Source organism: Numenius arquata, chromosome 3 (genome assembly GCF_964106895.1).
Source record: "Numenius arquata chromosome 3, bNumArq3.hap1.1, whole genome shotgun sequence".
In the NCBI taxonomy this organism is placed as follows: Eukaryota; Metazoa; Chordata; class Aves; order Charadriiformes; family Scolopacidae; genus Numenius; species Numenius arquata.
Window position 1 is genome coordinate 64,984,321 of NC_133578.1, and position 143,188 is coordinate 65,127,508.

At 45.5% G+C, this 143,188-nt stretch overlaps 3 protein-coding genes across 7 annotated transcripts in view; 2 read left to right on the forward strand and 1 right to left on the reverse strand.

Annotated features, from left to right (window-relative positions):
• Window positions 1-33,094: 33,094 nt before the first annotated feature.
• ZHX2 (zinc fingers and homeoboxes 2) lies at window positions 33,095-108,884 on the forward strand. Of its 2 annotated transcripts, none has more exons than XM_074145181.1 (4): window positions 33,095-33,219; window positions 64,511-64,582; window positions 99,365-102,055; window positions 107,575-108,884. In XM_074145181.1, exon 3 carries the CDS (start codon window positions 99,553-99,555, stop codon window positions 102,049-102,051), a length of 2,499 nt encoding a protein of 832 aa, XP_074001282.1. In that variant the 5' UTR covers window positions 33,095-33,219; window positions 64,511-64,582; window positions 99,365-99,552; the 3' UTR covers window positions 102,052-102,055; window positions 107,575-108,884. The 2 variants fall into 2 exon arrangements, with proteins under 2 accessions (XP_074001282.1, XP_074001281.1); XM_074145180.1 differs by having other exon boundaries at window positions 33,116-33,219; window positions 64,511-64,586.
• A 15,519-nt stretch (window positions 108,885-124,403) lies between these two features.
• DERL1 (derlin 1) lies at window positions 124,404-140,594 on the reverse strand. Of its 2 annotated transcripts, none has more exons than XM_074145967.1 (8): window positions 140,278-140,594; window positions 138,554-138,665; window positions 135,358-135,422; window positions 133,036-133,062; window positions 130,967-131,062; window positions 130,150-130,202; window positions 128,887-128,997; window positions 124,404-127,089 (listed from the first exon to the last, which is right to left on the reverse strand). In XM_074145967.1, the coding sequence occupies exons 1-8, from the start codon at window positions 140,428-140,430 to the stop codon at window positions 126,951-126,953; spliced, it is 756 nt and encodes a 251-aa protein (XP_074002068.1). In that variant the 5' UTR covers window positions 140,431-140,594; the 3' UTR covers window positions 124,404-126,950. The 2 variants fall into 2 exon arrangements, with proteins under 2 accessions (XP_074002068.1, XP_074002069.1); XM_074145968.1 differs by having other exon boundaries at window positions 128,887-128,937; window positions 140,278-140,430.
• A 270-nt stretch (window positions 140,595-140,864) lies between these two features.
• TBC1D31 (TBC1 domain family member 31) overlaps window positions 140,865-143,188 on the forward strand; it is a 22,274-nt gene continuing 19,950 nt past the window's right edge. The window contains exons 1-2 of one of the 3 annotated variants that reach the window (XM_074145965.1): window positions 140,865-141,028; window positions 142,863-143,009. In XM_074145965.1, the coding sequence (XP_074002066.1) occupies window positions 140,952-141,028; window positions 142,863-143,009 (224 nt within the window). In that variant the 5' untranslated portion in view covers window positions 140,865-140,951. The remainder of the gene's footprint in view (window positions 141,029-142,862; window positions 143,010-143,188) is intronic. The other 2 variants (XM_074145966.1, XM_074145964.1) reach the window with 2 other exon arrangements.

Below are 143,188 nucleotides of genomic sequence, written 5' to 3' on the forward strand. Positions count from 1 at the left end.
AACACTAGGAAAGGATTTTCAAATAATCAAAACCATATCAAAACTGCTAAAAGCTTCATCTGTGTTATGCAGAGGAAATAGTGTCATGGTCATTATGATCAGGCTAAGTCCCACAATGGAGCACGTGGATCTAAATGGTAGGTCTTCCCCAGTGCCTTGCTCCATTAGAAGACCCTCAGATCAACCAACACATCAGAAAGTAACACCCAGCTTTCACAGTTAGGCACCAAAAGTTTGATCACATCCAGCAGTGGCAAAAGAAGATAGCAACTTTTGCAAATAGTATGGATGATCTTAATAAAGGTTTGAACCAGAAATCTAAAGAATGTCTCAAACCAGAGTGGTTAGATTGTCCCTGGATCAGGACACACTGGTCTGCTTCTTCTTTCATTTGATGAAACTCTGGCTTGTCTCAGAAGGACACACTTCCAAAATTCACTTTTACCAGAATCCTGAAAGTATAATCACTAGAGATATCACTTCTAAAACCAGATAGGATAGAAGGTTGGATCCATTGCATAGATAAGTTGATAAACTCATTGACACCAATAGACTTCAGATCACACAGTGCCAAAACTCTACAGTCTCAATCTTCCTTTTACTCAGTCAGTAACTAGATGACATATCAGAAATTTTTTTTTTTCAGCCCCAAATAATTACAAGGAAGGTGGAAATTTTCCACTGGGAGAAGATTAATGAGTGCGTAAGTACATAGGGAACTCAGAAGGATGTTACCACACCCAAAAATAAATGAATCACGGGACAACACTTTGAAGAACGTCACATTTTATGAAATAAGATTCCCGCATTATTCTGGACTGGTTTAGAACAAGAAAAAAGTACCTGTGACATCACCAGGCCTGCTGGGTACTTCCAATCTGGGCTTGTGCTGCCAAGTGTTCCCGGGGCGGTGATTTAATTTTGGCTGTGTCACTACAGCGATGTCAGCTGTACTGCTGCGAATGCAGCTCTCGTGTCATTCCAGCGAGGCTGTTGCTGTCTTTCAAAATCCTCATCATGTGTGACACTACAAATGGACAAGACAGCAAGGTAATAGCCACAATAATAAAATCTAATTGTGCATATGGGTAAGATCAATAATGCATAACTACAGGTAGCAATTGTTATGGGGCCAAGGGACTAGAAAAACTAAACAGCAGCCTAAAAAAAAATGAGCTTTTTGCAGACTCATGCTAACCAGGTGTATAAATGTTTCCCTGGTCCCAACCTCAGCAGAGTGGCTCGATGAGGAAAGGCCATTGGTGGGTACTTTGAGTGGGTGAATGGGGCTTCTGTCCTGGTGTGGATCCTCCTAATCCAAAGAAAAGGTTACTTCTCTGCACTCCTCTACAGCAATTGAAAAACAGACGAAACAGGACCTCTTGTCATGTGATGTACACAGAGATATTAAAGTTTGCCAGCTGTTCATTTAAGCAGGAGTGCGGTAGTTCTCCCTTGGTAGTTCCAGTAGATGGAGCCGCTCTTACCCTGGCAGAGGCTCCTGGGGCTCTCTGCTGCAGCGGTCTCCTTAGATCTGGACTTTTCCTCCTCCAGAGCTTCACCGTTACAGTCCCTCCAGCTTCCAACCACATTTTGGATGAAAAATGAGGAAAAAACAGGTAACATTCATTCTGATGGATAGATATATACCAAGTCAAGCATAAAATTACAAATGGAGAATTAGAACCAGCATTGGAGAAAAAGGAGTTTGCCAACGAAATCAAAAAGGAACAATGTGGACAGACACACAGCCATCCCATGAAAGAGTCTCCTTTCATCTACTTAATAGCTCTTTCCCTGCAGGGACATGTGAAAATTTAACCACTGGCCAGTAAGCAGCAGTAAGCTGACACCCATTTTTAGCTCACACAAATCATCTGACATCATTCAGCTCCCTGGTGGGTGAAATGGAGCTGGGGTGCGAATCCCACAGAGACAGGACCCCAAGACCCCGTCCCAACAGCTCACATTGCTGCCTGTCATTGATACAGGGGTCTGGACGAGCCAGGCTACCACTAAGCCGGGACCTGCTGTCCCGCCTCCATGCCACGATGCAGACACAGCCTCCTGGGGTCCCCTGGGGACACATCTTCACCTTCCTGAGACTCCAGAATATAGACCATTTAATGACAGATTGCATGTTGCCATGCCCAGCTGAGCTGATCTAAGTGTCTGCATGCACAGCCCACAAATAGTGCTGTACACAGTTCAAGTTTGCTTTGCCTTCATTAATCTTTTCCAGCAGCAGACAGACTCCTAAGCAGCAGAAAACTGCCATATCAAACACAGATTTCTCCCAGTTTCTCACTGTACTGGGGAAATTGGTGTCCCGAAAGAAGGAACCAGAAGCGGCAGCCTCCAGTTCATTCCATCTCTCCAGTTCATGGAAACAGGAGGCAGCACAAGGCAGAAACCACCACGTGACAAGTTAAGAGCAATAAAATCAGTCATGCTATCCTGATGAGGAAAAGGTGGAAGGTCTCACTAGGAACAAAAATATCAAAAGCATATCCACCAAAGCATGCTGAGGGTCAATCTTCCACTTACACAAGTAAAGCCAATGAGTATTTCTCCATTGACTAAAATGTCAGTATAAAGTCTTTCCAGCCTGAAGCGACCCACTACATGGCAGTAGTAGAGAAAAACTGAAGACTGTGAATTTATCTATTAACAAAATGCAAAGACAGGAAAACTATGCTCTGGCTCTCTTCTGGCGACTATGGGGTACATGTGTCAGTAGGACACGTATTGGCCCATTTTGGGTTACATACCTGACACATACTGGGAAAGATCTGAAAAGTACACAAGTAAGAAGCTAAACCAATTAAAGAAATTGTGATAGACTCATAATAAAATACAGGTAACCAACAAGGTGATAGTGAAAACGTAACTATCCAACATACAAGAGGAAAACCAGAATGAGTGCCATTGCACTGGGACTGCTACATGGCATGTTTTATTGACAGGATGCCCTGTTACCCACTGTGTTTCCTAAACAAATGAACTAGAAGGGCAAACCCATTCCTGAACTGAGGCTGGGGTCAAAGATGACAAAGTGAAGCAGGATGCCCTGGTTGAGGGTGACAGTGACTGTCAAATGATCAATATTAACATAGGAAGAACTAGTCCTGACATAATCAAAAGCTTATTACTGTCGACTGACTGTCAGATCCTTCTTCTGCAGTCAGTGATTTCTCCGATTACACTGGAGGGACAGTGGTTTTCCCTCTGGATAATTTCAATATTTTCCCGGTGCCAGAATTTTAGTAGATTAAAATTCATGTACTTGGGGAGACTTCCAGAAGGTCTCTGGAGCTACATGATGACAAATTCCCTCACTGCTGCAATCTGGTTTTGAACTGATCCTGGATGATGGGACTTTGCTCTTGCTCTTTGCAAGTGCTCAAGGAAGCTCTTTCACAGGCGTAAATCAGGGCGACTCACTGATTTCGGTTCCTGAGGAGAATTAGCTAGATCGCCATTTTTAATTAGACTAAGATTGTAGGGCAAAGAAAATCATTTTAAATGAGTCAGAGCAATATCCATCATCCCTTCAGCACTGTGCATATTTCTCTCTACTCTGTAATTTCATCTTTGGAAATTCCAGCAATGTCAATCAGAGCAAACTGAGAGTCCCAAGGAATAATGAAATAAAACAAAATATTCAGTGTTACATCCAGCACAACTTAGGAATGATTTAAAAACTAAAAAAGAACTTCTGCAAAACCCTGAGGAAGTTTTACATTTTGTAGTGTCAGCAAAGCAGGAATAACCATCCTTCCCTCCACAGAAATTCACACAGAGCTATAAACACCTACAGTAAACCTAAGACTTGTGACCACTTCTTAAATTGAATGTGTTGGAGGGTTTTTGTTGAAAATCCCAAGGTACTCTCAGTATTATTATATTTTATTATACAACTTATATAAGCTTTAAAATTTATACACTGGACTAGGTATATTAACTTCCATAGTAGCTGTAATCCAGTGAAGAGTTTACAAAAGAAAAAAACTTAGCAATTTTTTTTTTACTGTTTTATATTTCAATATAAGAGCCAATACTGATCCTTTTAGGCTTGGTTTTATGTGTTAGATTTAAAAGTCTGTGAAAACAATTCCCTGATTTTCTAGGAGTTGTAAGAAAAAAACTAGGCTCTTTTATGTGAACGGATAGCTGAAATAATAGCCACCTCCAGCCTAAACATGGCACACGATATGACCCAAAAGAGAAGAACGTACAAAAGGCAAAAGGGTCTTACTTGCTATTCTTCTGTGAACATGCATATTTTAAGCAGACAACAGGGAGATCAAAGGAAACAGAAATGCAAAGGATACAACTTGAAAAAATATCACCAGCCTGACAAGGTAAAAGAGAAGCAGAAGTGCCAGGCAAAGACCACGTTGCTTGCAGAGAAAAGTCACTGCCTCTTGTCACCCGAGTCTTTCAAAGTTCAGGAAAAAAAAGGATTTTGTATATCGCTTAAAAGTAAGCAGCCCTGCCTGAGAAGGGGACTGCGTTCCTTCCTCAGTTTCTCCTCTTCACAAGCACCCACTGCTGCTGCCCAGCACGTGCCTGGAGATCCCCATGTCCAGGCAGCTCCCCATGAATTCACTGTGTCCCCAGAGGCAGAAGAATCCATAGGCAGAGCTCAGACCGTGAGGTCAAAGCGCTTGCAGGCTCAGCACACGATTCCTGCCAGCTCCAGTGTGCCCAGTGTTAAACAGTCCTGCTGAAATGAATGGGTCTCACACGTGTACTCTTATTCACAGCTCCCTTAAGTCTTCCGTGCTCATGTCCTAATCTTAAAAGCCAAGAAAAAAATCATCACTGTGGGGTTATGATTACAGAAGTATAATGTGAAGGAGAAAGTGGTTTAAGAAGGGAGACTTAGAGGAGTATACTGAAGTGCTAGTACAAGCAGCTATTGAAAAAAATTAAGAAAACAGCACGCTACTGTAAAACTTCAAGTCCAATGGCAGCAAAATGAAAGCAAAGGTAATGTTTAAGTCAATTCATTAAACATTGAGACTGTGGTAGGACTTAGCAACCAACTGTGTTGGCCTTCACTGAGTTATCAGTCTGAGGATTCCACCACTACAGAATACCCCAATTCAAAGAAATATCACAGTTCAAAAACTCTTTGGCAGATTGCACAGAGTCACTCTCCCAGAGAGGTTTTGGGAACCCAGGAGACACAACACTGAAGCAGAAGCAATCCTGCCTAAGAAGCCTCGCAGCTCATCTCTCTCTGACCTATTTGTGAAAATTCCCCAATGAAGAGAGCTCCCCAAGCTTCCCAGGCAGCCTGTTTCGCTGTTCTTACAGGGGTGTTCCATCCAAACCAATTTCCACTGCAGGTTTTGCAGCATCCCACACCAGCTACGGTGTGTCATCACTCTGTTAAACGTGGATTTTAGCTGGTGTGTGAGGCTTTATTTCTAATGTTATAAAAGCTAGCATGAAAAAATTATCAGGTGAAACTGAGTAAATTAGTTTTATTCTCCACTCCCTTTTATTTAAGATTATATTGTTTATTTGCATATTAATGCCCATATCTGTTAATTTAGAAGGTTTGTCTGGAAAGTAAGAGTTAATTTACTAACTTGCTCTGTTAGTCCCTTCTCTGGGGTGTCTGTTTCATTGGAGTCACCATGGTACCACTCCCTTAACCCATACCTTACTTTGAGGGGTCATCCAGACCAGTGTTAGACCCCGTGCAAACTGCTGGGAATCAAATGCAGATGTTATTGGTCTTTTCAGTCTGCCCTGTGCCAACCAAAGTGACAAACATGCTACAGAGCCACATATGAGTCACATTTTTATATTAAACTATAATTGCGATATACAAGGGAGTTCAGTGGACTGGTCAAAAATTTTCCTAGGGCTGCTTTCCTGACTCAGAGCAGTGATCCATCTAGCTCACTATCCTGGTTTTTTAGCACACTAAGTCCTGTGTACTTCAGAAGAAACCTTTTAAAATATCACACAATAGCCAGATACGGATTGAGCTAAGCTCTGCATTAAATCTCAGTGTTAAACCTAATTTTTAAAGACTGGATTATCCCAAAAGAGCAAGATTTAGTAATAAACTGCTAAAATCTCAGAGAGAAAAATATGTAAAAATAGCTTTAATGTAGAAACCAATTTAGTAGTGATGGATAAAGACAGTATTAGCAGGAGATAGGTAGGCTCCAGCTGTCATCATTTCTGATCTCAGATCCAGATCCAAAGAAGCATTTGCATTACTAACTGCTCTGTAGATATGGAAATCTCAGTGAAAGCAGCAGGATCTCAGCACCCAAATGGAAGCCAGGCATAGCCTTGCACATTCTACACCAGTTTATGGAAGCCTTCTGTTCCACTTGGGCTTGGATGAATCCTGATTCAGAAAAGATTCATGCAGGTACCTAATTCCAAACCCCCTCTGAACTGACCCCACTGCAGTCAGGCAGACTGTTTAATCATAGGATCCCAGAATCACAGGACAGTCGAGGTTGAAAGGGACCTCTGGGGGTCATCTGTCCAACCCTTCTGCTCAAGCAGGGGTACCTAGAGTACAGTCCCACTGTCTTCACTGAGACCACCTCCCAGGGACAAAGCTAACTACTAATGCAGACCTTTATGTGTAAGAGCCTCCAGCAGATCCTAAGGGAGGATTTCTGTTCTTACTGTAAGACATTTAATTCCAAATCTTCACATTAGAACAGACAAATTGTCTCAGCTGTGGTAATTTAGTTTTGCAGGGAGTCACCTCCCAAGAATGACTGCAGGCATCTCTCCTGTGGAAAGGTTATGTTGGCAACACGACATTGTACTGAGTTCTACTAGCAAGCAGACACTTTCTGAAGCAAGATCAATGAGAGGATCTCACTCATATCTGTCCCTGAATACTAACCATCTGTGGCAAAGATTGGAAATTAGAGGTACCTAACTTTTGGTGTGGAATTCAACTCCAGATTCATAGGCAGAAACTTAGTTGTCCATGTGCACTAGTAGTATAAACTCACATTGCAGTCAGCTCCAGGACTTAATTTTGTTGAACAAATACAACTGTCTAATGTTGTTTGATATGCTCCAGGGGATCCAGGAGTTCTACACAGGGCTGGATGACATGGCACTGCACCCATGAGATGTCCAGTTCCTCCCTGAACAGCATCAGAGGTCAAGTATGATCTCCTAAGCTGGTATCCCAGAACACCTTGGACCATGTTTATGCAGGCTGCCCTGATTTGGTCACCTAACACAGGCCACCTGAGATGTCTGTCTCCAGCTACGGTTCCAGAAGGGGACAGGTCTCCTTTAGGTCCTATGCCTTATCTGCCAACCCCATGCAGATGTGTCAAACATGCTACAGCATCTCAAATGACACTTGATGCATATGTGTGGACAAATGACATCCCTTTACAGTCACTGGAGAGAAAATAGCAGTTCACACCAACTACTTCAGACACATTCTTTGTGATGACATGAATCACATCACGGACACGTCTATTGCTATTTATTGAGTATAAAGAGGCTCTAGATGATGAGCTCAGGTACAGACATTAATGCTGTAGAAATCTTCATCTGATCAGATGAGAAATGTTCCAAGGAGCGTGCTTCCTCATATTACAGGGTTTTTCCTCGGGAATTTTGTTCTTCCTGTATAAAACAAAAATGGTAATTTTTGCATGGCTGGTTTAAACTTAAATATTCTTAATCATAAAAAAGTTGTTACTACCTTTTATTCAGCATCATGCTTTCTTAGTAAACAATACAGCTGCTCATTTCAGGAGTGAAAATCTTCAAATTTTTCACAAAATATAGCACGAGAATTTACTAAATTAAGTTACAAACACAGGTGAAAGAGTTGGAATTATTAGATCCCTTAAACTGCAGAAATAGGTTAAGGGATGAACATAAATAGAATTACATGCCTCCTTGCAGTCTCTGCCAATGAATATTCTATCCAATCAGAGTGAATACATGCTTGATAGGATCAAGCAAAAATGTTATGAGTGGGGTGGCTAATTATTGAATGGAAGGCTGGCAGTGGAACAAGTAACGATATCTCATCACTAGCTCATCAAAATGAGCATTTCAATGTTGAACTGAAATCTGTAAATAAATAATTTAAGATACTTTAACAAATTCTATATTCCAGGAAGTGAATTCAACATAAGTACCTAATGTTTATTGCAAGACCCACTTTTGATGTTTTTGTGGGTGGAAGATGTTTTAAGAGGAACAGTCCTTCAGTCATAAAGTGCAAAAGCAGCTCACACTATGCTTTCCTTTATTTACTCACATAAGTTTGGCATGGGCCTTTATATACTACAAATGTATGTGTTTATGTACTCCTAAGGGACAAGAGATAGTTACCAAGGAGAATGGCAAGTTAAGCATTGTTTAAATGTAATGAATAACATTACTTTTACTGAGCAGAACAACAAAAAGTATATAGAGAGATTCTTTCTAAATTTCTAAACCAGGAAGACACAGACTTATCACACCAAATTAAGCCAAACACAATTCCCTGAAAGTTCAGAATCAAATAACACTTTTGCTTCCAGTTTTCATAACAGATTATAGTCCACAATTTTGACTAATGTATGGGAGTAGCAAAAGGTTTCTCAATACATAGAAACTTAGTGCTTTTAGCCATGTTCTTGTAGAGAAGGGGGAATTAATTTTGTCCTTCCTAGAGGACTAGATTACCTAGTCCAAGGTCTCCCTCAGAGTCCCAGCAGCACATGCACAACCAGTTGTCATGGTTTAGCTAAGAGTGGAAATTTCCATGTAGTGGCCAATTCCATCATCAACTGTGCAATGATGGGACCCTGCTGTAAGGACCCTGCTGTGAGGACCCAAGGGCTATGGTGGACACCACTTGACTATGAGCCAGCAACATATACTCACAGGAAAAAAGGGAAAGCTGCATTTTTAGTCATATTTGGAGCAGCGAGGCTCCAAATCAAGGGAGGTCATTATCCTCCTCTACTGGGCATTGGATTGCTGGGGCCGGTTTTTGGCTCCCCAGACAAAGAGGCAAGGAGCTTAAGGAACAAGACCTAGGAAGAGACCCTGAGGGAGATGATCTTGTTCAGCTTGATCAAAAGGAATTTAAGGGATGATCTAACAGAGCTCAGTAGCTACCTGATGGGTAGTTACAAGGGTGACAGGTTTGGGAGGATCAGGTTGGACTGTGTTTCACAGTAAGCACCAGGGGAGAACGCTGCCCAAAGAGGTCATGGTACCTCTGTCCTTGGAGGTTTCCAGGACTCAGACAGGCAAAGTCATAACTGACCTGAACTAAAGTTGTCCTGATTGGAAAAGGAGCTTGCGTTAGAGACCTCCAGAACTTTATGCCATTAACTTGCCTGTGACCCTTTGCTTCAATGGCTGCACAGCCAGACCATTCTTCCAGCCTAATCCTCTGCCCAGGTCAATGGTTGACTGGGGCCTAGGGGGACAGGAGCAGGGGCAGTAGTACCTCTGAAAGAAAAACCTCCCTGGATAGGTCCAGGTTTCCCTCTGTACTGGAAAAGATGGTAACAACTCTCTTTGCATCAACAGCTTCCCTAACATACACAGAAATAAAAGCAATGCCACCACCTTTCTTAAGTCATTTGTCTCATTGGCTGCAAGAAATATGAGCTTGTAATATCTGTGTTTGCTTTTTTTCAGGAAGAAAAGGCAGGGGAGGGACTGGCAATCAAAGAAAGCTGTTCTGGCATCAGTGGAAAGGCACCACATAGCTTCACTCTTTTCAGCAAATTGGCCTTCCTAGGAAAGTGTACCTAGTGACAACTTGAAATTATGTCTTTCAAAAGGAAAAGTAACTTTAAGTATGTGACATGAGGACAAGAACAATTAAACACTGTTCTTGCCTCTTTCACACCTGCAAAGTGCTCACAGAAATACACTTCTCATTCCCCTTCCCCATGTGAAATGACTCCAAATGCATATTAAAGCACAGCATTCTTGTGTGCCTGCTGCAAGACTCGGAGCAGAGAGCAAAGGCAGTTTCCAGTGCTCAGAAGACCTTACAGTTTGGGTACATGGCCCTTTTGATTCAGTGCTCCCTTCATTGATGCTCAAAAGTCAACAGAAAGGGAGTTGCACAATATAGGCAGAGCACCATTCAAAACTGTTCACAGTCTGCCCTGGTTATTTTGTAGGTGCCCAGATTTCAGACTTCAGGTGATGATAAAAATCATCCGATCCAACTTGCAGCATTGCAGAAAATCAGGAATTTCGTTGCCGTTCCTTCAGTATATCAGCTAATCCACAGTGGAGCTCCGTGATAACCCCTGCTTTCCTTTTAGTGTAGAAAGAGAAAGGATCAGCAATGCACAACTGCTGGAGAGTAGCAAGTGCTCTGTTCTTAATCTCCCCCACATGTATGAGAAAGTAAACGAAAGCCAAGTAAGGAAAATGGGACACAGAGGACCATATTTCCAAAGTGCCGCTCTTAAACCATCACCCATTACAAGCCACGTGCACATTAGACCCATTTGTGTCACATTTGCACTTGCAGATTGCAGGGGTCTCGTGCAATAACTGTTCATTTTATGCCGGCAGAGCATTGACACCTGAGGCCAACGCGGCCTCGCGAGGAGCAGAGGCAGCTCTGCACAAGCCGGGTTTGCTTTCACAAGAATTAAACCAGACCCCGCTGTCTATCAGATCGGTCCCCCTTGTTGTGTATGAGATGTTTGTTCATTCACCAGAAAAGTAACCCCTGCGGTTCTGGTGGCTCAGGTCTCTGCTGGCTTTTGCCCTCCTGCAGCTATGGCACGTTCAGTGCAGAACAGGAGGCTGCATGGGAGAGGTGGGGAAGAAGCAGGACCGCCTCTCCTGGTGGCAAACCACAGTCCTAACACGAAGCTCCAGCAGTTGCTTCACAAGCTGCTGAGAATGAATTACCACTCTTTGGAATACAGGGTTTTACAGTAAAACGGCTTCAATTTCAGGAATCTTTAGTACTTTAACTCACGGTAGTTCAGCTGCTGCTGCATGGATGGCTGAGCCGTCCCTGCAAAAAGTGGTAGGAGTCATTCCAACTGTTTGAAAATAAGCTGGACACCTGAAGGGCCAGCTCTGCCCTATCCCAAAAAGCCATGGTGAAACATCTTTCTGCAAAAACTCACATTTCAGACACAGAAAGTGACTGGGAGAAAAAATCGGAGATTTGTATTGACAAACAAAGGAAAATAAGTAACATGATAAGACTTACCAGGTTGGTACATATCCCAGTTGGCAAAGGCACAGCCTATCTGCGTTACAGGAAATAGTGCTTGGAGTACAGATATTTTTAGTTGAAAACTTAGACTATGGAAAGAATAGTCTTGGCCATATTTTGCCCATTAAGCTCAGTGAAGTGCTCTGGGATAAGGAAATGAGTGAGAGAATCCCTGGCCAGATTCCACTTTGGCTTCTATCTACCACAACCAACTTCGCAGCTAATTCTTGAGCACCCTTCACTCCATTTTAAATAGTTTTAAGTACATATTTATCCCCCACCCATTTAGGCCTTAAACAAAGACTCAAGTTTTGCTGAAGCAGGGCCCCTAATGAGTAAGAATAATCATGGATATAGCAGTAGCCAACAAAATCAATGCCTAATTCTTTGCAGCAGGGCCCCTCACATGAAGGACTCTTGTTCAGAGTGTGGCCAGGATCAGAGTTTGCTCAGACCTCACCAAGCTCTCAGGCACAATGGTGGGATTTAGTTCACCTAATGGCAGATAATTCCAATACAGGTGTTGACATCTGCTCATCACCTTCCCTTTATAGGAAGTGGAGAGAAATAATGTGTTCTTGGACTGCTTCTCATCTGATGTGTTCTAGAGGTCAGTCTGAGGGATTCATCATACCACCCATTGGGTAGTATTCAGCTGACTGTATAGAGGCCAGCTCAGAGTAGACACATTCTCTTTAGGGGATGAATCTGTCCACCTGTCTGCAAAAGGCAGGGACTGTCCATCCCCCCAGGTCCTTACAGAGGAGCTGAGACCCAACCCAGCTGTGAGGGTCAGTGAGGAGCCCTGGGCTGGACCAGTAAAACTAGGGCTGCCACACTGCATTCTGGGGAGCAATCTGAGCAAAAATCCCTGTTTCTCAATAAAAGCCACTCTGAAACTCAAGAGAAGACGGCGAGCCCTGTCCCAAATAGAAGCTAATCCTGTCCCTGGATGAGCAAGGCAACTGCTCCACAAGAGGGCCCCCAGACAACAGCAGAGCCTTGGAGACACCTCTGCCCCCATGTACTGCCCACCCAGCGCTGAGATGGAGACCACCCTCCCCGTCTCCTTTCCTCATGCCTTGTCCCAGAAACTGCCTCCCCTAGTCCCATCTGACAGAGAAATGGTAGGTGATGTCACCATGTGTCACAGCTCTGCATTATGGCATCCACATCCTGAGGAGGTGCTGGGTTCCCACAAAGGAGATAGAGAAAGGACATCCTGAGAGTACAGAGTCAGTAACGATGAAATTAGTGACTTATTCTTGAGGACGCCCACACCTCATACTAACCCCTGAGAGAGGGCGACGAACCACCCACCAGCCCCATTTGTTAGTGGGGATGCAGTGCCCGGTGCAATGCCCTGAGAGTGGCCACAAAAATCAGCCAAGAAAATAAGGGTTTAGCCATGGTTTTCCTATAGCACAAGAATTGCTTCTGTGATTGCCAGGGATCCAGGCTGGAGATGAGTGAGCCAGACATACATACCCACAGCTTGGGAGGCAGCTTGGCTGAAGGAGATGTCCCAATGGAACTGCTTGACAGCCCTAAACAGATACATCTTTAACATTGGCAATGCTGTGGCTTTAGTCCATCAAACTCTTGCTCAGTTCTTGCTTTCAGATGAGTTTATTCTATTCTAACGCTTGTGTTTACCTTTCTCTACTGAAGTTGTTTTATTCTAAGATGCTTGCAGCTTCCTTGCAGCTTCTGTCTCCAGACTGATTTGGATCTCCTTGAGTATGGTAACATGCCTGTTGTAAAAGTCGAAGTGCAAACAGCTAAGGCAGAGAGCACTATTCCTCTCTCCTCTTATGGCTGGAGGGCTGAGGTCCAAAGAGACCAGCTAGTCAGTGTCACACATGAAGTCTGTAGCAGCAGACATAACCCATTCCTCCTGAGCTTTATCCTCGGAGCATCCTAACTAGAGCAAGGGTTGCCACCCGCTTGGTTTCTACTCTGCTTGCAAAGTTTTGTGGTTGTTGGTGAAAGAGCTGAATCTCCTGGTGGGAGCTGTGATGCCAACTTGGACTGCATTGCAGTTATGGTGCTTCAATCAGATGTGGATGTGGCTATTCTGTGTCCACTACAGATTGATTTCTAGTATGTCCAAGCCTAGTTATAAGGTTCTTCGTCAAGTGATGATGAACATCAGTGCAGATTATTTAATAGCAGCTGGGTTTAGATGTAATCTAGCCCAGAGGCTGCAGAGATGCTGTCTGAGAAATTCACAAATCTTGTGCAGGGAAGCAGATACTGCATTTTCCTCAGGTCAGTACAGAATTCACTCATCCCAAGCAGCTGCAAACAGAGGTGGTGAAAGGCTTGTGGTGAGCAAGTGCTCCTCTGATGACTTCCAGGTATCTCCCCAGTGAGCAGGGAGGCCCATATCAAGCATCAAGAGCACATGTGAACAGCTGCCATGGGAGGAAACCGCTCAAGTTATGAGGTTTGTTTTCAATTCTTTCCCCAAACTCAGCTCCATATGTTGCTACATTTTTCCAGCCTCTGCAAAGTGATTCATGTGGCATGTTGCCTAACATTGCACAAAGTGTGCCCATACGAGGCCTCGCAAGTGCGCGGAAAGAGCTCTGCATGAAGGCAGGTCCCACCTCTGCAAGGGGCAGGCAGGACTAACATCACTGCCCGTAATGCCCCTGCCCTTCTTCTGCTAAATACAGAAATCCCAAGGAGCTTGTGCATTTCCCAGCCCGCAGTGCCTCAGGGTTTGCCCTGTTTGAAGTTCCCGTCCATTCTGCAGTTCCGGTTGTGCTGTTGCATCCAGTTGAGGGAAGACACTGTAAGTCTGGCAGCAAATTCTGTCCTCTTGGCCATAAACGTCCTGAAAATAACCCTCTGGTGTCTTTGGCCCGGCACCATGCCTGATGCTCCCACGTAGATCTCTTTGTCCAAGATTTACAGAGCAACGTGATGTAAACAGCATCTTCTAGCCGGAAACGTAATTGCAAACTCTGAATTGATTTTGTGCCAAAAAGACATACCATGAAACTCAAATGGGCTATTAATGAGGAAGACATTAGCAATAAAAACCCATATAAGTCTGCCCATAAACATGAGCGAGCATTAGGAGAGTGGGAGACAGACATGTAAACCCTGCATGCTGTTTACTTGGGGTGATTTTGCTAACATTTGGAGCTCTGGCGTAATAACCCTTCACAGAAATACTGCAAGATTCCACTACATAATTATTCCATCTTGAATGTCATCATCTGTACTTTCTCCCAGAGTACAAGTGCTTTGGATAATCGGAGGGAATATCTGGGACTCGATCGCTCAGTACTGTGTTCAATTGCTTTTGCAGCAGTGTGAGCATATGTCAAAGGGATGTCAACTCCAGGGGAGGCAGGAGACTGAGCAGCTTTGATCCCCACTAACACCACATCCTGGATGGTGGAGGGAGTGCAGTGCAAAGCTGGCTGAACTTATGTCTAAGCTAAACCATGCCTGAGCTAGTAAAAATCTGCTTTCTCTGATGAGGTAACTGGCACTCTGGACAAGGAGAGCACAGTGGATGTTGGACCCCTTAACTTTTGCGAGTCTTGGTGTCCTTATCATCAGACTGGTGCAATATGGGTTGGATAAGAGAACAATAAGGTGGATGGAAAATTGCCACCAGGCTGAAGGACGTGTGACCAGCAATACAAAGTCCAGCTGGCAGCCAGGAACTGGTGGTGTCCCTCAGACCAGCCCTGGGACCGGTACTGCTTCTTGGTTCCCCTAAGGATCTGCATGACAGGACTGAGTACAGCCTCTGAAAGGCTTCTGACACCAAACTGGGGAGTGGGATATGCTGGAGAGGGTCCCCTTAGAGGGGACCTGGAGAGACTGGAAATTGGGTTGACCAGCTGTGGGACTCACAGATGAGGGGCCTTTCCCCAAATTTCAGGTTCCCACATGATCCCCGAAGATTCTGCCCAAGTGCTTCAACACGTCTCATCCAAAGTTATAGCTGTTTCATGCGCCAAAGACCTTCCTTACCAAGCACAACATGACTGATAAGGAGCCATCCTTCATCTCAGGCATTGGGAGTTTAAATAACTTTGAGGGTCTCAAGCTGAAATCCTTGGCCTGAGGCCCTTTATTTCAACTGGCACGAGCACTGAACTTGGGGCAGCCCTACATGGGACAGCTGGAAGGATCAGGCCTTCATTGAACAGTGACAGAAAAAAGAAGTAAAAAAAACTCTGGGAAGAGGGAAATCAAGAGACTGTTCTGCACCTGAAAACAACCCTGAGCCTAGCTATTTTGATCCTCACCTGGGGAAGCCATTTTGGGTATAAATTTTTAAGAAATGAGAGCTTCTCACTTACTTCTTTTAGTGGCAATGCCTAACATTCAGGCACTACTGGCAGTCACTCATCCTTTGCCTCAGCTGAAGCACTCAACCTCTAAATAGCCCCAAAATGGTGACATAGTTCCATAGGGGACTTCCAGACCGGAAGTTTCCCTCACCTCTTGCATTTGCAAGAGGGGTTTTGGCAGGAGATGAAATGCTGTGTACAGGCAGGTGGAGGGCATGGAGCCACCCAGCTTCACTGGGGAAGCCAAGGTGACCACTGAGCCTGTCCTGCGGACTCGCTGGTCAGTGCCTGTCTCGGGGATGGGGTTGGAGCAGACAGGAAAAATGAGTACCAGAGTCTTCCTGCGTCAGAGGAGCACCCTGCACATGTCGAGAGAAAGGGCTGAGCCCTTCCCCACTCACAGCTAGGAGCTACCAGAGGAAAGATGTTTCCCACAAGAGCACGACTCAACACCTTGGCATTTCCCACCGCCTGGGCAGACATCTGCGGATTCAGACTCAGCCTCAGGCTCCCACACCCACCGTGAATTCCCAAATAGGAGGTGTGAGTTCACAGGACAGCAGGTCACCTAAAAACAAGGCTCACAGGTACATAGTGATGCAGCACTTGAGTCGTGGTGTCAAACCTGAACATTTCTGTCTTGATGCATCCATCTGTAAAGGGGTATTCACTCCCCAGCATAAAGCTCCTGAGAGAACATGGGGCATGAAGTCAGAGAAAGCTGCCCACATCATCCCCACATATGAGGCAGCAGGTCCTGCTAAGGGAATGGGGGAGTTTTAGGTAGTGAATCAAGATTAGGAGGAAGGAAAGTAAAGTCTCCCCTTTTGCCCTCTCCAAAATACAGCGTTCATTTTTTTTTCCAGTGATGAATTCTCAAAGAAACTACTTGTTTAAGGTAACAAGTTGAGATATTTAATTACAGTGATGCCATTCATAACATGACAGTTAAGTATCTGTTGGCTTTTATAGTATAATCTTTATTCTATACCAAGAAAAAAAAAATTTCTGGGCTAATCTGAGTGAAGAGCCCTGACCCCAGAGCCTAGGAAAAGCAAATCCCTCTCTCCAGTAACTCAGATTTGCCTTCTCTGTTCCACATACGGTTTGCATGATCATCCACATTTGAGAGCCCTGCAGGGTGAGTCAAACACAAAAAAGCCCTCATTACACATCACTTTTTTTTCCTCACGTCTGGCGATTTAGGCCATATCCTAGTGACAGCCTAATCCAAGGTTTTCCAAACTTTCTGTACTACTTGACATTCAAGTTGCTTCACTCAACCCTTGCACTGCCAAGGAAGCAGGGACAGGTATCCCGGGCAAGAAGGAGAACCCGGGAAACTACAGGCCAGTCAGCCTCACCTCCATCCCTGGAAAGATGACGGAACGCCTTGTTCTGGACGTCATCTCAAAGCATCTGGAGGAAAAGAAAGCTATCAGAAGTAGTCAACATGGATTCAACAAGGGGAAATCACGTCTGACTAACCTGATAGCCTTCTACTATGGCATGACTGGATGGACAGATGAGGGGAGGGTGGTGGATGTTGTCTACCTTGACTTCATCAAGGCTTTTGACAGTCTCCTACAGCATCCTCATAGGTAAGCTTAAGAAAGTGTGGATTAGATGAATGGACAGTGAGGTGGATTGAAAACTGGCTGAAAGACAGAGCTCAGAGGGTCTTGATCAGTGGCACAGAATCTAGTTGGAGGTCCATAACAAGTGGGGTCCCCCAGGGGTCAGTACTGGGTCCAGACCTCTTCAATATTTTCATCAATGACCTGGATGAAGGGATGGAATGTACCCTCAGCAAGTTTGTTGATGATACAAAACTGGGAGGGGTGGCTGACACACCAGAAGGCTGTGCCACCATACAGTGAGACCTGGACAGGCTGGAGAGTTGGGCAGAGAGGAACCTGATGAACTTCAATAAAGGCAAGTGTAGGGTGCTGCACCTGGGGAGAAATAACCCCATGCACCAGTACAGGTTGGGGGCTGACTTGCTGGAGAGCACCTCTAAGGAAAAAGACCTGGGAGTCCTGGTGGACAACAGGATGACCATGAGCCAGCAATGTGCCCTTGTGGCCAAGAAGGCCAATGGCATCCTGGGGTCCACTCAGGAAGAGTGTGACCAGCAGGTCGAGAGAGGTTATCCTCCCCCTCTACTCTGCCCTGGGGAGGCCCCATCTGGAGTACTGTGTCCAGTTCTGGGCTCCCCAGTTCAAGAAGGACAGGGAACTGCTGGAGAGGGTACAGCAGAGGACCACAAAGATGATTAGGGGCCTGGAGCATCTCTTTTACGAGGAAAGGCTGAGGGACTTGGATCTTTTTAGTCTAGAGAAGAGAAGGCTGAGGGGGGATCTGATCAATGCCTATAAATACTTAAAGGGTGGGTGTCAAGAGGAGGGGGCCAGCCTTTTTTCAGTGGTGCCCAGGGATAGGACAAGAGGAAATGGGCACAAACTTGTACATAAGAAGTTCCATCTAAACATGAGGAGGAAATTCTTCACTTTGAGGGTGGCAGAGCACTGGAACAGGCTGCCCAGAGAGGTGGTGGAGTCTCCTTCTCTGGAGACTTTCAAAACCCGCCTGGACATGTTCCTGTGTAACCTGCTCTAGGTGGACCTGCTTTGGCAGGGGGGTTGGACTAGGTGATCTCCAGAGGTCCCTTCCAACCCCATATCATTCTGTGATTCTGTGATCTGAAAGTTTATAGAGGTGCAGAAAAAAAAGACATAAGATCCACTTCTCAAAATCAAGCAGCAAAAGACAACTGGATTGGCCGCTACTCCCTGGGATTGTGCATGGCTCACAGGGGCCAAAATTTTATCCACGGCAGCAGAACGGCTTCGTGAACACATACTCTGGGAAACATGCACCGGGAAGTCCAAGTCAAAGTTCAGCTATTTTGGAATCATTAATGTGAAAAATAATACTTTATTATAGGAAAAAAATCCTAGGAGACTTCCTCACACATATTCATCAGTCAGAGCTGCTACAAGGAGCTTATTCAAACTTTCCGTCCTCATATTAGTCGTAGGAGCACCTTGGAGTCCCAGCAAAAAGGAGAGCCAGACTGCAGTGGGCACTTTGCACGCATACCATAAAGGAGACAGTCTGTTCTCTGGGAGTTTACAATGAAGCAGATAACAGAAATAAATAGAGCAGCTTTGGAAGAGCAAGCAGCATGGAAAGCATCAGGTAAAATTATAACACTTTGAGTAAGCCGTGAACGCATGGAAATTGCTTTCTAACTGACATTTTTCTGAAACCCAAACTATATGGCTTGCCTTCAAGTGGACAGAAGAGTTTTGCGGAAATCCTTGGTACATTCAGGACAAGCTTGACAGCTACCAATTAGCTCAACCATTAAGTGAACAGTTCAGGGAATAAAAAAGGGACAGAGCACCATGATCCTCAGCATTATTGAGCTGATTAAACTATCTCCGTAAATTATGGCTGGGTCACCTGTAACAGTCTTCTTGCCTGCTGTTTAAAGTTTCTTTACTGTTTTTCAGTTCTAAGAGAAAAATCTCCTGATGACATTAAAGTTTTAAAAAATAAACCTTCCTTCTTCAGTAGCACACAGGAGTCTCTCCAGCTCACACATAACAGCAAAACAAAGCAGGTTTGGAGAACAGACATCTGCTTTATTCCATTTGCTCTTCTGAGATGAGGCTTGTATTCGCCTTCTGAGGTCAATGATGGGTCTCACTTCACGCAGCTTTATAAAGCAATGGTGTCTTCAGTCTTAGTTTGGAGATATCCATATTGCTGAGTCCTGGATTCACTTTGTCACACTGATTTCTAGATCCATGTGCAAAGCCTTACATGCAAGTTCTCCAGCTCATGAAGAGCAGTTATGAAGACCTGGCAGCAGACTGCACTTGCATTTTCAGCAGGAGATATCATAAGAAAGAAGACGAGCGAGAAGACGAGGGAGGAATTCACATTCCTCTATTTTATTTTGTAGAACTACAGAAAACAGAGGAAGAGAATAAACTTGAAAGGAAAAAGATCAATTTCAGAAGGAGAAAATATTTCTCAGAGAATGAGTAGAAGCAGAAGGGAGTGAGAAGCAGGCATGCAGCACAGGGGACCAGGGTACATCTCCTCAGCCAGATACCAACCCACAACAGGTCTTCAAGGTGGCACGTGGTGCACTGCAGAGCATGCCCTAGGTGTTCCCTACAGGTAGCAGTTGGGTCTCCTGAGAATGAGATCCAGGAGCATCCCAGCAGTAGGGTGTCCAGAGTCAACACACTTCACCTCAACACCTCTTTCTACCTTGTAAATATACCCAGATGTGCCAGAAAAGAGGTCAGAGCCTCTCGCCACTTCAAGTCCCAAAAGATGAATGTAACATGCTCCAGGATTGCTTATCAAGGTGGTGGATGTTTCTCCCAGCTTGGTTTATTGGGAGAAGCCCATAAAACACAGGAGAAGAAAGTGATGTTGGGAGTTTATGGATTAGCATCCATGACCTTATTTCTATAAGTGCTACATGTTTACCACCACCACCAGACTTCAAAGGGAACTGACAGCTCTAAGTGCTTTCTAAAGAACACAGTATAGGATTTTAATATGCCTTTCCTGATTCAGAACATGTGAAGATCTCTCATCTTTACATGAATGGGGAAGAGATTGCTGCTCTTTTAATGTTTGGCAGAAAACAGAAACCTAGATTAAAAGACATAAATCAAGATTTTATTAGAAAATAAATTCTTCAGTATGAAAACTCCAAAACTGTATCATTTTAGAGAAGTTGGTCACTAGGCAAGGGCATTGTTTTCTTTCTTTCTTTTTTTAAGCACAAAAAAAACGGTTGAAAATGAGCACACAGCCCTCCAGCAGCTCCCAGACTGCCCACCCTCTGGGGTTCAGTTGGAAAATTGTGCTTGGAAAACATCTACAAAAATGTTGGCAACTGTATATCAGCTTTTCCCCAAAAGACCTAGTGGGCTTTTATTATCCAAACAGATCAGATGGCTTGGAAAATCCACATCTGTACCAAGCTGCTGAATGGGAAATGAGATCAAAATGTGAAACTAAGAACTTCCGATAGCTCCTTCGTAAGTGACATTAAAACCAGAGAGAGGAGAAGGAGGTTTGGCTTCTCCATTCCCCCACGTTTGCCCAGCTTCTGAAGCCCCAGCAGGAGGAGGCTGTTCATGGTGGACCAAACTCCCCACAGGGCCAGTGAGCCTCTTCCCAGCTGATTACACAGAGAAGGAATGAAGAGCTTTGGTTTCAAGGGGCCAGCCCTTGTGATCGTCTCAGCTACCAGCATTAGGCTAGAACGGACAAACCAATCCTTGCAGCCCAGAGAGAGAGAAAAGTATGAACAAAAGCACTTTCCACCAATGTTTTTTAAACCAGAGACAATACTTTTAATAGGAGGCCTGTTTTAACCAGTTCCATTTCTTTTTTAAATACAACATGTTTATTAGAAGGAACATTAAGATTAAACTTAGCACACAAGTTTCTCTGCTTATAGTCTTTCTCCCTCTGGACAATACAAAAAAGATTGCACACTTTCTTTTTTGCTCTGGCAGTGATTGCTGTTATTATTATTTTCCTCCCACTCTGCTGATGCTGCCAGTTGAGCACGGAAAGACACACGAATGGAGAAAATCAACAGGAGAAAAGACTTTTGCAGTGAAGGTCGCCTTACAGCACTTAAAGTTGCTAGGATTAGCTCATTTGAACACCTATGGAGTTGGGAGATGTGGTGTTTGAAGTTAAACCCAGCTTTTTCTTCAGTGATATGGTTCATTCACTACAATAAAGTTTCCACCAGGACAAATTTGAGTTTAGCATTAGTCTTCCTAGTTTCTGTTGTTGTTTTACAGCACAGAGTGCTTTCTGCAAACCTGTACGTTTCCTGAGCACTCAAGAAAGCAGGTCCTAACTCAAGCGGAATCCCCCAAAATATAACCAGAGAGACTATTTCTGGGATACAAAATAAATTAGACTCATGAAGCCCAGGGCAACAAGAAATAATGTGAAGTGGGAGGAGCTTTTCTGTGCAAAGAACTGACTATTCAGATGGAAAAGCCTCATTAAAGGAACATAAAACTTATAACTAATGAGATCCACATAATTATCCAGATCTGCAAAAGCTAAGACAGTCCTTAGATAAGCTTTCTATATAGTTCTCCTCTGATGTGTAGCTGTGATAAAGCACTTGGACTGAATCATGACTTTGTTCCCAGAGCCAGATAAAGGGACATACCATTGCACAAATATTTATCTTCACCCAGTTATCAGGGTGATGAAATCCAGGAGAACCTTCTCAGCCTGCAAGATCCACTGCTGCACTTTCAGCATTTTCCCTCTCCGTATTGTGTCAGATGAAGGACACCAAGAGTCTCACCACTGCCTGCATTTCTTACCAGATGGTTCATTGGCATTTTTTTCTGTAGTCTGAGTTTTTTGTCATGGTTTGTTACCTCAGGTGCAGTCTCACACTAACGCAGTTACACAGTTTTCGAATGATGGTGAACCCGTGCATGGCCAGCTTGATGTCCAGGCAGAGAGAGCTTGTCTCCACCCACAACCTGCTGAGACAGCATCCTTGCATCCTGAAGAAGCCCCCTGATGAACTCGGCTCTGATTTCAGCTGGGGTTTCTGGGCCTTCTCATAAGGCAAATATTTCTGCATGTAGGATCTGCTGGGACCACAGATGAAGGTGGACTGGCTGCATTAGGCATCTGTTTTCCATTGCAATCAAGCTGTTTTGAAATCGCTTGTCTTTATTGCTGAAGCATTAGAGTTTTAGCATCAGTTTCAATGGGAATTGCTATGCCAGAGAAGCAGATGAGGCAGTCCACCACCCTGCCCTTTTTTTTTTTTTTAATTTTACAATACACACAAATATTAACATATCATCCTGATAAAGCTTTGTTTACTGGCATGGTGCCAACCCCTCTGCAATGCCTCCTGCTCAGCAGCCTAATCTCCTGAAGTTTGAGGGATGCTGTCCAAATCTCTTAGCAACGCTAAATCTCATTCAATTAACTTTGTTGGGGGACAAAGTTATTTAGTTACCGCCATTTGTCAGTCTGCCCTATATGATATGCCATCCAGCAGCTAGGCCATTCAGCCTTTAGGTATGGCGAGGAGACACAGCACTCTCCAGCACAGGAGCTCTGGCTAGACTGGGCATCCTGAGCTGCAAAATGATCCATCAGCCAAAAACCCCACCAAGACCTCAGGAAGGCCCACAGCAGCAACAGGTCCAAGCCACCACCTGGGTTTTAGTGCCTTCTATTGCTGCCACTTGTGGTCTGCACCCAGCAGAGGCATCTGGTCCAAGGCATCGTCACTCCCTCGTTGGGTTCATGCAGCGTCCCTGGCTTCACAGCCTTCTCTGGAGATATTCAAAACCCGTCTGGATGCATTCCTGTCCAGCCTGCTCTAGGTGAACCTGCTTCGGCAGGGGGGTTGGATGAGATGATCACCAAAAGTCCCTTCCAGCCCCTACCATTCTGTCATTCTGTGGTTCAGCATCCCCAAGCAGATGGACCAACACAGCTTGGCCCTGAATCCAGGCCGGTCAAATGCCTTGCCTACACTAAGTATATGAATAACGTCTCTATCTGTCACTGCTCTATGAATAAAAGGTCATTATTGCCTCCATGGGGATTTCTTTTGCACCTATAACAAAGCAGGGAAGCGTATGAGGATGTCTCCCAGCTCCCTGATGAAGAAAAGGAAACTACTACAGAACTCAACTAGAAGATGCTGGGGTGCTGTGCCATCTGGGAAGTGGTGGGTTAACACTGTAGGCCTCTCCTGTCTGCAATTTTACACAGTATTTATGCTTAGTTGCAACACGTGAATCTTTAATTATACATATAAGACATTAAAGGGAAATTAGTTCAGTCCAAATTCATTTGCTTTCCAGAACTAGTGAAAAACAACCAAAGAAGCAGTAATTTGTTTTTACCACACAGCAGGTGGCATTATATCCTTCATTAAATTACACAGATATGATTAATATTAATCTAAATTTGTATCACTATCCATCAAATTCAGCATCCATCATACCATCCTTAGCATAGCATTTATTTTTAAATGTATTTCATTAAAGTGTTAAGACATAAGTAAAAGCGGTGAATAGGAGCGTGGACATGGAGCGACCCTTCTCCCACCTCCCCCCCAGACAGTAGATGCCAGCACTTCTTTGAAAGGCTTGCACCAATATTATGGCATTAAGGAATTCATTAATAAATTCTACACTTATTTTTCATTCTATTCCTGGCTTCCAAAAACTCTTTCAAATAAATTCAAGGGGTTAGGGGAAGGTGGATCTTTTATCTTCATATTTTTTGATATTGAAAAGAGTAGTTCTGAAACCGGGTGGCTCTACGCAGTTCATAGCCAGCAAGATGCACGTCTGTGTCTCTATAAAAGTATACGCGTTTATCAGTTCCCATCCTGGTGTGTCCCCTCCCTGCCTTTTCCAAGCTGCCCCCTGTGCTGTCACCCATGTATTGCAACTTCTAGCTCCCATCCTGCCAGCTCAGTCCTGGATGAAACGCAGCTGTTGGCAGCATGATGTTAAATTTAATTTGTGTCTTGTAATGTAAATGCACCCAGAGGTTGAAGCAACAGGCACATGTTTTTTATAAATCAAATTTAACATACACTATCATTTTTTTCCCCAGACACTCACAGAGTGCAGGAAAATCAGTATTTTACAGGCAGCACTTGAGTTGAGTTTAACCATCTCTGTGGAAAAATGTCACCATAAATTTGTCACTGAACCAGGGTGACATTTAAGGTGGCTACTGTGACAAAATATTTTGCACTGATAGAGCTGCCTTTCCAGGATTCTCAAAATCGGAAAAAAAAGTTTCCCTTTAGTCGTAGTAAATACACATAACCTAACCTGTAATTTAGCGTGCTCTCCAGCAGCTAGCTTTGCAAATCCAGTTTTCCAAAACTTACAGGAGTTATTACTAGCACGGCCTTGCAGCAAAACAAAACCCTGGAGCTACCCTAGCATGCAGGGAAAATCTATGTGCTGAGGACCTAAGGGCAGATCGCTTACTAGGAAGATGATACAAGCTCTTAGCTGAGCCCTGGTAGGATAAAGGCTCCAATTTGTTTCTGTGAGCACTGTGATATCACTTTTATAGTTCTGATGGTGGTACGGGCACACTTTCCTTTGAAAGCAGGAAAATTCCTGCTGCCACTGCTGAGATCCAGGCCAGTCTTATAAATATTTACCACAACACACAGCGAGCTGAACTGAGCATTCCTGCTGGTGTCAGTGGTGGGGATGAGCAATGGGGCACGTAGCTAAGCCAACAGGCTTAGACTCAGGGGATCTGGCTGTGCCACAGGCTCCTTGCGTAGAGTCGGCAAAAGCCGCAATATCCCCAGTACTGGTACTGATTTTTATGAACGCTTGGCTGCAGCCAAAGCCACTGGAGAACCCCATCTCCAGTTTCCCCATGCCCCGGTTTCCTCCCGATAAATTGGGAGAACCACAGGGGCTGATAATATGCTCATGAAGTTAATCTTCTAAACACCTTGAGACCCTGGTATGGACAGAGCTACAGAAATACTATTATTTTGGAGTATGCACAGCCAAAGATCAGTAAACTGATTACATTCACCTTCAGAAAAGAGAAGATTTTCATCTTCTCACATTAAACCTGCCCAGGGTAAACATGCTCCTGTCCTCCTGCTGTTAAAATATGTTGCCATAAGTGTTTAATGTAACATTTGACCTGTTTCTCTTGAATCTTCCTAGATTACGGTCAATCCATTTGCACTTCAATAGTTCGGGGGTTGTGCTGCATTTTCTGGGGTTGGAAAGTAGCTCAGCTGTAAAAACTTGCTGGAGGCTGTAAGATGGCATAAAGAGGCTGAGCCAGGGAGTATTTTTAAAGCCAGTTTTGGAGGGAGAAAATCATTATACTTGATTCAAAGCCAGCTTGGATGGGGCTTTGAGCAACCTGGTCTGGTGGGAGGTGTCCCTGCCCATGGCAGGGGGGTTGGAACTGGATGATCTTTAAGATCCCTTCCACCTCTAACTATTCTATGATTCTGTGATTCCTTTCCCACCCGCTTTTGGTTGTGAGCCTAAAAAATTCTGGAAGTCTTCAAGGTTGTCTCTCCAGAATGGTGTAAAGACAAAGCTGCAGCAACCATTTGTCAGCTTTCTCACTCAACAGGTAAAGCAGAGAGTCATCAGCGCAAAATGAAATGGCCTGACTAGTAATACACTGGGGCTACTTTGATTATATGTGTTCAAAAAGGGACAGGGGAGGAATAGATGCATGAGGACGATAAGCCTTTTACACCAGCTCCACCGTAAGGGACAGAGGAACCTATAGCAGCTAAGGGCTGCGTGCTCTTCCGTCACCATATAGACCGTGGCACAGCCACGGGGACTGTGGTCCCCTAGACCTTGCCATCATACAGAAGTTGCCACAAAGTCTAAATACTTGAAAGTCTAATGTCATGAAAGTCTAATACTTCTCCTCTGCACAGCGTACCACTTGAGGAGGTGCATTGTTTTCCCCAGATTCTCTCCTCCCCTTCCCAAAACACCTCTCAGCTTTGTTAACACATATCATTTAATAGGCACATATCGTTTAAGTGCTCATAAACTGCACCACGTCTATTCAGCGACAAATAAAATAGTCCAACTAGGCTGCCTGTTAACTTTCCAGCTCCCCAGAGAGGTGGCAAATTGTATCACCAATCCCTCGAGAACTGCCAAATATCCCTATCAATTCTGTTTGCACCAGCAGTCTAAAGATGCTATATTCTGATCTCAGGGACAGATAAAGGCACGTTCTGAAATACATACTAAAGTACAGATAAATATACAAGCTGTCTTGGTGAATTAGTTACATGTGCAAATAGCTTCCTAGAAGAGCAGGCTCAGTTTGACGGTTAAAAAGTGATCCAAAATCCACAGGAATCACAAAAAAAAAAAAAAAAGCTAAGAAAAAAATCTCGTATTTTGAACCAGGAGCTCTAAACCAGGTCTTTGGTTAATTGGAAATGGATAACACTGAGTATGACACCTGCTGGGCAGTCTTTGGTCACTAATCCACTCCAGTTGTCCACAAAGGCTTGCGACAGTTGTCACCCTTCATGCCAGGCTCAGCAGGGAGGTAGGAGATGAATGCCTCAGAAAGCCAAACCACTCAACCCAGCCCTGTTATCTTCTAGATGGGGTCGGGGCAAAGCCACGGGGGAGCATAGCTGAAGTGTGCATTGCCACCGGCCATGCAGTACCTGCCTCCAAACAGGAAATAGAGAGATTGGTCTCCAGCACTTTCAATCTACGGATACACAGGGGGGAAATGAAAGTCTTAAAAATTCCAAGGATTTCTACTGAAGTAGTACCATAAACTGGTGGAAAGGACTTCTCAAAGAAAGTAACTTTCTCTAAGGAGAGAAATACATGATTTCTCAAGTGAATACCCCCCCAGCCCTAGCACTGAAGTCCTGTAAAAAGCTCCGGGGAGGGCTTTAGCCTGTCTGCTCCGGGACAAATCCCATCAGCTTGCAACAGAGATTCCACTTTTGTTAATACAGAAGCTGCTTTTTATTTCTCCTGCCAAAGCAGCCTGGCCTGCCTGGTCCCGCAGTGAGGTCATAACTCAGGGTTGATCACATCACAGCACGTTGCCATGGCGATGCTTGAACTGTCACAAAGGATGTGCGCTATGATTTCACAGCAGATGGGCTGTGAGGGAGGAAGCCCTCATTTAAATTTTAAAAATTGCTTTGGTAATTAGCAAGAGCAATAGAAAAAGACATTAAAAAGAAGAAAAATCCCCAAACCACCACTCTCAGCAAAGGTTGTGGGATTCACGTGGGATCTGCAGGCTGTCCACAGGGGAAGATGGCCAAGCTGCTGCTCCCAGTTCACCCTTGGGGTCTCCAGTGGGTCCAAAAAAGTCTGGAGCCTGCTGGGCTGCAGGAGGCCCAGAGCAGCGGTGGGTGAGCCAAGGTCCCCCTGCACATCACTGCATTTTAAAGCACGACGGCACCCAGGCAGCCGCACTTCGCAAGGGCCTGACAGGAAAGGTAGAGGGCAGGCGGAGGGGGCTGTGGGCTTTATTAAAACACAAACTGCCTGATGGAAGGGGAGGTGTCGTGCCCTGGCTTCAGAAGTTTTTAGCAAGGCTTAAGTACTTCTATGGCCCTTTTTAATGCAGCACATGAGGAGCCCAGAGTGTTTGCCCTCGCATCCTGAAGTGTTACTCCTCTAAAATGAGAGTGCAACCCCTTGGCCCCCTGATTCTCACAGCCCAGCAGCACTGACCCACATAGCAGCCTGTGCTGGCCTTGCTCTGCATCCTCAGCATCCCCATCGCAGAGCAATAACCCAGTCCCACCTATTGCTCCTGCACTTGGGAACTGAGATCAACAGCAAGCAATGGAGGCAGAGCAGACGGTGCCAAGCTTTCCAGATAGCCACGGTGCAGCCCTGCTCCCCCCCCAGGCTTCTCCGTCCCTGGCAGAGGTGACCTTGAGGAAGCAGAGCCTCAGGTCCTCGTCCCCGCGGCCACCACAGCTCGTTGCAGAGACGCTGGCATCCCCCAGCTTGCCACAGCAGCTCTCTTCCACATCGCAGCAGCTCAGCAACCTCAAGGCAGAATTAAATCTCTGTCCCCTCTGCCTGCAGCAGGCACCGCACGCGGTGTTTCAGGGACCTTGGGCTGAGTCCTCATATTTAATGGGGAGAGCAGACTTCAATGCAGCATGTTCCTCGTTCATTCAGTGACTAACTGTTGATCTCTCTAAGAATAAGCCAGATGGTTCCCGTGATAAGTGATCAGCTCTCCTGGAGTTTTTGAAACAGAAAAAGACAGATGCCTGCGTGCCTCTTGCCAGGACCCATCTTAAGCTCAGGCGATGAGTGCAAATGCTTGGGGAGGTTGTGTTCAGGGGATTCTCTCCATCCAGGCTTAGCAACTAATCTTCCCCGTCAGCCCTGCATCCTGAAGGGGAGACATCTTGCCTTCTGACAGCTTCCCCCGGCTTAAGGGCACTACAAATCATAAGGTCACCCCTTATAATTGGATCAGACCTTGATATTGCTTTGCTCTTCTGTGCATTTATATTAACATCTCATTCTGCAGACAGTGCATCTGATGGGTGCTCGCTACCTCAGCTTGTGTTTGCACACCCCAGCGATTGAGAGCACTGATAGGATCGACAAAGCATTCTAGAAAAGGGGAAAGTTTGATCTGGGGAGTTGTTTTGCTGGGGTGAAGAAAACCAAACCACCAGCATTGGGGAGAGAGTGGCAAACACACGAGGCTGAAGAGCTTTGTTTCTCAGCCACTGGGGGTCTGCACAACATGAGCTGACCCCCAGCCAAGCACCGCATCCTGCCCTCAGCATAGAGATCAAGACCTCCACAAGAGAGGAGGGAAAAAGTAACAGCATTTATCTGCTGACTTCTTCCTAAATTGTTTTTTTCTTTAATTTCTACTGCTGACTGCACAGAAAGCCTAACTCCACTACTGAGCCACCATTAAAAGCACCAAGTGGGAGCAGGGGAATCACCCGTACCTGTGCAGGGTAAGAAGAACAGGGTGGAAATGGAGTTAGGAGCAAGGTGTAAAATTAGCAATTGAAGCTCAGTCTGGTTTTTCCCAAAACCAGCTCTAAGCCAGGGGCTTTACCCACCAGCCTAGGTCTGCTTCACCTCATCCGGGAGGAGAGAACACATCCTGAAGCTCACAGCCCACCCATTTGCTGCTGCACCCTGTAGGCAAAGCTCCGCTTGATCTTACAGTGTTAGGCCAGCATAAAAGTGAGCAACATGTAGCCACGCACCCAACAGAAAATGACTCCCCAGTTCTTTTATTTACATGCCTCTGTTTTGGCTCGTAAAGGATGCAAATTCCCTTCGACGGTATTTATGCAGTCTCTTCAGAGTGAAATTCGGAGCTGCACCTCAAAGAGAGGGAATTAGATCCGTAATGCTGACTCAGCCTGCAATTTCACAGGATTAAACAGTCAGGAAGAAACCATTAAGCTGAAAAATACTGAAACGTATGTGACAATGCATATGTCAGACGCTCATCTCCTCACCATAAAAAAAATATATATACATATCAGTACACAGTTCGTTATCTCTAACCAAGGTATTATTTCACATAATAACATGCAACTTCATCTGGGGGCTTTATGGAGCAGATGTCACTTTAAATCTAGACAAAGTGCACAGAGAAAATGGAGAGGGCACTAGATTTAAAGCAAGTCAGTGCTTTGCCCTCACTTTCCCGGGAAATTGCGCACGCATGTTCACTGTGCTTTGCAATCAGTGTGGCTTCTGTTGTGTTATTAATTGAAAAGAGAGGCCTTGCGCAAAGGAAATCTAAAATTGCAAATGTCCTTTTTGCATCTTCTGTAAAAGCCATTTCCATTTTGTTATGTTACACTGCATCATTTTAATGTTAGGTTTCTATCAATGAGTTACATACTGAGAGTCAGCACAAGTATTCATATTGCATTCATCACCGATACTTCTTTTTTTTGCATGATTTCCCAAGGAATCAAGGCTTTTGTAATTATAAACTCTAATCATAAATATTGTTCTCCCATCCCTCAGTAAACTTTTGATCCTTTCAGTTAACTTCAATTAAATTTGACAGAATCAGAGCTAACCGACTAACCACAAGTTCCCTAAAAGACAGCATCTGGGTGGAGATGCCACACAGCCTGTTGGTCCCACTGCTCAAGCTTCAGAGGGGGAATTCGATGACTCTGTGCAATGTATTTTGCACTTCCATGTGGGAAAATGCAAAAAGTCACACAAAAGCGGGTATCCTTAGACTTACCTACAAGATCTGAGCAGTTTCTCTTGTGTAACATTGAATACACAAAATTGAATGCTCAAAAAGTTGTCCTTAGTTTGTTCATTTAGGACAGCAATAGAAACTGCTACAATTTTAAACCCATATCCTCCCCCCCCCTAAATACAATGAATTATGCCCCATTTTTAATAACCTTTCCGCTCCTAATTTGTGTGACACCATCCAGGGTTTTGGGGAAGGCAGATGAGCCTCACTGGGGGCCTCACTTGGCGCAGGGATCGCTTTTACCTCAGGTTAGAACTGTCTTTGTTACAACCGGGGCTTAAAGTCTGAAACCCCGGACCCGGCTCCCATTGACGGCCCTTTTTTGCACTTGAAAGGCAGAATTAGCCGCCGCCGTATCACCCAATCAATCAAAGAGCCTTTTGCATTTGGCAATGCAAAAAACGTTAAAGAGGCCTTAAAGTAAGTGTTAATTAGGACAAGAGCAAGCAGATGATTTTTTTCACCTGCTTTTCCATTGATCTGCCCTTTCAAGAATATTTTAAATTCATAAGCATAGTAGCCTTATTAAAACACTTTGGCTTTTATTTTCATAGAAAAAGAAATTGAGACAGTAGGGGGGAAAGTATACCCTGGGGGGGAAATATTTTTGCCCCCTAAAATAGATATAGCTCTTTTTTTTTTTTTTCTTTTTCCCAGGCGTTCAAAATTTAGAAACACTTCCAGGGCTGAACAGCTACTGAAGAGTTAAACAAAATATACATTCAGTAGTATTTATAAGAAAGATGAATTGCCATTTAAAAAACAAATAAACAAACAACAACCCAAAACAAAACTCTAGGGAGGAAAACCAAAGTTCAAAGAACATCAGCAAGCTCTAATGGTCAATTTCCGCGTCCCCAGCAAGCGCGGAGCGGATGCCCGTGCCTGTCCCTTCCTAACAGCTGCAATCTAGGAAGAAGAGGAAAAGTTAGCACAAATCTCGGAGCTGGTGGCAGAGAGGAAGGAATCCATTCTGTTATCAAATACTTGCAGAGACTGTACTCAATCAGGCAGTCAAAAACACGCCTACTCAGATAAGGGTATCCCTGCAAAGAAATCTCTTGACACTGCTTTGACATATTTACGTTCTTCCGCGATTATTCAGTTGCAATAACTTCGAGCTCCTCTTCTGACACTCTCATACAAGCCGGTCCCCAGCCCTACACGGGGAAGGGAAACAAAATGTTGCCCACCGAAGCTGTTCGGGGGGGGTTAAGGGCTGCAGCCCGGCTGCGGCTCTGCGTGCCACAACGCTGGTGACACGGGGCAGGGGGGGAGAGCCGAAGCGAGCGGAGATTCAAAGCCTTTGGAGCTTTCAGTATACAATTAAAATACTGGTTTAATGCCATCTAATCAAAGATACCGCATCGCAGATAGCACACCCCTGAAGTTACCGTGAGATTATGTTACTCGTAAGTCCTAGTAGCCTGGACTTGTTGGAAGATCTGCTATCTGGTAGCAAGATACAGTCGGTAAATTATTTCTTTTAATTAGTTCATTGAAGTAAACAGAAAATAGCCTGGGTCCTATCTGTCTACATCTCTTTGGAAGAAAGGCAAAGAGGCACAAGAGTTCAACGACAGTTTTAAGTGGGGGAAAGGATTCCTGCGGTGCAGCAGAGGAGCAGAGATTGCAGCATCCCTGGGAAATACACACCACCACCTGCAAAGCAATAACCAACCGTCACCCGAAGCCCACCCAAGCTGGGGTGGCTTGGAAAACCTCCATGGCAAGCCGAGGATGAAGAAATGCCTCCCACCTCCCCAGGTAACCTGTCCCGCTTTGGGGGGGGGGGGGGGGGGGGAGGAAGGGGGGCAGCCTCAGGGAGGCGGCGCAGACCCTCATAAGAACCTCATCATCCCATCGCCGTCCCTATAGCAGGGGTCCAGCCCCACTCTGTCCTTGCAGCGGGGGTCTAACCCCGCCGTCCCTATAGCTGGGGGTCCATCCCCCCGATGCTAACGCGGGGGTCCCGTCCCCACGTCCTACGACGACCCTCTGCCATCCCCACGCGGGGACTCCCAGCCCACGCGGTCCTGGACCGACAGTCCCCACCCCCAGACCCTGGACCGAGGGTCCATCCCCCCCGGCTCCGCCACCGCTCGCACCGCTCGGGGCCGTGGGGGGCGGGGGGGGGGATGGGGCTGCGAGCCCCGACTCCGGCCGGAGGATCGGGGGGTTCCGCGTGGTTCCTCCCGTGGAGCGGGACGGGGGGCGCGGCGGGGACGGGCGGAGGGGCCGGCGGTGTCACCACAGGGGTTACGGAGCGCCCGGCGGAACCCACGCGTGCACCGCTTGCGGGGAGGGGGGGGAAGGGGATGCGTGGAAAATCCGCGGGGCTGAGCCGGAGGAGGAGCGGCGGGGGCCGAGCGGGGATGGGGGGGCACGGCCGCGCTCCCAACTTTCCGGCGCGCCGAGGGACCCCGGCGGCCGCGCCGGCGGTGGTATCGTATGCAAATACGCACGCTGACGTCAGAGATCATGTGGGTTTTGGCGTAGATCCCCACCGATCGAGGGCTCTTTTTTTTTTTCCCTTTTTTTTTTTTTCCCTTTTTTTTTCCCCCTTTTTTTTTTTTTTCCTCCCCATTTTATTTTTTGCACCGCGGCGTGTGCGTGCGTGCGCGCGTGGCGGTGCGCGCGTGTTTCCCCGCGGACCGGCGGGGGCGGGGAGTGGGGGGGGGGGGGGGGGGGGGTTGGTGGGGGGTGTTGGTTGCGCGGGGTCCCGCGGCCGCGGGCTGCCGCGGCGGCGCGCGGAGCGGTGCGCGGAGCCCCCGGTGCCGCTCCGCAGCGGGACAGTCGGTGCCGCCGCCCTGGGCGCAGGTAGGAAACTTCCCAGGCGGGGCTCCCCGCACCCCCCCGCCCCAACCCCGCACCCCCCCCCCCCCCACCGCACCCCACCCTACCCCCGGCGAGCGCGGCGCTGCGCACCCCTCCGCGCCCCCCCCCCCCCTTTTCCCGCACACATGCACTCGCCGGCGCTCCCGCCCCGGCCGCTCGCACCCAACTTTTCTTCCCGCAAAAAACTGTCCGGTTCCTGGGATTCCGGCGGGGGCCGGGAGGAGGCGGGGGGGTGGGGGGGGAAGAGACCGGCGGGGGGTGTGAGCCAGGAGGGTTGTTCGGGGTGGGCTCTTTAATTTTTTTTTTTTTTTTAGATACATTTGTAATTTTTGCCGCGCAGCCTCCTTGCCCCCCGTCCTGCTCCCCGCTCCCCGCCGCCTCCCGGCCGCAAGTTTGGGTGAAGGGGGGAAGGCAGGAGGAGGAGGAAAGGGGGTGGGGGGTGGGGGGGCAGGAAAAAACATGTCTACGTTTGTCTGTGTCGACATCAGCAACACAAAATATGGCGTCCGCTTTCGACAGGGCGTTACGTAGAGGCGACCAGGGCGATTTTGTCAGTGCGGTCTTTAAAAAGGAGCCGCTGGCTTCCCGGGAGGGGGAAGGACGGGGCGGAGGGGGGGTAAAGCCGCCGCGGGGGGGCTGCGGGCGCAGGAGGGGCCCGGGCACCGCCGCCGCCACGCGTGGCTCCGCGGCCGGACTTGGCAGCGGTTTCTTCCGATTTAATTTTTTATTAATTTTTTTTTTTTTTCCTCATCTTCCCACCCCCCCACTCCCCCCCCCCGGCCCTTCCGTCTGCTCCCCCCGTGGCGCCGGGGCTCGCCCCCTCCAGCCCCGCCGCTGCCGGTACCCGCGGAGCGCGGCGGGGCAGCGCCGGGCTCCCCGCTCCATCCCTCCTTCAGCCTCTGCCAGAGTCGCTGCCTTCCTGTGGCATTTTGTTTTCCCCGGGATGGGGAGATTTGGGGAAACTCGGCCTTTGGCACGTTGCACCCACTTTTTTCTTTCAGGAGGGGGGACTTTCCCTTTTGTTTAAGCTGTTTCCAAAGCCGCCACAGAGCTGTCCTGGGGTTTTTTCCCCTTCTCTCTCACCACGGATTTTTTTTCTCCCGCTTTGCTAGGAATAAAACTTGGAAGTGGAGTTGGGACGTGCCTGTCTGACTTTGGGGGATCCCTCTGCCCGGCTCTTTCCTGAGCCCTTTTGTTGGCTTTGCGCCTGGGAATCCCTCCTTAGGGAGAGAGCCTGGTGCGGGGACATGGTCCTGATAGTTCCCTTGGGATCCCCGGGCACCTCTCCAATCCTCTCGGGGCAGGTGCTCCTTTTAAACCGTGGGAGCTTGGCGAGGGCCCTGCCATAGAGGAGAACTTAGCAAAAGTTTTGGATCAGAAGGTGGAGAGCAGAAGGGGGAAAAGCATCCAAAAAAGTAGGAATGGGAGGGAAGAGGAGGGCCCTGGCTGGATGGGAAGGTGAGAGGGTGATCAGGATTGCTGGGTATCAGCACCTCCTGCCAGCCGGGTCCCGAGGTGGCATTGCGGGGAGCAGCAGGGCAGGGTGATGGAGCCCTGCGGTGCCTTGTGACACGGCAGCACCAGGGATCTCCCTTAGCAGTGCCGAGGTCGCAGGGTAAGGCTGACAACTTGGCAAAACTGGTCTTTCCTAGTTGGTATTTTTGTCCCACAGGTGTCAAGATCCCAGTCCAGGAAGGGATTTTTGCACATTCTTTAGTGGAGCGATGATAGTCATCCCCTGCCCCCCGTGCCAAAAAAAAAAACCTTTCCAAATTGAGGCTGAGAACTAAAATGACAGATGCCTCAACATAATTCTTCTGCAGCCAATGATGGTACATCATTGCCACTCTGCTTCATCATCCAGCTCACCTACAAATAATCCACGTGTAATTGGTCAATGAGTTGTCTTTGTTTTTTTCAAAAAACTGCAGATTAAACTTTGTGCGGGGTTTGTCCCTCCTGGCTGGGGCTGGGGCAGTTGTTCGGGTGCAGGTGTGACTGGCAGGGGTCTGGTGTCTCCGGCAGGAGCCCCTCGCTTGTAGCCTTATTGGGAAATGGCATGTGAAGTAACAGGGCTGTGTGCTGCGGTGGTGTTACTGGCCCGGTAGAGGAGTAATTTTGTTTGTACCTCTTGTTTAAGAGGTATCTGTGACAGAAGTGCTTTGCCAGTGTAATGTATTCCTGTCCCGGGGAAGCCTTTCTCATGTAGATGTGGCTTCAGTCTGTTGTGTGAACTCAGCAGCTCTTTGAAACGCAGAATTGCAAATTGATCTCCTGGTCAGGGAAGGCAAGGTACTGACCAGCAATGGGGGAGAATATAAATGCTAAAAAGCCCATGCATTTCTAAAGTGGCTGGTCGGTCCTTATTTTACCCTGGCACCCGTTTGCGAGTTTATTCCCTTCCAGGCTTCTGCGGCGTATTTGCAGAAATGAACGGCCAACGGTTCTCCTGTGTTGGTCCTCTCTCCTTCTGCCTGTGATGAACTCAGTGCCGGAAAGCCCTTATAGATGTGCACAGCTCAGTTGTCAACCCAAAGCTTATGTCATTACTCGCCTTCCTGAAACGATGTTTTTCCTGCCTGACCACCCCAAAAGTTCTCCTGTCAGAGTTACGTCCCACAGGGTATCTTTGCCGTCGGCTGCTTTCTCTCAAAGTAATACTTTTTTTTTTTTCCCTTTTTACCCTTGTAACAATCAACAGTTCCTGTAAAATCAATAATCCATTGTATGAGACAGCCCAAGTTGGCAGTGTCACGTTTTGGTTCTTTTTTGTTAGGGGTGGAGCTTCATTGTGTTTTTATTAAAAGTCAAAAAAAAGAAAGCTAACATTAAATATAGCAAAGTTACTTGCTGCTTTTTACATTTCAAACCAGTTTCAAACTGCTGCAGGCTGGGATGAGAACACAGCAGGTTTTGCTCATCCTCATGCAAGATGAAGATTTTAATGCCAGGCATGACATCACTGCATTTGCATGTGCGACATCTTCAGGTTTTATTCCTTTTAGCTTTGCTTTAACTAGGATGATCCTCAGAGATACCATTTGGAGTCTCTCCTGGTTGGGCTGCTTTGCCCCTGTCTAAAGTATATTCTCGCACGTCTGCTTAACTTAAGGAGTGAAAACATCCACCGAAAATGAATCAAAACGGTATTTTGATTAGAATTTCTTTAGAATTGATTAGAATTTGTTTAGAAATTTGTCACAACTGAATTCCCTGAGATTTTAGCATGGCTGCCGGGTTGTGGCAAAGCTGTGTTTGTTCTTTGTGTGGACAGAGTGTAGTTGTAGTTTTGACTTTCTTTGAAGTGTGAGGATAATTCAGCAAGTGTGTTCTTTCCCTAAAAGTTGCTGCAAACTGAAGGTTGTAACGTGCACATCTGCATGATGGTATTTGTTCGTATTGAAAATAAGGAATAAACGAAAGTAGGCATTAAAATAATCTATAAAGGCTTTAACTTAAAGCCATTAAAGTAATTGCTGTCAAGTTGTGTTTACACGTGTCACTTCAGCTGGAACTAATATTTGTGGTGTTAGTTTATTTTCTCAACCCTTCAAAAGTACGTAGGTCTGAAGTTTACTGAGTGTCATGATATGGTTCAGTCTCAGGATAGCAATAAGTTTGTTTTTTTTCTGTAAAAGCCAGAAGAGCTTTTAATTTCCAGAATGTTATAAATACTTTTCAATACAGGGTGGTATTTGAGAGTTTGGTTGGCAAAGGTGTAGCGAAACGGGAATGAAGTGAATGGGGTGCTTGGAAGATGAAGGGAAGAGAGCTGAATTCCAGCCTTGGCATCTGCAGGCAGCTCAGGAATCTCCAACGCAGCCCTTCCTCCTCAAAGCCACCATGCCTTTGCGAGGGAGAAGGGTTGTTGGATCGATCGTTTTGTTTTAAAAAAGAAGATGCACTTGGGATTGTTTCAAGAAACGCTGTGGGTTTGGATAGAAGATGGTGCACTTGGCAAGCTTTTCTCGGAACCCTGAGACCCAAAACCTGTTTCTAAAGTGAAAACTGAGTTTTCTGTAAAATGAGTTTACATTGAACGCCGCTATTGTGAGTCTGCTGGTGTGATTGAGAGATCTGGTCAAATTGAGGGGTATAAGGTTTTTCAGGGAGATGTGTAAAATGATTTTGTGTATTTAGCACCGAAAAAACTTAAAAAATCTGGGTTTTATTAGTGAGCAGAGGGAGAACGGCACAGGCAAGCAGAGGAGGTTTTGGCATTGGTAACCAGAAGGGAACTTAAAAAAAAAAAAGTCCTCCTGGGGGGGGTTTATTCTGATAGCTGAGGACATGGGTTATGGTGCCACATCCCTGTGAATTTGCGATGCCCCAAGCGGGGCTGGCGTTGGGAAGGCTCATGTTGGCGCTTGGCAGAGGGGAGCATTGGCCATCTGGAGGGCTGACGGAGGAGGGAGGAAGGGTCGGGAAGCAAATGGGGAAGAAGGTGATCTGTAACGCCTGCGTGGTTAGAAATCGCACGTCAGGAGCTGAGCAGGGAGGGGGATTTCAGCAAGTTTTGACAACCTTTTGCAAGTCGGCCCGGTGCGCGGGGTACGTGCCGGGTGGTGAAAGCAGGGTGTGTGTGAGGAATTCAGTGTCGCTCCAGCAGCGAGCCTCTCTGGCTACATCTAAGGTATATGTCTTCTCCAGGTTGCAGCCCCTGGGCAGACTCCAGCGGGGACTTGATCTAGCAAAGCAAAGCCTGCTCACCACTGGCTTGCCTCTCAAATTGACTTTTGCAGACAGTTTGGGAGCAATTGGCACATTCCTCCCCCTGCCCCGCTCCCATAGAGTACAGGTTAAGCAAAGCCACCGTCCAGGCTCACCCTTGGTCTCATTTGCCATCTATATCATTGACAAGCTCTGAAGTGATGTGAGACTCCTCCATCTCGTGCTGTCCTTCGTCTCACAGCCAGGGGAAGCCCATGGGCTGTGCAACTGGCTCAAAGGGCAGCCTCAGCATCCATAAGATCATAGAACCATAGAAGGGTTTGTGTTGGAAGGGAGCTTCAAAGATTATCTAGTCCAAACCTTCTGCCATGGGCAGGGACATCTTGCAATAGATCAGGTTGCTCAAAGCCCCATCCAACACTGCCAATGATGAGGCATCCATCTGGGAAACCTGTTCCGGCCTCTCACCACCCTCATCATAAAGAATTTCTTCCTTATGTCCAATTTAAACCTACCCTCTTTCAGTTTAAAACTATTGCCCCTTGTCCTGTCGCTACAGGCCTTGGCAAAAAGCAAGCACGTATACATTTCAGACTGCTTAATATCTCATTACACGGGGTACCCAGAGCCTAGGAGTGCATAAGCGCTTTGGTGGGGTCAGCATCCCACGACCACACCAAGAACTTGCTCCTTGGGTGAATTTGCTGGTTGTGGGTTTATCCTCCCAACCCCATGCAATGCAGTTGATAAAGCAGCACCAGCTAAATTTCACCTCTTTGCTGGTGTAACAGCCTCTCTGCTCGTGGGTTCTGCCAGCACAGCTACGTCAGTGACATGTCCTGCCCTGGGCTGATACAACCACGTGGCAAGCGTTTGTGGCACAAACCTGACATAAGACGTTCCCATGCAGGTCTCTCTGCTGCCGTGTGCTTGTTCAGCCCTCACTGTCTGCACAGCAACACTCCTCTCCAGGAAACCCTTTTTATTGCTGGAGTTAAGACCAAGTTAAGCCCAGTCCTCCCAGCAGGAGCAGGCCTTGGAAGCTTCGGGCCACAGGAGTGGGCACATCTGGCCCAAACACAAGTAACTCTGTGGACGTCACGGAGTTTCCTCCAGACCGGTGTTATCTGACCACAGCATAGGTCAGTTCACTTGGGAGACTCCTCCACAGCCTGAAATTCATCTTCTGTCCTGGAAAAATGTGGCAAAGCTGAAAAACAAAGTTATTTCCCTTGTGTTACTGTCCTCTTAGCTGCGGATTTGTATGGAAACAATCTTGGTGAGAAGCAACCCTCTGCTTCACTCCCTCCTTTCGTAAGTGATATATATTTATATTTTAGTATTATTTTTTAACTTGCAGCATTTTGGTGATGTGATTTACAGTGTGGTCCCAGCTGGCACCAACGGAGGGAACGATTAACTTCATGTGAGCAGTGAGAGGGGTGGGACGGGAACTTCTCGCACTGGTTTCTGTGCCCCATGACAGGCCTGAAATCTTAGTTTTCCTTCCCTCTTTTTTTCCCATTCTTCCTGTCCTGGCCTTACTTCCCCTCTTAAATAGTAAAAATTTTTTTAAACTTGCAACCTCAAATTACCTGTCGATTTTGGCTTCTCTTTTGTCATCAATTGTCTGTTGTTCCCACAATTCTCTAGTAAGTGTTGAAACTGCATATTTCACTCGCTGGAGCTTAAAACAACACCACAAAAAAACCCAGATGGAAAGATATTTTCTCACTTGTTTTGAGTCAATGACCATAACTAAGGAAGCCTGAAGTTCAGGGTTATTTAACCTCTTGTCCAGTCTGATGAATGGAGAAAGAAGTCCTGTGAGCAGAGCTGTATAGGGAAAAACGTGTTTCCTTTCTTTTTAAAAAGAATCTAGTTGTTTGTGGGTTATTTTAAGTAGCACTCAAAAAAGCAGGTTCTGAGCTGTTGCTAAAGGCACCCTTAGAGGGGTTTAATAAAATACCAGTATTTCTCAAGAACTTTGTGCCCCTTCCCTCCGATGTACGTGTTCCTTTTTCTCACTCTCCATGCTTTGGACATTTTTTTTATCTCTCTCAACCTAATTTCATGCTTATTAGTTTCGGTTACTTTATGTTACACTTCACTCAGATAGCAGAAGTGGGAAAATACTTGTTCTTTTTAAAAATCTTATTTGCAAGAAGAAAATCCGAGAGTAAACAGTTGGAGGTAGTAAGTTCAGAGAGTGCCAGGACGGAGGCCCCGGGGAAGCGATGCGGGGAGGTTTTCCGTCCTCTCCTGCCGGGGGAAGCCGGTACGAAGCAGACAGCGCTGGCATCTCCAAGCTTTGCTGCTGGGCTGCTGATTCACTCTCGCACGAAATAAAAGAAAGTCCTGATGGTTCTGGCCTGAAGAGATGCCTTCCCCGCCCCTCTTCCCGCCTCCCACCTCTAAAGCAAATATGTTTTGTTGTGGGTTTTTTTTTTTCAGCATCCTCTTAAGCACAAACTGTCAGGCACCACGGGGAGTTTTTCCTTGTCTTTTGTCTCTCCAGAAACTGATTTATTTAAATGATATGCTGGGAGCACACTGTTGTTACAGGCTTCGGTGCTTGTCATCTCCCAGGCTTCGGTACAGCTTCCTTGAATATTGTGGAAGATAGGGTTATCCCAGAGGATCACAGTCCCCCCCTGAAGCTGAGTTTTTTCTGCATCTTTCCAAAAATATTCCCCTTCCTGGTCTTCTGAGAAGAGCAGCGTTGGGTCAGACCTATTTTCTTCCATGTGACTGAAAGACAACGACATTGTTTGAATGCCCTGCTCCCTCTTGGGGAGGGCACTGGGTGGCCTGGCTGGGTGTCCGCATGGCTGTCACTGCTCCCACCCCTGAGACCACTGCACCAACACCTTCCTTTTGCTCAGCCAAAGGTGGTTTCAGAGTCCTTTATTACTCATTTATTTCCTTGTCACTGTCTGGCATCCCCACAGCATCTCTTGCAGCCTGTCACTTTTATGATGGCACTTTCCATTACCGTCATGTAGTGCTTGGTACTGGGAGGAGTTGTGACCTTGTGGTTGCAGATTTTTGGGATCTGTTACTTCTCTCTCAGGACTAGGCAGCCAGGGTTTTTTTCAGGCTCTGAGAGTCAGAAGCCCTTTTACCTGGGCTTTAACCTAAGGCACAGGTCTCCCCAACCTGTGCTCAGGTACAAACATCTTGCCAGGAAGGTGCTAGCTCCATTGTGCTGCCATTTTTCAGGTTGATTTAATTTTCTTTGAGAAGCCACGAGTGTTAAGATGCCCAGAAAGCCTCGTGGGGAGTTTTTGAACTAGGGAAAGTGTCTGGGGATGCTGCATGGGAGAGTTGGCCGTGCCAGGCTGCTGGGTGCAGGGACTGGTGGCCGCTGAGGACCTGCAGGATTTTGCCCAACTGCTGCAGGTAGGAAGTTTTCAGGAACAAATGGTGATGAGTAAATTCAGAGGAAACCGCTGCCTTAGGAGGTCTTTACTTCCCTCTGTCTGGGATCCTCCAGCATAAGAAAGGAATAGGCTCCACCTGTATTTTAAAACAATTGGAGTGATGAGGAAGAATGATGTGTTTGGAGGGAACTGTTCTCTTAACCACTCTTAACTTGGCACCTTTTCTTTCTTTAGGGTTAGAGCATCCTCACAGTTTTTCCAGGACACCCCTCCTCTGCGTATCTGCCAGCGTCTTGTCTGTGTGCCTTGCAGTTATGTCAAGGGGATGAGGCGGTTTGGGAAGTATTGCTCAAGGCAAACACAAGTTTCAAAATCCACAGTTAATCAGATACAGGAAAAAAAAAACGTTAGCTCTCTTAAAAGTATTTTGCTTTCTAGCCTAAATATACTTGAAGTGCCTTAAATTCTGTTGGCTTGTCCTGTTACCTTGCATCTTAGCCTTTATCTATAAGTACCTTATTTTTGTGTTTTGCCTTATTTTTATGTGTTTACCCTCTGTGTGATCATCTGGGAGAGTGTGTGAACACTCGGTGAGTATCTGAGCTGGGAGAGGAGTGTCATCAGATATTACTTATGCTGAAAAGAGCTTGTACAGAGGGATGATCTTAGCTCCAGCCCTGTCTCTTCTCCAGCAGCAGATCAGAGCACCAAGTTGGTGGATTTAAAGTGAATCTTCTGAAGTCAGAACTTCTTTTTGTTTGCTCCACTCTTGCTTCTTGGCAATCAATGAACGGTGTTGTTCTCCCCGCAAATCACTGAAGAGTGGGTGCTTTCTGGGGTGCAGGGGGTGACCGGGAAGCCACACACCCTTGGCCAGCTGGCCCCAATTCCCTGCTGATCCCTCTGCACCTCTCTGCACCTTTCTAGGGGACTTAAATACGTTTTTTTTTTAAAAAGTCACAAACCCCTTTCTGCACCCTCTCCCCAGTTTAGGAGGAAGTACATTATTGACAGTATGTTTTGCATTTTTTATTTCTTTGCAGTACCATCTTCCTTCCCCTGTTTCCCCACTACCTGTTCCCACCCTGCCAATGCTTCGGAGGGCTCCATCTGCATCCCAGCAGGGACCCTGCCGCAGCAGGGTGCTCACCGGGCAGGGAAGGCTCCTTTCTGTCCACAGGGAAAGTGCTTTTGTGGTGGCTTGATGGAGTGAGGGACCTGTTTTGAAATGTGCTATTAAATGTGAAGCACCCCCTGAAACATGTGTGAGGTGCTTTGCAAGGAGGATATTGGATATTTAACATTAGCACTACTGCATCTCAAAATCGGTGGCGATGTAAACAGTATGCGGTACTGTATGGCAAAGGATTTTTGACTCGTTTTCGGGCTGCTTTACTTACAGAAAGTAGCAGGCAGCAAGAGGGGATGGGGATTACTGCCCAGTCTCTGCCACGCTTTTAGCTTTTTTTTAGGTGTTTTGTGTGCAATGATGTGAGTCGCAGTTTGCCGCATTTTGGAAATGGTGTATTTGCACAGGAAAGCTGAATTCGTACCTGAGCCTCCTCTCTGTATCGATTTCTGCAGCCAAGGTTGGAATTTGATCATATTTTTCTGTTAGCTGCCTTGGACTTGATGCAGCCATTTGTATTTGCCTCTCACTGACAGAAGAAGTACCTCGTGGTAAGTGCAGCTCCCGCAGGACTGCTGAGGCTGGCTCGTGTTTTCATCTAACGTGCTTTTGTTATTTTATTTTTTTAATCTGCCTGTATTTTGTTCACACCTGTGTAGTTGGGGTTTTTATTTGGTTCTTCTCACTCTCGTCCTGAGTGAGAATCTCTGGATGGAGGCTGCTACCATGTGTCCTAAGGTTACTGTCAGGTTGGGTTTGGTTTGTGCATCTAAGCGCTGCCGTAGCATCCTCCATAAGAGTTCCTGCGCCAGGGCTTCTGGCACAGGTCAGCTGGGACACCCTTCTGCTCAATTTCCTGATTGCTGATCTGCACAGCAGCAGAGAAAGACTGTGATTTGCCACCCTTTCTTACTGGTCTTTTACAACCTACATATCTTGAAACACTCTTCATCTTCCGCTGTGGCCACTTGGCTTGGTTGGGGTTGCAGGTTGGCTAGTGTGTGAATGGCCCTTGTCCCTTCATTGTGTTTTAAAATCAGTAAAAAATAAGTACTCAAAAAGTTGGAAGCAGCAAGTTTAACACACAGTTAGTACTGAAACTTTTACACTGTAGCTAGAGGAGGAAAAATACTAAGAATCTTATTACTTGGGCTTTTTCTTCTTTTTCAAATGAAACAGGCAGCTAATAGGAAGCCGATTAAGAAACATTTGAAGTTGAGTAGGTTTTTTTGGTAATTAAACTTTTTTTTTATTTGTATGCAGAAAATATCCATTCTTAAATTATGTAAAATAGATGGTATGAAGATGAGGAACAGCCCAATGCACATCTGGGTTTGGCAGGGTTCTTCATACGTAAAGTTTCATCCTTAATGTGATTTAAATAGTTCAAGGTATTAAAGTCTTTAAATCAAGGTTTATAATGACTTTAAGATGCTCTCCATTTAAAGCATGAAGAAATGTTACATGCTGTGGGTTTTAAAAGGAAGCACTATACATTCATTACTAATTATGTTCATTATTAAATCCAAGTAGTAATTTTTTTTTCCAAGGCGTGTTTGGCAAATGATAGTTGTTAATCAAATTACAGAATAAAATAGTTACTTGAAATTTAACATAATAAACTTATTTTATACGTCTTAATACAGTGAGGATCTATTAAGATCACCTTTGATCTGCATTGAAAATAGGCAGGCAGTCTTTTTTGAAGGCAGGCAAAGCTTGTTGTGTTAAAAACTAGAAGATGATCATCCCAGGAGGTGCTTATCCAGATGCCCATGGTTTAGGTGAGAGTAGGGTGTTGACAGTGAAATTTTTTGTCTCTTCAGTGAGCACCTGCAAATAGATTAGTCGAAGTGTAGTTAATTATTTAACAAAGGGCCCAATGCTGCAGTTGCATTTGACACTTGTACTACTTAACAGCTCTGGTTTGGAGGGTGGAATTAAGACTATAACTTTGAAATTAAGCTTTTCTTTGCCTTTTCTCCTTCCCAATGAATTCAAGGCTCTTGACTGCCAGCTCCAAGCATTATAGCCTGAACACTCTGTGCTAAGGACACCTACATAAAAGGGAGGTAGTCAGGTTGCATCCAAACCCCACTCAGTTTATGGGCTTGCTGTAGAAGAAGACAGGTCTGTGCTGTCCCTATCCACCTGGGCGTCTTCAGGGAGTCTCGTGCTACCAATGCTTGCTTTTTGTGCAGACCCCTATCAGTTGCTGAGCAGAAAAAGCTTCATATGTGACAAGCCCGATGTGATGTGAGCTGAAATCCAGGAGACTGATCATTCCTGGGGCCAGCGGGACCAATGCAAACCACTTTCCAGTGCCTTTGACTCATGAGATTGGATTCCTGTGTGCCCTGGGAGAAGGGTCAGACTAACCCTGAACCCCAGGGAACAGGTTGCCCAGGGAAGTTGCGGATGCCCCATCCCTGGAAGTGTTTAAGGCCAGGCTGGATGGGGCTTTGAGCAACCTGCTCTAGTGGAGGTGTCCCTGCCTGTGGCAGGGGGATTGGAACTCTATGATCTTTAAGGTCCCTTCCAACTCTAACCATTCTACTGTGATTCTGTGATTCTAACCCCTCTCCACTTCATGGCACTTGTGATGGGGATCTCTTCTCCACACCCTCTCTGTTTTCATGAGACTGGTAGGAAGTTACTGTCTTCAAGATTTTCACCTCTGCCAAATGTCACAGACGTTAGGGGATGTGCTGGGGTTGATAGACCCACATACACACAAACGTGGAGGCAGTTGGAAAACAACCTCACAAATCCCTTAAAAATCGGTGATACCAGCAGGGATAAAAAGAAAGAAACAGAGTTTGGCAATGTCCAGACTTTTACCCAGTTCTTCTTGCCATCCCCCTTTTGTTTTGTCCCTGTCCAGGCTGTAGGGCTGGAGTTGCTCCCGGCAGCCCTGTAGTGCCCTTCCTCAGTGAAGTGGAGTTACCAAAAGGTGACATGCTTTCCTGGCTACAAACATACAGACAAGGCAATGTCAGTTCAGAGGTATGAAGGAGCAAGTACAGCAAAAATACCTTTTCACCGGAGTCCTCACCACATTTGAGGCTGAAATCACAAGAGCTGTTCTTTGAAGTCGGCTGCTTAATTGTAATTGTTAATTTGGCTTTCAAGGTGCGGCTGTGAACAAGCGGCTGAGACCTTTAAAAGGCCCAAACCCCTAGCCTTTTTGTGGGCATTTTTACATATGTACAGCTACAGGGTGCACACACACACCTGCACACATGCATTGTGTGGTCCTGCCTGGGTGGGTGTTTGGAACATTGCATTTGTGTTGAAGATGTGGCACTGAGGCCTTTTCACTCCCATGCATGTGCCCAGAGCATCAGGAGGGTCAGTTCAGACCCTTTGCAGTGGTCTCTGTCCCTGCTGGGTGACAGCAGCAGGGCAGGGGGGTCAGGTGTGGTTCTGCTGGAGGTCCTGTGATCAACTCCTGGGTCTTGACGTGATGGGGAGGATGTGGTAAAAGGATGAAGCCGTTCCTTTGCATTATCACATTGTAGTGAATGGGCAAACACTGCTATTCTCATCTTGTCTTTACCTCTGAGATCACCAGCAGCTGCTTCATTAACTATTAATGGCCTGCTCATTAATGCTGTAAAAGCCTAGGACCAATCTTGCAAATTTTCTGGACTCTTCCCCTGAAATATTTATGACTTGCTCGCTGTGCAGAAGGGCAAGAGCAACAGCAGAGAACATGCCTCCAAGTTTTGTCGAGCATTATTAAAGAGCTCATGAATATGAAGAAGCTGGCAGCTTCTCTCTTTTTTTTGGCTTTCTGAGCTTGTGCTGCACGCCTGGCTGTAGGGGTCGAATGGCTGGTGATTTGCTGAAGCATCAGTGGCTCCGCTGGTCCCTTGGTGAGCCATTTCTCCAGACAACCTGCTGTAACACAGAAGATTCATAACCAGACTAAGCTAGTCTAGTGTCTGCTCTTCTGTCTTCTTGGCAGAGTTTTGGCTGCTTTGCTTAGGATCTGTAGTTGCTGTGGCACTTTGCACGGTTCCCTACAAGCGCCACGGTGTGAATGATACCTCCAGGGGAGGTTTTATTACCCTTGTTTAACAGATGGGGAAACTGAGGCACCAAAGTTGAACAGTGTGCCTGGAGCTGAACAATGGGAAGCCAGCAAAGGATGGAAATGGTTTTGCCCAAAACTGTAATGCTACTTTTGATTGAAGCCTGGTTAGTGTGAAAGAGGTTTAGGGGGCACTTAGGAAGCCTCCTCTGAAGCAATTGCTACAAGTCATTCCCATCCCATCCAAACAGAGCTCCTACATGATTGCAGAGAGGAGCATGGAGTAGTACTTTCCCTGGAAGGTGCCAGTTGTTTTAGCTCCCGCCAGTACCAAGAAGCAGCAGGGAAGCTATTTTTCCCCTCCATTCAGATTTTGGAGATAAAATTGTGTTCTTCCCATCGGTTACATCTACCAGCAATAAAGAGTCTGTCCACCAAATCCCAACTGCAGCTCAGCTGGTGGTGCGCCAGGCAGATTAAAATCTATATTTCTTTCCCACAGCCATCTGCAGAGAAAATACTAGTGTAAATACATGTGGGAGGCTTTTTTTTGGTGAAGTAGGGAAATATGCTTTAAAGAGAACAGGTATGACTCGAGGAGTGAGGACCGATCTGTGCAAAGCTTAATGTCTTTTCCATATGCAGCTGGCTTTTTGGGTGAAAAGTTTCCTGTGTGTTTGGAAGATTCAGGGTGTGTCAGGAATGACCAGCCTTTAATACAGTTAGAGCTTCTGGGCTTGCGGGTAGCGCCGGAGCGGAGCCAGGCAGCAAAATAGATCCGTATCAGAAGCATTCCCTGGTACAACTTTCTCATTATATTTCTTAAGAGTGTGAATATTTTATCCCACATTATATCAAATTACAAGGGATGCTTGGTTTTTCTCCTGGAGCTATTCCTTTTGGTTGATGGAGCAAAGTTACATTGGATCCAGGGTAGAATTTCAAAGTCCCGTTCTTCACCAAAGCAGTGTTTAAGGGTCTGTCATAACAGCTTAATTTCATACTGCTAGGACAAGGTGAAAAGCCTGCTCAGGTACCCTGGTGGTAAACACAACTTAGGAGTAGAGTGTGGTTATATTGTGCCCTGTATGACTGCAACAGGCCCTGGTGGGACTCCATTGTCACATTGATCTCCAGGAATACCCCAGCGGTGTACTGAATGCCATCAGGCTCTGCCCTCAAAACGAGCATACATGTATCTGGGGAAGACTTCTGGGACTTCACTGCTACAAGAACAGCATCCAGATCCTGAGTGGCTCTTGTCACTATTGAAGCAATTCCTCCAAAAGCTAGAAAATGGGTAGATACAGGAATCGAGTCCCTGTCCCTTGGCTGGTGCAGCTCTTCCAGAGACAGCTACAGTGGAGGCTGCAGACCAGATTGTCCTTATTTTTTTAGTTACCAGTGATGCTCTTACCTCTCCATCTGTAGAGGTCCTCTCTTCGTTGTGGAAGATCTGCCCCCTAATCCCAGCAAGGGCATGAAGCTCCACCTAAGTTTTGAGAGCCCTTTCCTTGCTTCTTCCTTGGTAGTTACGATGGGTCTGCCCAACACAGGCTCTGTTCCTCCTCTCTGAGGAGGGTTGAATCACAGGTTGAATCACAGGTGAGAATTGTTGCAAAATCTCTGTTCCTGAGCAGAGGGAAGACCAGTGTAATTTAAAATGTTGCGGGCTGTGTCTTATCTCTGCCAAAGGCATCAATGATCAAGTATCAATGATGTGAGAAAATACAATGATAATTAATATTTTCAGTAGGTAGAAGCTTACTGTATCCTACAAAATAACTGGAAGAAGGAAGTGTTCTCTGTAGAAACATAAACTTCAGTTCTTGGTATCATAACATGAACTAAGAGAGCTGCTGGCAGCAGAGAAATTCCAGATGTGTCTTCTGCATGCCACTCAGCTGCAGGTTACATTTCCAAGGAAGAACATGTCTGTTCATACTCTTGGGCAGATTCCTGATTTCAGCACTTCCAGGCTGAGGACTGGACTTCGGAGGATGCTGAAACACATTACTGGTATTCCTTTTCTGCTAGTGTACTCATGTCTTGTCAAGATAAAAATGATTGCTCACACTTATGAGTAGTGGTTTCTAAAGTCTGGCCCTTAAAGTGATGTCTTGGCATCTAAGTGATCAACAGGTATAAGTAGTTCATTGGGAGTTGCGGGTCTCCAGCATTTCTGGTAGAAACCAGCTGTTCATTAGCTATGTGAGTGTTCGCCTTGTGTCCTCAGATTTGGAAGTGTTCACTTAAATTTTCATGTATGTTTAGGTTGCTGGGTACTTCAGCCAGCAGCCACTTTGTTTCATGGTAAATTCTGGCTCGGGAAAATGTCATCTAAGCCTAAAATTAAGAGGAAGAAAGGGCAAAACCAGCCTTATAGTTCATGGGTAGAAATGGGGGAACAGGTCAGCCAGCCAAATAAAATGGGTCCTGGTTGAGTCCGGGATGAAGCTGTCCTGCAAGACCTGCTAAACTTGGCCTTTTCAGAGGAGTGCAATTGTCCTTTTAGATGTGTTAGTTTATCGTTTTTGCTGCTGATGATGTTTATGTCTTGTGCTTGCCTTGGCTTAAGGAGTGCAAAGTCGCCTTGCAACTGCTCTAATCACGTAGTTGGGTCCTTCAGCCCAGAGCAGTGCTCATCTAGAGTTTGCACATCGATGAAAACTGTCCTGTTGGGCTCTTTATAAAACCATTTATTTCATGTCACTGGCATCTTGACTTTTACTTGATGGCATCCAATGGTCCCCACCTCCAGTGTCTTGAGCAGCTCTGTGTGAAAAGACACAAAGGCTGAATTTCGTGTTACAACACAGGTTGTAATGCAGGCTGGGAAGTTAGCTCGCATCTCATCACCTTCTGAAGATGGCTCAGGGTTAAGCAGTGCCTACACTACAGCCTTCTGCCAGCAAAGCTGTTCTGGCCAAAAATCATGGAGAGGTGTGATCCCAATGACGTGGCTGTGCTGGCGCAGCCCCGAGGCATGGCATGTCTATGCTGGGGAAGCCACCCTTTCTCTGGCCTGCAAGGGCCTCATGCTGGGCTCTTGTAGACCAGGGCTTTGCTGCGATAGCCCTATGTAGCGTTTTGACAAGGTTATGTGGGTGTTCGTCTGCTGCTGGAGTGCTTCTGGGGTCTTAGTTCCTGTAAATTTTCAAAGGGGTGTTTTTAGATCCTCCTCAGGAACACAGAGGTGAAAGGCACGTTTTAAAGTTGCAGGTCGTCTCTCATGGTCCATCTTTGCAGGGTGATTCTCATGTTTCCCCCACACTCCAGAGTGGGGCATGGCGGCTGTTACTCTAGCTATGTGCCATCTAATGCTGGATAATGTTGTAAGATACAAAAATAAAAAGTGGAAAAATATGCAGACAGGGGAAACTAGGCACAACTTTACCTCATGGGCAGAACAACCCCCTTCACTCTTCCTAGCAGAGCTTCCCTCCCCAAGTCTCAAAAGGCAGATAACTGTTGGGTTTTCACCACCTACTCTGTCTTTCCACACTAAGTTTCAATCCTTGGTCCCGTCAAGAGCTTGTGTTGTTACGCTGCTACTGCAGGTCCTTTGATAAAATACTGCTCCTCTCTTCCTCCCCAGCCTTTTAGAGTTACACATTTCTTTGCTCAAGAAAAACACCTCAAGGTCATCCCAGCCTTGCTGGAGAAGCAGAGAAGAGCGCAGTTTATCAGAGCTTATTTAGTCCCATCTCTCTTAAAATGTAAGCACCTGGTATCTGCTTGTGTGTTTTCCATCCCACTATTTGTGATCAGGTTTTGTTGCAAGAATTAGGTGTAGAAGCACGGAGGAATAAAAATGGTTTACGCAAGGTCGGGCAGAGAATTAAAACCTCCTCTCCCATAGCCTGTCTGGGACCATACCCTCTCGCCTCTCCTTTTCATCTGGTACACTCGTGTCCCTGAGTTATGAGTTGCTACCTGAATACCTCAGCTTCTCATACAGTATAGGACGCACTGATTTTCAAACGGGTCCCTAAGGATGTGCCAGCTGAGTGCCACAGATGGCAAAGGCCACGTCAGACCTGCAAGTCTCATACTTATCTGTTTGCTTGTATGTTTAAAGTTACTTATTGCCTTTGGCAAAACTAATGCAATCATTTGGTCTATTGGAATTGCCCAATTAGGTCTCAGATCAGATAAAAGTCTATTGAGATGTGATTATCAGCAAGAAAGCATCAAGATCGCCAACTTGGCCTCCATGAGGAATGTGGGTTCTGACTTGAAACAAATACATGGCAAGGCTGTGATTTTGGCTTGGTTTTCTCCCAAAGTAAGAATGGGAAGTGTCTCATCTTTTGTAACAGTCTTCCCCCTGCTTCCAGTGAAACTTGGCATTTTTTCTTCCTGCAAAGGGGACCCAGAAAAATTATTTTGCTAGACCAGAGTCCAGTCAGGATACAAATGCTATAGAGGAGCTGAGCCTGAAATGTTAGTGCTCTCCAGCAAGCTTCCTATATATATATGCCAGCTCTCTTCATAGCCATGGAGAGCCGGGATGCCCATGAAGCTCTCATGTTTAGCCTGTTCCAATACATCACAGGAAATGGAACCTCAGTGTAATGTCCTTAATGACATCTCCATTCCCTATCCCCCATCTTCCACACTCTCCCTGCAGCCAGGAACTCACCATTATTGTAGGAATTTAAACCCGCATCCCAATGTTCAAAAACAACACTTGCTATTTTACCTGTTTATTGGGTTTTTTTGGGGAAACAAAATGCTAAACACAAATAAACAAGTCAATAAGCAAAGCATTTAAATGAATGTGCGGTCATTATACTGATATCAGGACAAAGGAATGCAAACAGGCCAGTCTGTGGCTTGATGCCCTTAGCTCCTGTCCCTCTGTTTTGTTTTTAATTTCAAGCACAGGAAGGGGCCAGTATATGACCATATGCTTATAAAATGCTGGTTACACATGTCTTCCAAACAATGTTGTCATAGTAATGATATGTCATGTATGTGTCACATTTTGTCACACTGTGAATGCATCCGTGTGACTCCAAACCTTACTGAGCTTCTTTCTCCTGTTCTTTGTCACCAGTAATAACAATTATTTCCAGTCGACTTCTGCATCCATTCTGAATAAATTGGAAATGTGATTTCACTTCATTCAGTGCCGATGGGAAGTTCGTACCCTGGGAAATTTGCAAGGTTATTGCAGGGAAAATGTTAAGCACATGCTTAAGCATCATTGATGTTGATCAAGTTAAGTGTGCTCTTAAGCCTTAGGAGCTATTGCCTCTTTCCAAGCATTGATCTTAATGGAGGGTTCTAAAAAAAGGGGAATTGATCTCCACTTGCAAGGCCCTAAAGATGGAAGTGCACCTTGAGGGAAGGAATAATCAGCAGAAGTTGATGCTGATGCTGCTGTGAACATTATCTTGGTCATACCTTTTCATTTTCCAAAGATAAAATCCTTTCAGCATGATCTAAAGATTCCTTCAGTTTTCAAAAGTTGGGTGGTTTTTTTTTCTCCCCTTGTGATTTGTTTTCCCTTATTTTTCTTGTCATGTAATTGCCGTTGCAGTTTTAACAAGGTTTTGAAGTTAACACTACTTTGAGGCAGTGATATTTAGGCCAAAGAGGTTCGCACCTCTTTGGTGTGAGAGAGTTCTTGTGATTTTTGGGGAGGGAGGTCTTGTGATGAGAATGTGGAGGAGCAGGGAATCAAGGCTCCTAGGTCCAGATTCGATCTCTGTGGCTTTCCCTTCTGTGAGCCTTTGACAAATGAGAGATGAATGCAGACTCCATATAACCATCTTTAAAATAGATCTCCCTTGGGGAGAGTATGGATTAATTAACATTTCAGAGGCGTTTTGAGTTCCTTTGATAGGTGTTGCAGAAATGCAAGAGGTTTTTTTTTTCTTGCTAGACATGGGCTGTCTAAAGGATGGATTTTAATGATGTTGGTTTACCTCCTAAGAGCTCTTTTTCAAATGGAAGACTATTTAACTTCTTATGTATGTACCAATACGGTGTTTTACTGCCAATTTAAGCCAAATAAAATGTATAGTGTCTGGACCAAGACTGTATTTGGTACCTTCACATCATGCAAGCTCATGCTGATAATTTGCCAGTAGCCTCAGGGCTCTGATAGTAATTTGCCAGATGCTATACTGAACCTAATTTGCATCTGTATTTACATAAATGCTTTAATTAAAATTATATGCACCAACCTGAGATAGATGAGCAGCACTGCCTGCTATTTGTTTACATTCCCTGACAATAAAACCCTGCCTTGGCTGCTTCATGCCGATTATACGACTTGACAAGGCTATTTGAGGCGCGGACTACAAACTTGACAGATTTCTAGTTAGGCTCTGCTGCAAATGGGGGAGCAACCTTAAGCTTCCAGAACCAAATTCTGCCTTTATTTTAGCAGCAGAGGGGATTTGAGCATCTTGATTCTAGGGGTCAAATTTCATCAGTGGATGCTCTAGATTTAAGGTCGTTTTGTGCAGTCAGGATTTACAGCTTCTTGAAGACGATGTCTGCTTTGTCACACATCCAAAATGTAAAGCCCCACTAAGGACAGTAGAAAAACATTTTAAATACATCTTCCATCAAGAATAAAATTTCTGAGTACTGTTCATCTTTGAAGAGAGCATTACAGAGCTCCTTGTAAGGCAGAGTGCGCTAAATAAAATGGATTTCAGGGCCCAAGTGGGGTCCTGGTTGTTTCAGTGGGACATGTGAGAGCTCATGGCTGAGTCTGGATGAAGACGGTGGAGACTCTGGCTGAGGTTTTCTATTAGACCACACATTTAATCTGGAAAACGCAAGCATGTAAATACCAATTAAATCCAAGCTGTGCAGTTTGCCTTTGTACAGTGGAGGATGTTCTGGTTGACGTTGCTGTGCTGCTTCCCAGTTATTCGAAAGTTGCCATAAAGTGTCGCAAAGGAAAGAAATTGAGTGGCAAAGTTATGACTGATTTCACAGACCACTTTGAAAATACACGAAGAACAGGCTAAAGACAGCTGTAACTACCCTGCATGGTTTTGGAGGGCTGCTGGGGTTTATTTGAAGGTGTTCATTTACTTAGCTTTATATGAGATACTTTAAAGCTGCTGTTTCACTCACTGAGAGGTTATGTATAAATCTGAGCGTTACCAGTCACTTTCTCTGGTGACCTCTGGCTATATTTGCCCATAGCCATTTCTGAATCCAGCTTGAGAGAGTCAGTTCAGGTCCAGCATATTCGTACGTTAACCTGTTTGCCTGACAGCTCTCTTGAAGAGAATAAACCACCCAACGTATTACAACCTGCCATGGGACTGGTAGCCAAAACCTGTTTATTGAAGTCCATGTGCAAGAGCACAAGCACAAAAGCGTCTACGTTTGTTGCAAAGTGGGCTGAAAATTTAAATCCAGAGGCATTACACCAGCAGTAAGCAGGCTGAAATGCATGTCTGGGAGTTGGGGTGACTGGGAAGGGCGGTTTGGGGTGACCCGGTGGCGATGGGAGCCAGAGCCCACCCCGCTCCCAGGGGCATTGCAGCACCGTGGCCCTCAGCCCGGTACAGAAATGGCAGCCAGCGGCATTTGCAGGGGCGACGGGCTGCTGGGGACACCGTCTGCCAGCATCTGGGGTCTGCCCAGCTTTGCACTGCTGGGACCTGGTGGTCTCAGTCGAGTACTGGGCACTACAAAGCCAGATTTGCAGTCTTGCAAAGCCACAGCCTTAATTTAGTCCAAAACGGCATAAATAAATCCAAACTATCAGTCTTGCTTTACCTCATCCGTATTAAGAGGATGAAAACTCTTCCCGTATTAAGTTAATTACGGCAGGGGGGTGCTCTGAGACTTGATGGGAAGGTGGAGAAGGCAGCTGAAGGAAAGCAGGCTGTGAGGGAGAGGGGGGGACAGCACTTGCTGGTTACTCTGTCCTGCTTTGAGGGCGGGCAGAGCTGGGCTCCTCTCCGCTAACGAAGCTTTTTCGACACGAAGGGAGTGGATGAAGGAGAGGACCTGGGATGTGGCGCCCAGGGAGAAAAAACATCCTCCCCAGAGAAGGTGTCCTCTCAGGGTGGGATATGTGTTTGTGTCCACCACCATGGAGGTCCACCAGCCGGTGGTCCCTGCTCAGCCCTCCCCTTTCCCCTCTGCCATCCGTGCCAGCCATCTCCCAGCCAGGCCGGGGCCAGGCCCCTGGGGAAAGAGCAGTGTGGCGGCTGGCGGGCAGCAGCCCCGGAAAAATGGGGTTTGCAGCCCCACTTCAACGCTGAAACAGCCACTGGTTTGAATTTGGACCAACATCCAAGGTGTTGGTACCTCTGTTTGTACAGAGTTTTGGTACCTCTGGTTTTCTCCAGGTGATCTCTCGGTGTGTTTTGAGGTGGTGGAGCCAGGCAGGGAGGGGGTTCAGCGAGCAGCCCTGTGCTTGGAGGAGGTTTCTTTCAAAAACCATCATGTCTGTTTGGTTTTAAAATTCACCGCTAATGCTTGAAGTGTAGCGAGTGCCGTAAGCCAGCCTTTAATCAGCCTGTGCGTATTTTAAGAATTGTGCCAACTGTTACTGCCTCAGAGATACCTGGAGATTTGGCCGAGAGAAGCCTGGCCTAGATTTTCAGGGCAGCCAGCAATGCATTTTCATTTCCCTATTTAACGTGAGCCTCCCCGCTCTTATTTTTCAAGCCATTTTCTTTGAAAGGTTGCAAAGCTCCGAGCAACCCATTAATGCATGGGGGAAGAGAGAAGTCGGGGTGTAATATAGCAATAATTCTTGCAGTTAGAAATACATTAAGAACTGGACTTGGGCCGTGGATGGGGTGCGGGTGGGTCGGGATGGGTGCGGGAGGGTCACCCCTGGGCGAGGGGACCTGTGGCCTGCCGTGGTGATGGCAGCTTGGTCCTCTGTGGGTCTTTGGTTGTAGTTGTGCAACACTGGAGGCAGCATCCAGCAGCCTCGTCTGGGACTGGCACAGCAAAAATCACGGCGAGAACATGTCGGGGTTTAATCATTTGCGTATCAGAAACTGTTAAGCTGTTAGGCTGGGGGTTTTGTTTGTGTTACACAACTGATGTGGTGGAAATGATTACTCATCTTTCCCTCCCCACTCTCCAGATGGGGAAAACAGAATACAAAAAGGCTGAGGGATCCGTCCTGACGATCTTCTGGATCTCGAGAGTGCCAGACGGGTGTCCCAGAGCCAGGAAAGAAGTGTTCGGCTTAGCCAGACCCCTCTTGAGCTCTGACGTGGGAGCGTGTGTGCAAATAGCCCCACTTGTCATCTACCTGGGTCCCTTTGGAACGAGGTCTTGCCAAAGCGGGCACCCAGCTTCCAGCAGAAGCACACTTGCTAATCAGGCTCTTGGGCAACATATTGTTATTACCAGCATCACACCACCACCAAAATATGCAAAAAGCATCTCTCAGAAGTAAAAGGACTCCATCCTTGAAAAGCACTTAAGAGGCAGTTCATTAGCACTTTGTTTTCACCAGGAGTTAATTAGACATCCCAACTACTTTATTTCTTTTTTTTTCCTCCTGTCATTTGGAGTTGCCAGCAAATTTTCTGAGTCAGTCCTGCTACAAACTGTCCCCGGTTGGTAGGCATCCTCCTGGAAGTGTCCTTTCCCCATTTCCCACCCGCGTGTGCAGATGAAGTTGATATGAGACCTTCAAGATGTTTACAGCAAGTCACCTCCTTCTGAAACAGGATCCAGCCTTTTGTCACCCGGGGCTGGTTCTTATTTATTATTTCTATTTCAGAGCGCCTCAAGACACACATCAGGTTGATGAAACGACATAAAGCAAAGCTGGAGGCTGTGCCAAGTAGTTCATAACCATGGAGCAAAACTTGGCAGGGGGGCAGAGAAAGGGAGGGATCAATTAATGGTAAAACGTGTGTGTGAGTGTTTTTAATGTGTTTGTCTCACGTTAGCTTTCCTAGATGTTGTCAGCTGTCTAAGTTTTGTACACCTAACAGCAAAGACATTAAATAGTATTTCATAAAAACAGAAGCAGTATGGGAAGAGGGCATTTACTGAATTTAGAAATCAATCCAGACGCTCTTTCACTGTTCGTTAGATGTTATAAAAAAAATCTACGTTTTTGATTTGGAGTCACCCAACAAAACTAATCCTTGGCTCAGATGGATGTTTGACTTAAGTTCTGGTGTTCTCTTTTTCTTCTTTTTAAACTAAAAAAACCTTAGCTTTAAAAAAATGATATGGTATTTGCAGAATCAATAGAAAAGCTGACCCAGATAAAAGTGCGCAAAAATTGGTTTCATGCCCTAGAACTTTTCCCGCGTGCTTTTTGATGCAATGTATCTGATCCTTCAAAAAGGATGTAACATACAGTGATCTCAGCAGCTTTGAAGAATTGTTCTGGAAGAATAACAAGGAACACTGGAGAAAGGGGTGTGCACATGTACTTTTTTTTTTTCCCTTCATTAAATATATCGTGAGATGGAAGAAATTAATGTCATGTTGATGGTTATGTGGAAAGATAGGATAAATTTTCTATGAAATCTGGTTTTGTCTGATTTTTAAAGGGTGAAAGTGCATTTCTCCTGAACAGCTCTTCGCAGTAGGCTGTGAGTTGCGCTTTAGCTTCCTTGGTTCAAACCTGCTGCTACTGGAGTGAGCAGCAAAGGTGTACCCAAGTAGTAGCGGAATTCACTCTCAGAAATGTAATTATGCCCTGGATCCTGATTCAGGTAGAAAGCTGTAAAAAGCATCTGCTGCTACAGATGTATTCCAATATGAGTAGGATCCAAATCTTAATTCGATTCAAAGACAGCACTTAGATCTGCGGGAATCAGACATTCAGTGTCTGAACCTGTATTGCTTTGGCTTCCAGAAAAGTCCCAGGCTGTTTAGGGCTGTGGACCTGGAGGTGTAACAAATCAGCGTTCAGCACAGGCATCGCCGCAGTGAAGGTGATAAATTGATAGGACAGATTTGTGGGACCAGGAGACCAGCAGGCTGTGAGGAGGAAGTTTCATTCCAGTCCTTTGTATTCTCAGCCTTAAAAAAAAAAAAAAGTTAAACTCTAGCTGGAGGGGAAGGATGGGCCCAAAGTTACTGATTCGTAACAGAATAAGCAGACGCAGTGCCCAGGCTGCGCTGGCTCTCCCAGGATAGGGAGAAAAGGCCATGAAAGCAACTGCTTCATGGGGATTTCCACAAGCCTTTCCAGTTCTTGGGGTCAGATGCTGTTTTTCAGTGCTCGGTGTATGCAGATTGTCCCTTTTCAGCTGCATTTGCTGGGACGCTGGGGCTGTGTGGCCAGGAGACAAGTGCAGCAGGGCAGGGAAATGCCCCAGGAGATGCTTACCTCAAACAGGCTGCTCCGGGAGTTCGCAGTGTGGAGAGCAGGTGAAGCTCAGCACCAAGCAGGACTGTGTAGCATCCTGTAGGGGACTCCGGGCAACCTTTCCTACCGTCTCTTTGTGGCTTCTTGATGACTAGTAGCTGAAAGTAGGTCACCTTGCACGAATGTAGGGGCTGCTGACCCAGGTACATCTTACTTAACTTTCCAGATATAGTGACATGGACGCTCTTACTGAAAATAAGAGACTCAATAACACCTAACTGGTCTTCAGGAGCGAATGGAGCACAAACACCATTATTTGAACGGAGTGAAGTGATTTCTTGCTTTATATTTACACCCTGTGCTCATTTTGTTTCTTGTACCACTTTTGCACTGACGGCTGCTGTGTTTGGCAGGAATTTGCAAACACGTCGGTGCTTACAGCCAAAAGTAGGAATGGTCTAAACAGCCGGAAAAGGGAAACCCCTTCCTCTTGTATTTATTTTTATAACAGCAAAATGTAGTTGCTGGCTGGCCTTGATCGGTCTTTTTGTTGTTGTTGTTGTTTTTGCCTTTTAAGTTGTTGGGGTTTTTTTCTTCTCAGCTTGGGGGTTGAGAGAAACAAAAGAGGGAATGAATTAAGAGCAGGAGAAAAGAGTGTCTGCTGTTGGGCTGTGTCATGTGGTGAGGAAATCAGGCTGAAACTGGAGAGACCGGGCCAAGCCTAACAGCGGTACTGGGAGGCCTCAAATTGTGTCACTCTGACAGCGGATCTGAGCAGCGAAAATAGCCGGTGATGTTTCTGGCTGCAGTCTGGGTTAAATAGCATTGTGCACACATGAAGGGATGCCGATGGGCTGCTGCTCACATCACTTCCCCCACCTGCCTGCTCTCAAATGGTGACCCCCATCCTTTCCAGATTGGCAGATACATTTAGATCAGGGGGACTGATGTGGGTTACTGTGCTTTTGTGTTGTGTTCACTTCAGTTCTCTCCCTCGTTGGTCGTTCCCTCTCTAGCACTGCTGTTGTTATGAACTTGGGTATTTGGGGGAGGGGGTGTGAAAGGAGCGTGTGATTACTGGCTGAGTCACCTGTGTGCACCGTATACTGTGTCTCTTGAGCAAACTTGTACAATGACACCTAGATGGATCTTAACACAAGGACTGGACATCCTGTGGTGTTGAAAATTAATTAATGGATGAACAGTCGGCAGCTCAGTTGTTTAAAAATAAAATAAAAGTTATTGCTGTACATATGTTGGGCAGCTAAAGCATCCTACTGTAGCAACCACTGTGTTGGAAAACAGTTATCAATCATGGTTCTGGCAGAGGAGGGTCTGACAACTGTTTTCCAACACGTTTATTACTATGGGCAAGCCTTTAGTGCCTTGTCTCGTAGGTAACTAACCAGAGGGTGACAGTCTGAAATGCAGGCTCTAAGAGGAATAATGTGAAATAGTTTAACTCTTCTAAAAGCCAAGTAAATTAATAATGAACTTTCTGTTGGCCAGAACCCTACAGGACATCTCTCGCTCTGGTTGAATTTTCTTACGTGATCAAACAGTCTTTTCCATGCTTTAAAGCCCTTGCTGCCAATTTAAAATAGTATACGAGACTGAGATTTCTCACCCTTCAAGAAAACACTTTGATTTGCTGAAGGAAACTAGGAACAGTTAAGGAGATAGAAAAGTGCATAATATACCTTTCTCTGTGCTGACATCCACGGCTGAGGAATGTGTTGAAAAGTAAATACAATCTGCTTTGAGTAATGTTTTCCCATTCTCTTTCATTTTTTTTCGGTTCTCTGGTTTCCGATGAACTAGTCTTAATGACAGAAAGTGAGGTGCAGAAAGGCTGTACAACCTGAGTGGAGATGTGGGGGGTACATCACCCCCATGCTGGGGCTGCGGGAGTTAATGTTGTTATTTGTTTGCATATTTTTAAAGAAAGCGCTGAGATGAGAAGCAGCAGAGAGTCACGGTCCGTCTGTCCATCCAGTGCCAGGGAAGCCAGGGCCAGGACCCTCGCCAGCCCTAGCCGAGGCCAACCACGGCTGCTGCCGGCAGCCAAACCACATCTTCTTACAGGAAAGTGCTGGCTTCAAGTAGGACTAGGGGCAGACACATCTCAGCCCCTCCGCCCCAAGCAGCCTGTGGCCGAGGGCTCGGGGCAGTCGCCTGGGAGCAGTGGTCAGGTGAAGGTGGCTTCGGTGGCTGCCTGGGCTGCCTGGCTCAGATGTCCATCGCCCCGGAGCATTGCTCTCGTGCTTCTCCCTGGTGGGGCGTAAGAAGATCAGTTTCATCCTGATAGAGGGCATGTTTTCTGAAATCTTCTAAAGCTCTAAGAGAGGGGGAATAGTTTCTGTGACAGTGAAAATCTGCTTAAACCTATGAAACTTTTTCCTGTAATTTTTTTCTTTCAAGACAGCTTATTTGCTTTTTGCTCTTATTTACTCTTATTTTTCTGTTACTTGCTCTTTGCTTATTTTTATGCTTCCAAGTATTTCCAAAAGCAGCTGGTAACATTAAGGAGGCATTGCAAAGAGGGGTTTGGGCCATTCATGTAGTTTATAGAAGTTTTCCTGGGGGAAGCAAAGTCTGGAGAGCCACAGCCTGCTGCAGCCTTGGAGTGGCTTCCTGGGACAGCTTCTGCTCACAGTACCTGCAGATGGTGCAGCGTGGATTAAGACCTCGTGCACGCAGGTGTCACACTGCTGAGGTGGAGAAGATGACCCTTAGCAGGAGCCTGCTACCCTGTGTTTTCCAGGTCAGCGCTGGTGGCTTTCCTGGGGAGCACTGGGGCTGCCATCAGCAGCTGCTGTGGGGTGGAAATACCCGTCTCCATTTCAGCTTTGTTCAAAAGTCTGGAGGAAGGCAGCTGAGAGCTAAGCAGGGCAGGGGTAAGACCAGTGGGGGTGGAAAGGTGTGAGGAATATCCCTGATCCTCCCCGAGCATCACCATCCGCACGGGGTGTGTGTGCTTACAGAGACCACAGAGCACTTCTGGGGTTTTTATTAGTTTGCTCACCGCTTATGTAGGTATTTCATGGAAACTCTGCATTCGTGTTTTATGCATTTGTCTTAGGGATGGGGGCAGGGATGGGTTAATTTGATTATCTTTATAGAAAGGTGTTGAAATGAAGGGTGCTCACAACCACATCACTCCTTTGCACTGAAGTCTGCCAGGTTTGGTGAACGTTTAACAGGAGCCGGCCCGGCAGCTGGGAGCTGTTGGGCTGCTCAGGATCCGACGGGATAACTGGGATTTTCAGCATGTGGATGCAGACGACTTTCAGGAATGCTTGTATCTGCTAATCATGCTGTAATAACAGTCTGCAATCTACGGGCTGCAAACCCCCCATTTCCAACACAGCTGTGCATATTTAATTCGATAGAAGGCATTTCTAGTCTAGTGTTAGAAGTAATTCAGATCGCTAAGGTGGTAATTTTGATCATGGTAGTTTTTAGGGAAATCTAGGTATAAGCTAGACTGAAATGTTAATAAATGCCTAGTACCATACAGACACCAGGGGATGAGGAGCAGGGACGATCATGCACCCCAGCCTCGCCGTATTCCTGGCTTGCTGAGCCAGCAGCAGACTAAAGCCGCATCCCAAGGCTCGTTAGGTTGATGAAGGAAAAGTGGCCCCAACCTGTTGCCTGTCCCTCCAAATTTTGGGCCTTGAGGCATGCAGGTGATGGGTCACGGGCAGTGCTGGTGCGAAGCACCAAAGCCTCATGGGGCTGCAGAGGGTTGGCATTACAGGCACGACCTGCTCCGCAGCTATGTTTTCAGCTGACCAGCAGCAGGGTGTAAGCCACCAAGTGGGCATTTTTCAGGAAAAGAGGTCTGGAGGAGTTTGGGGGTTTATTTTTCTTCGTCTGGAGCGCAGCTGGGGAAAGCAACTGCTTGCAGAGCTCCCAACTCCATTTCTCTCTGTAAAATGTTCTTTTGCAAAATTGATCATTTCCGTAGGTTGAGAGAGTCTCAAAGGAACTTTTCTGTCAAGCATCTAAAAAGTACCGTTATTTCTCTTCCCTGGCCTAACAGCAGCTCAAGATTTACATTTTAGTTCTCTAAAGATATCTTGACAATCTGTTTTTTGCAAGAAATTTCATGGCGAATAAAGCAAACTAAGCCTATTTTCAAGTGGTTAGTGTTGTAGTGTTTGGGTTGCAGAAACTGTACAGAGTGCTGGTGTTTATCACGTTGCATACTTTAGAGAAGTATTTTTAAAATCTTTTTGTTTATTTTGTTTTGTTTTGCCACAAGATGTTACTTTTTTTGGAAAGCATCCAGAATAACGAAGCAGCTGGTGGCTGAGTCTCCTGCTCTGTGTGCAGAGAATGAAGGATGGCTGGGGTAGCGGGAGTTATCCACTGCATGATGTGGGCTACGTACACACACACACACACAGGCAATTCCTGTGAACCAGGTGGTATGTGGTAACTCATAAACCACCATCACCTGTTTTGTACGTGTACTCATCAGGACACTGCATGGGAACCAGCAGATACAGATCTCCCCCGGCTCTTGTCCCTGACCGTGATGGTGTTTATGGTGTTTATGCTGTTCACCTACAGCTCATGTAGGTGAGGACGTGATGCTTGCACGAATGCACTGCCGTGGAGGGGGGAGCTCTGGTCTGAATTCGCCCGATCCCAGAGTTGTGATGCATTTCAGGGAAGCAATGCTTTCGTGCCAATGAGAGCTTCTTGCCCTGCCTTGAGCTGGATTGGAGTAAGTGTGCCCCCATGGGAGGCTGCTCAAGAGCTGCTCATGCAGGGATGCTCAGGATGAACAAATGAGGGCAAGAGTTTTCTTTTCATTAGTAATTACCTACATGTTGCAAAAAATTTGACGTTTCTGTATGAAACTTGTTTGTGATGCCTTCATTTCACTATTGCCTAACTCCAGGCTTTCAAAAGCAGAAGCAGATCTCCCGGAACCATGAAATTGTTTAAAAGATCTGAAATATGTATGTATATATGTGTATACATATATTACCAACTTGTTTCTGAGCTGTTATGTTAAACCCAAATCATAGTCTCGTAGCCACAAGGGCTAGAAACTTTTTGTATAGTTTCTGAAGAGGATTGTGCGGTACGAGTACAACAGCAAGGGACTGGATTTAATAACCCTGGAGATTTCTTCCTGCTTTATGTTTCTGAAAGCGGAGATCCTCGCAGAAATTTCACCAGCTGGGTCTTTAGGAAAAGCACCGAAAATTGTGAGGCTCATTATACAGTCCTAAGAAGTGATGGCACCGTACATACGTTATTTCTTTTAATTAACTTTCTGAGCTGTGTTGCATTATAGGCAATTTTGTTGTTCTTTAAAAGTGTTTTATTCGTAGGGGTGGTTTTGGTCCTTGTTGGCAAGATGTAGGGTCACTTTTGCACATCTAACACAGCACTGAAAAGACAGGATTTCAGGTAGTGGATTTGGTGTAAGATAACTGGACTAAGCCCATTAAAGAAACTGCTTGGCCCTGGGCTTGCAGACTATGAATGGCAGGGTGGGGGATTTGACCCAAAAGAGGGAGGAAGGGCAGTAGAAGGCAGCCTGCTGGGTCCAAAACGGTGTGGAGGTGTAAGTAACACAAAATCTGCAGCTATCCCATGTGTTTATTTCTCTTTTACAATTCAGTGAAACTAGCATTTTTTTGCCTTACTCCGAGATGGAGCAAAGTGGGAAGCAGCTTCCTTTCTATCTATGAATAAACATGCAGCTTTTTCTGTTCTAAGCTCTTAAAAAATGGTTTTGCTTGTGTAACAGCTCCTGGCCCCCTGGCTCCTCCAGTAGCCATGATGCTTTTTCAGGAAATCAAGTCATATCTTCCTTTGAAAAGAGCCAAAAAAATACCTTCCTAACCTGCTGGGAAGGAGCAAAAGACTCCGAGCGATTTCTTTCGGGTTTGCCAGCTGACCTTCCACTGGCCAGATAACAAGAGCATGAAGTTTCAAACTCAAATTCTTTAGCTTGAGCCAAAAATGCAGGTTGTGCTCTCAGTGCTGCTAAAGCAATCGATAAGCTTCTGCCTCTTTTCTTGAGGGAGTAGCAGGGTGTTTTGTTGCATGTATTTCTTTTACTCAGAACGGTCCCATGACCGATTATTATTTTCTCTTTACCTATTCTTTGCAGACTTGCAGGCACAGTGTTTCTCAGGTGTGTATAGAGCCGCTGCCAAAGGGGAAAATTTTTATATCAGTTCTGCTGTTGCAGCTACTGAAGCTAAACCTTCCTCTCCCGTATCTTTAGGGAAAAAAAAAAAAAAGGCAAAAATGAGGAAAGCCAACTTTAGCTTTGGGACACAGCAGGTGAGTGCCTTTAAGGAGGAGAAAGGCAATTTTCATGGCGTTTTGTCAAAGTTCCCACTAGCCAAACAGAACTTGTTCTGGTATATGTCTGCTGCAGCAGATGTTTTGTGGGTATTTCCAGTCCAAACCGCAGCGGCGGTATCTTAGGACATCAGCGTGTGAGTGCTCTCCACTGGCTGCTTGGCCTTAGAAATGTGGAATTTTTTTTCCCCAAGAGGCCCCCAGCATTCGTTGTGTTACTGTAACAGGGCTGGAGCACCAAAATCGTTCAAATGCTGCATCTGTCAGTGGTGGTCAGTAGAAAAGGGAATTGCTGCAATTCCTGTCAGTCGGCATTCCCAGGTGCTGGCAAAAAAACCTGAATTGCCAGACAGAGAATGGAAGAGATGGCTGCTATTTTCTCCTCTTTTTTTTTTCCCTGACTTACATGGCTTTTCCCTCTTTTATAGGTATTAGAAGTCCTACTCACCTTCGGAGAGGTAGAAGTGCTGAAATTCCCAGGATGTAAGAAATGCAGTGCTGTGAGTAGGTTGATTTTATTTTTTTCTATTTTTTTTTTTAATGAGAAACCCAAGCTTGCTTAAACAGAAGGAAGATTTTTTAGTTTTTCTTTTAAAAAGACACTTTAAGAAATGTTTACAGCAAGCAAATCCAGTCTTTTGGAACTGGTCTTTGGCACCTCTTTGCAACCCACAAAATAAAGTCAGCATTGTATTACCTCATAGGCTGAGTAATTATCTCGCTGCAGATATGAACCACATGAATGCATTTAACTGAGAATATGGTCAGCAGAATGGACCATTAGCACCATCTGAAGCTTATTTGTTGTTTCCAAGCTCTACCAACCATTGAAAGACAAAATCTTGCTGGAGATTTGAGGCAAGACATTCCTCAGGAGGAAAGTCTGCTTCTTTCTAAAGGGGAGAAGAGCGCAGATTTGCTGTGAGGTTGGTTATGTGTGTTTGCACAGCACCCCAGCCCTGTCATCAAAACAGAAAACTGTCCAATATTGAGCTCTTCCCTGATCTGGTAAAATAACTTTGGAGGAGCTTTTACACCACAGGAGAAACCTGCGTTCTTGGCTCCCTCCTTTGCACCAAAGCAGCTCAGCCAGGAACTTTTATATATAATATAAACAGATATATAGATACATAAAATGTATTTAAGGAGCAGCCGCACTATGGCCTTTTCCTACACATTACTAAAGGGTCTGGCCTGCGATTTCCCATCAGCTGTGGCTGGTTTGCAGCTCTCCAGGTGGACAAGCCAGAGCTGCACTAGACCAACCTCAGCAACCCCAGCTGGAGCCCCTGGCCATGTGTTTGGTACAGCGTAAGCTCCTGGGGCAGCTTCTCTGGGCTGGTGCTGGGCGATGTAACAGGCTACAGTTTGGATTGGGAGTTTGGATGCCATTGCTCTGGGCTTTGCGGCTTTTCTGTAAGTAAATTTTCTTAGCAGAGGGGTTGAATAAGTGGGGAGGGGTGTGTTGATTTCTTTTAAATCAGCCCAACTCCCATCCCGTTTTTACACTGTTCTATGGTGATAGAAATCTATGGTTACTTGGAAATCAGCAGAGTTTCGTTTCCATTTTTATTTCAGTGCCTTACAGCCTGTTTTCTGTTACAGCAACACAAATCTGTTTGGGCTAGAACAGAATAAAGCCCCAAATTGAAATCAGCCTGTAAAAATGAAAGGGTTATGTTTTGTTAACAGGAGGGAAACAGAGTCCATCAGTGTTCAGTAAAGACATGGTAAAAAAATTCCTTAATAAATGCCTAACATTCATTCAGAGACTGGTAAGCTTAAAGCCTGAGTAGGGAATCCTACTTTCAGCCTTTTATCAAGAATAGTGGCAATGAGTGCAGTTACTGGGAGAAAAAGTATGTGAAATTATGATGATGTTTTGTATTGGTCCTCCCTCAGTAAGGTCCATAGCTCATGTTCTCCCTTTGAATCATAGACGTTTTCTCCTAACGCCTTTGTGTTTAAACTGCCACACAAGAGCTGCTAATAGAGCTGTGAGTTTTATTTTTTGTCAGTCGCTTACAAAGCATTGCACTGGATGGGTTCTGCCCTCTTTTTTTTTTTTTTTTTACAGCCATGTTGGCTGCGGAGTGAAATGAAGAGTAGATTTAGGTTTAGGTGAAGAAGACTCAGCAGGAAGACGCCATGTGTACACGTTATGTTTCTCAAAGTATGTCAATAAGCTGGAAAAGCTCTTTGCTCATCTCAAAAGCAAAGTTTGTTTGGGTTTTTTTCTGTTAAGTAGGCAGCGTTGAAATTTGGCAAGTGTTTCTGAGGTCCTAATGAATCTGTGCCCTAATGCACCCCTGTGGTGGTTGTTTCAACAAAAGGAATAAGCAAGGGGACCTGCCCCTGCTCTTCAGAGGTGGACCTCTAGTCCCAGGTAGATGTCTGTGCTGTTAAGTCAAAGCAAAGCAGTGATGCTGAGGGCAGCATGCAGTATGTGGGTGCCTCTGATACATCATAGGTGTGTTAAGAAGGTTAGAGAGAAAACAAGAGCAAGCTGCTTGGAAGCTGCCCGGGTAATTCATGTATGGTTTCAGATGATTCTGAAATTATTGCAGTGAAATGCAGTTGTTGCTCAGCAGTGAAAGGAGACTGTAAATTCCCATTTACCTGTCTCCTCCTGCTGTGGGGTATGTACGGCTGTGTAGCAGAAGCCTGAGCGAGGAACTGGGAAGCATGAGGTGGCTGCAGCAGGGTGATGCTGACTGAGAAACTACATCCTGCTAAGAAGCTCAGGGAGAAACCAGAGCTGGAATAGCTCAATTCCTGTATGTCTGCTCTCTGCATCCCCTTCCAGTATTGTCCTGCAAAACATTTCAGTACCAGGTCTTCATCATGAAGAGATTCAATGGAGAGAGGAGGAAAGGAGGTTTCTTTGCCACCTCCATTTTTCCATTTCCCCCTCAGCACCCAGAGGGTGAAATTTGCCCACAGCTGCTCCCAGAGCTATTCTCCCTTGCAAGGGGTGGTTGCAGCATGAGATGCAGCAGTGGTTCTGCGGGTGGCTGCAACTGACACAGAGGGAAGCTAAACCAAGTGCTGATGTGCTGTGTTATGAGTGGTCAGGGGTGGTGTTGGTTTGGGGAGCTCCTACCACTTCCAGTGGGCTTGGGGACATTGATGAGCAAAGAGGCAGGGCAAGGAGCTGCAAGCAGCAGTTGCTTCACCTGTTAGGCTTTAATCCACCTCCCCTTTTAAGGCAGCATCTTTCTTCTGCTATTTAACAGCAATATCCTCTGTTTTTTATGGGCAAGATCCCCCAGATGGTGTTTTGTTCTCTGGGCAGTGCAAGGCAGAGCCATCTCTTTGTGGGGACCAAGCCCTGGGAGGATGCAGCGGGAGGGTTTCCTTCAGGTTGTGCGTGCTTGAGGAGGAGCATCTTCAGCTGTATCAGGGTGGTGTGGCTGCTCTCTCACCGCAGGATGCTATGTGTGAGGACGGGTTGGTGGGCTGGCTGCAGATCAGGTGGGGCCTCAGAGGTGCCTGGGGCAGGCTGCAGCCTTGGGCTGTGGGGGCACAGCAGGTCCAGCAGGAGAGCACGGAAAGCATTGAAGTGCCTTTTGTGTGTTAGAAAAACTCGGGGAAAAGTAACTTGGAAAAATTAGCCAGTTTATGTCAAGGCTTCTGGATGTGTGACTATAAATGAGATACTTGTTGCAGTGGACTGTTCTCTACCAGATAAGATTTGGATGTGTTTGGGGGCTTCAGGGTTTGAGGTTTTGTTGTTGTTGTTGTTACTGTGATCTTGAGCAGTGAATTCGCAAACGCTTTCTGTTTGCAAAGGCTGTGACAGCAGTGGGTCCTGTGAGTGCCAGCGCCACGTACGGTGATGGCTTGGCGAAATGCAGCAGTGGTGCTGCCTCCTTGCTCTTAACAGGGCGAGAGATTTGGCTCCAGCTGAGGCAGCCCTCAAAGGCTGAAACTATCACTTGAACTTGTCACCAGAAAAGCCACCTCTCTAAGCGGTGCACTCCTCACAAAATCAGTGCTCATTTCCCCCGTGCTTGGTCAGGCAACCATCCGGAAATGTTGGGCAGACTGTTTTATTTTTAAAAAGGGGGGGAAATACTGCTATAACTGAAGAATAGAGAAAGGGAGGAGAAGCTGTTTGGAGAGCAGGAGAAACTTAGCCAGGAGAGTTGAGGTTTAGCCAAAAGCCTCCATTGCTCCCTTTGTCTCAGACCTGATAGCCAGGCTTAGGCTTTGGATCATGCTGGTGGTTCCCAGTCGGGAAGGGGTGAGGAGATTTCTTCCAGACTGCTATACTCACAGTTCATCTTGCAGCTGAGGGAAGGAGGAGAGTAGATTTTTCGCAAGTGCTCAGCACTGTCCAGGCTTCGGTAGGGACAGGGTTGCTGCTGCCTGGCTCTCCAGCAGCCCAGCATGGTGGTCCTTCAGGACCTTACTCCTTAGATAGGAGCTGATGGCTCCTTGAAGAGGCAAAAGCGAGTTTTGTTCCATTCTTCTTATTTTGGTAGTGTCTCTTCTTCCTTTTCTTTTCCATTAAGCATGATGTCACAAATGACATCAGTCCAATAACTGCTTGCGGTTGTCATAGTCACAGCCTGTGACACCCAAACAAAGCAGCAGGAAACCGAAGCTGGCATACAAATGCTGTAATATTCATCACATTCCTTTGAGTTAATAACTACGTGGTTAGTTATTTATTTTCCATTTGAAAAAAAAAAAAAGAGGGGGGGTGTTAAATGCACAAACTTGAGTTGTTGAGGGGGAGGAAGGTTGTCCCCAACTCCATCTGAGCAATGCAACTGTGTTTCTCCCTCCCGGTCCTCTTCCTCCTCGCCAATGTTGCTCTGGACCTCAACCGCTGGACTCCCTCCTCCAGCTGTTCCCATCATTGCAGAGCACATGGTGAGGCCACAGCATGGACAAAGGCAGTGGGAAAAGTCCCACCACCTCTAATACAAGCTGTGTCCCCAGGGAAAAGCCTCCCAAGGGCTGGCAGCGAGTGCCAGCAGTAACTGTGGGTCAGCCAGCTTCAGCTGCTGGATGGCTGAGGTTGCCATCCTTGCGGTGCATGGACGCAGGGTGTAGAAGGGTTTTTTCAGCTTGGTTGGGGATGAGATGTGACGGGGATTTTTTTTGTTGGGGGGTTTTCTGTTTGTTTGGTTTTTTCTTTAAATCTGTAAAATAAGCTGTTCTGGATGAGTGGCAGAGCTGGTTTGCCTTTGCAAGGTTTAATCTCCACTCCTTCAGAGTTTTGCACAGTTGGCCTGATGGTAGAGAGGCACCTGCTGCAAGAAATAATTCCAATAAATTTAAAAAAAAATTTTTACAGAAATAGATCTGTTGCAAGCACTGCATTTGCGAGACGAGCACTGGAGGTGGGTGGTTGGGGCTCACTGGGAAGGAGCCAGCTAAGCCCCTCGCTGCTGCGGGCGTGCAGGGAGCCACCATCCCCGCACCCATTGCCAAAATCTCCGCTTTCCCAGTGCCATCCCCCTTCATGTCCCCATGAGGACGTACTGACCCTGAGCGCTCCAGCCTGGCTTCCCCAAAATATTTGGGCACCGAGCCTGGATAACTACACAGCCGTGCCTGAGCCGGGGCAGGCAGCGAGCACACAGAGGGCAGAGTCCGGCCGGGAGCGCTGCCCGACTTGGGGGCTGTGGGTTCGGGCATTGGGTGCCATGGCTCCCGCCGGCACTGGCGGGGACTGGGGGGGGTGGGGGGTGTGTGTGCTCATTATATAATAGCTGGTGGTTGATTAATATGCCGTGAGTCAGAAACGCCAGGGTATTTTAGCTTTCTCCAGTTGCTATGGCAACGTTATTTTAACAAATAGCTTTTTAATATTTAATTAAAACTCAGCTTTTGGCAAGCTGGAGTAAGAACTATTACAATTGCTACTACAAAGGGTTAGCAGTGAAGTGTATTTCAGAGCCACAGTTTTTTGGTTGGGTTCCCCCCCCTCCAGAACCGTCAGCTTCAAAAAAAAAAAAAAAACAGGAAAAAAAAAAAATCACTAATTCATTAGTTGTGAGTAACATGTGCTTGTTCCCAAGACACAAAGCAAATGTAATGCAAATCTGCAGTTACTCTTCACAATTGAAGGTTGTCACTTCTTAAATGTATAGTGCCAAGCCAGCTCCATAAGGACAAAGTGGTATGATAGCGTTCATTAATTGCTGCTTTGTCGCTGGCGTTCCTTATTCTACCTTTGCCGGATGAGATCATTCCCGTTTTGTTTGCTTCATGCTCCCTCTGTGTCAGGTTGGATGCTTTTCCCTCGCCAGCTTGTAGAAGAGGCTGGTGCTGTGTCCGGATCAAGCTCTGGACTGGTTCCTAGTCTTTTTTTAGGTGAGCTCCGCTGCTCCCTGATACCGACAGATTCTGCAACGGAGACAAATGAACAGAGAACTCAGTCTCCAGAGAAAAATAAATATTTAACAGCTCTCTTTGTAAATACCCTTTATTTATAGAACAGTTGCAGGTTCTATCATGCTTGGTAAATGGGGATGCTTTTTATACAAGAATTCTGCCTTGAGGGACGTGCTGGATACTTAATGTCATCTGTGATATAATAATGAAATAAATGTGTCGCTCTCATGGGATTCCCTCCCAGCCCCTATTTTCTGTGATTAACTTCGGTATTGCACACTTTGTCTCTATTCACATTGCATCCCTTAATATTGTACGGAAACCTTATTTGGAAAGTAACACCTCTATTTCCTGAAGGGATGGGAAGGCTGTTGAGTGTTTTGACTTATGCTGAGGAGTCTGAGACTATATGTACCTCCCTCACGTATCGCTGCGGTGTCTTGCCAGGTCCCTGGGACTGGTGCACTCAGGCTTATGCTCTCCCAGGTAGCTGGGATGGTGCTGTTATCCCATCTTACAAATAGAGAAAGGTAGACCTGAAGAGGTGGACTAGGATGTAATTAACCCCAGCTGCCTGTAAACTACAGTTGTTCTATGGTAGCCATCTAACCACGTCTGGAATCAGAGACTGCACTGTTTGCAGAGATGTTTCACCTTGCTTTAGGACAGAAGTTTCGGGCATGTTGACAGGCTAAGAGAGTTGGGGTTGTTCAGCCTGGAGAAGACAAGGCTCCCGGGAGACCTTATAGCAGCCTTCCAGTACTTAAAGGGGGCCTACAGGAAAGATGGATAGGGACTCCTCATCAGGGATTATAACGATAGGTTGACATGTAATGGTTTTAAGCTGAAAGAGGGTAGATTTAGATTAGATATTAGGAAGAAATTTTTTACTCTGAGGGTGGTTATACACTGGAACAGATGGTCCAGGGAAGTTGTGGATGCCCTGTCCCTGAAAGTGTTCAAGGCCAGGTTGGATGAGGCTTGAGCAGCCTGGTTCAGTGGGAGGTGTCCCTGCCCATGGCAGGGGGGTTGGAACTCAGTGATCTTTAAGATCCCTTCCAACCCAAACCATTCTATGATTCTACATCGCAGGCTTAACCCTCAGTTGCTGGTCGCTCCCCAGTCACTCTGAGCCATAAATTAGGTGGGGAAATTAAGTGAGAAAAGTGCCATCCTGCACCAGAGATCTTCTATAAGAGGTCCATAATGGTGTCCCAGGCTGGAGGATGTCCACACTTGTTAACAACACGGCTCTGGTCACAGTGGTGTCAGGACCCCTTTCCAAAGCAGCACAGCTAATCTCTGCTGTATGTTGCTCACGGGTGGGCATCCAGGATTGAACAGCTCAGAAAGATGCAAACCAGTACCCAAACATATAAACTGAGGTGCAAAAGATTTTCCTGAACTCTTCTAGCAAGCCGGGAAGAGAGCTAAGGCTTTCCTTTCTGTTTGTGCTGGAGATGTACTGTTGCAATGAAAATTATAGTGATAACATTATTGCTGCTGGAATATTGCAAACAATATGGGTGTGTTAGGTGGTTCTTTAACGCAGCCTTCTGGGTTGCATCCTATACTTCTTGTATGCTAAGTTTTCTGATCTCTGTTTAAACCCCTCTGGTAGCTGATGGCAACCTCAAGGAGCCCAAAGGTGATCCCAGAATGTGTTGGGAGCTGTGATGGGAGCAGTGTCTCTGGGTGGATAATGACAAACACAGAGGAGTGCACGCTCGCAGCCACCTGCACCAGCTGCTGGTTCCATGAGAGGTCTAAGAAGGAATCCTTTCTATTTAGTACCAGTAAGGAACTGAAATGTACTGCAAAAATCAAATTTGACTGGCTTCACAGCAAACATGGGTCTCCGTGAGGCTTGTGAGGCACAGCCAGGACAAGCTTTGCAGACGGATGGCAGGAGGTCCTGCTGTGCTGGAGGGGCAGCGTGGAGGGACAGGCGGTGACTGTTGTGGGGGAAGCTGACAAGCAGATGGATGAAGCTGGCATTGCCGTTGGAGCGGAGGAGGCGAGCACTGCTACGTTAACGAACGCGATCAGGCAACCGCAGAGGGGCAAGGGGGCTGAGAGGTTTGAACTGAACACCCTGACCAAGGGGAGCCTGGCGTTCCTTGTTCTGAGCCGCTCTCTGGGAAGAGGTGGGAAATGTTTGGTGATGGTGACTCGCACGGGTAGAGGTCTGAGCAGCGACGCTTTTGACTATTACAGGGTGGAGGGTTAAGCAGCTGAAATGGGAATTGTGGTGAGAAGGTGGATAAATAATCTTTCTACCTGGAATTTTCATTCTGCAGCAAAATTTTGAGAAGGATGCAGAGAAGAATGCCACAGGATAGCAATCCTGCTTGGGCTATGTGTTGGGGTGTAAGAGAAATGCCCCCAGATTACGGGCAAGAGAGATGTGACCAATAGCCAAAATAGAGGCAGTAGAGCAGATGGGGGAGCAGGGAAGGTCAGGAGCACGGCTGTCCCCAAATGGAGGTGGCATGGAGGCGAGCAGTGGGCTGTTGTGGGGGGATGGCTGTGCCAGGAGCCCGTGTGGTGGAGCAGATCCAGCTGTGAGCGATTTGGGGAATCCCAGATGTGTATTGCTCCCAACTACCATGATGGGTGGCAGGTCTGGCTGGTCATATCTGCCCTGGAGAATGGTTCCCAAGGGGAGAAATCTGGTTGGTCGTGGGGGTGGGGAAAGTAAAAGATAAGAGCTTATATTTTTGTTTGGGTAGATGTGCACTGGAGTCATACTGGAAAAGCTGAAATGTGATTTGCAAGGGGAAATAAAGGCTCCACTACAAACACAGAGTGGGTTAAAGGAGTTTACCTGTCAGGTCCCCAGCTCAGCCTCAACTAGTCAGCCTCTCCGTATGGGTATAATACGCCATATAGATATTTAGTTTTCAGTGACTTGGGACTGGAGTGACATGCAGTCTGGCAGGTCTGACTTTCCCACCCCTGAGGATAAGGGTGGATCCAAGCTGGCAAAAAGCCCTGTGTGGGAGTGAAGGGCACATCTCTCCCGAGTGAATGCTCAGAGATACTGCAGTAACAAGGACTCCCCGGAATGAAGCCTGAGGGCCTTTCTTTTTTTTTATGGTGGTTTAGAATCCATGCACACACCTTCTATTTCAAGTCGGTGATGTGTCCCAAATCCCCATGTAACTGACCCCCAACACTCCCTACACTTAAAGCTAACCCAGACTTTGCTTGCTTTCCTCTTCACTGGTCCCAGTTGGTTTAAAACACATGCTGGTACTTCCATGTCTCCCTGGTAAGCAAGAACATTAAGAGGTGGAATACAGAGTCAGGTGAGTTGAAAGGAGCGAGATGGGAAGTTACAAAAATTGCAGTGAACTTTCCTGGAGCTTCTCGTCTCCACCTGCCCCAGACATTTCCATGTCTTGTGCTGTTGTCAGTAGTTTTTGGTAGTGTTGTCTTCTGAGTGGCTGGTCCCTCACTGGAGTGTCTGTTGGAAATCAGGGAGGGTTGGTATCCTGAAGGCAGGAGCGCTTGAACCTGTGAGTCTGCTTGTGTATTGGAGAAGACACTCCTTTCTCCTAACCCAGCAAATGCAACGAGGGGTGAGTATCCCATGCTTTGCATCATGAATAGTTTCATACAATGCAACTGTGATATCTACACGGGTAGTGTGTGCTTAGTCTCAGTTTTGCTGTTGGTGGAGTTAGGGTAGAGCATCGCATGTGCACTGAGCACAGTAGCGGTCTCCGAGTTGTCTCAGTTTTCTCTGTCAACATTAGTCATGACTCAGGTATAAACAATCTGGCATGTTTCCTGTCTGCACTTCTCCAAGCACGGTCTTCTGCTTGCACGCCTCAAACCAGACTGTAACTGCATTTGCCACGCTCTGAAATCCAGCCAGGCTTGCTACAGATGAATCAAACCCCGCAGCGCTCGGGGCGGCTGGGTTTCATATGCTGCTGTGTGTGTAGGAAGGGCAAGGAGCAAGTGAGGTGGTTCTCTGGATCTACTGCAGGAGGAGACTCAAGCTCCAGCAGGATGGGGAATGGCCTTGCATTTATTGTTATTAATATTATGTCTGAATATATTTTATATTATTTATGGTAAATATGTATTCAATCATAACTAATTATTATATACTATATGAATACAAAGATGAGCTGCAATTTTTTTTCCGTGGATCCCCATCCTGGTGTGACCTTGCTCTCTGACGGTTTTCTCTTAAGTAAAAAGAGTCTGCTGCGTGGCCATGGACAGGCCATCCCTGTGATACTGGAGAACTGCAGAGAAAGAGCAGCTTTCCTCTTTGATCTTGCTTCTGCCAGTCAGTAGCAAAATTTCAGAGGACTTCGGTAAGCCAGGATCAGCCCCTCTAAAAATACTACCAAGGCACTTGGAGAAAGCACTTGCGAGTAGGTGAAAAGCAGCCCATGTGTGCCTGCAAGGGGGGAGCGCACCATTAATAGGAATTGGTTCATTATAAACACGTTCTTTTTGGTGCATTTTGTTGAAAGGAACGAAACTTCTGCAACAGTAGCATAACGTTTAGTGCTGCCTGTTGCAGCGATTAGTTTTGGTCTGTTACTATAGAAATTGTGCCACTTTTTACAAGAGAAGATCCAAAAGCACCTTATTTTGCTGTCTGTGAAAACCTGAAGGGTATGTTTCGTGTATGTCATGAGGGTCTCTCAGCATCTCTTTCCAGCCAAGTCTGGCTGAGTAATTGTGTCATTTGGATGAACTCCTGACTGCATACGTTAGCCTCATGCTACCCCTGACCGCTGGAGGTGGCGGTGAAATTGGAGGTACGCCCTATATGTTTAAAGTGATGTAAAGCTGACAGAACTTGTCACAACGTACATCACCTTTGGGGATCTCAAAGAGGGTTTTTCAGAATAGCAAGCAGACATGTGGTGGCATGGGCAAGCATGAGGAGACAGTGGTGCACGTCTTTCTCAGTGGAGGGACAATGACTCCAACGTGTCCTTAAGCCTGAGGCTGACAAGGTGAAAAAACGTGCTGTGCTCGGCCCCCGAGATCGCCCCTGCACTGGTCTGCAGTCATGGTGTATTTGGTCCGCACACAGCTGTGCACTCAGGGACACGATAAATAGAATCATAGAATGGGTAGAGTTGGAAGGGACCTCTAGTTCCAAACCCCCTGCTCTGGGCAGGAACACCTTCCACTAGATGGTGACCTCCAAACAGCTGCTGTGGTGGCCACAGGGAAGAAAACAGTGGTTTAGCTGCTCTTGGTCTTGGTAGAGAGCTTCAGGGTGTTATAGCACGTTCACATTTTGTGTCATGACCATGACTGTCCAGCATCAGATCTGCTTTGGGGGAGAAGCCACCATCTTGTGGAGCCCCATCAGTTGCTATCAATCAACTCACTTTGCTTTTCAGGAGGCTCTAGCAGGACTGATCTTGGTGGCACCGTCCGACACTGCTCTGTGTCTCTGCTCTTCCTCAAACACTCAGTCTTGAGATCTCTAAAAGGAGGGACAATCCCCAGTGTCACCTCTCCGGAAATACTGACATTCAAAGACTTCATGTAATTAGCTGTGCTTTTTTTAGATACCACCTAATCTACTTGAGCAAAGGAGCCACCCATCCCCTTTGCTTCAGCAAGACTGGCCGGGGCATTATGTAAAGACCGCGGTGTGTGTCCTGGCTCTTCCCACTGGTGGGAGCCTTGGCTGGGATGGCAGTGCAGACCCAAATAACATCATAGCTGGCATATTTGCCAGGTTTTAAGTGCCAGTGCTGTGTCAGACATTTACATGAAATGTGTGGGACTTCCGTATTATTTTTTTTCCAGGATGCTGAATTACTGGGGGTCCCATTAAATTGCTTGGGGATTTGGGTACTGGACATGTCTGAAAACTAGTCTGTGGCTGGTTTACAAAGCCTGGATTTTATTCCAGGCAATTGGAAGCTCAGAGGGGTGGGGCTTTTTATTCCTGTGAGTTAATTTGGTGAAATTTTCTCTTGTTTGGTCGAAAGGATGACTGATAGCATGCACACACACTGCCAGCCTGTGCAGCCTTTGCTGTTTGTGTTACTGGAGATGACTGATGTTCCTCTGCTGCTCCTTATCCAAGACCCTCTTTGGCAGAAGCTGAGTGCCAGATTGCTTTGTGTGCCTTCAGCACAGCAGCAATTAACTCAAGATGAGCTGTGTTTCATAGAAAGGCCGGGAGGGTGGTCCCCTCTTCACAAAGGTTGACGTAATTCTGGTGGACACCACTTCTGTGCCCTCTGCAGTGTAGAAGCACAATCAGCTCTTTGCCTTTGTTGGACTGAAGGAATTGAACAGAATTTGTCTGACTCCATGAGCTGAAATTTGTTCAGTTTAACCTTAAAACATATTTGCCTGCAAGGGGCTATTGTCAGAGACAGTAGCGTTTGGTGTTGGTTGTTGTTCCTGAGCCACCAATTGTAGAGCATCTAGCTTATTGCTCAAAATGGCTATTTTTATCATAGTATAAATGGTAAGTAGAGAGGTTTGAAGAGTATGTGTTGACTCATGGAGACAGCAATAGTTAGCACCTACTTTTTTTTTACCTTCAAAGCAATTTACAGTGAATAATTCTCCTAACTCCCCTTTGAGCAGGCAAATAACATGTAAACTCTTTGGGACAGGGATTGGGGCTTATTTGGTTTTGTAGCACTGAAGTTGTGATTGGGGAAAAACTGTTGATCTGGGAAAACCTTCTTGCTATAAAGATCCACCTTAGTAATTATGCAGAGAAACCACTTTACCTGGGTAGCTTAAAAATGCTGGAGAAGGTAGGGATTGGGACATTTCTAGTGCTAACGGTTAAACCATATCCCGTCCTTCTCAAATTTATGAAAAGCAGCTTTATCTGTCTCAGGAGGTTTTCTTTTGTTGTTTAAAGTTCCATAAATCTACATGGGAGATCTTAAAATTGGATGAGAACTGTGTGACTAACTGAGGCATTTCTGAGTTAAGATGTAACTTGAAGCATAAGAAAATAAAGGTTCTCTTGGCTTGTTGTATTAGTAGGATATATTTGAACCAGTGTGTTGCATGTCATTAAACATATGGTGAATCACATCTGACATACATGCCAAAAGGAGTCTGAGATAATGGGACCAAAATGTCATGCAGTAACAATATTCACATAACAGAGTAATTTCCTGGAATATAATCCTCAGGGAATGTAAAATTAAATTTGAAAATGTATCCCTATTTCTATCTTGCCCCTTGTAAAGTAAAACCACTGGAAATTGTTAACCCCTTGGTTGTTCTTACAGCAACTTGTGATGTTAAGCTTCTTGTTGGGTCTTAAGTACCTTTTTTCCTGCCCCAACTTCACCCGCACAAGGGCAAAGAGAATCTGTGCACTATCCATCTGTAGCATTGCTATACCTGTGCTGCCTGTGGTGGAGGTTCACCATACAGATATGGATGTCTTCTGCTTTGTTCTTCATGTCTGGCAGCTGTTCTTCAAGTCTTCAGGTCTCCTGAAACAACGGCCGTTTTGGATAACACCCCAGCTGTGTGTAATGTAGTGGCCAGAAAAAGATTCACTGGGCTTGTTTATTGTTTATAGGATATATTCAACTAAAAGGCATTGTGCATAGTTAAGTGTATGGCATGCAGCTAAGTGTATAGCAAATTGGTGCTGGCACAAACGGTGTTGTTATCCATGGATCTTTTGCACTTTAAGAGAAAGTCTAGTCTCGTCTAGTAATGGTACCCTATCCTAAAACCACGGTAATTAAACTTAAGCGATTGCTAAGGTTGTAGGGTATGGTTTTCTGAAAGCCAACTTCCAAATCTGCTCAGTCTGTCCTTAGTCTGTGTTTTAAACATGGACTTCACCTTCTAGCTAACCTTCTTTAACTTCCACGTGTTAGTCAAGCAGCTAATTCACTGGGAACTCGTGTGGGCTCCAGTCTGTTTACACAGTCCTTATTGAATTAGATTGGAAAAGCACTGTGGAATTTGAAAGAAAAGCAGAATGTGGATTCATGATCTTTCCTTTTTTGTAGTCCTTTTTGAAGGAGGAAGCCTGGGGTGTCTTCATCTATGTGTAGATACAAATCGCTAGCAAAAATGTAGCAAAAAACGTGTTTCATCATTGCTGCCTTGGCCAACATGCTGAACCTTCAGAGTTGAGATGGGCATGCCTGCAGATGGGGCTAGAAACTGGAGAGGAGTGAGGGGATGTTGCAGCTCCTGTGCATTTGGCGTGGGAGAGGAGAGCCTGGAGCCCCTCACCAGGGCTCCACTGGTAGAGGGAAGGTGTCCCTGTGGGGCAGGATTTAACAGCAGCAAGGCTGGCCTTTTGGCCATTTGAGCTGAGTTCAGGAGGACCATAGCGGGCTGAAGGCAAAGCTATTTCTTATTTATTCTCCTCTTCCCTTCTCTCCAAGCTTTTGTAGTCCTGCTGCCTATACCTTTCTCTTGCCCTTCCTTTCGTCAGCCACCCAAAAACCAGTTGAGGTACAACCCAGCACCTGCTGGTTTTGTCATTTACCTACAAATCACCCTCCTTCTCTTCTTTCCCCTGAGGAAAACCCTGTAATATCATCCCTGCGCGCGCGCACACACACACACACACACACACACACCCAAAAATAAACTTCTGGCCCCACCAGGATAAATGCTGTATTAAAATCACACATGTAACATCATCAAAGCTCTAGTTTAAGCTGGATAGATGGAAAATGCCCTACTGACCTAATGCCCATTAAAAAATATATATCTGTAGCTGGTGTCAATGGGCTGCTTTCTTCTTTTCCTTTCTTTCCCTTTCTTATCATTTCTGTGCTTTCTCTTCATAAGAACTTCAGTGCTGCATTAAAGAGATTACAGGTGCTTTTCATCTTTACCTTTTTTTTTCCCCCCAATTTTACTTCTTCCCAGTAAGCCTCAGGGTTTTTTGTTGGTTTTTTTATTTTAAAGCGATTGATTTGTAGCTCTCCTACCTGCTGGGAAAGATTGACCCGCTACTGAGCATCTTCAGACAGCCCTTCTTTTGAGTCACTCAGGACTAGGAGAAAACAGAAGGCTTGGTTCAAAGGTGTTTCTTTCCTGGTGCTATTTACACCCTAAGGATACAGCAATGGTGTGTGCTGGTTTTGTATAGCTTGATATACATTGTGTGAGTATGCATCTGCATCTTGAAATGGGGTTGTCCAAGGAGGAAAGACAATATTTATTTTTTTTAATAATACCCTCTTGATTTCTTACTTCAGATCTGAATGAAATCTCATTACACTTTTTTCCTCACTCTTTCCCTTGTAGTATGTTTTGGGTGGGTGTTTGCTCTGTGGTTTTGGGGGTGGTGATGGTGTTTTTGTTTATGCAAGCCTCAGGCAGTGCTTTGGTTCCTCTGAAATGTGAAGCATGGATCCTATCCAAAGCCCCTTTCAGTGAGTTAAATAATTTGTGGTTCCCCTCCCACTTTTCTGCCCCAGTCTCTCTCTGCATGTCTGGGGCAGGAGACACAGGGTGAGCATCGGTGCTGAGCCACCATGCCAAGAAGCGAAAGGGGAAAGATATTTTTCTCATCACTTCAGTTCACTGCAAGCTCGATGGACCACAGGATCTATCCCGTTGTTCAGCATTTAAAGCCCTGAAAAGATCTCTCAGGGCAATCTGGAAAGGGGTTGGGCGCTTTTTTTTTTTTTTTTTTTTTTTCCAGTTCTGCCATCTGATACCAACTCTAAATTGTTTCACCTTCAAAGGAATAAACTTGACGTGCCGGGATGGCTGCTCATCCTTTCTAAAGAACGAAATCAGCCAGCACTGAATTTCCTTAGCTGGGTCTTCTGCTTTCATGCATTGGTCTGAAAACACTGACCTCAGCAGTCAAGATGATTTATTCCACACAAGGAGTAAAATCTGTCTATTCTTGTTTGAATTCATTTTTGAAAGAATAAGATCTAGAATTAAAAACAAATGATGAAAAGAAAACAGAGGCCTTTTTTTAACTTGCTTTCCTAGACCTAATATTAAGGCTCCTTTTCTCACTCGCGCAACAGCTGAGACCGAGTTCCCTGGACGTCGCCCTGAACTATTTTATTCAGTGCCACCTTTCATCATTAGGAAACAGCTAGAGATGCTGTATTTGAACCTTGGCAAGTGACAAAAGGGACCAGCAAAGATTTAGACACTGCTGTGTTCTGAAGATGAATCAAATGTGGGGTGACCCAGCCTGTCTCATCTCTCCCATCCCTTCTTGCCCTCGGGGTGGTTTGGATGCAGTTAACTTATGTGAACTGCCAGTATTTGGAAAGGAGGGGTTTGGGAGCCGATTGCAGCAGCCGGATCCAATTTCTCAGCAGCGTTGTGTGCAATTGGGCCGTGTTTCATCATATTTGCTGTATTTTAATAAGTGTTACGAGAGTACTGCTCAGTGACTGAGTGAGGATTTTCCATTACAGGCTCTGCAGCCTTTTCACGCTCCCTGGCTGTCTTTCCTCTCTTGCAGTACCTCACACCAGATAACTTTGCTTTAGAAATGATTTTTTTTTCAAAAGGAGAGCGGAGGCCCATAGCCTGCATGAACGGGATGGGTTTTTAAGAGTTTCTTGTTTGCTCCCTCTCTCTCCCCTCTGATTTGTGCCCTTTAATTTACTGTTGTGAGGCCACAGAAAACACCAGGGGAATTGAGTGCATTGGGTCATATCGTGCCAAATTCCTCCCCAAGCCAGAAGCAGCCCTCCTCCGCAGGGACTGCCTCTCAGGAGTGTTTCTGGAGGCAACACAGATCAGGAGCTACGTGAGCAGTTTGTATGGTTTCCTCTGCCCGAGCTTCCTTCACCCCCTGAACATTTTGGTGGTGTTGGAGAAGGCAAAATGCATCAGAGGAGAAGCAGATCGCTTCCACAGGACAGAGAAATCATGAAGAGAAGAGGAACTTTGGGGAGAAAAGACAAAAGTAATTCAAGAATTCAGTTTTTCTTATTGGGTTCTCCTTTCAGGTGACAAGCAAGCAGTAAGTTTTGATCTAGTTCCCTGAATATCACAAAAGCCTTGAGGAAGGAGTTGCTTCAGGAAATGTTCATGAGCAAGTGTTTCCTCATCAGAAGGCAGATGATCTGCTGGAACCAAAGCTCTTCACATAAATGTGTGTTTTGCCAATGCTTTTGTCAGGAAAGAGGCCTGAAGCCGAGGCTGGGTTTGGGAGAGATGATAGCTGATAGCTCCTCTGAGGTGATAGTTCCTCTGAGATGTGGTTTCAGGTCTCTGCCATCCTCGACCTTATCCATGGAACTGTTGTCTCTCCCCTTCCCAACTTCTTATTTGGATTTTGGGGTCGGCTGACTTCAAATAATAGCCTCAGCTCTTGCTGTGGAACGTGGTTTTTCCTAAACCTCAGAAACTGTTGTGCAACTAAACTTTCACATAAAGCCTCAAGAAAAAAAACCCTGGACCTCTAGAGTCTGGGTAATTGTAGTGCTTAAGGCAGAGTTTTGCAGGTGATGAGACAGGGAGGGAATGCTGCTGGGAAGGGGAGTGGAAGAAAATCCTTGGGAGCTGGCTTGTGTGTCAGCTTTGGATCCCGAGCAGTTACACAAAGGGTTTGGCTACCAGGCTAGGTTGAAGAATAGCCAAAGATGAGATGTGCCTGGAGGTCTTGGCTCCCACATGTCTGGGGATACTGAATTTCTAAAGTATTCAGCAAAGAGTGTGGCAGGGGGGTGTTTTGGAGGAAAACCTGGGGTTGCAGAGACAAGCTTGAGAGCCTAGCCTGTGTTTAGGTGGTGCTGCAGCAATGGCAAGTTGGTCTTAGCAGAACATCAGGCACAATATCCAGCGATGGCTATCGGAGGCAGCGAGGGAGCTTGTGAGTACCCTTGCCTGCCCCCGACACCAGCCAGGCTGCCCGTGGCAGTGGTGAGCCCAGTATAGTTGTCCTGCAAGTTCTGGGAGTGACACAGGTTCTGTCTCTCCTCCAAAAGGAGATACCCGCAGCGAGCATCCCGCTGTTGCATGTGGAGACCATCTGAGAGCATGGCCCAGTTGCCTTAATTCCACTCCCTTACAGCATGGAGAGCGATTTTGGGACTACAAAGGTAGTTTTCCATGCAGTTGAGGAAACAAAATGCCTTGACTGTGCTTTACAAAGCAAGCAAACCAACCAACCTGCAAATGACCCAGCAGCTGGTTAACAGTTGGAGCTGAGACGCATCTCAGCAGTGAGGCTGTGGAAGTGCTGCTTCTCCCCGGTGTATTCGGTTCCCCGGGGTGGCAGAATTGCCAGGCTGGAGTCGACAGCCGGAGCTTTTCAGCAGGCTCTTTCCCAGCCCTCCTTCCTCGTGCAGCGAGGTCCGTGCGGAAAAGCAGGCTGGTGGGTTGCCATGGAAAGAGCTGCCACATCGCACTGAGTTCATAGTGGGGTGTTTGGTTATTTCTTTCCGAGAGAAATTTTCACAAGCGTTGTAAAATCAGGAGATAAACTAAATTAACGCAAGCTAGTCACAAAATCAGTGGCTCTTGAAATTATATCATTACGGATCTTTTTTTTTTTTTTTTTCTTCTCCTTCTCTTGGAAGAAGCACACATGTGTTTTGGCAAACAAATAGTGGCTATTAGTGTCATGCTGGATGTTGATGACTGGTTGATTGGAGCCTGTTTGGCAGCGTGGAGGAGAGAGGAGGAAGAAGGAGGGTTTGCTGGAGCAGGTGGGAGCAAGCTTATGCCCGGAGTCCACTGCTGCAGACCTGGTCCTGGCTCTCCTGTGCCTCTCGGGTTCCGTGGCCTTGGCACACAGTGTTAGGGGTTATTAACATACATGTCAGAGGAGAAGGGCCTTCAAACTTCATGTAAAACTTGGCTCTTGGAGCACAAGGGCTGAGTGGAGGTGATTTCTGAGCCCACATCGTACAGTTGATCCTAAATTTGGGGATTCTCCTGGCACTAACATATCACCTGAATGCTTTCTGTGGTGGTTACACTCAGGGCTTTTCAGGATTTCCAGTTTGTTTGGCTGGAGAGGCAGCGCAGGCTGCCCAAATGATGGGATTTTTTCGGAAGTGGTGAGACTTAACGTTTCTGTAACACCTTCCTCCTGTGGACCTTGCCAAGCCCTGCTGGCAGACGAGCAGGACCGGAGCCCACACAGGTCACAGGTACAGGTAGAAAGAGGTTAATGCTCTCCTTCCACCTTCCCTTTGGCCTTTTTCATAATGTAGCAAGATTATCCATGAGACCAACAGAGCTCTGGAACTGAAAGCAGGAGAGGGAGGCAGGTGGGGAAGGGAACATGAATCGTATGAAATAAGAGGAAAACTGAACTAATGAGGCTTATGGGATGTTACAAACTTAAGCTCAGGTCTTGCTTTCCTTCAGTTGACCTAGATAGTGGAAAGAGTGGCCACCTTCTGCATTGACTCCTGGTTTTGTGCTTCTGCCTTACTATGGCTTCTTTGCAGCGTTGTGTTTTACTCACTCGGATGTAATCTTTTTGGATAGTAGCTATTAATTTTTTTAATTTTTTGGGGGAATAAATTATGTATAAGAAACTCTTCGAAAATAATTTCTTCAGATAATGTTTAATGGAGCAGAATTGCTCAACGATTTCTGACATACCAAAAGGCAACATGAAATAATTGATTGACCTCGTGAGAGGCAACGAAGACACATTCCCCTAGGGAGATGTTTTTCATGTGTATAAACCAGCCTTTGCTTTTTCAAGCGAGATCCCTCCTACTCACCAGAAACGGGAGGAGAAGAAACCCAGTGGTGTTTTGTTTTTTTTTTTTTAAAAAAAAAAAGGGATTTAGCCGAATACCCTTCAGTGAGGAACTGTTTTAAGGAGCAGTTCTCCTCCTTTTCTGCATTTCTCAATTATTGCTCAAGCATCATTGTTACAGTTTGTTCATCTGGACGCACTATAAAGTAGCCCTGGGGGGAATCCAGGCACCAGGGAGACAAAGAGGCCGGTGCCTGCGATGAGTCCGGCCCCACACGGGGAATAGTGAGTATGCCGGGATTAAAATGTGTGGGAGGAGACGGGAGGAGGTGATGGCCAAGCATACTTTGTCACGCTTTAAGGTGTTCTGGTGGCAAATGCTTCCGCTGGTAAGAAATAAATGAATGGAAGGTTTTTCCCATTCTTTTTGTTGTTGTTATTGGCAGTTTGTTCTTCAGTGTAGTAATAATCTGGGTGAAACGTGGTTCCTCTGTGGTTTGGGAGCATAAGGGACATTGCAGGCAGATGCCAAAGCATCCCAGCTTTGAATGGTCCAGATAAAGCTCAGTTTTGGGAGTAGCAACTGGTTTGTTCTGCATCCCTTGATGTTTAAAATGAGAAGTGGAATAAACAAAATGCGTCCTCCGTTGTGGTGTGCTCCATGGTAGAAGTCTGCAAAGGCATGGGTTGTGCTAATCTGATCATATTTACGAGTGTGTTGATTATTATTTTTTTAATACATAATCAGATGTTATGAAACTTCATTTACTTCCAAAGGTCCTTTTCACTCTCTTCCACTGCATATTTCTAAAACAAGCACTGTTTCTTTTGAACTGGGATATTAAATAATTTGTGAATGATCCAGTAATTTTCTCCTCTTTGTATTTCCTGGGTGAAAATGCAGAGACATTGCTGTCCCACTAACTCCCACTCTTTTCCAGCAGCATCATGTCAGGGTGTGCTCACCGTCTATCCCCTGCCCCCCCATATTCACATCCTTTCCCAGAGCTTCTGGGTGCTGGCAGCTCCTATGATGGCCTGGAGACCCTCGTTGCAAGGGCCAGTTGAGGGGACAGGCTGGATACAGAGTGGTGCCCTGGAGCTGCTGCACTGAAATAAATGTATATATACACACACAGGCTGTCAGATTAAACACAGATGGAGAAATGTGGCACAAAGGAATTGCATATTGTTAGATCAGATCTATCTGCCAAGTTTCTGGCCTCTTGGGGACAAGAATATGCCTGGAAATTGGAGAGCCTTCTATTCAGGTGATCTTGTAGTATCCAGGTAGCAGAAGTCCTGCAAAGAGACTGAGGGCAGAGCTCCAGCAGTCCCTCAGATCCGTCTTTGCTGCAAGTCAGGTTAGAGTTAGCAGGAATTAATGCCCCAAAAAGTGGCGACTGCTCCCCTGTTTCCCCTGTCCGGCAGTACTTGACGTGGGAAGAAGAATCTCGTGTTAGAGAGGGGGACAGTGTTTGGGTTTGTGGGTTGCAGTCGTCAGGGAGTGTTTCTAACCCGGCTATGGAAACCCAACTCTGTGTGACAAGGGGGAAGGATTGCATTGTGTGCCCAACTTCTGGCACGAACAAAGGTCCTTTGTGACCGTGCCAAATTCTCCCAACAGCAAAACTGTGACTGTGCACAGAGGGCAGCGGCTCTGCCCTGTGACAAATAGCACCAGCGGGTGCTGCAGGGAGGAAGAGGAAGCTTGTTTGGTCCCGTGATCCCCAGGGGCAAAATGCATTTGTTTGCCTGCCTAACAGGCGCCTGTAGGGATGCTTAATAAACTGTACACACCCACCTGAAATCTCAGCCTACCGCATGGCTAGACAAGCCTTTTCCCCATAAGCAAGCACAGTTTTGAAAGACTTTATAACTCTGTTTCTTTCCTCTTTTTTTTTTTTTATTTTATTTTATTTTAAAATGGTGTGTGTAGTCTGTGATTTTTTCCTAGGGAAGATAAATATTTGATTGGGAGCATATTTGTTGGATGACAGAAAAAATTAGAACAGGGTTACTTTGTGGATAACTTCAGGTCCAAACAACTATTAATGTTGAACTTCAGATGGTGTAGACATCTGGAACATCAGTGGTGCTTCAGCTGGCATCTGGTTTCCAATGACGGACAATAGTTGGTGGCTTTGTCTTCTATTAGATGCCTTGAATGCCCAGTAAGCTGGGGGAAGTGTTTTGTGACCTATGGTGAAGGGAAAGCATGCAGGTCTTTCAAAGGATCTTGCTTGCCTTGCTATTTGTTGTCTCTTTGCCTCTTTTCCTGAACGTAGGTCCTCTGTCACACAGACTATAGGATTATACTAAAGCAGGGTGGTTTGTGTGGGTATGAGGTGTAGGCACTTCTTAGGAAAAGGGTAGATAATTAAATACACTTTGGAAACAAAAGTGCTGAGATTAAAATTTGAAGCCAGTAAAGGGAAGATGATGTGCAGAGGGAATTGCAGGAGATGAAATACAGCAGATGTAATAAAACAACTTCAGCAGGCACAGCATGTGATTAGGATGATGGAAAACAGAGTGGCTAAGCATCTTTCAGAGGGTCACTTTTTCAGTATTTGACCTCAGAGCTGACCGAGGAACTGATGAAGGGGTAACGCGATGCATGTTGGGAACACTTAGTTTGTATTACCAACAGCAGGAAAAAATATGCCCTTGACTGAGAGGTGAGGGTCAACTCTTCCAGTGCCTTCAGAGCCAGAGAGAGAGAAGAGAACAAGCGTATTGATGGTGCCCACAGACTTTGGATGAGATGAGGTTGTCATGAGAAGGTCTTTATTGCATGCAAATTCTCTTTACCATACTAGATTTTTCCAGAATTTAGGGAAAAAGTTGGAAAGGGGAGAGTTCTTGAACTGCAGCATTGAAGCAAAGGAAGACCAGGAGGAATTGGTGTGGCTTTGCTAGCGATGTGTTCTGCAGCTGCAGAGGAAGGTAGCTTTTAGCTTGTGTAAGGATCAAGGGAGGTTTGGCATCATCAGAAGCAGACAGGCTTCTCTGTTGTGTACATGCACCTGGCCTGATGAGCGATTTCTGAGGGAAGGCAGATAGTTCAGACCTTTGATCTTCAAACTTTTGCTTCCTCCCATGAGCCTGCTGGTGAGTGAGAGTTGTGGTGGTTTTGCAATTTCGGTGCTTGTTTGGTGGGACCTAATTTAAGAGTACCAGCTCCTTTTGCAGGAGCTTTTAGGTATTTTTCAACTCATGAGCCAGGAGGATAATCCAAATTTACTGGAGGATGGAGCAGTAGCCTGTAGCACAGAAAACCTGGATGCTGTTTCCAGCCCTGCTGAAGACCTTGGGTAAGGCATGATTTTTGCACTGTGGCTACCCCATCCCTTCTGGTGGCAGCAAGATGTAAGTTGGCTTGGTCATTTAATGAAGCCTCTGTCATACTCTCTTCATGCCTTAATTGCCCATCTGAGCAATGGGGATAATAGCAGTGCCTTAATTCACAGGCCTGCTGTGAGGATAGATGTCTTAACAGCTGTAAAGCCTCCAAATACAGGGCCAGTGGGATCCTCTGATCACCATAGGTCATTAACTATCTAAGGCAGACGCCTACCTGAGGGGGAAAGATACCTGTTCTACATAGTCGGTGGAAGTCATGTCGTTGCTTTTAGAGAAGAAAAGCCTCGAAATGTGGAACTATGTTTTTCATGGTCTGATACAAGGCCACTTTTGAAACAGTCTTTACTTTAAGCAAGTAGAGCACAAGGAAATCTAATGTAAAATGAGACAAGATTAGAGTGAATGTTATTTACACTGAGATACTTGCAAAGCCCCTCAGCAGAACCAAATCTGCTCATCACCAGGGCCAGAGGGAGCCGAGGAAGCCAGACTGGTGCAAAGCACTGCATAGGCAAGTAAACTTCTGAGCACCTCATTCCTCTTAACCAGCAACAGCCACCTTTCCTGCATGCTGGGACAGCAGAGATGTGGCCTGCTGACCTTATACACCTGCTTTTTGTCTCTGTCTTGGTTGGGAGAGTGGACACCAGCTATGGCTGGGAAGAAATTGTGTCAAGTTTGAGGAAAGAGATGCATTTTCCCAGCAATACAGACATTCATCTGTATCACAGGAGTCTCCTAAATAGACATCCAGGTTGAGAAGCACATGTGCATCATCTGCCAGCAGTTTCAGGTCGTTCATCTGAATTTGGCTAGCGAGGGGGAGACCTGACCTGGCTATGGGCCGAGGCACCCTGGATGTCTGCAACGTGCTCCCCTGAGCCAGCAGTGGTACATGCATGGGGGTCTGTTTGCACCCCCAGAAAGAAACATGGTATTTTGATGTGGGACGCCTGAGGTTTGCCTCCTCGGTTCATCAGGGCATTGAACCGTGTGAGTTAGGCGGATGGCTGGCTGTTCATGTGCTTAAAATTGGAGCTGTCCTGAAGCGCCTCGGACATCAGATTTGTTTGCTATCCTCTGGTTGAGTTTGGAGGACACTGGGTGTTCAGGTCCTGTGAAAATCCGTCTGGCAGTTTCTAGGGGTGGTTTGGTTTTGAAGGAGGTCTGTTGAAATTCCTGCTTCTGGAAATGTCGAGGTGAATGTTTCTGTTGCACTGCTGTGCAGGTATTCAGTGTGGTGGGCTCCAAGATGCTTTTTTTGTACCCCAGACCCTGCTTTTGGGCTTCTTTCAATAGGGTCTGGCACCGTAGCTCAAGACTTCCCATTCAGGAAGTGAACATTCTTAGGTGTTAAAATTATAAGCCAGACCTAATGTTTTAAAAGGGGAAACTATTGTGTACTGAAGCTTTTCCTGGTGGTGTAAAGGTTCAGGCTGCGTAAGCAGTGTCAGTCTGGATGACTTGAAGCGATAGCTGTTGTGTTCACTGGAGCACAGACTAGTGTAGAGGGAAACGGGGGCAGGAGAGAAGAATAGCAGTGTTTGGGGGGCACAGTTAAACCATCCTGTGGGAGGGAGACATTACGCTAGTCTGCTTGTAGTGTTTTATCCTCTCATCTGTACCCCTCATCGGGGAACATGGAGATACACAGAGAAACCCTTGAGGGGTGGAAAGGGAAGCAGTACAGTGACTCATCAGTTTTATAAATCACAAACCATCTGCGTTTTTCTAACACGTTGTGAATGAGTCAAAGGGGGAGGTGTACAGCTATAGGCACACACAGGTTACTAATGTTTTGTGTCAATTATTGAGCTCCTTCATCTCTTTTGGGAACTCCATAGACTCTTTCAGTGCTGCTGTTGTGTTGGATGAGTCTGATGCAAAGGATGCTCCCCATCTCAGATAAAAAGTGATGGCCAGGCATCCCATACGTCTGAGTGTATTCCCTGTCTCGTTCAGACCTGACAGCCTGGTGAGATTGATTTCCTCTTCTTTCTCTTTCCCTTGAATCTAAACCCGTCTGAGAAGCGGTCATGAAATTGTCTCCTGGCCTCAGCCTTAGCTCCTTCCCCCCCATCAAGCCCTCTGGGCGCTTTTCTCTCTGTTTCATTCTGTAATGTGTGCCATGTGCTGCCTGAGCCAAGAGATGCGGGGCTTCCTGGACTACTTCTTGCAAAGTGAAAGCTTTTTTAGCTTTAGCTTTTTTTTTTTGGAGAAATTTAGAGCTTATTTCTACCCTGCAGCCATGCAAAAGAGACTCCCAGAATATGCATGTGATTTTTATTTTGTTTTCCCATTTGCAGTTCACCTGCAAGATCTTTGTGAGTGCCTCGATAATTTTACTTGAAAAAAATTGACACTCAGCTGACTAAAGGCAGGGTGCTGTGGTACCTGGAGCAGAAAAAGTTGCCAAGGGAGACAAGCGATGTGAGAAGTACTACAGCAGGAAAACTTCTGTGCTGTTGCCTAAGTTTTATAAGCGTGTAAAGTAAAGAAATCAAATGTCTTGATTCTGTCATAGCCCATCTTCTTTCTGCTTTGGAGGCATTTAACTGATAGTGTCCCTGTAATAACAATAAATCTGGAGAGAGAGAATATGTAATAATATAGAAAATGTATACAGCTGTACCCTGTCTAGGTGTCAGTGTCATGGAATGATGACACAAAGGAGAAAGGGGACCAGATGCTGCTGGTAAGATGTTTGATCTTAACAAATGGGTAATGATTACTAAAAGCTGCTTAAGCAAAGAATACTTCTTTTAATACCCCCAACTTTCCACCCAAAAATATCACTCTTTAAAAGCATACCTGAAAAGAAAGGAAGCTGAGGATTCAAACAGAATAAACTATTATTTTCCTGCATAAAATCAAAGGTGGATACATCCAGGTTTTACCCATATAGCTGAAGATAGTGTTTACAGATAATTTTTGTTTTGTGTCTGTGAGTCTCTTGTCTTCCCCACCACATGATGCAGGATGAAAACTCAATGTGAAGAATTACTTAAACCCAGTGACTTTAATCCAGTCCAATGATGAGGATTCAGTGAGCTGCACAGACAAGTAATTAAACTAATTAGAATGAATGTTTTTATAGTGTTTCTATTTCTTCTTAAGAAATCTGTTGGTCTTTATTTCTCTCTTATGAACATGCAAGTACCCACCCTAGGAGAAAACACACCACTGATTAAAGGAGATCATTTTGACGGGATACGTGACTAATCTTTGGAGCTCGCTGCCCCTGGAAGCCATTGATGGAGGGTGTTGGACAGAGATTCAACCCCCCTGCGGGTGTTGAGAACATCTGCTGATGTATCCAGCTGTATCTTGGTGGTTCATACAGCTTCTTACTTGGAAGAGGTCAGTTTATATTTTTCCTTCCCAAAGGAGAGAGCGAGGAGGAGCACCGCTGACACCTTTGGGGTTTTGAGTGGGCACAGCCATAGGTGCCACTGGGACTTTGGGTCCCTGAGCATCTGTGACCCTGGTGGAGACCACCAGCTAAGCTGTGTGTTCAGCAGGACACCAAAGCAGGTGCCTCTGGCAGAAGCTCGCACTACAAGGAGAAAAGCTTTTCCCAAACTGCGCCAACTTCATTGGTGGGAGCTGCAGCCCTTGTGTGCTGATTGCAGTTGCCTGCACACCCCATTTAGTGTGCAAGCTCTGCATTGCCAGCCCTTTTTCCAGAGAAGAAAGCAGTGGCTGGGAAGCAAGGAAATCTGGATTTTGTCCCTGTCTCATTGTGCTGCTGCTCTCTTTCCTGCTCGTTGCTTGCCCTGTCTGCTCAGGTGTGTGCCCTCCCAGAGAGGGACTGTCTCCAGGTGGACCAGAGATTAAGGCCACGGTCTTGGGTGGAAAAAGTGACCATTGCTACAATATAAATGTTGGTTCAGGGAATAAACCAGTCCATGAGGTGATGTTTTTCATCCTGGATAGATAATTCTATTATTTTCCAGAGAGAAAAAAAAAGGCAAAATCAGGCCTAATCTAGATTTTAGCAACTGAACTTAAGCATGCATTTTAAAAAGGGGGGAAAAAAATATAAGCTAGCAATTGCAGATGAGTACTTAAAATAGAAAATTCACAGCACACAATGTTCAACTTCCCCTTTTCTGGGAAGGGGTTGGCCACTTGTGTTCATACAACGTGCAGCACAGAAAACCCACCATTTTTCCCCTGTCTTTGGCTTTGCAGCAGCATGAATGAGAACATTTTAGTTCAAAGGAATAGCCTGTGAGCGGTGTACTCTGAAATATGCCTATTGCACGCTACTGCCTGACACAACCTATTCTGGTAAAACCTACAGAGGTGGTTTTTTTCCAGAATATCTGTGTTTTCCAGAATAAGTTTCTTTATGTCTACACAGTGGTCACACTGCAGCTGAGCTGTTAATGTAAAGAGGCAGCTTTCACGTGGATTGGCTTAGGCACGCAGTTCTCCAAGGTTTTTTATTACTGTTGGTGCCTTTTGAAACCCTGTTTTCGGCCCATCTCCACCAAAACCCCTCACTTTTGTTTTATCTATGTATTTTTACAGAGTCTCTTGGTGACTGTGCTGTAGGGGTGCAAGGCAGAGGCGGGATGTGCCCTGGGTTTACTTCTGCCCTCGTTCGCAGACATGTTGACATCCACTTTCACAGGATGCGTTGCTCGGGGAGTCGGGAGTCATGGAGGCAGTCTGGTTTGCTGGTCACCTTTGAAAGGTGCCAGCCTCTGGTCCTTAAAAGACAGAAAAACTATCAGTTGCTGCTTTTCTGTAGTCCAAAAATTCATTGCCACAGCACCTTGCTACAAACATCTAAATGGAGGGTTTTTTCTAATTAGAAATGTCTACATCAACATACACAAATTGAAAATGTATGGCACTTTCAAATTTATTTTTTCACATCTGCAAAAATTATTGCTGTAACGATCCATATACCTCCCCTGTTTAATTCAGCTTACAAAGAACTGCAGAAGTGTCGGAGCTCTAGGCTGCTCTGACTTGCTGTTTTAAAAGCCCTGCTCTAGTTCACAAAACCTGCCTTTCTTTTCAGTGGTTTTCTTTTGTAAATCGTCACAGTCCCAATCCATCATGCAGGAATTATTTTCCCTGGTTTGCTTCTGCTTATTCTCCTGCATATAATTAAGCAATGTTTTTAAGTGCTTTATCGCAGTGGAGAGCAACAGCATTTTTTTGCTGTGTTAGCTGATGTGCTTTTTGATATTACTGTAGCAGCTGCATGCTAAAAACAGTTGTAAGGAAGGGAAAACATCACCCTAGGCGTGTTCCTTTTTAGCACCATGAAATGTGTATCTCACCTCTTATCCTTGGATTTGTAGGAGAATAATATTACCACAACATTAGTGAATGAGAGTTCAGCATCTCTGATATGGAGCAGGATGATAGCTCTGCTCTGTGCTGCATGTGTGTGAGTTGCTGTAGCCTTCGTGGGGGAAGAGTAGATGGTCATGGTGGTGTTACGATGCTGTCAAGTAGTATCAATTAATTTCTGCTCTGTTCTAAATTCTATGGGCATGACTTCTGGGCAGCCACATAGGTTGGAGTCAAGTGTTAAAAGCAGAGGTGCTCACAGGGACATACGCTTTTGAGTGCTGGGGGAGCCAGGGACCCGCAAGCTTGGAAGGTTATGAGAGGGAGAGGACTATCCTTGAAGCTAGCCAGAAATGAACAGACCCACCGAGGTCCATTGTGGTGTGGTTGGTCACGCTTCCTGGAAGGGGTGGTAAATTCTTCAGCTCAAGAAAAAAGTGGTGCAGGTGGTGTCTGTGCTTTAAAAGCAGCCTGTGATGTTTGCAAGGCGGTGGACAGCAGGGCCTGGCTGGGATCTGAGTCCAGAGCAAGGCATCGGTGTTGATGTTTGTTGAGATCCATTTACTGCATGATAAAGTGGGATGGTATCCCAAAAAAATCCAAGGACTGAAAGACTTGTCCCCGACAAGTCGTTGCTAATGAGCTCTGGTTGGTGCTGTGCACCTCCTCCCTTTCCCGTGCTGCATCCCCCAGCTGGGAAAGCTGTAAGGAGGAGTTTGTACCTTTGTGATATTAAACATCATGTTCAGACGCAGGGAGGGTTTTGGTTTTTTGGGGGGAGGGGGGATGTGTACATTAAATTACAAGAGTGTGATTTGCTGTTGCTTGTCCTGTGTAGCAGAGAGGATGCTGTTCGTGGAGACTGAGCTCCTAAGCAGTACAGCAATAAAATGCTTCTACCCTCTTTAAACATTAGCTGGCTGTGGCAAATGAAACCCCCCTGTATTTATGCACTTATTTTCAGGTATCCTCATGGTGGTGGTTTTCCCGCTGTTTGTTTTCAAATGAGGTCAGGTGCTGGGAACCCTCTGCTAGCACAAAGCAGAGAAAGCAACACAGTGAGATGAAAAACAAGAAAGATTTTATTGGCAAATCACACAAGTGTCACTAAAGCATTTTTCTTTCTGGTTTCTTGTTTGTTTGTTTTTGAAAAAAAAAAAAAGAAAAAAATCAAAGTATGTCTGTAAAAAAGTAAAGATCCATTTGCACTGGATGTGGGGTTCAACCTGTAAGCAAGATGCAGCACAAAGTGCAGATATTTCTGATGCGCTTCTCCCTTTATGCTAAAGTTAAGGTTTTCCCTGCTTTTTAATTTGACATCCCTTCTAATTTGGTTGTCTTTGGACAGCCTTTTTCAGACTCACTCATGTTTTGGGGTACGAGAGAAGACAGACAGCATCTCACCCTACTGTCTCTCTGCTGCCCTACCACTTCTCCAGCCGCAGCTCACAGGGTTTTGGCTGATGCTGTATGCGACTGGACTGTCCCAGCTGCCATGGAAAATTCCCGCTTTGCCACCACCTCTGAGGAGCCCATGTGGGAGCAGCACTGCAGAAAAAGAGTTCAGTTCTACCCAAATATTTGCTTTTTGGGGGAGGGGGGGGTATAAAACTAGCTATGGAAAAAATGGGAGAAAGTGAAAAGATTTCCATGTTCGGCAAGAGAAAGCTTTTTGATTTCTTTTTTTCTATCCCTTTGCTTGAATCATACGGTTATCTTTTGTTGCTGGAAGGTGGCATTGCTACGCAGGCAAACATTTTCCCGTGCCAGCCAGGCCTAAAAGCATGGTTTATTTTCACTGTGTGGTTCTCCGCAGTTTCCCCCACCTGGGGCCAGGTGAGCAGGTGGGAAACCTGGTGCTTCCCCTGTCGTGCACTGAATCACCACAGCCGTTCTCACATTGGATGCTCCAGAGCCATTTTAACAGGGGTTTGAAAGATCAGAGGACTGTGCCTGTGTTATTTTGTTAATTAAACAAATTAAACAATTTCAGAAACTAAACAAAACCAGACTAGGGCCTGTTGTAGCTGCTGTGACATGGTCTTGGGGAGATATATTTAAAAGAACACATTGCTTCTGAACTGTGTACTCCAGTCCCAGATGGCTTTGCTGAAGCAAATGAAGTCAAAAGTTCTTGTTGCTGCACGTGGGCCTTTTGTGGTTTAGTTTGGACGTCATTCACAATGGCAGCTGTCTGCTTGGAGCCGAGCGCTTTTGTTTTTCACCTGGTTGCCTTTTGTTGCTTTGTGCGTTTGCTCATTTAAAAAAAAAAAAAAAAGGTGGCTTTATTATTCTTTTTTTTCAATCTTCTACAGCATGGCAAGACAAGCAGGAGATGTGGCAGGTGAGCTGGAAGGGTGAGAGCTGCCTTCCCTTCCCACACTCAGGGACTGCTCATGGGGCAGCAGCTCGAAAAGGAGGTCAGTTATTCGGGATCAAGTCCATAATGAAACACAAAGAGTGAAACAGGCCAACTTTAGGGATAAAGGTTGTCCTGTCCCTGGTGCAGCCCCATTCATCAAGCACTGGATGTGAATTTTGTTCCTTGTAGGGACGCATGTGCCATGGACTGGTGATGAAGTGTAGGTACAGTTTCCATTCTGATGGGCTCGATACTAAGCTGTGACTGTTGCTGAGGGGTATCTTCTCTTCCCCCTGAGTTGGAGAAGCTGGAGCGTCACAGTTTAGCAGCTTTCTCAGAAGCAACACTGTGTATTTAAAGCTGTCCACTGTGGCTTTGATGTTCTGGCAAGCAGCTCATGTTTGAAAGCTGTGAGATGCTCCTGGTGCTTTCTCTGATATACTCAGATGAGACATGGCAGCCCCTGCAAACCTATGTGATGCAGCTCTCAGAGATGTGCCGTGGGGGGCTGGTCTGTCCTCTTTAGCAACCATGCATTGGTTTATCCTGAGTGGCATCCTTAGTGAGGTCCTGAAGGGGCTGTGGCTTGGAGAACCCAATAAACTCCTCGTTCGTGCGAGTATTTGGCCTCATTTCCCTCCCCTCTTTCAGGACGCAGGTTGAAGGGACAAAAACTCTTTTTTTTTTTTTTTTTTTTTTTGTTTCTGACCTCCAAAAAAAGCTTTTGACTTGGGCTCGATTTCTATGGTGGACAGTGATTTTCATGTGGCAGAAAAACTATTCAAAGTGTAGAGTTAGCAAACCAGCGATGAGACATGCAGAAAACCACTCTGTGGAATAGAAGATAGAAGAGAAGCAACAATCTGTACCATTTTCTAGTAAAACTGTAGCAGTCAGAATTTTTCATCCATTCACCTGTTTATATATGTTTTGGAGGGACCTTGGCCCTTCCTCTGTATCAGAGCATCCTTGCTTGGGGTGGATCCTCATGTTCTCATGAGAGGTGGAAGCTCAGCACAGCAACTCAAGGCAGCAGAAAGCTTGCTGAGCTTCCAGAGTGGAGAATTGAAAACGTTTAGTCTGACTTTTAAGAAACCTTTGATTGATTCAAAGTTGTAACCTAGATGTTTCTCATTCTCCACTCTCTCTTCCATCCCATTCCTTTATCTTTTTGTTCTTATCTCTTTATTCCTTTGTGGGGGTGGGATATTCAGTGAAATACAAATAAGCCTTTGCTCTGTCTTTGAAGTCTTTTGAGTTTTCTTCCTTTTGCTGATATTGCCACATGAATTTTGCAGAAGGTCATACATCAGAAAAGGAGCAGACCATTAGGTGAAGCTGTGAGGCCTCGGAAGGAGAGTGAGCCACAGAGGAGCATCCCGGGAGCCATAGCTCCATCCTCATCTCCACCACTGTCCCAGGGCACTGCCTTGTGCCTCCCCTCATCTATGAAAGTCAACATCACGAGCGTGGTGGGATCTGCAGGGCAGAGTGAGGTGACCTGATCACCTTCACCCTGTTTCCAGCACCAGGCAGGCTTACAGAGCCCATTCTGCCCCCTTGTCTCACCTTTTTGGCCTGTTAGAGCCAAATTGGGCACAAGGGAAGAAACTTTAAAGGTAACTAATTTTCTGCAAGCATCATTAAAAATGGGTGGCCAGGAAGATGGGCTTTTGGACAGTTGTGTGTTTGCCTCTAGCAGTGGGACACAGCAAGCCACAGATCACAGCCAAAATACTCTGTGAGATGAGGATTGTGAAGGGAAGTAGAAGTGAATTTTGAAGGAGTATGTGGAAATAATAGAGAATATTCAGTGTAATCCAGTTTAAAGGTCAGTCAGCACAAATCTGTAGAAGACCAGGCATCGTTTCTTCCACTGTTCATCTGCTTGTTTATTACTAAAAGGGAGAAGGAAAAAAGGAAACAGAAGAGAATTGTTTGGCTCGGAGGTGCTAATGCTTTGGGGAATGATGATGACAATGTTGGTGATCCCAGGTTAGAGGGAAGTGGCGTTGTGTCATCCTGACTGAGGCAGAGCAGTAAGCTCGTGGGCAGCCCATCCCTGTTTCATGGAGCTGTGCAAAGATGCTCTGTTTCCCAGGGAAGCACCCAGAGCTTAAACGCACCCTTGAAAGTCAACCAGGTGGGCCAGTGATTCACCAAAGCGGAGCGAGTGTGCAGGAGCACCCCTGGTCTCTGTAGGGGCTGGGAGATGCAGAGGCAGCAGTGGCTGTGAACACAGAGCAGCATGTGGTGATGCTGGGGCAGCTGCAATACAACAAATAGCATCTCTGCACAGCATCTTCTCTGTCATGCGCCTTTAGCATTTCACAGCTTGTGTTTCGCAAGCGACTTACCTGCAAAGGTGCTTCATGGAGAATTCGTGTGTGAAGTGCTTCATGTATGGAGAATTGCTTCATGCTGGGTTTTGAGTACATGGAGCTGGAAGCTGCCATCCCTGCCCTTATCCCCAGCTGGAGCTGCTTCCTCTGGCAGTATATCATTTTGAGTTTCCATATGTACAGGAGTGGTATGATCTGTGACGGGCAGAGTAGCAGAAATATGCTCTAGAGACCTGCAAAGTATTCATCAGCCGCAAACAGAACTGAGAAGTTAGTGGCTGCTTTTACAGCAACTATTTCTGGCTCTCGTGTCAATGAATAAGGGAGAGGAGCAGGTTCAGGGACAGCGCTGAGGTGGTTATAAACTGTCTGCTGGCGTTGGATGTGTCCAAATGTAACTGCGGTGGGATTTTATCTCATTTGATCTTCATGTCTGCTGAGTACTGGAGGCAGTTTATCATTTACAGGCTTTACAATGACAATATCTGCATTTAGTTAGACATCATGAGATCATAGAATCACAGAATGGTTTGGGTTGGAAAGAACCTTTAAAGATCATCTAGTCCATCCCCACTGCCATGGGCCAACACATCTTTTATTAGACCTCTAGTTCAGATTCTCCATTTAGTACACTTCTGCAAAAGTCAATGAGTCAATGCAGGTCTTGCCCACTCTGCAAATCACTTTCCATCCTCCTCCAGTTTGTAAACCCTAGCACCTCCCCCACCCCATCCCAAGGACTCTGATTGTAAAAGATGGGTTTTCCATTAGGACTGGAAGTATTATGAATCCATCTGATCAGGAGGAATAGCAAATTGGAGTCAAGGATTAATTAGAAAAGGCATCTTGTCAAATAGGAGAGTGACTTTTTTTTTAAATTGTTTTATTTTCAATTAATGGAACTGTTTTGACAACTAAATTCTCCTCCTTCCCTCCACCCACTCCTGATAAGTGTGGGTAGAGCCTAAAACAGCTGGTGTAGTTTTTCTTTGTGGTTGTTCTGACTGATGTTGACCTCGGATCATTTTAAAAATGTGTTTTACAGAATTCTTGCATTTGGGAACTTCCAAAACCACTTTGACATATGAATCATGCTTAAAAATGGATTTATTTTAATTCTGTAGGGAGTAAAGTGCACAAATCAGGGCTTGATGAGAATATCAGCAGGGTCACAGGAAGGGGACCCTGTTTAAAAGGTATCTAAGGGCTTCTGTGACCATTGCTAGCTACCTCTGTCAATATTGATTGAGAAGTGGTGTTTTAAGGGAACTTTTGTTCCAGAAAAGACTTGATAGCCCTCCATAGATTTACTGCAGTTTCTTTGAATGCACTTCTTGTCAAGACACAGACCTTTGAAAGTGTTGATTTGTATTAACTCTTCTTTCTGCCTTTACTTTTATAACCAAGGCAGGCCCTATAGCTTTATTTAGAAATCACCCATCATTAGTAACCACAGTCATTTAGTAGACATATTTACAAGGTGACAGTGGGAAGTAATTAAGTTTAATATAAATTGCACTCAATTTCAAATCTGCAAGCTTCAAAATAATAATTAATAGAAACTGCAGCTTCTATAAAAAGATGCTGTATTTATAGCAGTATCTTCTTTCTTTTCCAGCGAAACGCATTCAGTCTAGTGGAGATTAAAATCCCCTGTCTGTTCATCGTATTTGTTTCAAAGCCATTTTCTACCTGTGGTGTATTTCACTGCAAATGATCCACTGCTTTTATTCTTTGTGGGGAGATTTTTACTCTTTAAGTTGATGACAGGGGAGAGGAAGAGTTCAGCATTGTCCAAAATGGCCTTTTGAAAGTACATGTCTTGAGCTGTGGCTTTCATGCTAAATCTGTGTTTTATAGATCAGTGCCTAACAATGTGTGTTTTGTTTCACAGGTGTCATGCAGCTGACAGGTCTGCTGGCGGAGCTGATGGTCACAGCGGGCGTGGAAATTCTTCATTAAACAAAACAGAGTAAAATAATCAAGGAAGGTTGGAGCTGCTTGCAAGATCTATTGAGTTGATTGCTCACACTGTCTAAAAAAGTTATAATTTGGGACAACAGCCCGCTGCTAGTGGCTGCCATGGCTAGCAAAAGAAAGTCAACAACTCCCTGTATGGTACGAACTTCTGAAGTCATGGAGCAGGAAGGTGCCGAGGACGTAGAGGCTCCTAAAGAGAAGGGGGCTGGTGCACCGCAGCAGGACTCTAAAAAAAATTGGCCTTCAGAAACCTCAGTCAAAGACTGCGAAGTGGTTGAGGCAAAGCCCCCAGCTGAAAATCAGTCTAAGAAACCCCAGGGTGGTTATGAGTGTAAATACTGCCCTTATTCAACACAAAACTTAAATGAATTCACAGAGCATGTTGACACTCAGCATCCAAATGTCATTCTCAACCCCCTGTATGTCTGTGCTGAATGCAACTTCACAACCAAAAAATACGATTCTTTATCTGACCACAACACAAAATACCACCCAGGAGAAACTAACTTTAAACTGAAATTAATTAAACGCAATAATCAGACTGTTTTAGAGCAGTCCATTGAGACCACCACTAACGATGCCACTGTCACAAGCGGTGGGCTAGAAAATGCAGAGTGTGATGATTCACTTCAGGGGGGGATTAGTGCGAGTAAAACACCAATGATGAAAATGGGAAAGCCTAAAGGAGAAACCAAGAAGGGTCCCAAAAAGCCAGAAGAGGGAGTTACGGAAAACCACGTGGATGGCGCGCTACCCCGCATCATAACTGAAGCCACTGAAGCTATTGCTTGTATAAATGGAGACCTTCTTCATGATGTGTTAGCCCATGTTATGCCCTCTGTACAGCTGCCACCAAATATTAACCTTGTCCCCAAGGTCCCGGTACCTCTGAACAGTACCAAATACAATTCTGCACTGGACACTAATGCAACCATGATCAACTCCTTTAATAAATTTCCTTACCCAACACAAGCGGAGTTGTCGTGGTTGACAGCAGCATCAAAACATCCAGAAGAACAAATCCGCATCTGGTTTGCTACACAACGTTTGAAGCATGGTATAAGTTGGTCTCCTGAAGAAGTGGAGGAGGCAAGAAAGAAGATGTTCAACGGTACTATTCAGGCAGTTCCCCAGACCATCACCGTCCTTCCAGCTCCTTTGACAACTGCAAAAATGCCCCAGCCCATCATCCAGACAGCTTTGCCTTGTCAGATACTGGGCCAGACTGGTCTGGTTTTGACTCCCGTGTCAAATGGTTCAACCGTTTCCTGTTCACCAATTACACTTGCTGTTGCCCCGAACCAGGGGCAAAAGAGGACAATACAGACCTTATCAAGTGCCCCAGAGGCCAAGCGTCCTCACATAGTTCAGGTGCCTGAGACTCCTGCCAAGTTGACTGCTGTGCCGCTGACGCCAGCTAGTGAGCGAAAAAAGACGAAGGAGCAGATAGCAGAGTTGAAGGCCAGTTTCATGGCAAGCCAGTTTCCTGATGATGCAGAAGTCTACCGGCTGATAGAGACAACAGGTCTCTCCAGGAGCGAGATCAAGAAGTGGTTCAGTGACCACAGGTACAGAAGTCAAAGGGGCGTCATGCACATCCCTGGTGATGCTTTAGGGAAAGATCAAATAGCACCTTCAGCTGGTCGACATGGCCGTTCATTTCACCCATACACAGATTTTGCCCCTCAGAGATTCAAAGAGAAAACCCAAGATCAGCTTAGGGCCCTTGAAGAGAGTTTCCTAAGATGCTCTTTTCCTACCCAAGGAGAATTGGACAGGCTTCGAGTGGAGACTAAGCTGAGTAGGAGGGAAATAGATTCATGGTTCTCTGAGCGGAGAAAGATAAGGGACAGCATGGAGCAAGCTGTCTTGGACTCAATGGGATCATACAGAAAAATTAAAGAACAAGGAACTCCCAACGGTGCAATAAGTCAGGCAGAACTGCTGAGTAGCTCTCAGCTTCCCGGTGCTTTATCTGGGTCCTCCACCACGTTTAAGAAAACCCAAGAGCAGATTCATCTACTGAAAAGCACATTTGCAAGGACCCAGTGGCCATCGCCCCAAGAATATGACCAGTTAGCTTCTCAGACTGGGCTCACAAGAACTGAAATAGTTCGCTGGTTCAAGGAAAACCGGTCTTCATTAAGATCGGGGTCACTTAAATGGATTGACCAGTACCAGCAGCAGTACGTTGCTGATGGTCATAATGAGCAAAGCCAGAAAAAGGGATCAAAACACATCGAGAATCCAAAGAATGGTAATGAGGTGTCTCGGCAGCATTACCAGGAGCATAAAAAACTGAATGAAGAGAATGGGGGGAAACTGGTGGTCAGAGCAAAAAGAGACTGCGAACCACTGAAAGACTCTTTGTTGGGGAATCAAGCAGAGGGTACGGACAGGTTGGAGTGCAACAGCCATGATGGCCACGGCAGCGAGGAGAATGAGGAGCCAGCGGAGGTCAACTGGGTGGAGGTGACGGTGGGTGAGGATGATGCTGCATCGGACTGTACAGACAGCTGGAGCCAAACGGCACCTGAAGGCCAGGCAGAGCTGGCGGACTTTGACTCTGAAAGTATATCTGGAGACAATTCCCACGTATAGACAGGTAATGCTGATGGTGCCCTAGTTCTCTGAGCCTGCCTCTGTCTGGGTGTGCTTCCAGCATCCTGTATCCCTGCTTCAGTATAAATCCCTGGAGCCCATCTGTGCCGGATCCTTGTGCTTGCTGAATGCCTGAACAAAAGGGAGACCCATCCTGCTTGTAAATTAAAGCAACTGCATGGTAGGGGAGGGGTTAGTGCTGTTTGCCTTGTTTCTTGCCTGCCTGTGGGTTAAGTCCTGGATAAGGGAGATTTTTTTCTTTTTTTTTTCTTTTTTTTTTTTTTTTTTTTTGGCAACTGGTGGTTAAACTTTCTGCCTTTAAACAACCTATGTAGCCTCTGCAGCACTTGATATAAAACACACCAGCTGAGCCACGTAAAGAAATAGTAAGTAACACTAGTTGCTGATATCCCACTTGCTAAGAGATCATTCATCTCCTGTGAATAGAGGCTGTGCCTGTTTTTGCACCTCGGGTCCTTCCTTTGCAGCATCCTGCCCTGCTCAGAATAAAAGGTCACTGGGGGAAGGGCCCCGGACAGAGATGCTTCTTTATGCAACGGCAAGCAAAAAAACTGTTGTAGGGACTGAAGTGGCTCATGCAAATGTGCTCTCTTCCTCTTGCAGGTGAGAACGGTCTCCAACCTCGCTTTGTTCTGCTTGCTCACTCTAGAGGCTTAGGAAATGCCCCAGACTAAGCTGTGTGGGTGTTTTAGCAGCTCTTCTTCACAGGATCTTGAATTTAAAAGCAAGCTGCAGGGCTTTTATTTAAGGGGGTTTTATATGATCTTTCACAATGAGAAAGGATGTGTTACGTGGAGAGCTGAAGCCTGTTTCTGATCACAGTTGCACAGGTATAAATCTGGAGCAAGCACCGTCAGCATTCCTTGCCTTGCATTTCTTGAGTTCACTGGAGCCTGTAACATTTTGTGCTCAATATAACCGAGTCTGTCTCTCCCAAACTGGAGTCTCCTTAAACTAGAATTTATCCCCAACAAAGCTCAGCACCCTGCATTAACAACCACAGTGAGAGAACACCTATTATAGAAAGAGTTGGTAGTTTTCTGGTATCTAATAACTGTAATATACTTCAGCATTTCTTTAAAAAAATTAAAAACGAAAAATTTAAAAAAGGGAAATAAAAAAGCCAGGAAATCCCTCCATGCTTGCACTGAAGACTTATTATTGCAGCTGTCAGTACTTGAATTGAACTACTGTTTCTTGCAGAGGTGCATTTATTCTTAGCAAGCTTTGCTGGCTAGCCTAGAGCCCTCCACTTTCTCCTCGTGCAATACTTGTCCAAAAGTCTCCTGGACTTTTTCTCTGAGTTGAAAAGGGAAACCCTGTAGTGGTTTTTATTTTGAACTACGAATTGTGTCGGCTAATTTTGAGAAAAGTTATCACAGCATCTGTATCGCAAAGTATCTTAAAAGCTCCAGACTGCAATGCTGGGCACTGTCTCGCGTAGTGCTTGCAGGAGTTGGTAATTAGGGATGTGAGGAGCAGGCTGTGTTACCTGTGTGGCAAAGGCAGAGATTAAAGGAGGAAGAACATGGGAACATCAGCCAGAGGCATGCTGGGGTGCCACTGCTGTGCAGCCACATAGGAAAGGAGAGCCAGGATCTGATCTGCCTTTTAAAATCAAATACACAATGAACAAATGCATTGTGGGATTTTTTAATTTCTTTTTTTTCCAAGGTTGTTATTCCAGATCATTTCCCCCTTCCAGCTATAAATGTTCATACTGGGGAGAGAGAATGGAGGGAGGCGGGTTGCCTGAAACCACTGTTTCTTAAAAACCTTTTGTACCATGAATCCAGGCTCTGCAACCACCCTCTTCCAGCAGTGTAGGTTTGGTGCCTGCATTTTTGTGCTTGCGAACAGTGTAAGGTACGTTGGGGTGAACCTCCTGCCTTTGTGCCCTGGCACAGATGCTGACCATAAAGCTGCAGGGCTGTGGAGGTGCTCAAGCGCTATCAGAGAAGAAATTTAATAAGAACTTTGATCTCAGTTAAACTTCTGCTGGGTTATCCTTTTGATGAGGAGCTTTCTGGTGGCTGGTGGCAAAACACACTGAGAAGAGACTCACTGGAGCAGGGCTTCCGCTGCGAAGACCGTGCAGTAAGATCAGAGAACCATTTTGTCCTCTCCTCTTTGCCCACATCTCGGCATGCTGGCCTTGGGACTTAACAAAAGCCCAAAGTCTTTCTCATTTTCCTTTATTCTTCCTGTGAGTCTCAGCCCAGAAGCGCAAGTGCCTGCTCACCAGTGCCTGCACGGAGGCACTGTCACTGGCATTGTGACACAAAAGCTGGAAGCTTTATACCCCACACTGATGGGACCCATGGAAAGATCCTAGCTGCTGGCTCCTTTTTGCTTCAGGATAAGCTTTTGCTCTTACCTTTGGGAAGCTTATCTTTTATAATTTTGAACAAAAACTTTGGTGTTAAATTAACAAGGCGCTGTCTTAGGTGACATCCAGAGTATGACTTAAAAACAAAGACTGTGTAAGACCTGACGGAGAGCTTGTTTCTGCCTGTTGTCATACCAAAGTCTGAATTTTCCTAACATCGTAGCCCTTGGAACCCTAGAGGGGTCCTGTCACTGTCTTGGCTGCATGTTAAAGGTAGACTGAAGAGCTAATAAGGGACTTCTCCTCTTGACTCTCATGCAGCCACAGTCATTATATGAAACTTTCACTGCTGAACCATCAGACAGAAACATGCTCCTTTCATGGTGTTGCTATTTTCTGAGCTTGATGTACATAGTTTAAAGTGAACATTTTTCAGCGATTGATCTCCATACTCCTGTTGCTGGCTAAGTTTGTGTGTGGCTTCTTTAAAAGCTGAGCTCTTCCAGACCATATTGGTCACTCTCTGCTGCCGTGTGTTTCTGAAACTCTTAGTATTTGTGTTACAGTTGAGACAGATCTTATTCCTTAGAAAACTGAGTTTTTCAAAACTGATGTGTCTTTGGCAGATCCTGCTGCTGCAGGTAGTGGCAGTTTCACGAGCACCTGGCCTCAGGCGAGAGCAGGATTCATGCCAGGCTCTGAAATACCATCCCTGGACTAAGAAAAGGTTCTGTTAATAAGTCCATATCTGAAGCTTTTGGCAACATTGGATTTATTCCATGGAGCAGGTCAGATTTCCTGAACAGTGAGGCTGGGAAACCTGTCCCTGTAGGGTGCTGGGGCCTTCAAGATGTTGGGTGGCTCACTGAAAGTGCTGCAGATGCTGCGTAATGAAGCCTCGCATCTCTCTTGCAATGAAGCCCAACTGCTCTATCAAGGGATTGCTTTAGCTCCCTTTCCATCAATAGAGATATTCCTGCCTTCCAACAGCACAGGTCAAAATTAGGTCTGTTGTCCCCATCTGCACAAGCCTGACAAACAGAAACTGGTCCTAAATTAAATACAGCAAATTACAGCTCAGACATGAGAGCGGGACCAGAGCGTGCCAGAGTGGTTGGCAGCTACCGCTGGCTTTCTTCACAGCATTGTCTCCCCGTGGGGTTTTCCCAAGATCAGTATTTCCTCAGCCCAGAGCTTTTGTGTTTTTCTCAGAAGCACACTTGTTTTTTTTCCCATCACCACCTTCCCCGCTGTAAACTTTCTTTTTTAGAGTTATTTCATTACCTCCGTTTTAAGCCCAAACCCTACAAGATGTAGATATCAAAGTTCATGACTCGTGCTGAGAACGAGGTAGGTGGAGACCCCAGAAGATGCATGCCCTGGCTCTTGATGGCTGTGACCACTGCTCTGTGGAGATGTGCCAAAGGAAAACCACGTCTGGGAGTTGCAAACCAGGAAAGAAAAAAATAAAGAATGCAAAGGAAGCCACCCCTTGCTTCTGCCATATGCATCGTACTGGGCATCAGAGGTAGTCTGGGTCCTCTTGGTGCCTCCAACTCCTTTTGCGCTGCTGTCGGGGCTGAGATCACTCAGTTGCTGGTGGCCCAGTGCAGTCCTCGGTGTCCAAAACTGGTAAAAGTGAACAACACTGGGGTTTCTCTCACTTTCTGTCCAAGTTCTCGTTTTTCTTGTGGTTTAGGGCTTTATCCATAAACCTACCTGTAGTGCCCATTACTGGTGTTGGGTTCCAAGGCACCGTCCTGACGTCACTGTGGGACTGACCAGTAGTATTTGCAGAACTCGGGTCACCCTAAAGCACGTCAGGGAGCGAGGCTGAAGTACGGAGGACTTGTCATTTCCCCTGAAGCCAGTGAGGGATGTTGGAGACCCAAGCTGTAATGCAGTGAAGGACTTCAGAGGGGGAAACAAAACACGATGCAGCAATTAAAATTTTCCAGTGAGTTAGGAGGAGCAGGGGGCTGTTTGAAGAAAGGTCACAAGGATGGGGAGGACTTTTGCCTTTGGAGTTGGTGCAAGTCTGTGCCCTTTTACTGGGCTGGACTGCATTGCTTTCTGCATTGCAGATACCAGACAGAGCTCACTGCTTTTGTGGGAAATAACAGACCTGGTAGCAACATTGATAAAAGTTGTGAACTAGCGGGTTAGCTCAGGTTTCTGTAAGCACTGGTGCAGGATGGGTGAGGAGGATGGTGCGGGAAAGCCAGCTGCATGCAGCTCCAGCCCGAGTGGGTGCTGGCACTTCTCGCACTTTTACACCACAATGGGGAAAAACATGCTGAACTTAATCCTTGTCATAGAGCCCTTTCTTTCGGCTGGGAACTGGAGATATGTGTGGGTAGGTGAGTATTTGAAGCTTGGGGCTTTTGGGGTTATTTTTTATTACCTGGTCTGTGATGCAGTCTTTATGTAGGTGCAGGAGTCGTAGCAGAGCCAGGGAGCTGCTCTGCAGAGCACAGGCGCGTGAAAATTCTTTCCATTGTCTTGCAGTTTGTGTAATTATTTCTAAAATCATGCAAAAAAGGTATTTCATGAGAGGATTTACCAGGGAAGAGCGGAGATTTAGATTAGATATTAGGAAGAAATTCTTTACTGTGAGGGTGGTGAGACACTGGAACAGGTTGCCCGGAGAAGTTGTGGATGCCCCATCCCTCGTGGAAGTGTTCAAGACCAGGCTGGATGGGGCTTTGAGCAACCTGGTCTGGTTGGAGGTCTCCCTGCCCATGGCAGGGGGGTTGGAACTCTATGATCTTTAAGGTCCCTTACAACCTAAACCATTCTATGATTTCTTGCCTTTAGCATCCTGCGGTTGCAAAGTAGCTGCCCCCAACCCATGTGCACATCGTCTCTGAGCCAGCGTGAGGGTCTGCCCAAGGTGTATAGTAGTGAGGGATCAGCAGAGTCAACACTGGGCTGTATGTCCTTGTTAGAAATATGTAGCGGGTTGTTAGCTGGGTGTTAGATACAATAAAAAGCTGGCACCCTCCTGCAGCATCAGGCTGTGATAGGGATGCTTCAGGGTATGGTTAATACAAAATACAGTGCTGCCGCATGTGCCGGGATATAAACTGGACATGGTGTTAGTTGACAGCTCAAATAGTTGTTCATAATGTTCATTATTCAAAAATAATATGCTGCTTTTATAATTTTTGCAGGGGTACTCCTCAGCTGCACTGTCCTGACGTTAGAGGGGAAATGCTGTCTGAAAATAGAAGAAAGCTATTTTCCTGCCTGGGGTGAGATAGCGTGTTGCGACTCCAAGTCTCAAACCGCACTTGCGGAGGCACAGCGAGAAATACTCTTGTGGAGCATCACCATGGGATCGTTTATAGTGCCAAAGTCCTACTACTGCATTAGAAAAGAAACAGAAGAGAGGAAGGAAGAAAGAAAGAAAAAAGGGTCCTTGTACATAGGTTTCTCCTTAGCTTCTCTCCCACCCACTTTCCTGCCCAGCCTCTTCCTCTGCTGGAACAGATTTGTACAATGTGGAAATTTTGTTAACTTTTTCATAGGTGCAGGTTATTCTTGCAGATAATGCCATTGCAAAATTTGGGGGTTGGTTTGGGGGAGGGAAGTGTCTTTTGTGGGGGAGGGACATGAGAATTTTTTCTGAAGCGTTTTAAGAGAGATTTGTAATCTTTTGGAGTCTTGTTGGTGCAGATCAACACCTGAGCCCAGATCCCCAGCCCGGTTTACATTTCAGCCCGCTTAAATGAGCTATGGGGTCAGGGAGGGTTGTTCTGGAGTGGTTGGGGTTTGGTTTTTTTCTTGTTGTTTTGCCTTTTTTGTTTTGTTTTATGGCCACCTGCTACTGGTTGAAGTATTTAAATCTCTGCTTTTCCGTGCTCCTACAAGGCGAGTCTTCTCCAGCTCCTGTACTTCACTTTTCACAAGTTCGCCCCAGCTGTGGGTCTCTGAAGATCTGGCTAGAATGCCTTTTTTTGTTGGGTAGGTTTTTTAGCACTTTTTGTTTAAACATGCAGTACAACCCCCAGAGGGGTTGGAGAGAGGAAATTAAGATGCTTCAGAATCCGAACTTGTTTGTGTTTCTTCAGCTGGTACAACGATGGACACCATAACCAAGAGTCTGCCCTCCGGCTTTAGATGTCGTAGCGCACAACAGAAGGTTCTGATTAACCCTTGCCACTAAATTTTTAGATCAATCCTAGGTTCCCGAGTGCACTTTTTTTCAAATACTGCTCATTTGGATTTGGGAGGGGGGGTGTCTGTCCGTGCATGTGTGAGGAGGAGGAGGGGGAGGAGGAGGGAGAGTGGGAGCGTGGGTGTGTAGACGAGCGGGTGCAAGAGCCGTCCAGTGCGTTCTCTGACGAGCTGGGTTCAGAAAACTTACCCACCTTTCAGTACGCTGCACAAATACAATGCTAGGGAGTTTGAATAAATCCAACTTTTCTAACTTGTTGCTCATTTGTTGTAACTCAATAAAACAAAGGCTAAACATTTTGGTAACCTTTTTCTCGTCTCTTTTTTTTGGTTTGTTTTTTGAAATCATTATTTTATTCCATTTAAAACCCAAACTTGGCCCTCACCAGCTCTCCTTGGTGCACAAGAGCTCAGTGTCTTTAGAGCTGCAATTAGGATTTTCACTGGTTTTGCAGTAATCGGCTTGGCAAACACTAACCAGACTAAGGTGAACTCAGTGAACTACTGATGTTTATTTCCCTGGTGTTGGGTGGCTCTTCCCTGCGTGAAGGGGTTGGATACCAGCTGGGAATGGAGACTTGGGAGGCACCTTTATTTTGGTTGCAGTCACAACCTGAATGAACGAATGAAGCTGTCCCTATGACTCACCCGTGTGGAATTATTTTTGTTAATCATCAGCACAACATTTTAAGAGCTGAGGGAGGTTTGCGGTGGGTGGCAGCGAGCACTTGGTGACTTTGCTTACAATAAAATTGTCTGGTTCATGGCCGAAGAGGAGTGAATGGACAGGGCAGCGCTTGCTCTTGCGTGTCACGGGCCAAGGGCAAGAGGTGGGGAAGGAACGTGGGCTCCTCCACGGGCAGAGGCAGCTGGGGGGGGGGGGGGGGTGGGGGTGGTGCACGTGTCCTGTCACCCGTGGTGGTGTGCATTGCTCCTGTGGGTGCCCGCATTGACACGTCCATACCCCCCGCGCAGGTTCTCAGATCGATGGCTGCAAATGTCAGGTGGCCAAAAAGAAAATGCCTCCCAGGACGGTCCTCCAGGACTCCGAAGTTCTAACTGAAACTAATTGCCTCTTCTGTCTGCTTTGCTTACATGAAAGGATGCTAATATTTTAATTGCCCTTGTGCGCGGTTTTTAACAGCCACTTGGCGGCTTAATATTCCAGTGTGTGTCTCTCCTGTCTGATGTGCGCATACGTCTGTGTGTCTGGAGCACTGACCTACTTCGCTTCACCAGCAGCGCTCCCAGGGAGCTCAGCAGGAGGTTTCGGAAGAACAAGACCCACCTGGGTCTTCTGTATTTGCACAGCCCCAGACACGGTGGGATCAGAGGCTGGGACTGGAGCGCTTCAAGATCTCTGCAATTCAAATAAAACAATAGCAGCGGCCCCAGAGCCTGTCATCGCCCAGATAATGAAGCTGAAGCTCTCCCACAGCAAACAAACGGGCTGGAAAAGGACTGGCACAGCCTCTGCCGGCCCCGGCAGCACCGGGCAGGTTTGTGCAGGCGGGTTGTGGTGTGATGCCAACCCTTCCGACACCACCTTTCACCGGGGAAAGCCGATCCGGTGGCCCCTTGCTTTTTAAGCTCAAAATCAGCGCAGGTCCCCACAAAGATTGCCTCAGTGTGGCTGCTGGAACGGGTTTGCAAACTGGGCATTGCAAGCAGGCTTTGTTTTTAATTAATACCGACGCAGTGGCTGCGTTTCTCGGAGCGTCCAAGGGGGGAGGCACAATCGGGACATTGTTTGTCTGTGGTGGCCATTGGGGATGGCCCGGGCCATGGGGTTTAGTTGTGCACGGATGAGAACAGGCTGCCGACACCACCGTTCCTTGAGTCCCGGGGCAGGAGCCTGGCATTCACACCGCGGTGCAGAGCCAGGTGAAGCCCTGCAGCGAGGAGATGGCTTGGGACAGCCTCTCCTGGGCAGGACCCCAGGACCAGTAGTCCCTGGTGCTCAGGCTCTGATTGACATCTTTCACGATGTGTTTTTAACCCAAGTCTCTTGAAATGTTCTAATCAGAAGAAATCTAGTTAACACACGCACACAAAAAAAATTAAAAATTCAGATTTTTTGCACTTGTGCAATGCTTTTTTTTTTAATGTGGTTTGCAGAAAAAAAAAATATCCATAACTCAGAAGCCAGGAACAACTTGTATTAGGTGACCTCTGCTTTCTTAATTTAGTCTGCTTGTATGCTGACAAGAGGATGGGCTTTCGTTATATACACACTTTACTTCTCCTGCCTGGCCCGTAAGATACTGCTCAGCAAATGAGCTGTCATTAACTCCTTACTGCTGTCAGAGAGTCGGGGACTCCAAGCGCATAGTAACACTGCTACAATTTAGGACCAGTCAGCCAGAAGCTCTATTAAATGTGATCATGGTGAGAGACCACTCGGTCATCAGAGAATAATAGCATCACAGAATGGTTTGGGCCAGAAGAGACCTTCAAAGATCATCTCATCCAACTGCCCCCCGTGGGCAGGGACATCTTTCACAAGATCAGGTTGCTCAAAGCCCCTTCCAACCTGACTTTGGGAAGTTTTGGAGTAGAAACTTCAGCATGTACAAACCCCTCTGCAGTCCGAATAATTCTTTTTTCACAAATCCTTTTTTTTTTTTTTCTATTTTAAAGAAAAAAGCTTTGTGCTTTTCAGCCCCATCGCTGCAGTGGCACCCTTTCTAACCCCAAATCTCAGATGTTGACCTTTGGGAAATTCATTTAATGCATCACTTAGAAAGTCAGCCAGCGAGCAGTGCAAGCAGTTTGTATCTGCAGGGTGAAGCCCAGCAGTTGCAGGGATCACTCTCAGAAGAAGGGGTGTCCCACCACCACGTGGACCATCACAGGTTGGGGGGAGGTGCTGGGTTATGCAAGAAATCTGAGTATCTGAGTGATTATAAGCATAATGATAATTAGATGGTGATAACTTGGGATGCAGGGAAATACACAGGCAAAAGGTAACCAAGATAAGTAACATTTATGCATTATAGTCACCATTAGCAGAAATTTAACCACTGAAACTTTCTCTATCATCTTCTTGTAGCTCTCAGATCTTGTTAGACAGCAAAAAGACACATCCTGAAATCTTACCTTACAGAAAGGGGAAAAGCAATTAATTTCAAAGGCACACAAGGCAACATTGTAGGAGGTCCGTTTGGCATCCTGATACCAAGGAAAGAGCACACCAGTGATGGAAAGAAACTTTTTTGATCATCTCCTGAGGAAAAAAGAGAGACCTGAGACCATCTAGATCAGCGAAAGGGAGGACTTCTGTGCCCATGTGATCGGTAACTAATGGAAAGCGGTTGTAAATGGGTCTGTGGCTCTTGAGCACAATTCTGAAAATATTCATAGTACAGCAGGAAAAGTGAATGCATTGAGAGCAAGAGAATGCAAGATATGCAGTGAAGAAATGAAAAAGCAACATAAAACCCGAGTGTTACTCAGCTGAACCGTATCCCAATCAGATTATTGCAAGCTCTAGCGAGGACGGAGGTAAGAGCCGAGTGACCGGGTAATTGTCAGACCTAATCACACCGCACACATCTCGAGTGCAGTAAGCAAAAGCAGGATTTTTCCATTGTTTTCTTATTTCCATCAGACTTGATGCTCCAAGATGGTAGTTCTAATTATATTGCAATTCTCGTAACTTAAAGTGTGCTGTGAAAACCACACAGCCTGCAAATTGGCTCAGGCACAGTAAACGGGGCATCTATGAAGCTTCATCAGCACACAAACTCACCCTCTCCTTGCTCTTTTTTTTTCCTCTTTCTTAAAAGTCTAATCATCCCAGTGCGATATATCATGCAGAAGTTAACGTGCAGCAATCTTAATCTAAAAAATCATTAGTTTTGCAACACATCTATGAGATAGCTAAAGGAATAATACAATTAACCCAAGTTTCCAGACAGAGAAACTGTGAGATGTGTGTAGTTATTCACAAGACCACAGAGTAAACCTGCTAAAGGCAAGAGCTGGAATTCAGCTTGGCCTTGTCTTGACTTCTCAGCAAGGAAGCTTCAGTTTGTATTTGTATCAAATCATTGCCATTTCATGGGCGTTTACTTATTCTTTCACCCAAAGCCTTTCACTTTCCAAGAAGCAAAGACACAAGGGCAGGAAGGAGTGGGCTGGGGCTGGGGCTCCTCAGGGACCCGCATCCCACACAATCCCACCAGGACATCCCTCTTCTCCAGCACAGCTCTCTGGGCAAAGCTTTCACCTTCCTGCCTTCATTCCCTCCACTTTTAAGTCTCTCCCAAAACATCTTCCCTCTGTCTTTCATTTCCAGTGACCTTCGTTTTGGGGGCCCCCGCAGGAGGTGCCAGGTGCTCCCACCAGTCTGGCTGCTCTTTTATTCCCACAAAGGGGGAATTTCTCCTCCCTTTAAAGCAGGAGCCGATGGCGTGCCCTGGGGTGCTTTATAACACATTAGCATGCATGTGCGATTAAATCCCTCTCGGTATTAAGAGCATCGCTATCTCCTCAGCTTGAGAGCAACGGATCCATTCGGTTTCTTTGGCCTCCCTGAACCACTCATGCAAAGTCACTAATACCAAAAGGCATTTTGCCACACGGTAGCATTTAAAATACATCTGTACCTGAATGTTTAAATCTGATGGTTTTTGCTTTTTTATCATCCTCTAACCCCGCAGTCCCTCTCGTCTCGGCGCTGGTGCCATCGGCTAACGCTGATGAAGAATGATGCAGTTCTCTGGCGAGGTGGAAATGGGTGACTTTGCCTCCTGCCTCGCTGCGCTCCCAATACACCCCTTAAACACCAGCGTCACATCTTATCCCCAACCACTAAACCATAGAATCACAGAATCTTCATGGTCGGAAGGGACCTTTGAGATCATCGAGTCCAACCACACACACACACAAAAAAAACCCCAACAATCTTGGGCACTAGAGCATGCCCTGAAGTGCCACGTCTACACGTTTCTTAAATACCTCCAGTGATGGCGACTCCACCACCTCCCTGGACAGGCTGTTCCAGTGCCTGACCACCCTCTCAGGAAAGTCATTCTTCCTAATATCTAATCTAAGCCTCCCCTGCCGCAACTTCAGACCATTTCCTCTGGTCCTCTTCATTGCAGCCAGGGTTTCACACAAATTTGGGCGTCTGTGGCTCTTCTCCGATGGTCTGTTGTCTACAACTCCGCTCCAGGCTCTCCCAAGGCATTTCTGAACATTCACCTTCATTTGGGGTGTCAATCATTGAGCCCCGTCTGTGCCTCACCTGCAGGGCGATGCCTCTCCCCAGGAGGATGCTGAGCAGGGGAGCTGGCCCTGAAAAGCCAGGGAAGCTCCCTGCAACCAGGAATTTAAATCGGCACTAAATTTAATCAACTGATGTCATTATTAATTATTACACGAGACACACTTGGATATAGAGAGGTAGGCACTGCCCATGCTGAGAGCAAGGGGACACATCTGGAGCAGCTGTGACAGAAATAGGATGCCAGCAGTTGTGGCACCATTATGCAGTGGGCGAGCAGAAGTACCCCTGACCGGGAAGCACAGCACCAAATCTGATCTCCAGCCCAGATTCAGCTACCACCAGGCTCCAACTGGGCAAAGAGCAGGAAAAGAGCACCTGGGTTGGGGTGGGGGAGGTCTGTGGGCTTGGCCCACTGTCCCCAGCACCAGCAAAGCCCTGGTGAAGAGCCCAGAGCCAGGAGCACAAGCCAAGCCCTAACCCCACGTCTGAAGGGCAGCATGTTCTAAGGCTCCCTGTTAGGGATTTAAACAAAAGGAATTTTAATCTTTTTTTTTCTTCTTCTTTTTTTTTTCTTTTTAATGCCAGCGTTTGAATGTGGGGGGATGGAAATTTTAACACGAAGCCACACGCTGAAGGTCATGGAAAGGCAAGGCAGACATTGTCTTCAGTAATATTTGAAGGAAGACCAACCCTGCTGTGTCAGAGCAAAAAAATGAATACTTCTTTTGACTGGAAAGAAAGTTTCTCCATGCCCGGTTGCGGTGCAGCATTGCACAACGGAGACTGCTGCGGCTGGGAGCAAGGAGAATTAATTACTTTGCTTTTTGAAGCATGGGCTGCTCAGCTCTGCTGTGCCAGCTTCAAGAACGATAAGCGCTTATCCAAAGAGCATGGTTTTGTCCTCCGGCGTGGGAATTTTGCCTGTCTAAATCACAGGAGGCCGCTGAGGTTTTGTTTTGTTTTCTTCATACTTGGCCCACGCTTGAACCTGGGCAGCACCACTCTCATTTCGGACTCACAGACACCAATGCGTCCCAAAGACGCCGTCTGAGGGAAGGACACTGGAGCGAGCACCCGCGCTGGCCATGAAGGGCCAGGTGGAATTGCATTAAGCACCGTCCCAAGGTGCCAGCTGCCGTCACCGCGGCACATCGCAGCCCTGGAGCACAGACAGGGGTTTGCCAAACACAAATTTATCTCCAAGCCACCGCCCTCCCTGGGGATTTTGCTTTCAAGGGCATCTCAGCATCCAAACAAAGATGAAGTACGCCTCTCCGAGCGAGCAGGCGGTGGCACTGAAGGATGTCTTCAGCGCTTTGTCCTCAGCTGGGCAGCAGCAAGTCGTGCCTCAGAACGGGCTTATTGATGACGTGCTTGGCCTTTCAGGGGGCTGAACTGTTTTCTTCTTGCTATTCGTTTAGAAGGAGATATATATTATTTTTTTTTTATATATATATTAGTGACTTGGGAACTGCAGTCATACAGGTTGCTGAAGCTTTCCTCCTCTGCTCACAAATAACTTCCAGGTGGCCCTTGGCAGGAGAGAAATGGTTTCGCTCAGTAAAAGCGCCACCCAGCAATTCAGGGTAGCTGCAGATGCTGCTGCACTGACCTTTAGTAAGCAAAAATCACAACGGTTTTTAAATTTTCACCGTAGTGTTGACACCCCTTCTGAAAAAGAGCGATTCCCACCTCTCCCAGAGCCCCCGTTTGTGGTCATCTGCAGCCTCAGCCTGCCAGAGCCATAACTCCTAGCTCTCCTCCCAGTCCCGACTTTTTGGCAAAAGCTACTGACTTACCCAAACAGTTGCAGAAGAACTGAAGGACTCAGGCACAGGGCAGTTTTACATGAAAGCTCCTGCTGGTAACAGAATCTTTCGGCAAAATTCAGGGAGCCTCATCCCAGTTCTCTGGTGGGAGAGCCAAAATCAATGTCTCCTCAGCATCCTGCACGCTGAAGTTCTTAATTGATCATCTCAGTGTTTTTTTACTTAACGTAACAGGCATAAGATTAAATATAAGAGCTACTCAGAGCTTATCAGGCTTTTACCATCCATTTCTTGACATGAGCTAGAACTGCCCAGCTTCCCATGCCTCGCATAACCGATCTTAATTTGCCACTCCTGAACCACAGCCACCAGAACATAAGCAAGCCAAGAAACGAACTCACAGACGAGAAAGATCAGCACTTCTTTAAAATTATGTTCTTCCCGAATTATCATGTGTAGATATCAATCTCTTAACTGACACTCATTTTCGTTCAACACTAGATCAATGCTTCAAATACAGTCCAGACTACCAGCTTCTTAAAACCATCACCATTCGAGTTGCAAGACAGATATAAAGGGGTGGAGGAGGGGGAAAAAAAAAAAAAAAAAACACCAACAAAAAAATGGCCACATCCTATCTGTTGCTGCTATTCAGAAAGAGAGCTTGCAGCTCAGGGCAGTGATATAGTTCTTTCTTCTAGACTTTTCCCCTCCCGCCCCTGTGTTCACCAGCTCTTTACTGGGGTTGCGGTACCAGTCCATGGCCGTTTGCTGGCAAACACATGGCAAAGCTGAAGCCTGACACACAGTGGCACAGTCAGAAATAAATGCAAGACCACAGAATTGCCCTCTTTTGGGCAACTGTCCTCATTTGAGCGACACAGGACTAATTTCTCTTCCAACGCCTGAGAAAACTGCACTTTTAGAATACTCCAGTGTCTGAATTTGTGAAAACACTTACTTTATAGCCAGCTCTGGGGTGTGGGTTTCAAGGTCTCAGTGTTTTTGAGCCTTGTCAGGTACAGGGACGAGGAGGAGCAAGACCTGGGCACTTGACCCAAGCTGCCCAACAGGATTATTTCATACCATGAATGTCACATTCAATATAAATTAGTAAGTTTGCTAAGAAACTCTCCCTCTTCCTTGATGGCTGTGGTCCTGAGAACTTCTTGCCCTGGTGCTGGAGCCCTGAGCTTTTCACTTCTTCCTGAAGCCACAGTACTCGCAGTGTCCGACATTGGCTGTCCCCTGCAGGGAGGGCACAGCTTCCTGCTGAGAGAATGGGCTGAGTATTATCCTGTATAATCGGTATCGGGATCAATATCAGCTCTTCAGTGTTATTAATGTTGATTATCTAATCTTATTCGATTAGGTCTATTTGTATTTCAACCCTCGAATTTCCTTGTTTTTCCCCCGATTCCCCTTCCTGGGTGGGGAGGGGTCATGGGGTGATAGAATAATTGTCTGAACAACAATAAATTGTTGTGGGTTCTTCAAACCATCATAGCAACATACAGTTTACCATTGCTCCCTGCCCAGCAGGGAACATCCAAGGGTAAATAAGCTTACCTTTTACCGTGTACTTTATCACAGCTGGCAATTTTAAGATACTGCTCTGAAAGGGGAAAAGGTTAAGCTTTATACACCAGGTAGCGAGTGAATTGGGAGCGCTGGCCCTACTGGTCTGGCCCACAGGTGAATGTAGCTTGGGTCAAAAAAACATAGCAGCGATACAGCAAGGTATGTACCCAGCATGAGTGACCTTGGCAGTGGCAAGGTCATCAAATATCAAGGAGCTGGGGTGTGCTGTCCTGCCCCTCGCTCCAGCTGGAGCGATTCGCACAGCCCTGTCCCGCTCCTCCAGCCCCTGCCGACGGGCTCTTCCAGGCCAGGGTGCTCCTCCCAAGCTCCTCCACTCCCCAGCACCTTGGGTCCCACAAAATCCCCCCAAAAAGAGAGCAGGAACGAGCCCATCTCCATGCTCCAAAGCCAAACTGACCCATATGAGTGGGATTTAGTTCCCTCTGGCCTTTTGGCTATGGCGGCATCAAGACTGACCTATTCTTAGACAGCCTTCCCCTGGGGTCAAGGTGCCACCTTCATGGTCACAGAGGTACAACCACTTTCCTGCTGTTCTTTTCCCTAGATTCCTCCCGCTCTCCCTCCCCTCCAGTAACATGCCCACGCATCCTCTTCAGGGTGTTGGGTTTTGGTTTTTTTTTTTTTTTTTCTTCCTTTGAACAATGCAGCCAGGGGTCATGATTAATCACAGAGTTTTCCATACTCCATTTCCCTGCTCATTGTCCCATGCCACTTGTTGAGAACCTTATCTTTATTAGCTGGTCTTATCACGACTCGATTACACATTAACAGAAGCTCTCCTTACTCAGCAGGATTTCCTCAGGATTGCATTGCTTTTGGCTTCAGAGAGCAGCTCCGCGGCGCGCGCCACCCCGCCAGCGCCAGCCTAGGAAGTTACTGATCGTATTTAAGATGCACGAGGGCACATGGGAAGCTGCAGGATGACTTTGAGGAACTGGCAAGAGCAGATTTAGAGGACAAAGCATTTCTATAGGGGGAGCGAACGCATTAGCTCACGTTGTTTGTATTGGCATTAAATTATACAGTAATTATTTGGTCCCCATGAGCTGTGCTCTAATAGCAGCTGCAGAGCTATCGGAGATCCTTCAGCACAGGGATTGCATCCAGATAAAACATCCCCCTATCTACTTACCTACTCAACCAAATCATACAGCTGTAGGGCCTACTGTTATCTGTCTGCTTTCACAAAATTAGACTGATACAGTTCTTAGAAATTTACTAGAGCTTCAAGCACAATATCACCACACCATGTACACCTCTGATAGAGGATTATTCCCTTTAATGCTGCTATCACCTTGCCCAGGAAGGTTAAATGGCATCAACTGGTATCAACTGCTCTTGCTTCCTCTTCTTTTCTTAAATAAGATTTTATACAAAAGAATCCATTATTTGAAAAGGACAAAGTAGGTGGTGCAAGAGAGGGGGAAAGCACATTGTTGAGAGGAGAAAAGCTGTTTTTTAACAGGTGGCTCTGTGAACCCCAAAAATCCATCTCTTGTGAAGGCAATTGTCCATCTGAGGACTTCACAGACTGCTGAGACCTCCCAGCGCCAGGCAGTCCAGAAGCAGGCAGAGCTCACTGGCTAACGATAGCATCCCCTCTGCTTGGGAAGAGCCTTACGTCTGTAATGACACACCATTGCCATGGCCCTTCACCCTCCCACTCTGCTCCCAAGATGACATGTCCCTACACATGTCTTCACGGGGTGGCTGTGTGGAACAGATACAAGGAGAAGGTTTGGAGAATTCATTTATACAGTTAACACAGCTGGGAAAAAAAAAAAAAAAAGGGGTAAAACTGAAAGCACAAAAGCTCTTCTTCTGACATAGCAGCAGCAGGCTCCAAAAGCATGTCTGGAATTTGAGGACAATTACTCTGAGTTTAACTAGTTACATTCATCAGACCATCTGGGAGAACACGTAGCTGATATCTGGAAAACAGAGATGGATGTAAGCAAGGGAAGAGGTATTAAAGCAGTTATCACCTACGGGGGAGAGAAAAAAAAAAAGTGATATATTGGTAATTTACTGCCTGCATGACAGCCAACAGAGGAAGCAAGAAAAGATTATAAATTGCTATAAAACCAACATTGCTACGGGGCACATGATTTTAAGTATCAAGACTCAACTTCTGAAAACAGTTTGGAGCTCTTCTTTATATACGATGGCTGTCACGGCAGGCAATGGATGAAGAGTCCCTGTTGCAGCCTGCCCAGGCTTTCTAAAGTGATGAGGATTTACATTTTGCAGGTGCATCTGATGATTCCCGTAAGTCTTCCCTGCCTCTGCAGAACACAGGCAGCAGGAGCAGGTATGATGCAGTAGAGCTGAGCGTATCCCTCTTCTTCCTCCTGTGCTACTGTGAAACATTAAATTTGGACCTAATTCTTTGTGTGCAGTTTCAGATCAAAAAGAGGGGAGATTTAAATGAAATAATACTGCTCTAACCAAAATATACAGGAAAACTAGAAATTGGATTGAAACTACCCCAATGAGAGCAGCAGGCGTGCCAGGAAGCTTTCACCCAGAACGCAGAAACTCTCCGCCCAGAAGCTATAGGTTCTTAAACCTCCCCAGACACTCCCTGCTCACAAAGAAAAGGAGATCGAAGCCTGTTGACAATGATCCAAGTCAGGCCTTTTTCCAACATGCAAGCCCTGTCTCGGGCAAGAGTCACAAATCTATTGTTTTTTGGCTTATTGCAACGACAAGCCATGACCACACCGCTTCTGGAAACAAAGGCTGCAGAAGTGTTTTGCCCCAGTCAAAATAGCAGGCTCCAATTTCAACTTAGAAGGGTTGATTTGAGCTCTAAAAGCAAACAGAAAACCCACTGTAACTTCTAACCTAACTGAAAAGTCATTCTGGAAATAAAAACCCGAAGCATTTCATCCTCATCAGTATCATCCAAATGAAATATTCTCACATTGTAAAAACCACCTCCATCACACACCCCATGTCTTTCTGATATGATTCCAGTGAAACCAGCACATGCTGCAACCACAGGCAAGTCTCCTCTCCAGCTGGGAACCTTCCCTCTGCACACAGCGGGGTTTCCCCCCTTTATTTTCATATTAGGAGCTGCCTTCCCCTCGCCAGCCCCAGGAGCAGCACTTGATGTCCCAGGAGCCTTTTCTGAAACTCTCTGGGGAAGGCTGTACCCAAGAGCTGCCAAACCAGGGCTGCCCCACAACAATCCGGCCACTTCTTCATCCTCGTCTGTCCTACTCCCTTCTGGGTTGTGTAACCCCACCAGCTCGACACAACCTACTAAGGAAAGTCAAATGACTGTCAGGTCATGCCTGATGCTCCTCTCCTTCCTCTTGACTCGTTTCCCACAGATAGTTTTCTGCGTGTTTAGGTGTCCTGGTCTCCCTGGGGATCCCCTACCCCGGCTACGTGCACCTTGGACCACTAAAGCCCGACCAGACCTTAATACACCTAGAGAGAAGCACATCTTTCCCTGTGAACAAGTGAAGACTGCACTTCAGTTTAAATACTGCCAAGACAGAGCTGTAGAATAGAAAAGAAGTAAATATCACTATACCGCATGATCCAGAGCACTTCTTGAATTTAATTTCAGCAAAAGTTTGAACTCTTTCAAAATTCTTGCTCTCCTGCTTGTAGATCTTTTCCAGGATCTTCTAAGAATCTGAATTCCTGCAAGATTTAATCTGTTTTCTGAATTTACACAACACAAGGGCTGAAAGAACGATAAAAGCTCTTTGTGCCACCAGTTCTGTAAAGCTTCAGGATGTTTGAGTTTCTTGATGCTGCCCCAGAATCTTTGCTGTACTTTTTCAACATTAACTGGATTTTTAACTTAAGTTACGTACCTTGGGGAAGAAGGGCGAGACAGAGCAGAGAACCGGACAACACTAACTTTCCTATGTCTTTATACATTAAAAAACCCAAACCCTCTATCATCTGGGCTTTGAATCAGCTTTTTAAGGAAATGAATCTGCTCCTGAGTGAAAATACTGAAACATTAATATCAGCTACAGTTACCGCCTTCGCCTGAGCCCCTAAAACAAGCAAGGCCAATGCCTAAGGCATACACATTTCCTTTTTTTTTTTTTTTCCAATTGCTTAAATTCACAACAGTGATAAGCACAGACAGTTCAGAGTGAACAAACAACTGCTCAAAAAGTCAGGTAAAGCAGCGCTACAGGCTTGTGCTCAAGGCTTCCTTCTGGTGAAAGGCTGAGTCCAGCTGCCAGTACAAATACTAAATAGTGTCTCATCTTGCCCCCCGCTGTGGGGCTGAGGATTCAGTAGATGAAGACAGAGACAGGCGTTGCTTTTCTTTGCAGCCTGAGCGGAGATTGCCACTTCTGAGCCCACGTTGGGGAAAAGGCACTTTTGAAAAACATTCTTTGATCAGACAGTGAATACAATCCTTTTTCCCCCCATTCTCAAGTCCAGTTAAAAAACAATTTCACAGGATTGTAGGATCCCTTCCTGACCAATTTCAAGTTTTTTTTTATTCCAAAAATCAGTACCTTACACTTCTCTACCGCATACATCCACAAACATCATAGACATACACTATGTTCATTTTTAAAAAAGCAGCAATGACATAACCTGAGTTGCAACCCTCCGTCACAAGACACACTCCCCACAGCCTGGGGCTATCAGCACACACCACTGCTCCAGCATCAGGAAACCTACCGGTTTTGGTTGCATTGCTCTGAGACCCTCTCCTATGTATAGGAACAGCCCTAGGCAGGAGGGGCACCACGTGGACTGCAAGAAGACAACAGCCCCTTCAGCCTAATCCAAGAGGAAAAACCCCAATGCACGGGGATGGATGGGCAACGAGAAGACCCCTTAATCTTCTCCCCTCTCATGATTGTGAAATGAGCTTTCAACCCAATTGCCTGGTAGTTTTTCATAGAGTATCACAGAGTATCTCAAGTTGGAAGGGACCCAATGAGGATCATCGAGTCCAACTCCCTGCTCCTCACAGGACTACCTAAAACTAAACCATATGAGTAACTGTCATAGCAGAGTACATGAGAGTGTTTTGATTTTAAAACAGGCTGAGGGGTCTCTTTGGGTGAACGATGGCTAATCAATACTATAACTTGAAAGGAAAGAGAAACACTACTGCAAAGAAACTTTGTATATTTAACTATTTATCACAAGGTGACCTGAACTCTATAGTGTACTCTATAGTAGAGATTTACCAGGAAGCTTGGCAAGCCCAAGGGTTGGTGCAGGCAGTATCCTCACACCTCTGGTTACAGTAAGTCCACGAAACCATTAATACGGGGATCCACCCGCTGTCCTGCAATCCATGGCCAGTCCAGGGACTAAGTACACACATGCCTTTTAAGAAATAAATGGAAACATTCAGATGCAAGGACACTGCTTGTGGTGGTTTTGATTTTCAGCACTGCCTCCAGTTGCCACAATCTTCATTGCGGGAGACTTATGGCTGGTTAGTAGTCCCGAGGAATTTGGCCTTAAGAGCTGATTTGAGCTCTAAGGGCATTTTGCAAGGGCTTTGTCCTTTGGGGGAGGGGAACAAAACAAAAAAAAGAAAACCAAACCACCTCCAAGCATCAAAATTAAGGTTTTATCATCACTTTCCCCCCAACATCAACAAGATTCGGCAGAGGCCTTGCCAGCATCCCACAGTTACAGCTCCTTTCATGCAACTACTGCTCACAAGTGGTGTAATCACTCCTCCTAGATCATGTTCCAGATGATAAAAGCGTAAGCCACTGCTGCGAACAGAACTCCTTTCATCACCAAAAAATGTGCTTGAAAAAACACAAGCAGCTGAAGTCTTTTCATCTTTTCAATCCTAGAAAACAGCACATCATCACCTTTTAGATGTAAGTACTTCTGCTTAATATGCAGGTATAACGTATTTAACTTAAATTAATAAAATCATGACAATAGACTCAACTCTGAATTTCAAGTCACACTGTTACTATCATCCAGGGCAAAATAAGACTCTAGGGACACACAAAACAAGAAAAGCCATTTACTACCACAGGTGATGGCAATGCTAAGAACACCTTCACCAAAATTAGTGCTCTGCCATACTACGGCAAGTACAAATTCATCCACCATCCTAAGCCTAGCACAGAACAAGGGAGAATATGAATCATCTTCGTTTTATGGATGCAGAACAGGATTACAAAGCCATTAGGTGACTTGTAATATCAGAAGCTTCAGACTGTAAATTAGCATGTATCTCTCCAGCTTACTACCTTAACCATCAAGGCAAAGCAGTCTTCCTCCCAGATAAGGTACACAGTGATATATAAACACAGAAAGGATCTTATATTGCAAACAATATGCTATTCTGAAAATAAAAGTTCTCCTAATGCAACAATTAAATGACAGAATGAAGCAACAGGTCCGGTTTCTCATTAAGTCACCGGCAACACTGCATTACCGAGTGGTGTTGAGAGAAGAGCTGTCGCCAAGACAGAGCGATAGGAATGAAAGACGAAGCACTTCAGCAGCATTTGATTTGATTTCATATTCCTGGCTCTTCCAATGACTCTTTATGCAGCTGGAGCAAAACTGAAAGGCACACACTTGCCATGCTGTTGTCTCTGGCGTATATTAGTATGGACCAAGACTTTCCAGTTCAAGGAGCACAACAAATTCCCACAGTGCCTTATGTACCAAGTCCATGATCTTCTTTGGTGCCCTTATGGTAATAACAAACAGGAAAATGCAGTCAGATGAACAGTGTGGACCAGAAGAGTCATTCAGAGGATGCTCAACATGTCTCCAAATCAGCTAAGACCCTCAAAGTGAATTCTGGCAGCTGTGCACATCTGGCTGGACATAGAGAGGGTATTGCAGAATACCAGGTTTACCCCTGAAAGAGTAAGTGATCTCTATCAATCTCAAAGTTTCAGGGTCAGTAGAAAGGTTACTTCCTCCCAGAGGACAATAAAGGATGAATAATCAAGTATACAAAAAACAGCTGTAAAATGGTAATAGCCCAGGAAGGACACAGACTGTTGAAACCCATGGTGATAAACAGAGACAAAGAAAATGCCTTTACGATTTTGCAACGGATCAGAGAAGACAAGACTCCCACCCAAGAGCAGGTCATTTTCTTGAGTACTTTTATCAACAGCAGGAGGTGGTGTCACAGTGAACTGTCAGACAGTCCTCGGAGACGTGCAGATCACAAGGCTTGTCTTGAGCTAAAATAAGATTTAGCAAAACAGAGACAGTAACAGAGATTAAAACTTTAATTTAAAACTTTGCCAACAAAAATTGATTACAAAAAGGGAAATTATCTGTACAAAATAAGAAAGGAGGTACTCATTTAACAAGAGACTGTCATTGTCAGTGTACGCTGGAGAACAAACAGTTCTTCAGGTCAAGTGGCAAGTGAGAAATGAACAAACTAAGCTCATAATATGGAATTCTGAAGTGAATTTTGCATAAACCAAAGTAAATTGACCTGAAGCAGCTCAAAAGCTAATCAAGACTTATCAGAAGTCTATTTTTCTTGCAAACCTTTTCCTCTTTAGAGAAGGAGAACGTACTAGAAAGCAAACCCAGCGCAGTGCACTGGGCCAGGACAATACTTTTGCTGTGCTTCTTCCCACTCACGCCTTCCTTCTGGCCTTCTGTACAAAGATGTTCTGCAATTTGAGCGTGCCAGGGTTTTAGCCGAGTCACAAACTATTGCATCTTCACCTAACTGTTAGGTCCTGACTCAAAATGAAGACACATGCTTTGAAGACAGTGATACTACTATGACTAAAAAGACCTGTCGCCTCATGACTCCTATAAAAATGATGGTTCTCAGACTGTTCAAGTCAGCATCAAATAACAGCTGTCGGTCAATGACAGATTAGTATTTAGAACACCGCAATCCTCTTTTCTACCTATCATTTTATACAAAGAAAGAGACAAGAGCATCTTTAAAACTCATCACTCAATAGACAAAAATGGCAGGTGATTTCTGAATTCCAAGTTCCTGTAAAACCCAAGCACACAATATGACCGTTACCAGTTTTCTACATTTTTCCACAAGCTGAATCAACAGAATTGAGTTGCAGTGAAGAAATGGAACATGCAATTTTTTTTCAAGCAAGCCAGGCAAAAACTTCCAGTCTGACTGCTTATTTTCCACTCAGTTTCACATCACATAGTATTTACGAGTTTTTAAACCTCCAGAACCCAGGTTTAGTGAAGAAACAAAGTAGTTATGAAAATGTTTTGGCCCAGACACACTTCACCTACTTCTAGATACCTGAGAAACCTAAGTTGGGGCAGAACAGCTTTCTGTGCCCTACCTACCCAGTAAAAAGACAGACAAAGGCTAAAGGGAAACTCAGTCAGAGACTTGAATCTCATCCTAGTGATGACGCTGCTCTCCCAACTATAAACCAAGAAGTGAGTAACTATATTCCAACTTAGAAGCCTTGGTTAAGCTTAGAGCAATCGCGTCCCTAGCTAAACAGTTGTCATTTATGCGAAGCTAAGCCTTACCTCGCTCACTAGCAGCTCCCACCCAGGGGAGTTGGGGACAGCTACCTTTTATGAATGCTGCGAGACATGCACGAGTCCTCCTTACAGCTGGGAAAACTGAGATAAGGAAAAAGTTTGCTCAAGTCCATGCGGTGAGTCAGTAAGAAGCCAGCATTACAGCTTCCTGGAGCTTAGCCCTGTGCTTTGCCCACGGGAACCCAGTATGAGGAAAACTACTGTACAGAATCATTCCCTTTTCCACATCAAAAAGTTTTACCCAAAAAATACAGATACTGATAAACGGTGTACGTAATTTCTTATTTGACAATGAAAGAGTCCTGCAGTGATCTGTTCTACTGGATCTTAACCCTGGAAAAGTTTATTTCCAGCTTTGATTCTTCAATGTCTTAAAGCTTTTAAGAGAAAGTTGAAGATTCAGTTAACAAACATAAAGCTGCAGTCAGTACCCTTTACATTAACCACAATGGTATGTTACATTTTCTAGTTTAAGCAATATTTGTGCTACCCAATTTTGCAATCAAAACAGAAACCTTGAAGTCAAGAATTCACAGATCTCAGGGAAAAAAGACAAGCCAGACAACTTCAGTTTAAACAGAGCAAGCCTTGTAACATGCCATGAAGGGTTCAGAGAATTCTATTCTGTGAATACCTGTTATTGCCATTTCCAACAAAAGCCCTCTTCTCCTTAGTCTTGCCCAGCCCATGCTGTAAGCAGGCAGGACAAATGCTGCACAGCAAGAAAAAACTCCCCTCAAAACACAGTTTAATAATGGAAATGAGACATTCGCACTTTGCTTTATGAATGCAGCAGAGAGATATCACTTAAATAATGTTTCCAGAGATCCTGGGACTTAAGCACAGCTATGGAAAAAGTCAGCTTCCTAAGCTTCAGGTTAGTTGGATCCACCTGCCTCACACTGGATTCTTACCTTACCAAGCTTTTAACATACCAGGCAAGACAGAACACCATTAGCTTGTTCCATCATGTGATGGAACAAGACAGCACAATGGATGCCTGTTGCGACAGACAGAAAATACTGTATCAAGAAGGCTGTTTTCAATGGCAGAATCAAATTGGACACTACTGGCTAACCTGGAGCAAGATCTACATTTTTCCCTTCTAGACTTTTAAATTTTCTCTTGAACCAGAAACATTCTTTCTAATCAGTGAAATCCAACAGTACTACAGAGAGCTCAGTTCTTAAGCATGCTCTGCACCAGGAAGGGTTGGTTCTACGTCCAATTAAAACCAAAGAGTTGCTGTTTTTCCAAGTGCAGGAGGTCTTCACTGATCACCTAGCCGGAAACCTTGGCCCCAGTTGTGTCTTCCACCACCCTGCTGATCTTCTGCAGCTCTTCTCATGCTAGCAGGCGGGATACCAAACCCCGACACTCCTCCTCTCCTATTTGGCAGCCAGCGGTACCTAGGACAAGCCAGAAGAGGAGAGAGTTTGAGAAACAGATGTACCTCGGGGGTAAACATCAGGCTATTTTTCTATGTGCTTGCTTTTAGCTGCTAGACTTTGCAATAAAACTGGCTTTTCACAGCGGTACTTCATAGAATTCTTTCCAAATCTAAGCCCTCAGCACACTGAGAAATGGGAATTCTAGGGAACTTCCATCTCTGGGATACGGTTAGGTACAACAATCCAAACACAGGGGAAAAGAAACATATAAGGGAGTCTCATTGTTGCAAATAACTGCTGTGATACAAACTTAATTCCCGTAACTTCTCTTCCTTTTTTTCCAGGGGAAATAATAAAAAAAATCCAAATCACTTCTAAGCACCTCTCTGTCTTTAATAGTTGCAAACTCCTGTTATCACAGCATCCAACCACCTCACTGCTCTCCTGAGGACCAGAGGACAAAAGAGACAAAGGGAAATGGGCTCAAGCATCTAGCTTGTCTGAAATCAAAGCTCAAGTGACCTGGCCAGAGCAAATCAGAGCTGTAAGACTTTATCATCCAACTTAGGCTACCATCCAAATAGAGTGATCTAAAATACAGCTTCTGCATTTTGCAAGGGATGCCATCAATGCAGGGTCATTTCAGCTCTCCTTGCACCAAGCTCCTGCAAATCCCTTGCTGAATTGGACCACTAAAATCTGAGGCACAAACATAAAACCCAGATTCCTCTCTACAAGAAAAATGATCCTGTACAGAAAAAGTTCTTCATTATTATATTAAAGGTATCTGTAATTCACCACAGCATCATTTTTTTTTAACAAAACATTACAGTGCAAAGGCAAAATTTATCACTTTGTAGAAATGTTTGCAGTAGTTCTGTTTCTGCTTCTCAAATATAGAGAAAAATTAAATATACCTATGAGGAATCAAAAGAATTGCACATAACCAACAAGACTGATGGCAGTTTCAGAGCTGTTATTACCTTGAATGACATTTTTAAAAAATATTTTGTCTTCCAACCTTCATGGAAAACTAGGTTTACCAGAAGGACTTGCAAACACAAAAGTAGAATATAAAGCTTGTCTAATCATTAAAACTTGTACAGAAAGTATAACTGGATTTCAACTTCGCATCTTCTTATAAACAGTTTATGCTATAAAAAGGGTTAACTGATTTGCTAAGTAAAGTTTAGTAGAGGAAGAAAATTTACAGCTCAAAAGGATGAGGACAAGGGCAACTGAAGCTACAAACTTTGGCTTCTGATTCTAGTATTGCAATGCCAAAGCAATAAACAGATCACAAGAAAAAGCACTTCAGAAACCGAGACTTACCAGTCGAGGTGACTGGTACAAACTGCAAAGCAGAATATATATTATAGTCCTGAACAAGTCTACAACTGACTCCTATTATTGTTACAAGTTGCTGAACTGGTAGCTACTGTAATGATACATGGAAATGCAGATAAAAGATCATTTACAGGAGAAACCGATTTTTTGGATACCATGTGACAATTATTAGGGAGTTCTCTTTACTACAGCTCAATTCACTAGCAGAACTATGACTTTCCCTCTCGCTCTTAAGAGTGGGTAAAGGACACAAGCCACCCATAGGGGTAAGAAAGAACTCTTACATGGGCCATTTAAAAGGAACTCAACATTTCTGACAACTCAGGAGCACAGTCAATATGACAAGTCTGAAGCAGGCTGATTTAGCAAAGTATTTTACACCTTACAATCCCAGCAAATATATGTCTGATAAACAATAGAGAAAACTGGACCAAACAAACAGTGAGCTGAAGAATAATGCCAGCTTACAGGAACTGAGGTGTGGACAGAAAATTCCTTCCTCCCAAATCCATTGGATATTTAAACATTAAGAAGAAATACAGGTGGCCAACCAGGTTTCCTATCAGCTCATTGATGACTCTGCAAGACAAAAGGAAAAAAAAAAAGTTTCATATGCTGTCTTCTCTAAAAATAAATGAGTGACCACGTTCTGCCAGTTACTACCGCTCACCTGCCACAGGCATTGCCGGGGCCATGAGCCACAGAAAATTTCCCTCCCCTCAGCATTTTGTTGCCACTTCTTTAGAAGTGCCAACCTTCAGTGCCAAGACATCAACAGGCTGTTCCACCCTCCCTTCCAAGCCTTCTCTACAGTCTGTACTGAAAATGCAATTAAATACTTGTTTACATCAGGGAATTAGACCGTACAGCTATTAGTGTCTAAAATAATAGTCTGTGGAGTTTGAGAAGTTACTGCTGTTTTCACTGGACAACCTGTCTCCTGCTGGACTGAACTGTTTTGTTCCTAATTTTGCAAAAACACTGCTGAATGGAGGCCCTTGAGTATCTTCCATCATGCATAGAAACAGCAGGTATCTAACAGCAAGCAGTTTTCTCAAGTGACGGGTGAGTCAGTAGGAGGCACAGCCAGAAAAGAGAATTTGGTTTTGCTGTACTATCTCCTCCTTTCATAAATCAACCACGAAACTTGTTATTGTCACTAATTATGTTACAGCGGCACCAAGAGGCCCCAGTCAACGCAGGGCACCAATGGGAAAGACCGTGGCGCAGAGGGGATTTCTGCATCACAGAGTTTGGTCAAAGAAACCCCAGACCAATGAATTCAGCAAATGCTAATAGGGCACTCTGCGTGCTCGTTATTGCCATTTTCCTTTGTTTCACAAGCTGAAAAAAAAACATCAATCTGTGAAGGAAAGAAGTAACAGCACTATCATAGTCAAGCTAGATTTGTTTCTAAAACTAGTGTCATATGGGATGACATCTTTCTTTACTGTGTAGTACTCTTTTAGTAAGGAAAAGGCTTAATGCATAGATTTACTAGAAAATAAAGCAAATTCTTATTACTTTCCCCTCGCCTACATTCTCTAGTTCTCATATGCACATTTCCTCTTTGCTTTTATCTTAAATGACCACAATATGACACTGAGCATTATCAGTCACATTATACAGTTTTAAGCCTCTTCTTTTAATATTACCTCTAAATTCAGCAAAACGTTCAATAGCTGTAAAAGCTTTTATAACGTCAAATTGGCCATATAAGTAAATACGTACGATCCACCAATGATGTAGTTGAATCCCAGAATAACCCATGGAAGGTAACAGGCCTGAAAAAGAATGCAACGGAGACAGATAATTTCTAAGTACAAGTTAAGGACATAAACCTGCTCAGTTTCCTGCTGCACTAATACACATGATTATGATCTCAATATTTTAGGCATTACACACATCCTGATTTATTAACTTATGCAGATTCTACCTACCAAGGTAGGATACTCCAAACTGAGCGACCACTAACATTTTCAGACAAATCATACTCATTTTGGCAGTGTTAGGTTGATTGTTGGACTCACCTAAAGGTCCCTTCCAACCTAGATGATTCTATGAATTAAACATTCTAAGTAGATGCATCTATTGCACTCTATGGTCCACAGCAAGCTTATGTCTGAAACAAAGTCCTGATGTTTCTGATTTTGTAAAGGTCTGGAAACGATCACACAAGTGTTCACTACAAGACCTGGCAGAAACATACGGGATTGCACAGGAAAGAACAATTTCAAATATCAACATTTTGTCACTACGGTGTCACTACATTCAGCTTTTACCCAGGTTAATGTTTATCACGAATTTTTTCCTCTTTTCAGACTGATGAATTTCAGTTGTCAGGACATCTTTTCAGTAAAGCTACACTGAGTGACACTGTACGGAAGGAAGACCATGAAGAAATTTGTCTTTGCTGCATCTCAAGGAGTATATAACTATGTCAAAGCATGGGATATCTTTAATAAGAGAAAATATTTATATTTTGCCCCTCACCCCCTTCACGTGCATCTTCTGGGCAGAAACCTTCCCAATATCCTGTCTGACATACCTTAAATCTTGTTCCAAACCAAAATGTTACGATCATGTCTCTGTTCAGCTGGGCCCACACATAAAGTACTGACATGATGAGTGGAATCATCAGCAACTGCAGTGTTTAAAAAAAAAAAAATAAAACACGTGAAAAGTTACCATCACTTTCACAGAATCCTGAGAAACTTAAATAGGGAGCAGGAGCTGTAAGCTTCAAAAATGGCTTGTAAGCACAATACATGAGCAAAATCTTTAAAGATTGCCCCAGAATCTTTGCCATCATGTGTCATGGATCTGTTCAAAAGCTATGGAGAAAGCTAAGTAGGACATTCTCTTTCGCAAGACCATGCCAAAGGGCTCCAACTTGCCCCAAGTGAAAGAGCAGCTGTGGTGAACTCCTCTGCCCCCAGCTGCTTGGCAGCACACCTACAGCAGAGTCAGTGACATCCTTATGCCACAATCATTTCCATTCACAACTCAGGGCACTAACCCAAACACGCTCATCTGGGGCTAAGATAATATGCCAGATGAAGTGTTACTCCATGGAACTGCCAGCTACATCCTCCTTGGAGCACCACAAGGGGAGGTGCTCCAGTAAATCACCATTTCAGAGTACAGCAGCCAGCCCTGGCACAGCCACCCTGCTTGAGCTCAGAATTAAGTTGTGCTCCATGCCAGGAAATGAGATTTTTTCAAATACCTCCTTTTTGTGTATTAGCTGATGGGACTATTGCTAGTGAAACAAATATAAAGCCCTATTTTAGCTATCTGCTAATTTCTGAAGACAGACTGTGCCAGCAACGTTTCCATCAACTGGTTTAACCCTACGCACCAGTTCGTGTGTTTGGAAGACAGGTTAAAACTCATCTCTTCGGAGGTGCTGCTATTTAACAAGTTCCACGCTAAAGCTGGGACACTGGCATCAGTCCAGCCTTCCCCAAGCCCTACAGCACACCAGCAGTTGGACTCGTCACACAAGATCCTTAGGGTCTTTATTAAACCATTTTTATTTTACTGGGAAAAAAAATTAATATCTAATTGCTGAAAGTATTTGACAAGGGAATAGAGGCCCAGATATCCTACTCTTCTCACTTTCGAACCAGCCACTCAACACAAGCAAAACCCCCTTATTTTAAGCAATACTTTGCATGCAGATATAAAACCATTTTAAGTACTTTTTAAAAAAAGATACAAATCAACACAGCCAGTCTAAATTTCATACAACATACGGGTGACTTCAGGATTTTGCGGCATCTTCCCCACGGCAAAAAAAAGTTTAAGTGCAAAGTTATGGACAGCCTTTAAGAGAACTCAGTCCTGACTGCAGATGCATGATTGCTATTCTTGTCTACTAGGGGAGCCTGATAAGTGATCTAATAAATGCTAAGATGATATTGTACAGAACATTAGAGATAACGGTGCAGGTTTTGGGTGACGGGGACAGAATAAGATGAGGGGAGAACAGCAGAAGCAGGCTGAAGATATGCAGTTCTCTGGTACCCTGTTGTGTCCAAGAAACACTCCACCATTTCCCCCTCTTAATATTTGGGAAGATAAGAACTACCTCATTGAAACTGGTTCTTTAAACTACTATTTTAATCATTCTTGTGAGGATTTTGCACTTCACAGCTCTGATCTGAATCTGAAACTGCATTTTTCACAAAAAGATCTTCTGTTGGCAAGTAAAAGGCACACAAAATTTGAGAAGACTACTGAACCCAAGAATCATTTTTAGATAAAAAAGTAAGAATGCAGATACACATTCATTAGAAGAAACAGTGCAGAAGTGACATCTTGTGTCCATTTTAGTAAAAGGCCAAACACCTCCCGACTGCACAAAGAGCCAATTTTCACTCCTTGACTCCCTACCTTGGGTAGGAGCGTCAGAGTCAGACACAGGCTTGTGACATTAGCTGAGGCTAATCCAAACTAAAAAACTAACAAAACACACACAGCAGTTTATTTTGACATAGCTAAACCAGCCTAGCTTAACTACCTTCTAGAGTTATGCCAATAATGCTCTCTATAGTCATTAAGTAGTCAGAAAGTTCCATAAGATTATTATTTAAGAAACTGGATGGCACTTACCTGCATGTCCATTGCCAAGCCAGTTATCTGTCATTGCACCATTAAGGAAAACGCAGCAAAACCTGACAGACTAGAACGACAAAAAGAAGCGCACAAAGACTGAACACACATGCAAAGGCCCTTAATGTTTAAAATTAAAACAGCACTCCTGTGTAGTATTAAGTTAACCACTGGAAAAAATAAAAAACCTCCCATGATCTAGAGTCTTACACACTTAGTTTCAATAATTCCTTTTCAGTAGCCTTTCAGGCTACCACCTCAAGTCGTTACCCCGAGGGCTGATGGATGCACTGGTCTTCTCTCCATGATGAAACTGGCTAACTACAAACGCAATCTGTCCTTGCATAAAAGCATGTTGCAGGCTTAACAGCTAGGTTCTTGCATTAGTTTTTTCAAGATTAAAATGTTGAGTTTCTAACTAAGGAAATATCAGATCATTAAAAAAAAAAAAATCAATACATAGCCACTGACTCATAGAAAATAAATAATTTCTTTAAGTGCATCAATGCAGGCTTTTAATACTACTCTCCTACTCTGGAATCCGAAGGATCTACTTGTTGTAGTAACTGCCAAGTAGAAACAATTGCTGAAGAATTTTGCTATGACCAGAATGCTTTTAACAGTTCATGAATGTGCATAAAATGGCACCAAGCATTTTCCCAGACGATGCATCCAGGTTGCTCCTTACATCATATAGGGAACAAGCAACTGAAAGCCTTTAAATGGCCAGTCTAGAAGTCAAGTCACAATCAGATTCATCTAATAGCTCACAGCCAACAACCACAATGAAGCTGATGGTTTTCTTAACAACATCTAAACAACAACGTTGTTTTCCTAGTTACTGCTGTGGTTTAACAGGACCAGCAGGAATAGCAAATCCCTCTGTAGAGTGGAATGCAACTAGAGATAAGTTAGTGTATTGATAAAGGCGGCAGCATCTCTACACACTAGCTTTCCTGGCCTCATCTGGTTCACACTGATGTCACTGCTCCCTTTTTTCCACAAGCTGTGCCACTGCAAATTGCTACAAGGAGGTAGCAACAGCACAGACAGAATGGGAGCATCTCCAGGGATGGAGGTTCCATAACCTCTCCCGGCAACCCATGTCAGCGTTTGACTGCCCTTACAGTAAAAAGGGTCTTTCTTACATTTAAATGGAATTTCCTGTGCTTCATTTTGTACCTGTTCTCCCTTGTCCCACCACTGAGAGAAGTCTGGCTCCATTTCCTTTACTCCCACCCCCATCAGGTATAAGACCCCACATGGTCTCTCCAGGCTGCACATTCCCAGCTCTCCCAGCCTCTCCTCACATGACAGATGCTTCAACCCTTTAGTCATCTTCATGACCCTTCACTTGACTCACTCCGATATGTCCATGTCTCTCTTGTACTTGGGAACCTGGAGCTGGATGCAGCTGGATGTTGGACCAGCTCCCTCAACCTGCTGGCAATGCTCTGCCTAATGCAGCCCAGGAGGCTGGTGGCCACTTTTGCCACAAAGGCCCATTGCTGGTTCATGGTCAACTTGGTGTCCAGCAGGACCCCCAAGGCCTTTTCTGCCAAGCTGCTGTGCAGACTGTCAGTCCCCAGCCTGTCCTACTCCTGAGGCAGTTCCTCCCTAGGGGTAGGACTCTGCACTTCCCCTGGCTCAGTTTCGTGACATTCCTGACCACCAAACATTTCTCCAGCCCCTCAAGATCCCTCTGAATGGCAGTACAACCATCTGGTGTACCAACAACTCCTCCCAGTTTTGGATCTGAGACTGAAAGAAACCTCAGGTAGAACAGTACAGCTCATGGAAAAACTGTTTCCCAACATTCCCAAACCAACAAGCCCAGCTTCTTCAGGGAGTTCTCTCAGTGCAATGCTGCTTTCACAGACTCAGCTGACTTTTACCCCACAGGCAAGGGATCTCTTCACGAGATACCCCTGAATTTCCAGCTCAGGGAATGGCAGAGATCAGACCTCTTTCCACATGGCAGCTCAAACACACTAAATTCAGCCCACGTGGCAATCCACAAACAGTGGCCGAGTGAAGCAATACACAGCGAACATCACAGAAGTTGATGCAGCAAGAGCTGAGCTTTATATAAGCAGAACTCTAGTCCCCAGATTACATACCTGTATTAGCATGTTTATTAGTATTTATTAGTGTTCTCCCTGCAAGCCGCTCACTATCTTTCCAGGAAGATTAAAAACTCACCTGTAAACATCATCTACATTTTAAAACTGTTAGTTGCTAAAACCTGGTCTTTGAACATATTTCAGGTAGAAATAGGAGAATCAAAATATTCTAAAAGTTTGATGATAAGCAGAAGGATACAACAATGCAGATCCAGTTAAACAGGAGCATGAACATGTAATCTGCTGGCCTTCCATCAAAAGCCCCTGTAAATAAAAAGAATTGTTAGGAAATCTTGATAAGAAATTAAGGTTGCTTTTTTGTTGGTTTTGGTTGGGGTTTTTTTGTTTGGTTTTTTTTTACTTTTAGGAGTTTAAGAAAAGCTCACTTAATAACAGTTGTTCTACAGGCAGTCTGTGGATTATGATTTTTTTTATTATTATTATTATTATTATTTTAAATGACCGTATAATAGAATGACCTATGGGACCAGAAAATAAGACATCCAGCTTACTGCATTAAGTGCACACACAGCAGCTCCGCTTAAAAAACAAGAACACACTTAAAACTCTGGAGGTAAGTGGTTTTAATTTTGCAAGACTTCAAAACAGAGTCGGACCCCATCCTTCATAAGAAGCTACCTGTCAGAAGCACACAATAAGGAAATACACTTGCACGGCAAAAGCAGAGACACCAAGTTTAAGGATCAAGTCACGTGAGAACCAGTCCCTCCTTAGGCAAATTGCATCCTCTTTGCATCATCTAGTCACACTCAAGAGATACGATAGTTTTGATACTCCAGAAAAATCAACATATGTGACAAAGAGGGCACACAGCTTGTAAACCGTGGTAAAAGGCTGGCACAGACCTCAGCATTTGAGCAAGACTCCTATCAACTTTCATATAGCTCTGTGCAGTCAAGGAGAGCCTGACAATATTGCTGAAACAGACCCAAACCACACAGTGACAAACACAGCACCCTACGAACAAGCTGAATTACATGCTAATAATTAAAAATGAAATTGCCTAGAAAGGAGGCTACTGCTTAATGTTAGCACTATTTGGCTTCCTACAACTATTTTACATGTCCCTCAAAAATTAAAGAAGGAAAACCTATTTTTAAGCATTAGCTTTTTAGAATAACTAGAGTAAATCAGCTTATGTAAAACAAAATTGCTATTTTAGTCATTTTAAGTTCAGCCATGCAAGTTACATGACAGGGGGGAAAAAAAACAACTTTGAAAAAATCTTTTGGAAAGTTGTAAAGTTGGAGAACTACACAAACTGGAGTTTTCTCCTTACTGTTGCCATACAACAAATAGAAACAAATAAAAAGAGGAAACTGACTAACCCTGTAGAAACTCCAGCACAGGAATTCCTCCAGAATAGGAAGAAATCAAAGCAAATATTACTCCCTTGAAGTTTTTCACTTCTTGCTACCTAGGAGATTACTAGCAAGAATATTAGATAAACTATTGAAGTTGATTTTCCAATGAATAGCTAAAAAACCCGAGCTACAGACTACCAAAAAGCGCAGCACAGGGGCGAGGTGAGCTCTAGCCCACTGAGTCCTTCAGGAGGGCCCAGGGTTTAACCCAGTCATCGGGGAAGAGCTGCAGACTCCTAATCGCATCATTCGTACTGCTGGGGAATGAACTCTGCACATTCTGCTTTCTCTGTTGATAATTGTTACGTTCTTCTCTAACGGAAACAAAACAAAAACATATCAATCTCCTTTTCCTCTGGAAGCTAGAGGTCAGCTTGTTAGGAAAGCACAACCACAGTACAAAACCATATGGATATTCTTGACAGCTAAATTTGAAGCTCACATGCAACACCAGCGTATGCTCAAAAAACCATGCACAACCCTGAAAATTTAAGTTTCACTTCCCCAGTTTCAGAGACAACAGGAGCAATAGACCTATGCTGATTTTCACTTGTAAACAGATTATCAGCAATTTACACACGTCCCATTTTCAGAAGGATTCAAGCCTTTTGCATAGAAGAAGCACCAGCCTAACCAAGAACTTTATCTATACTCAGAAAAATGACTGCAATATAAAAGAAATGCATTGATTCAAACAACAACACAGTTGACTACCCACTTTCAAAACCCAGATGTGTTGTACAGCAGGAATCTAAATTTACTGCTGAAAGAATTGACTTCTCCTTCCATGAGACTTCTGCCACAGCATAGACAATTAGAGCATTTTGTAATGTACGTACAAGCAGTGATGTCTTATAATTTGCATATATTAACTCTTACTACACATAGCTTTGCACAGTAGAATGTCGTAACTGTGAGTGCTCCCATGTGTTTGTAATAATCTACTGCAGAAAGGCTGAAAGAAAAGGAGGAACCATTCCTAGCTATTAAATTACTACTTACTTTCACTAAGAAAACAACAAAATATGATCTGGCACCACTCCTCCCTGTTCCTGCTATGCTTCTTATGACTTAAAAGGGATTCCACAATACTCTCTGGATGACAGGTTTACTGGGGATCTCTTCTCTATCGTGGGACTTCCCAAACATCCCCTTGTAATGCATTTCCACTTACATCATCAGTTCTAAGACTCCATTGGAACTACAATGAAATTCTTGTTCACAAAGGCTTTCAGGAGGAGCTTGGCTTTGCAAATACTTTAATTATTTACTTCAACAGAAACAATTTTTGTCTAGCTTTAATGAACCGCGCAATTCAAAATTCAAAAATGAAACCAGTTTTGAAGCTACCTTGAAACAACAATCTCTTTTTGAGAAAAATGATCCATTATCTGATCTCCTTTCTGCCACTCTTCATTTTTTCCCCTAACTGAAAATCCAATTTGTTCCTTAACTTTTTCACATTTCTATTTGACAGAGGGGTACACTTCATTTGTACAAGGTATCTCTCAATTCAACATAACTAATAGAATAACACAGGTAAGCATCATTGCCTTTAAAAAAAAAAGAGGAATACTGATATTGTTATTTTCTCAAGATGGATATATCCATAATTTCATATGCTCTATCACTATTCCATGTTAAAGGACATCACATACAAGAAAACAGAGGGTAACGTCATCTTTTAGTCTGTATCCCTCACTTCCAGAAATCCAACAGCTAAAAGCACCAGGCCCTCCTACTGAAAGAAGCGTCAAGTTCAGATCCTAAATGACCAGGCTGCCTGCCAAAGGGAAGGAGTCAGTCACAGAAAATCAGTTTTCAGAGCAATTTCCCACTGACCAACATAAGCAGGCACAAATATGAGCCACGTTTCGCACGATTCTGTCCACAACAGCCACAGCCCCATCACCACAAACATTCCCAACAGAAGCTCTATCTGCCAACACTTAGTCTCAATCAACTCTGGGCTGAGTTCCCCACATGCAGACAATTTAACGGATAACATACCTGTTTCTAGTCGTGATGAATATTGATACAAGAAATACAAATTCACCAAGTAGAGAAATCCTGTTCCAGGTCCCACTGGGAAGAAGAAAGTTGCAGTTATCGGCCGCCAGATCTGTTCAGAACAAAAGAGAAAGGTATATTTATATCCTCATGTGCATAGGTTTTTTTCTATTAATTTGCTATCAATTACTTGGAAGATCAAGGAGGAGATTAAAAATAGCCCAAGTATCAATTACTGCTGCTTTCACAGTTTGGTTTGTTTGTTTTTTTTAAATCTGATATGCAGAGCTATTAAGATTACAGCAGAAATCACACACAACTTCCCAGGTCATTCCATCACATTTTCACAGTACTGAATCTTTATTGCAGGGCAATAGGGATATACTTGCAAGGATGCTACCCTGTTTTAAAAAAGCATCCATAAGGAACCCATTCTTACCTATTGAACAGAGGCCAAGGAATTCACACAACAGCCTTTGGTGTGCTGTTGCAAACAGCGCACACTGCTCTGAGCACCTGGCACCTGCTTTAGAGTCTCCCAACGATCAATATTGGGCACAGTCAATTGCATGACATGTAGCAAAGACAGAAAATGCCTGGCCACTTATGAATTAGCTATTTAACCAGCAACATTGGTATCTGGTATTGGTATAGGTATTAGGATCCCGAACATCACAGTTTCAGAAGGAACTAGAGAAAAAAACAGTCATTTAAGCTACTAAGTTTTGGGGACAGTACATGAAACAGAAAGCTATCTTTCTCTTTTTTTGCACTCAGCTTTTTTCACTGGGCATATAATGAACACACAGAATAGAAATTTAAAGGTTGGGATCTTTTCTCTTCCTTCACTTTCATTTTCAGCTCATCCAATGGGTGCTCTCCCCCTACACACCTTATACCAAAACATTGAACCTGTCACCCCCCAGTGCAAGGAAAGAGACTACGTCCAGTTTGTGACCACTTTTGATATTCCTAACGTACCCAGAAACACTGTACATCTGAAACCTCAGGACTTCAGTTGTTAGTTTATGTCAGCCACACGCAGGCACAGAACCTGACAGTCCCAAACACAAGTTTTTTTCAAATTCCAAGCGAGAAGGTGCAAAAGATGCACTTCTTGTGCTCTGCCTTAATATCTCCGGAGCCACCTGCAGTTTAGGACAGTTGCACAGCTACCTGTAACCCCAAAATCGGGCCTACACATCACACAACAGAGGCTGACCAAGCCACCTGAAGTCACAGCCACAGGTTTTATCATTACCGAGTGCTTTGGCACAACAACCCGTGCCAGCTGGAACAACGGCCCCCAAAAATGTAGGGAGAATTGCACCAGAATGAGACATGAAGCGAACTACAGGGCCTGTCGAGGGCCACAGCCCCCCCTGCCTCACCCAGGGGCGCTGGCAGGGCCGGGCACCGCAGCCCGTGTCACCTTGGTGGGGAGCCCGGGGCCTGCGGAGGGAAAGCACCAGCTAAACCCAGGGCCCGCAGGCCTTACGGAGGTTAAGCGGGGAGGCAGGCCCCGGCTTCCCGCTGGAGGTGGCCTGGGTCGACCCTACGGGGTCCCCTCGGTGCGCCATTCCCTCCCCGGGCGGCCGCAGGAGCGAGGGGTGGGGACCAGCCCCCGCTCACTACGACTCCCAGCATGCTGAGCGCACCCTCGGCCTCGCTCTCTTACGGGAGGGCGCCGCAGGGCACGCCGGGGCCAGTAGTGCGACCCGTACCTGGAAGCGGTTGATGAAGGCGTCGGGCCAGAGGAAGAGGTAGACGGGGCTGATGAGGCCCAGTTTGCCGACGAGCGGCACCGCGATGGACCCGGCGAACCAGTAGCGGGTGATCAGCGGGATGCTCCGGAACCAGTCCCCTAGGTCCGACATGTCGTCGCCGCCGCTGCACCCGGCCGCCGCCGAGGCCTCACTCCGAACCGGCCGCTGAGGAAGAGGGGAGAGGCGAGGGTCCGGCCAGTGCCGCCGCCCCGGGCAGGGAGGGGAACCCCGAGCCAGACGTGGCGCCGCCGAATTCGGCCGAGCCGTCACCACTTCCGGTCCCGCCCCCGACGGAAGTCCCGCCTCCAGGGTGGAGGCACCCGCCGTTGCCTGGTGACGGCGCCGCCATCCCCGTGTACCGGGCCTGCAACCGGCCCCTCTCCCTGAGGCCCACGAGGCGAAACTACAACTCCCGGCAGCCATCGGGGCCGCCGGGCGAGGCTGTTCCATTCCCCGGCAGGCCGATATCGGGGGGGGGGAAGCTCCTGCCTCCTTCCTACTGCCCTCTGTTGGCGAAGCGGGAGCGGGCCGTACCACGTGTGGAGGCCCCCCCGCCCCCAGTCCCCTCCGCCGCGGCGGCCGTTGGAGGAGCCCTGAGGGGAGGCGGCGAGCGCGGCGGTGACGGGCCGAGGATGGAGAGCTCCGACGTGGGCGGCCGCCAGCAGGGCCCCATCTGGCACCGCAAGCCCGGGCCGGCGGCGCGGCGGGGGTAACGGCCGCCGCGGGGCCGGGAGGCGTCGGCGGGGCTCAGCGCCTCTGCTCGCAGGCGGGGCGGAGTGGCCCGTCCTCAGCGCTGCGCCGCGGAGAGGCCGCGGCAGTGGGCAGACTGGGGGCATCAGGGATGGGGCAGAGGGGATAGGGCCGGCCGGAGCTCGCCTGAGCTTCTGCAAGTCGGAGGTACAGCCTGGGGATGTCCGGGCAGATAACGGGGAAAAATGTTCCCCTTGAAGGTCCCCCAGGAGGCTGTGAAACCTCCGTGCTCAGAGGTACTCACAATTTGGCTGAGCAAGGGGCTGGGCAACTCTCGCAGTTTAGCTTTTTTCTAACTTTAATTGTATTGAACAAAATATCATTGGCAAATTCTCATGAGAATTTAATCAAAGTCTTAAATACTAAGAAAATATTTTTTGGCCCAAGCAGAAGAGCAGCAGTACGAATGCTACCTTGGGGTCCCTGTGTACTGTTTAACATGGGGGATCTGGGGCAGCTCCATGAGCTCCTGACTTTATTCTCCTGCATTAGTTTAGTGGCAAAGGAACTTTTGAAAAGCCGAGAGCAGTGTTAGGGAAGTCCTGGGAGATGCTGTGACTACACTGAAAAGTAATCACTTTTCAGGGTGTTTTGAGAATCAGAAGTCATACTTTGTGTCTTTTTTATGACCCCAAAGATCCTAGCATCACTAAATTTTAATTATAATTTAAACAAACTAATTTAATTTAATTATAATTTAAACAAACTTAACATCTTTCTAATTTAATTTTTATGGTCCTCCCCTTTTATTGCAGAAAAGAATGGGTTTAACAGGATGAGGTAAAATTAGTTTTGTCTCTAGCCTGTACCATGGCTGCGTGGCCCTTCTGCCATTCCCTCATGCTTTGTACATATGCCAACAGTTGGATGCCGGCGCTGGTTTGCTTATTCTACTCTGTTGGCAATTGGTGTCTCATATAGCTGTCAGCATCTTCAATAGCCAGGGTCATAGTCTTCTGCAAGTGCCCTGAAGTCTTTAATCAGCCTGCCAATATGCTGTACAGTTTTAGACTCTAAGTTTACATCCAACTGATGATAGAAAATAATTGGTTGGCCCAGTGTTAATAAAGAAATCCAGGCGTAGCAGATCTTCCAAATTTTAATGTCCAGCTTCCACGAAAACCTTCCTCTTATGGTCTATTCTGCACCTGGGCTTTGGTTCTGCATCCGGCTCCATTTTATAGTAACAGCACAGTACAAGGATAGAACGTGTAAAACCAGCAACTTTTGTTCCATAATATCTCAGATGAATAATGATAAAAATGGCTTGCTTCATGCTTTTGAAGACTCTGGGAAGAAGTGGTATTAAAACTGCTTTTCCCTCCACCTCAACCTAATCCAAGTGGTTTCTTACAGTAATTCAGAGCTTCTCGGTTTTCTAGTGTGTTTCTTTACAGTGATAATGAAGAGCCAGGTTCCTTGCTGAGGGCTGAATTAGGCTTTCAGATACATTGTTAGATCACACATCACCATATATGTTAGTGTTATTCATCAATAATACAAATGAAAGTCAGGTAACTAGGAGCTACATAAAAGGATCATGAATAGTATATTTCCCCCATCTGCTTTCCATGTTTTCTAACTGTCTTCCAACATAGCGAATGGCTTCCTTTGTTTAGTGTATGTTTTATATTAGAAATACGTGTTTCGCATGGAAGAAGATTTTCATAGAACAGTATGAATTATTAGAACTGTAAAACCATAATCTAGGAACATTTTAATCCTAGGTCTTGGAGAAATACATGCTAATAAAACGATTCTAAGCATGGTTGTTCTGCTTGCTTTCTTCACAGAGTTATAGTAAATATAATTCATAGTGTCAAAGGATACCACTCAAAGACAGTACGTTTTCTGAATGTGGCTTTTGACAGTTCTGGAGATTCTCTGCTCGCTGGAGACCACCAAGGGAATATATATGTTTTTGACTTGAATGGAAACAGGTAAGAATATTTCTGTCAAGACATTTTAGTTGTCTTGACGCCTAACATTCAGGGATATGGAACTTGCCTGGACAGCATGCCACAGGTCTGGTTTTAACCTGCAGTTTTCCATGAACGTGGAAATAGTAGTTTGCTCAGAGCTGAAACTACAAGCCAGTATCTCATGTAGGCTCCCTAAA

Bases quoted from the DNA above. Each gene is read 5' to 3' on its own strand.
- DERL1 (XM_074145967.1), bottom strand. From the start codon at position 140,430: ATGTCGGACCTAGGGGACTGGTTCCGGAGCATCCCGCTGATCACCCGC. The intron at 135,423-138,553 runs GTATGTTATCCG...TTTTATTTACAG, and splicing joins TTCATCACGACTAGAAACAG to GGGCTTTTGATGGAAGGCCA. The intron at 127,090-128,886 runs GTAAGCTGGCAT...GGCTTGTCCTAG, and splicing joins CTGTCCACACCTCAGTTCCT to GTACCGCTGGCTGCCAAATA.
- ZHX2 (XM_074145181.1), top strand. From the start codon at position 99,553: ATGGCTAGCAAAAGAAAGTCAACAACTCCCTGTATGGTACGAACTTCT.